This window comes from Hyperolius riggenbachi, chromosome 10, assembly GCF_040937935.1.
Source record: "Hyperolius riggenbachi isolate aHypRig1 chromosome 10, aHypRig1.pri, whole genome shotgun sequence".
In the NCBI taxonomy this organism is placed as follows: Eukaryota; Metazoa; Chordata; class Amphibia; order Anura; family Hyperoliidae; genus Hyperolius; species Hyperolius riggenbachi.
The window spans coordinates 52,613,900-52,758,078 of record NC_090655.1 but is presented as its reverse complement, the minus strand read 5'-3'; the positions used below and the strand labels follow the sequence as shown (position 1 = coordinate 52,758,078).

At 48.6% G+C, this 144,179-nt stretch overlaps 2 long non-coding RNA genes across 4 annotated transcripts; one reads left to right on the top strand and one right to left on the bottom strand.

The window, feature by feature from the left end:
* Window positions 1–8,526: 8,526 nt before the first annotated feature.
* LOC137534024 (uncharacterized) lies at window positions 8,527–35,056 on the top strand. 3 transcript variants are annotated; one of them, XR_011024281.1, is made up of 3 exons: window positions 8,527–8,592; window positions 20,904–20,962; window positions 34,681–35,056. It is a non-coding gene; the product is annotated as an uncharacterized lncRNA (long non-coding RNA). The 3 variants fall into 3 exon arrangements; XR_011024283.1 differs by having other exon boundaries at window positions 8,588–8,614; XR_011024282.1 differs by lacking the exon at window positions 8,527–8,592 and adding an exon at window positions 8,830–9,033.
* A 45,598-nt stretch (window positions 35,057–80,654) lies between these two features.
* On the bottom strand, window positions 80,655–118,429 carry LOC137534027 (uncharacterized). The gene is made up of 3 exons (XR_011024287.1): window positions 118,270–118,429; window positions 116,157–116,319; window positions 80,655–80,704 (listed from the first exon to the last, which is right to left on the bottom strand). It is a non-coding gene; the product is annotated as an uncharacterized lncRNA (long non-coding RNA).
* Window positions 118,430–144,179: the final 25,750 nt, after the last annotated feature.

The following is a 144,179-nucleotide window of genomic DNA, read 5'->3' as shown; positions in this document are numbered from 1 at the left end:
CCCATAAGCCTGGATCGCTCCCACACCGCCATCCTCTGCTTCCTGTATCGGCGGTACCTGGTCCCGTCACTTCCGGCGGACACAGAGGCTCCGTCCATACCCGTACGCATGAGGCTGCGCAGTAAGCAGCCTCATGCATACGTATATGGAGGGAGCCCCGTGTGATGCGGACAATTGGCCGCGTCTGCCGGCCGACTCGCAGCAATGACGGGACCTGGTACTGGCGGATCCAGGCAGCAGAGGACGGCGACGTGGGAGCGATCCGTGCGTATGGGGCGGGAGGAAGCCCCAGGTATGTATAAAAGCTCCCCCCCCCCCAACGTCTCTGGTTCCCTTTAACAGCCTGGTGATTCTGACTGTATTGTGCCAGCCGAGTGACCAGCTGACCTGGGGATGCTATGCTGAGTGACCTGCTGTGCTGCAGGATGGCTGGCTGTTACAGACTGGGCCTGCAGCTGCTTGAGGCCTCTTTCAGACAGGCGTTTCATTCACGGCCTGTCAGCTGCTCTCCAGCACCAGCTGGGCACCTGTTAGTGCCTCTGCTGTCTGAAAGAGGCCTAAAGGAAACCAAAGAACTACAAGCATTTATGCTTACCTGAGTACTTCCTCCACGGGGCCTGTAGGCTGCAACAAGAGATATGGGGGCTGCAAAGCGTAATTTTTCCTTAAACAATATCATTTGTTTTGCTATACAGCTGATTTGGTTGCAGTAGTGACTGAATCACACCAGAAACAAACATCAGATAATCTTGTCAGAAGTGACAATGTCAGAAGCACCTGATATGTTGCATGCTTGTTCAGGGTCAATAGCTCAAAAGATTACAGGCAGATGATAAGCAGGATAGCCAAGAAACTTGTACTGTTTAAAGGAAACCTAAACTGAGAAGGATATAGATTTTTTCTTTTAAAATAATACCAGTTGCCCCAACTCTCCTGATGATCCTGTCTATCCAATACTGTTAGCCACAACCCCTCAACAACCATGCAGATCAGGTGTTCTGACTGAAGTCAGACTGGATTAGCTGCATGCTTGTTTCTGGTGTGATTAAGCCACTACTGCAGTCAAAGAGATCAGTAGGACTGCCAGGCAACTGGTATTGTTTAAAAAGGAAACATTCATATCCCTCTCAGTTAAGTTTCCCTTTAAAAGCAAGTGAGTGAGCTCAGCTACTTACCGTGAGGACAACTGGGGCACGAGGCCGGCTTCTGCTGCTAGACATGGTGGAGGAGGATGCATGTGGCTGGCTGCAGGAGGCATGAGGCCAGCTTAAGCTGCTGGGGGGGAGGCATGAGGCCGGCTTCAGCTGCTGGGGGGGGGGGGGAGGCATGAGGCCGGCTTCAGCTGCTGGGGGGGGGGGGGGGGGGGGGAGAAGCATGAGGCCGGCTTCAGCTGCTGGGGGGGGGGGGGGGAGGCACGAGGCCGGCTTCAGCTGCTGGGGGGGGGGGGGGGAGGCATGAGGCCGGCTTCAGCTGCTGGGGGGGGGGGGGGGGGGAGAAGCATGAGGCCGGCTTCAGCTGCTGGGGGGGGGGGGGGAGGCACGAGGCCGGCTTCAGCTGCTGGGGGGGGGCATGAGGCCGGCTTCAGCTGCTGGGGGGGGAGGCATGAGGCCGGCTTCAGCTGCTGGGGGGGGGGGGGGAGGCACGAGGCCGGCTTCAGCTGCTGGGGGGGGGGGGGGGGGGGAGGCATGAGGCCGGCTTCAGCTGCTGGGGGGGGGGGGGGGGGGGAGAAGCATGAGGCCGGCTTCAGCTGCTGGGGGGGGGGGGGGAGGCACGAGGCCGGCTTCAGCTGCTGGGGGGGGCATGAGGCCGGCTTCAGCTGCTGGGGGGGGAGGCATGAGGCCGGCTTCAGCTGCTGGGGGGGGGAGGCATGAGGCCGGCTTCAGCTGCTGGGGGGGGAGGCATGAGGCCGGCTTCAGCTGCTGGGGGGGGGGGGAGGCATGAGGCCGGCTTCAGCTGCTGGGGGGGGGGGGGAGGCATGAGGCCGGCTTCAGCTGCTGGGGGGGGGGGAGGCATGAGGCCGGCTTCAGCTGGCTGGAGGAGGCATGAGGCCGGCTTCAGCTGCTGCTGGAGGAGGCATGAGGCCGGCTTCAGCTGCTGCTGGAGGAGGCATGAGGCCGGCTTCAGCTGCTGCTGGAGGAGGCATGAGGCCGGCTTCAGCTGCTGCTGGAGGAGGCATGAGGCCGGCTTCAGCTGCTGCTGGAGGAGGCATGAGGCCGGCTTCAGCTGCTGCTGGAAGAGGCATGAGGCCGGCTTCAGCTGGAAGAGGCATGAGGCCGGCTTCAGCCGCTGGGGGGGGGGGGGGGGGGAGGCATGAGGCTGGCTTCAGCTGCGGGGGGGGGGGGGGGAAGGCATGAGGCCGGCTTCAGCTGCTGGGGGGGGGGGGGAGGCATGAGGCCGGCTTCAGCTGCTGGGGGGGGGGGGGGGGGGAGGCATGAGGCCGGCTTCAGCTGCTGGGGAGGAGGCATGAGGCCGGCTTCAGCTGCTGGGGAGGAGGCATGAGGCCGGCTTCAGCTGCTGGGGAGGAGGCATGAGGCCGGCTTCAGCTGCTGGGGGGGGGGGGGGGGAGGAATGAGGCCGGCTTCAGCTGCTGGGGGGGGGGGGAGGCATGAGGCCGGCTTCAGCTGCTGGGGGGGGGGGGGGGGGGAGGCATGAGGCCGGCTTCAGCTGCTGGGGGGGGGGGGGGAGGCATGAGGCCGGCTTCAGCTGCTGGGGGGGGGGGGGGAGGCATGAGGCCGGCTTCAGCTGCTGGGGGGGGGGGAGGCATGAGGCCGGCTTCAGCTGCTGGGGGGGGGGGGGGAGGCATGAGGCCGGCTTCAGCTGCTGGGGGGGGAGGCATGAGGCCGGCTTCAGCTGCTGCTGGAGGAGGCATGAGGCCGGCTTCAGCTGCTGCTGGAGGAGGCATGAGGCCGGCTTCAGCTGCTGCTGGAGGAGGCATGAGGCCGGCTTCAGCTGCTGCTGGAGGAGGCATGAGGCCGGCTTCAGCTGCTGCTGGAAGAGGCATGAGGCCGGCTTCAGCTGCTGCTGGAAGAGGCATGAGGCCGGCTTCAGCTGCTGCTGGAAGAGGCATGAGGCCGGCTTCTGCTGCTGCTGGAAGAGGCATGAGGCCGGCTTCTGCTGCTGCTGGAAGAGGCATGAGGCCGGCTTCTGCTGCTGCTGGAAGAGGCATGAGGCCGGCTTCTGCTGCTGCTGGAAGAGGCATGAGGCCGGCTTCTGCTGCTGCTGGAAGAGGCATGAGGCCGGCTTCTGCTGCTGCTGGAAGAGGCATGAGGCCGGCTTCTGCTGCTGCTGGAAGAGGCATGAGGCCGGCTTCTGCTGCTGCTGGAAGAGGCATGAGGCCGGCTTCTGCTGCTGCTGGAAGAGGCATGAGGCCGGCTTCTGCTGCTGCTGGAAGAGGCATGAGGCCGGCTTCTGCTGCTGCTGGAAGAGGCATGAGGCCGGCTTCTGCTGCTGCTGGAAGAGGCATGAGGCCGGCTTCTGCTGCTGCTGGAAGAGGCATGAGGCCGGCTTCTGCTGCTGCTGGAAGAGGCATGAGGCCGGCTTCTGCTGCTGCTGTTGGAGGCATGAGGCTAGCTTCTGCTGCTGGAGGAGGAGGCATGAGGCTAGCTTCTGCTGCTGGAGGAGGAGGCATGAGGCTAGCTTCTGCTGCTGCTGCTGGAGGAGGAGGCATGAGGCTAGCTTCTGCTGCTGCTGCTGGAGGAGGAGGCATGAGGCTAGCTTTTGCTGCTGCTGGAGGAGGCATGAGGCTGGCTTCTGCTGCTGCTAGAGGAGGCATGAGGCTGGCTGCTGCTGCTGCTGCTGGCCGACTCGCAGCAATGACGGGACCTGGTACTGGCGGATCCAGGCAGCAGAGGACGGCGACGTGGGAGCGATCCGTGCGTATGGGGCGGGAGGAAGCCCCAGGTATGTATAAAAGCTCCCCCCCCCCCCAACGTCTCTGGTTCCCTTTAACAGCCTGGTGATTCTGACTGTATTGTGCCAGCCGAGTGACCAGCTGACCTGGGGATGCTATGCTGAGTGACCTGCTGTGCTGCAGGATGGCTGGCTGTTACAGACTGGGCCTGCAGCTGCTTGAGGCCTCTTTCAGACAGGCGTTTCATTCACGGCCTGTCAGCTGCTCTCCAGCACCAGCTGGGCACCTGTTAGTGCCTCTGCTGTCTGAAAGAGGCCTAAAGGAAACCAAAGAACTACAAGCATTTATGCTTACCTGAGTACTTCCTCCACGGGGCCTGTAGGCTGCAACAAGAGATATGGGGGCTGCAAAGCGTAATTTTTCCTTAAACAATATCATTTGTTTTGCTATACAGCTGATTTGGTTGCAGTAGTGACTGAATCACACCAGAAACAAACATCAGATAATCTTGTCAGAAGTGACAATGTCAGAAGCACCTGATATGTTGCATGCTTGTTCAGGGTCAATAGCTCAAAAGATTACAGGCAGATGATAAGCAGGATAGCCAAGAAACTTGTACTGTTTAAAGGAAACCTAAACTGAGAAGGATATAGATTTTTTCTTTTAAAATAATACCAGTTGCCCAACTCTCCTGATGATCCTGTCTATCCAATACTGTTAGCCACAGCCCCTCAACAACCATGCAGATCAGGTGTTCTGACTGAAGTCAGACTGGATTAGCTGCATGCTTGTTTCTGGTGTGATTAAGCCACTACTGCAGTCAAAGAGATCAGTAGGACTGCCAGGCAACTGGTATTGTTTAAAAGGAAACATTCATATCCCTCTCAGTTAAGTTTCCCTTTAAAAGCAAGTGAGTGAGCTCAGCTACTTACCGTGAGGACAACTGGGGCACGAGGCCGGCTTCTGCTGCTAGACATGGTGGAGGAGGATGCATGTGGCTGGCTGCAGGAGGCATGAGGCCGGCTTAAGCTGCTGGGGGGGAGGCATGAGGCCGGCTTCAGCTGCTGGGGGGGGGGGGGGGCATGAGGCCGGCTTCAGCTGCTGGGGGGGGGGGGGGGGGGGGAGAAGCATGAGGCCGGCTTCAGCTGCTGGGGGGGGGGGGAGGCACGAGGCCGGCTTCAGCTGCTGGGGGGGCATGAGGCCGGCTTCAGCTGCTGGGGGGGGAGGCATGAGGCCGGCTTCAGCTGCTGGGGGGGGGGGGGAGGCATGAGGCCGGCTTCAGCTGCTGGGGGGGGGGGGGGGGGGGAGGCATGAGGCCGGCTTCAGCTGCTGCTGGAGGAGGCATGAGGCCGGCTTCAGCTGCTGCTGGAGGAGGCATGAGGCCGGCTTCAGCTGCTGCTGGAGGAGGCATGAGGCCGGCTTCAGCTGCTGCTGGAGGAGGCATGAGGCCGGCTTCAGCTGCTGCTGGAGGAGGCATGAGGCCGGCTTCAGCTGCTGCTGGAGGAGGCATGAGGCCGGCTTCAGCTGCTGCTGGAGGAGGCATGAGGCCGGCTTCAGCTGCTGCTGGAGGAGGCATGAGGCCGGCTTCAGCTGCTGCTGGAGGAGGCATGAGGCCGGCTTCAGCTGCTGCTGGAGGAGGCATGAGGCCGGCTTCAGCTGCTGCTGGAGGAGGCATGAGGCCGGCTTCAGCTGCTGCTGGAGGAGGCATGAGGCCGGCTTCAGCTGCTGCTGGAGGAGGCATGAGGCCGGCTTCAGCTGCTGCTGGAGGAGGCATGAGGCCGGCTTCAGCTGCTGCTGGAGGAGGCATGAGGCCGGCTTCAGCTGCTGGGGGGGGGGGGGGGGGGAGGCATGAGGCTGGCTTCAGCTGCGGGGGGGGGGGGGGGGGGAGGCATGAGGCTGGCTTCAGCTGCGGGGGGGGGGGGGGGGAAGGCATGAGGCCGGCTTCAGCTGCTGGGGGGGGGGGGAGGCATGAGGCCGGCTTCAGCTGCTGGGGGGGGGGGCATGAGGCCGGCTTCAGCTGCTGGGGGGGGGGGGCATGAGGCCGGCTTCAGCTGCTGGGGAGGAGGCATGAGGCCGGCTTCAGCTGCTGGGGAGGAGGCATGAGGCCGGCTTCAGCTGCTGGGGAGGAGGCATGAGGCCGGCTTCAGCTGCTGGGGAGGAGGCATGAGGCCGGCTTCAGCTGCTGGGGAGGAGGCATGAGGCCGGCTTCAGCTGCTGGGGAGGAGGCATGAGGCCGGCTTCAGCTGCTGGGGAGGAGGCATGAGGCCGGCTTCAGCTGCTGGGGAGGGGAGGCATGAGGCCGGCTTCAGCTGCTGGGGAGGGGAGGCATGAGGCCGGCTTCAGCTGCTGGGGAGGGGAGGCATGAGGCCGGCTTCAGCTGCTGGGGTGGGGGGGGGGGAGGCATGAGGCCGGCTTCAGCTGCTGGGGGGGGGGGAGGCATGAGGCCGGCTTCAGCTGCTGGGGGGGGGAGGGGAGGCATGAGGCCGGCTTCAGCTGCTGCTGGAGGGAGGCATGAGGCCGGCTTCAGCTGCTGCTGGAGGGAGGCATGAGGCCGGCTTCAGCTGCTGCTGGAGGGAGGCATGAGGCCGGCTTCAGCTGCTGCTGGAGGGAGGCATGAGGCCGGCTTCAGCTGCTGCTGGAGGGAGGCATGAGGCCGGCTTCAGCTGCTGCTGGAGGGAGGCATGAGGCCGGCTTCAGCTGCTGCTGGAGGGAGGCATGAGGCCGGCTTCAGCTGCTGCTGGAGGGAGGCATGAGGCCGGCTTCAGCTGCTGCTGGAGGGAGGCATGAGGCCGGCTTCAGCTGCTGCTGGAGGGAGGCATGAGGCCGGCTTCAGCTGCTGCTGGAGGGAGGCATGAGGCCGGCTTCAGCTGCTGCTGGAGGGAGGCATGAGGCCGGCTTCAGCTGCTGCTGGAGGGAGGCATGAGGCCGGCTTCAGCTGCTGCTGGAGGGAGGCATGAGGCCGGCTTCAGCTGCTGCTGGAGGGAGGCATGAGGCCGGCTTCAGCTGCTGCTGGAGGGAGGCATGAGGCCGGCTTCAGCTGCTGCTGGAGGGAGGCATGAGGCCGGCTTCAGCTGCTGCTGGAGGGAGGCATGAGGCCGGCTTCAGCTGCTGCTGGGGGGAGGCATGAGGCCGGCTTCAGCTGCTGCTGGAGGGAGGCATGAGGCCGGCTTCAGCTGCTGCTGGAGGGAGGCATGAGGCCGGCTTCAGCTGCTGCTGGAGGGAGGCATGAGGCCGGCTTCAGCTGCTGCTGGAGGGAGGCATGAGGCCGGCTTCAGCTGCTGCTGGAGGGAGGCATGAGGCCGGCTTCAGCTGCTGCTGGAGGGAGGCATGAGGCCGGCTTCAGCTGCTGCTGGAGGAGGCATGAGGCCGGCTTCAGCTGCTGCTGGAGGAGGCATGAGGCCGGCTTCAGCTGCTGCTGGAGGAGGCATGAGGCCGGCTTCAGCTGCTGCTGGAGGAGGCATGAGGCCGGCTTCAGCTGCTGCTGGAGGAGGCATGAGGCCGGCTTCAGCTGCTGCTGGAAGAGGCATGAGGCCGGCTTCTGCTGCTGCTGGAAGAGGCATGAGGCCGGCTTCTGCTGCTGCTGGAAGAGGCATGAGGCCGGCTTCTGCTGCTGCTGGAAGAGGCATGAGGCCGGCTTCTGCTGCTGCTGCTGGAGGAGGAGGCATGAGGCTAGCTTCTGCTGCTGCTGCTGGAGGAGGAGGCATGAGGCTAGCTTTTGCTGCTGCTGCTGGAGGAGGCATGAGGCTGGCTTCTGCTGCTGCTAGAGGAGGCATGAGGCTGGCTTCTGCTGCTGCTAGAGGAGGCATGAGGCTGGCTTCTGCTGCTGCTAGAGGAGGCATGAGGCTGGCTTCTGCTGCTGCTAGAGGAGGCATGAGGCTGGCTTCTGCTGCTGCTAGAGGAGGCATGAGGCTGGCTTCTGCTGCTGCTAGAGGAGGCATGAGGCTGGCTTCTGCTGCTGCTAGAGGAGGCATGAGGCTGGCTTCTGCTGCTGCTAGAGGAGGCATGAGGCTGGCTTCTGCTAGAGGAGGCATGAGGCTGGCTTCTGCTGCTGCTAGAGGAGGCATGAGGCTGGCTTCTGCTGCTGCTAGAGGAGGCATGAGGCTGGCTGCTGCTAGAGGAAGCATGAGGCGGACTTCTGCTGCTGCTAGAGGAAGCATGAGGCGGACTTCTGCTGCTGCTGCAGGACGCATAGGATGACAGGCAGGCTGTGAGCACTACACACCAGACTATATCAGCTGATCCCCATGCACACTACAGAAGTACTACTCAAACCTCCCACCTTTTCACATAAAATCCACGCCCCCTGCCAGTGATTGGCCAGGGGGAGATGGGGTTTCCTGTGACAGGCTCAGCCTCAGCCCATAAGGATAGCTGCAGGCTGAGCTAGATGATGATGTAAGCACCAAACCCCGCCCACAACACATTGCCAACCATGTTAATTAACAAACTTTCTATAAATAGTGTTACTTTTTTGTGTCCAGGATTTCTGTATTAATCTCTGCAATGTCCATAAATATGTGTTTCCTGCTGAGCCTGCAGACAAGAGTCCCGCCCCTCAGCTCTGCTAAACCAATCAGCGCAGCTTAGCCTCAGCCTTTGTCTGCCCCCGCCCCCCCCCCCTTGGCCAATGATGTCGCCAGTTTCTTTTTCCCTCCGTTTTGGCCCCGCCCCCACATGAGACAATCTCCTGCAAGCAGCCAGAGAGAAGTGAACGACAAGTGTGTGAAACATGAGGATGTGATGTGACTGACTGGCATGCACAGGGTCAGCGCTGAATTTCTGGGAAGCCAAAATAGGACGGTGCCTGGGGTGGGAAATTGCTCAGGGCGGATGGGGAGTTGCACACGTTGCCACAGACACACGGCAGCCACGGTCCGTCCACACTGCAGCCCTTCCTGAGTGTGCAGCGGGCGGCTAAGCAGAGACAGGAACACAGGAGAGAATTTGCTGAGCTGATGGAAGCCTACAGCGGCTGGACGGAGGCCGCAGGGCGACATCTCCCTGCACAGTTTAGGATGCTCTCTCCCCTCTCTACCACCGGGATAGCATAGTAACCCCTTCACTGGACATTGGAGAGGGCTCTTCAGTGCAGCCTCCCCTGTGCAGATAAGAAAACAGATATCACGCTGCCTGGAGGAGCAGATGTGCCTGCTGGGAATACCTTCTGCTGCTTTACAGCCCGAGTATGTGGTGACCTGGGTCCCCTTCTGGTTGAATAGGCTTGTTCAGTGCACAAGGGCAGTGTACCGACGAAATAACCTACCCGTGGAATCAGCTTACATCAGGGGCGTAACTAGAAATCACTGGGCCCCCCTGCGAATATTTGGATGCCCCCCCCCCCCCCCATAGGTGCCAAATAATCGTAATGGGGCAGCGTTTTACTGTAAATTAATTGTAAAGTGGGCAGCATTTTACCAGACAATCGTAATGTGGGCCAGAAAATCGTAATGTGGGCAGAGTTCACCAGAAAATCGTAATGTGGGCCTTTAGAAAATCATAATGTGGGCAGAGTTCACCGGAAAATCGTAATGTGGGCACCAGTCACCAGAAAATTGTAACGTGGACAGCATTCACCAGACAATCGTAATGTGGGCAGTGTTCACCAGAAAATCATAATGTGGGCAGAGTTCACCAGAAAATCATAATGTGGGCAGAGTTCACCAGAAAATCGTAATGTGGGCACCAGTCACCAGAAAATTGTAACGTGAGCAGCAGTCACCAGAAAATTGTAACGTGGACAGCATTCACCAGACAATCGTAATGTGGGCAGCATTCACCAGAATATCGTAATGTGGGACAGAAAATCGTAATGTGGGCAGAGTTCACCAAAAAACTGCAATGTGGGCAGCAGTCACCAGAAAATCGCCATGTGGGCAGCAGTCACCAGAAAATCGCCATGTGGGCATCAGTCACCAGAAAATCCTAATGTGGGCAGCAGTCACCAGAATATCGTAATGTGGGCAGCAGTCACCAGAAAATCCTAATGTGGGCAGCAGTCAGTCACCAGAATATCATAATGTGGGGAGCACACACCAGAAAATCCTAATGTGGGCAGCAGTCACCAGAAAATCCTTATGTGGGCAGCAGTCACCAGAAAATCGCAATCTGGGCAGCAGTCACCAGAAAATCGCAATGTGGGCAACAGTCACCAAAAAAAATCGCAATGTGGGCAACAGTCACCAAAAAAAATCGCAATGTGGGCAGCAGTCACCAGAAAATCCTAATGTGGGCAGCAGTCACCAGAATATCGTAATGTGGGCAGCAGACACCTGAAAATCGTAATGTGGGCAGCATACACCAGAAAATCGCAATGTGGGCAGCAGAAACCTGAAAATATCAATGTGGGCAACAGTCACCAAAAAATCGCAATGTGGGCAGCAGTCACCAGAAAATCCTAATGTGGGCAGCAGTCACCAGAATATCGTAATGTGGGCAGCAGACACCTGAAAATCGTAATGTGGGCAGCATACACCTGAAAATCGTAATGTGTGCAGCAGTGACCAGAAAATCGTAATGTGGGCAGCAGACACCTGAAAATCGTAATGTGGGCAGCAGACACCTGAAAATCGTAATGTGGGCAGCAGACACCAGAAAATCGCAATGTGGGCAGCAGTGACCAGAAAATCGTAATGTGGGCAGCAGACACCAGAAAATCCTAATGTGGGCAGCAGTCACCAGAAAATCGTAATGTGGGCAGCAGACACCTGAAAATCGTAATGTGGGCAGCAGACACCTGAAAATCGTAATGTGGGCAGCAGACACCTGAAAATCGTAATGTGGGCAGCAGACACCTGAAAATCGTAATGTGGGCAGCAGACACCTGAAAATCGTAATGTGGGCAGCAGACACCTGAAAATCATAATATGGGCAGCAGACACCTGAAAATCGTAATGTGGGCAGCAGACACCTGAAAATCCCCCTGCAGAATTTCAGAGCGCTCGTGGCCGGTTTTTGGGGGCTGGAGGGGTGGCAGCATGAGGGGAAAGCCTTGCCCACAGTCGGCGGGGAGAGGGGAAGTTCCCCCCTCTCCCTCACCTCGGGGCTCTCCCCTCTGCGCCCCCCTCCAGCTAGTGAATGTGTGTGGGCAGCGGGCAGCAGCGGCGGCATACATACCTTCTTCCTTGCGTTCCATCGCCGCCTTCTCGCTCTAGCGGCTGACGTCACTTCCGCTTCCGGAAGTGACGTCAGCCGCTAGAGCGAGAAGGCGGCGATGGAACGCAAGGAAGAAGGTATGTATCCCGCCGCTGCCCACACACATTCACTAGCTGGAGGGGGGCGCAGAGGGGAGAGCCCCGAGGTGAGGGAGAGGGGGGAACTTCCCCTCTCCCCGCCGACTGTGGGTAAGGCTTTCCCCTCATGCTGCCACCCCTCCAGCCCCCAAAAAACCGTCCCGAGCGGGCCCCAGGGGGGGGGGGGGCCGGGCCCCCCCGCGGGCGCAGGCGCTGCAGGGCCTATTGCTACGCCCCTGGCTTACATTCACTATCAAACGTATAGCAGGAGGGTTAGGGCGGCCGTGGGTGAGCACATTTGTACTGGGCATGTGAAAATGGGCAGAAAACGAGCGGAAGGAGCGCCCGAGGGGACGAGCGGGGATCAATCCAGGCGCTGGCGGGGACAAGCAGGGATGCGCCGGGATCGAGCCAGCGGCTCAATCCGGCGCAACAGTTCTATTCAGCATGCATGATCGATCCTTTTTTGCACATGCCCAGACATACTCGCCCACGGCCATGGTTGCACAGTGAAGAAAACATTAGACCAAAGAGGGACCCAGCACTGGAATGGTGCACAAACATTTCTGGAGTGGCACACCTTGCCCGAGTGTTGGGTGCTGAACCTGGGTGCTAAGCCATGTCACCCAAATGTCAATAGTTGCAAATGAATTTAGGTCAGCACACCATCATCACAACACAGTTTTTAATTTTATTGCATAAATCAGCACAAGGTTGTGCGCACCTGAAAACGCCATAAATCACCCCTAATCCCTTACGGCAAAATCCATGACTTTCTAGGTTGTGGATGTTGCTGCCCTAAGGAAGCAGAGCGTTCAGCTGCAGCTCTGCCTCTATGCGTGTCAATCCGCGCATATCTCCGCCGAGGCGGCGATCCGCGCTGATGGACACGCATGGAGGCAGAGCTGCAGCTGAAAGCTCTTCCTCTATGCGGAGGGACCTCCGCGATGTCCCCAAGGTAATTTGGGCTGATTTATGGCGTTTTCAGCCGCGGGGATGCAGCGTTTTAGGAGGGGCAATTAGGTTAAAGAGGTTTTTATAGTAAAAACCTTGTTTTTAGTAGACTTCAGATTCTCTTTAAAAGGACAGTTGTGAGCTAAAAAAAAAAAAGCGATCTGCGTGGAGGAGGCTGGAGGAAGCCCCAGGTATGTATAAAACTCCATGTGTGCTTGCATGTGGAATAATGTGCGCTTTTTTTTTTTTATAGCTGCTAATGTAATTGATAGCAAAAACACACACAGTGCTGCACTCTGCTGTCAGTTATTTTCTGCATGCGGAAAACATGTTTAAAGTGTACCTGATACTGGGGAGGGGGGAAAGATTCATACATACCTGAGGCTTCCTCACTGTCCTCCCGGGACACCTCGATCTGCTGCTAGGGTCCTCTGAAGTTCAGCTTTGCATTCACTGCCATCGCACTCCTAACTCCAGGAGCGTTCTGCACCTGTACAGTAGTACTGCGCAGGCACTGTATGCTCCTGGTGACGGGAGCACGATGGGGGCGGGAAAGTGGCCGAGCCGCGCATGTGCAGAGGACCATAGCGGCAGATTGAGGCAGGCCAGGAGGATGGCAAAGGAGCCAAGGGGCTGGAGGAGGCTCCAGGTATGTATGACTTTTTTTCCCACACCACTGTCATGTTCCCTTTAAAGTGGACCTGAACTCTTGCACTTGACGGAAGAAAAACATATAGAAACTAGGCATAAGGCCTATTTACAGAGGGGCGCTTGGCTCTTTCTGAATAAGCCGCCCGCCCCCCCTGTCCTCCTCCTCCTCCTCCTGTCGGCTACACATGCGCAGTAGCCAGAAAACACGGACAGGAGGAGGATGACGCAAGGACGGTTAGGGTTTATTATATAGGATGCACCCTGTATGTATTTAGAGAGTTTAGCCTGACTTATTACCCCTCATTTGTGTCTAATCACAAGTTGTAATTTGATCTATCCCCTGTGTCACCTGACTGCCACGGCAGATAAGATCATTTGAAAGCACAGGATAATTACATGTCTGCTTCCATGAAATCAGGAAGTAGAAACAGATTTATTGCAGGATGTGTATCAGCTGTAGCAAAGAAATGTTTTTCTTTAAAAGTTATGCTGTTGTACATCGTTTAGAGCATAGAGGAAGTTCTGAGTTCAGGTCAGCTTTACAGGCACCCTTATCAGACGCCGTGGGTATGCATAGAAGCATACTCACGGCTATTTGGTTAAGAGGAGACACTCACTGGCCCCTTAAAAAGACTCTGAAGTCTCTGAAAAAACGTATTTTTATTTAAGAATTATGATTAATACCTTAGCCCTAGCTAAACCGCCTCATCCCCGCCGCTTCAAACTATCTAAATCCCCCCTAACGTGCCCTCCCTCTCCCCTGCAAAATCCATGACTTTCTTGGTCGTGGATTTTGCTACCAGCATTAGCTTCCATGTGAGGCAGGGGTATGAGCTGCAGCCCTGCCTCACACGTGTCTGTCAGCGGCAGATCTCCGCCTCTCCCCCGCCCCTCTCAGTGAAGGAAGGCTGAGAGGGGCGGGGGAGAGGCAGCGATCCGCCGCTGACAGACGCGTGTGAGGCAGGGCTGCAGCTCATAACCCTGCCTCACACGGAAGCGCTCCCCGGATTGACCCCCGGGAAGTTTGGGGGGGATTTAGATAGCGCAGAGCAGCGGTTTAACTAGGGCTAAAGTATTAAACATATTTATTAAATATAAATACGTTTTTTTTCTTGAGACTTCAGAGTCTCTTTAACCTGCTGGGCGGTCTGGACGAGCACAGCTCGTCCAGTACCGCCGGAGGCTGCCGCTCAGGCCCTGCTGGGCCGATTTGGCTGAAATAAAAAGCAGCACACGCAGCCGGCACTTTGCCAGCCGCGTGTGCTGCCTGATCGCCGCCGCTCTGCGGCGATTCGCCGCGAGCAGCGGCGAAAGAGGGCCCCCCTAGCCGCCTGAGCCCTGCGCAGCCGGAACAAAAAGTTCCGGCCAGCGCTAAGGGCTGGATCGGAGGCGGCTGACGTCACGACGTCGGCTGACGTCGATGACGTCACTCCGCTCGTCGCTATGGCGACGATATAAGCAAAACAAGGAAGGCCGCTCATTGCGGCCTTCCTTGTTTATTCTGGGCGCCGGAGGCGATCGGAAGATCGCCTCCGGAGCGCCCTCTAGTGGGCTTTCATGCAGCCAACTTTCAGTTGGCTGCATGAAATAGTTTTTTTTTTATTAAAAAAAAACCCTCCCGCAGCCTGCCTGGCGATCTTAATAGAACGCCAGGCAGGTTAAGGTGTGTACACACGTTCTATTGTAACAAACGACTGGTCCGTCAGACCTTCCCGCTGGGCGGACGTTCTGCCGACAGCAGGACGTCTTGTCGGCAGATTTTTTTTTACAGATCCACTCAGCGCTCACAAATTTGTTGCTCACAAATGACAACAAATTTGTTTAATCAATATTTGGGCTCCTCGTTCCCCCTTGTGTTTCTTTGTTACAGCTGATACACATCATACAATAAATCTTCAGTGTTTCTACTTCTTAACATTCTTTGCTTTCAAATGACCTTATCTGCAGTGACAGTCAGCTGACGCAGGGGAGAGATCAAATTACAGTTGTGATTAGACACAGATGAGGGGGAATTAGACAGGCCTACCTCTCTAAATACATACAGGGTGCATTTCTCTGTTTTATTTCCGTCCTGTTCAAGAGTTCAGGTCCACTTTAACCACTTGAGGACCACAGTGCTAAACCCCCCTAAAGATCAGGCCATTTTTTACTAAAAGGGCCACTGCAGCTTTAAGGGCTTGCTGAAAGGCCACACAACACAGCACACAAGTGAATCCCCCCCCCCCCCTTTTCTCTCCACCAACAGAGCTCTGCTGGTGGGGTCTGATCGCCCCCAGATGTTTATTTTTTTGACAAATATTTATTTTTAATAAAAAGGTGTATTTTTTCTTACATTTTTCCAACCTTTCCTCCCTCCCCCGGCCAGCCTATCACAGTGATTGGCTGTGAGAGGCTTCAGCCTATCACTTCCGATCGCTCCTGTGTCTCACAGAGGGACAGTCATTTCACACGGCTGTCCCCACTACAGCACTGCTCGAGGACTGAAGGCTGGGCGGAGCTCCGCCTTCCAAGCGGAGATGCGCCCGCGATCTCCTGCAGTAGCCGGCCCCAAGAAATGTCGTTAGGCGGTCCTGGGGCTGCCGACGCGGTTGTTAGGTAGTTAAACAATGCTAGTTGCCTGGCACTCCTTCTGATCACTTTTGCTGCACTAGTGTCTGAATCACACACCTGCAACAAGCATGTGGATAATCCAGTCAGAAAGACCTGATCTGCATGCTTGTTCAGGGTCTATGACTAAAAATATTAGAGGCAGACGACCAGCAGGACAGCCCGGCAAATGGAAATGGGGAAATATTTTAAACGTTGCAATAACCGTGACAAATGGGCAAATAAAATGTGTGGCTTTTATCCACAGTAGAACGTTTTATTTTATGACTGGAATGGCCGAAAACGGAAATATATTTATTTTCCACTTTTTTATTATTATTCCCATTAAAATGCATTTAGAATAAAATAATTCTTAGCATAATGTACCACTCAAAGAAAGCCTAATTGGTGGTGAAGAAAACAAGATGTAGATGATTTGTTGTGATAAGTAGTGATTAAGTTATTGGTGAAAGAAAGGGAGGAGCGCTGAAAGGTGAAAATTTCTCTGGTCCTAAAGGGGAAAAACCCGTCAGTGGTCAAACACGTCCTTAAACAAAGCACTAAACTCTGGCCAAGAAGAGGATGTTTTTAATGCCAGAGAGGGTAGATCAGGCCTGAAGCCGCTATTATCTGTGTGAATAGTGAGATTCAAACAGACAAAAGGCCAGGATCCAATCAATCGTCACTTGGTTGAGTGATAAAAATCACAGCAGTTCTTTTATATTGTAACAGCTTAATACTTTTATTAATTGCTCCTCCAGCTTTCAAGAGAAGCACAACGTGACCTTAAAGTGTACCTGAAGCAATAGCGCATACTTACCCAAGAAGGGTGAATCCTCTGAATCCTATAGAGCAATAATTTGCAAATTCTGACCCGGGGTCCACATATGGCCCGCCGAGCCATTTCTGGTGTCTCCCAAAGCTCTTTGCAGTTGTTAATTCCATGTGGCCCACAGGCTGTAGCTGCGGTGCCGCATGCAGGGGTGTACTTAGCGGCAATCAGCAAAAATGAGTTTAATTTTGCTAGTTCAGCCCCCTAGCACTCTCAAGAACAGCGATATGGCCCTAGGCCTCAAAAGTTTGGACACTCCTGCTGTAGAGGCTTCCCATTGCATCCTCCAGTCCCCTGTTGCCAAACGCAGGCTCTCGGAAGAGGGCTTTATGGTAGGAACATCAGGCCTGCGCACCTAATTCAGGCATAATTGGGGGTGTACTGCGCCTATTGTTGCAGTACGGCCACACTCAAGCTAGAAGATGAGGGCAGCCCAGATGTTGAGGGTCCCGGCGAGCTGCGGCTGGAGCCAAGAGGATCCGGGAAGCCTCTATAGCAGGGGTCTCAAACTCACGGCCCGTGGGCCATTTGCGGCCCTCGCCGGCAAAAGCTTCCTTATAGTTTGCTTCAGTGCTCCCAGGTAATCCACTGCATCCCCGCCGCTAAACGAGGGCTGCAGAGCCCCCAAATCGCCCTGGGGGCAATCCGCCGGCATTTCCTGGAAGGGGCAGAGCTTTCAGCTTCAGCTCTGCCCCTCCTGACGTCAATCGCCGCACGGATCGCCGCCTCTCCCCGCCCCTCTCTGTGAAGGAAGAGTGAGAGAGGCGGCGATGGGCCGCGATTGTGAAATTCCTTATGCGGCCCAGCCTCATCCTGACTTTGCCTCCTGCGGCCCCCAGGTAAATTGAGTTTGAGACCCCTGCTCTATAGGATTCAGAGACTTTCCTCTTCCTCACTTTAAAGTGTCAATATACTTAAAGTGGAACTGCACTCTTACGCAGGGCAGAAGGAAAACAGAGAAGAATGCACCCTGAGTGTTATTAGAGAAAAGAGCCCGCCTAATGTCCCCTCATTCAAGTGATCACAAGTGTAATTTAATCTCTCAGCTGTGTCAGCCCAGGAATTCGTCAATCTCCACAGACACAGCTAATATGTAAACATGGGATGTTAACCCTTTCTCTGCTTTCTTAAAAGCATGAAGTAGACACACTGCAGATTTATTGTTGGAGCCCCGTAAGCTGTAATAAAGAATTGTTTTTCTTTAAAGGTTATTATGTTGTTGGTTATCTTTTAGAGCAGAGAGGAAGTTCTGAGTGCAGGTCCGCTTTAAGTGTGTTTAACCACTTAAGGACTGTAGGCTTACACCCCCCTAGTGACCAGGCTATTTTTTTACAAATTAGGCCACTGCAGCTTTAAGGCCTTGCTGCAGGGACGCACAACTCAGCTCACAAGTGATTTCAACCTGCCCCTGCCTTTTCTGCCCACTAACAGAGATTTCTGTTGGTAGCCTCTGATCGCTGCCAGCATGTTTATTTTTTTTTTGTTTTATTTGTTTATACATTTTTGATAAATTTTCCTTTTTTTCCCCCCCTCCCTCCCCCCGCCAGCCAGTGGCAGCGATTGGCAGTCATAGGCTTCAGCCTATGACAGCGGATCGCTCCTGAGCATCATAGGGGGGCAGCCGTGTCACACGGCTGTCCCCAGTACAGCGCTGCAACATGTAAATGGTGGTTTTGCCATCTAACAGTCTCCTAGCGGCGATCTCATTGGTGCACGTGATCCCCTGCAATTTCCGCCCCCAGGACTTCATGCCAATTGGCGTTGAGCGGTCCTGGAGCTGCCGCTGCGTTCACGCCAATTGACATGGAGCAGTCGGCAAAAAGTTAAAATTAGCAGCATATCCTAGCTTGTAATGGTGTGAGGTGGGGTCTGCATGGATGGGTCTTGTTTTCCCAGCACATCCCACAGATGTTCTGTTGGAATTTCAAAACCAAAGACCAAGTCACCATCTTCCATTGCTCTATGGTCGAGTTCTGACTCATGTGCCCATGGTAGGTGCTTTCAGTGGCCTAATGGGATCTTCCCCATAGGCAGCCCCATATTCAGCAAGCTGCAATGTCAGGATACTGGTGGCTCATGACCAGTAATACGTTTTCCAGCAGTCCGTGCTGCAGTGGTGGGATAAGGCCACAGGGGCTAGCTTCATTTCCCCACAAACCTTGTCCAGCCCTGGGCAGCCATGGCATGTTATCCGTTGACCAGCTGTCTTTCCTTGGACCACTTTTCATAGGCATCAACCAGTGGATACCAGGGACACCTTGCAAGACCTGCTGTGTTGGAGTTGCTGTGTCCCGGTCATGCTCTGGGGGTGCTTCTCTTCAGCAGGGATAGGGAAGCTGGTCAGAGTTGATGGGAAGATGGATGGAGCCAAATACAGGGCAATCTTGGAAGAAAACCTCTTGGAGTCTGCAAAAGACTTGAGACTGGGGCGGAGGTTCACCTTCCAGCAGGACAACGACCTTAAACATAAAGCTAGGGCAACAATGGAATGGTTTGAAAACAAAACATATCTATGTGTTCGAATGGCCCAGTCAAAGTCCAGATCTGAATCCAATCGAGAATCTGTGGCAAGATCTGAAAACTGCTGTTCACAAACGCTGTCCATCTAATCTGACTGAGCTGGAGCTGTTTTGCAAAGAAGAATGGGCAAGGATTTCAGTTTCTAGATGTCCAAAGGAGAAGGAGGAAGCGCCGGCACTGCTGACAAACACTTTATTTAAACATCAATAAAATCAATGCAAGGGAATTCATCCAGGCAGATTATGGAAGACACATACCGTGGGTAGATGTAGCAGGTGCAGTGGGTGGGGTGCCTGACGCCGTTTCGCGCAATACGCGCTTCTACGGAGGCTTCTACAGCCTCCGTAGAAGCGCGTATTGCGCGAAACGGCGTCAGGCACCCCACCCACTGCACCCACCGCACCTGCTACATCTACCCACGGTATGTGTCTTCCATAATCTGCCTGGATGAATTCCCTTGCATTGATTTTATTGATGTTTAAATAAAGTGTTTGTCAGCAGTGCCGGCGCTTCCTCCTTCTCCTTTGGATTACGTTGTTGTTTGGACCTGAGCACGCTGGGGATACACTCCGTATCCATCTCCGTTGGGGCTGTGCAGCGCTCCCCTCTTCCTCCTCCCCCTCCTTGGATGTGTAATGATTTTTGCAGTGCCAGCAATTTCTGCCTTTCCCTCTTACTGTTCCAACAGTCTCTAGATGTGCAAAGCTGGTAGAGACATACCCTAAAAGACTGGCAGCTGTAATTGCAGCAAAAGATGGTTCTACAAAGTATTGACTGAGGGGGCCGAATAATTATGCACACCCCCACTTTGCAGTTATTTATTTGTAAAAAATGTTTGGAATGATGTATGATTTTGGATCCACTTCTCACATGTACACCACTGTGTATTGGTCTTTCACGTGGAATTCCAATAAAATTGATGCATGTTTGTGGCAGTTATGTGACAAAATGTGGAAAACTTCAAGGGGGCTGAATACTTCTGCAACCCACTGTATACTGGACACATTTACCCCTGGCTACATATACTGGGCACATATACCCTTGGCTACATATACTGGGCACATATACCCCTGGCTACATATACTGGGCACATATACCCCTGGCTACATATACTGGGCACATATACCCCTGGCTACATATACTGGGCACATATACCCCTGGCTACATATACTGGGCACCTATACCCCTGGCTACATATACTGGGCACCTATACCCCTGGCTACATATACTGGGCACCTATACCCCTGGCTACATATACTGGGACATATACCCCTGACTACATATACTGGGGACTACTATACTCATGGCTACTTATACTGGGGACACCTATAGACCTGGCTACCTATGCTGGGGGTACCTATTTTGGGGGAACTGCTGTCAGATTATCTGCATTTTTGTGGAACCGCTGTTATGTATTTTGGGGAACAGCTGCCAGATTATGTGTATGTTAGGGTAACGGCTGCTGCCTGATTACGCGTATTTTGGGGAACAGCTGCCAGATTATGTGTATGTTAGGGTAACGGCTGCTGCCTGATTACGCGTATTTTGGGGAACTGCTGCCAGATTGTGTATGTTTGGGGGACCACTGCTGCCAGATTATATGTATTTTGGGTGTTACGTGTATTTTGGGTGATCCGCTGCCAGGTTTCGCGTATTTTGGGGAACTGCTTCCAAATTATGTGTATGTTGGGGGAACTGCTGCTGCCACATTGTCTATTTTGGGGGAACCACTGCCATATTATCTGTGTTTTGGAGGAACTTCTACCAGATTATGTGTCTTTTTGGTGAAATGCTGTCAGATTACATCTATTTTGGGGGGATACACTACGGCAGAGCTCAAACTTCCCCGGCAGACCTTTTACATCACTGCTAAGGTCATGTATATTTGGCCCCACCCATGACCACGCCCACATTATGCTTGACCGCGCAGGTTTTCCAGGTGAGTCCACTCACCTCTTTTCCCAGGACTAGACTCCTGTGTGTAATGCTGGGTGCACTCAATACAATTTCCTGTTAGAGCGACAGGTAATCTGAAGGGGGGCTACATTATGTGGTGTACATGTCCAAACTGCTCACCATTGATAACGGGATTTATTTTTCAGATCATTACTTCATAAAATAGATCCTGTAATTGATCTAGAGCAGATCGGATAAGTCTGATATAATTGGTGCGACCTCTCGATCTGATAAGAAGTGTGTCCCTAGCATTTAATGTTAGCTTTGTGTCTGTAACCCATCTTGACACATATTTTATTTATTCTATTCTCTCTTTTCCTCCTAGCTGAGAGCGCCACCTTGTGTCTTGTAAAAAATGCTGTGAAGACCTTTGTGGATCTGGGGGTGAGTGTACATTTTTTTCTACTAGTGTTGCAAAGATAGAAATCCACACAAAATACAGATTCCATTGTCCAATAATGCAGGTGAAATTATGTGTAACGGGATGGAAGAGCTTGATCAGCTGTGGCTCATAATCAGTATGGTTCTAGGATTCCCCTCTGTCAGCATTGTATAACATGCACAACATTCTCCATGAAAACAAGCCTACAGCTTGAATGCTGAGTCTGCTTTTGATATTGTGATAAAGCAGCCTCAGATTATTCCTTGCTCATAATTCCAATTAAAATATATTACTGATTTCTCCACAGAGGAGATGTGAGAACCCTGCGACTACTCTGACTTTGGGCTCTATTCATAAAACTTTACCGCAAGTTTTCCGCTCAAAACAGCGGACTTTCCCGACCATTTAGCAAAGTGGGCATTCATAAAAGCTGTTTCCGCATGATAAGCTACAATTCCCCAGCAGAGCGAGAAATTTCCGCCATGTGCTGTGTTTTTCTACATTTATCTAGAAAAAGTAACAAAATGTCCATTCATAAAGGTTAGAGGAAGCGGTATGAGGATGGGAAATACCGCTTCCTCTGATGTAGCGAGAAGAATTCGGATTACATGAAAGTGAATGGGACAGACCTCCCAGAGAGAGCAGAGAGAGAGAGAGCGGAGAGACTCTGCCGACTTAAGTGTTTCCGCATGCCTTCCGACAGCTTACCGCCAGCCTTCAGCAGGAGATCTCCGCACTTGCATCGCAGCTGCCAACATTTTTATGAATGACCACCCAGAAGTCTAAAATACCGCTGCAGTATTTTCCCTCCGAGTTTTTTCGCGACAATTTTTTTTTATGAATAGAGCCCTTTGCGTTATATACCCATTCGCTGTGTATGGGTTGTTACATGACTAGTAGATCAGATATGATTGCTCTTTCCCGGCCATTGCCCCTCCTGCTTCCTGCACACAGACAGGAACAGGAAGTGATGTGCAGGAAGCACTGATAAGGCAGAACTACAGATCTTAGATGTGAGTACAGCTTTTACAAAGTGTTGGGCAGTAGTGGGGATTGCTGGAAGAGGCATGGAGAATCTGGTAAGGTACACAGATATTACCACTAGTGTGCAGTGCACAGGCTGCTGTGGAAGTTCTAGTAAACTGTAGGTAGCTGGGGAAGTTCAGTATTGCATTATTATGTTATTTGTAGAGACTTCATCTGGGGATGGTTTAGTACATATGTGCACACTCGTCCGTTAGCTTTTGAAAAAGGTTACATTGTAGTTTTGAATGAGGGAAGGGTTTGAAGCTCTATAGGAAAGTTATTGCTGTCCGTGTCCCTGTTGGCAGATATCATGCCTGATGCTTACAAGTGTAACAGGGACAGTCTATGCAGCAGAGGCAAAGACAGCTATAAAAGTTATACCCTCTGTCTAGTTTTCATTATGGTCTCCCATGCTCTGTGCATGGACACAATGGTGTTCCGAATGTCAGTGGGACAGAAAGTGAGGAAAAATCTATGGTATCTAAGTTTAGCTGCAAGGTACAGTAAAAACCCCCATTATCCATAACTCGGTTAACCAGAAAAATATCCTGGCCTTGCAGGATGCATAAACTACTTTTATACTTCTTTATACAGTGTTACATTAAAGGTACCCTGAGCAGTAAGGAAAAAATGAAATCCGGACGTACCTGGGGCTTCCTCCAACCCCTCATAGCCCGCAAGGTCCCCCAGCGTTTTCTTGGTCCCTTCCATGGTCCTGGTAATCTGGCGACTTCGGCTGAATGTGCGCACCGTACGCCTCATCACGCTGGTCACCGTAAGAGTCCTGCACATGCACGGTTCAGTCTTTAGTGAACTGCGCATGCGCAGGACTCTTACAGCAACCGGCTTGATGACGCGAGGGTGCGCACCTTCAGCTGAAGTCGCCGGATTACCGGAGCCGTAGCAGGACCATTGACTGTCAAGCAACTGGAAACTACACTTATCTGGCATCAGCTAATCCCTGTTGGTGCTGGATGATGGGGGTTTTACATGCAGAGATTTACATTTTAGCTGGAGAGTCAGATTAGTAATTATTCCCAGAAAAACTATATTCCAGCACTTCAAATCAAAATAATACTTCATAAATAAAGAAAGCTTCCAGCGAGCTCATCCTGTTCCAGTAGCAGCCCTTTCTTTGGTTCCCCCGCTTCCTTTGAAGAGTGTTGCCCGAGGACAGCGGCCTCTTTATTTCATTTTTTTTTTTAATTTTTATAAAGGTTAAGGCCTCATTTCCAGTTAGTGCGCTTTTGTCCGCTTTTTATCAGCACATTAATGTTAGGCCTCGTTCACATCAATGTAGTGCAGATGGCCGTGTGATCGGAACGCAACGGGTGTGATCGCATGCCATCTGCGCTGCTACCCGCTGCTGATCTCATTTTTTCAGTGAATAGTTAAGCTCTGCGCTTGCGGGCAGAATGCATGCAGCAGTACGCAAGTGCATTGTACTGCTGCACAGCACATATTTCCTTTTAAACAATACCAGTTGCCTGGCAGTCCTGCTGCATGCTTTTTTTCTGGTGTTGTTATTCAGACACTACTGCAGCCAATCTTGTCAGATCTGACAATGTTAAACACCTGATCTGCTGCATGCTTGTTCTAGTATTAGGCCACATACACACATCAGACTATAGTCTTTTGAAAATGAAAGATCACAGACCAATTTTACCCCCTTCCATGTAGTAAGAGAGCCATACCTACACAATCTATTCTATGGAGCTGAACTCTCCAACAGAAAAAAATCTTTGCACGATGCTGCACACACAGATGCTGTACAGACACAAAAGATCAGTATCTGCAAAAGATCTGTTCTTGCAAATTGCATTTATAGTCTATCATCATACACACCTTGTTTAACTGACATTCATCTGCAGATCAGACGATCATCTGCAGATCTGAAAATCCATCCTGGTGGATCTGATCTGCAGATGAATGTCTGTTAAACAAGGTGTGTATCAGTGCAGTTTCTAGGCTAAAATGCACCCAGGGCGAGGGTGTAAAAATTGCGAACCCCCCCGAAGCAAGGTATGGGTGCCCGCAGTGTAGGTTAGCCAGGTCTAGTTGCACTCAGTATAGATTCCCCCAAAATAGGCACCCCAGTATAGGTAGCCAGCTATAGGTCCCCCCAGTATAGGTAGCCAGGCATAGGTGAGCCAGTATAGTTGCCTCCGGTATAGGTTAGCCAGGTAGGTGCCTCCAGCATAGGTAGCCAGTATAGTTGCCCACAGTATAGGTTAGATAGGCAGGCGTCCCCGGTACAAGTTAGATAGGTAGGTGTCCCCAGTACAGGTTAGCTAGGTGGGTGCCTCTAATATAGGTAGCCAGAATAGTTGCCCCCAGCATAGGTTAGATAGGTAGATGCCCCCAGTATAGGTTAGTTAGGTAGGTGCCTGCAATATAGGTAGCCAGTATAGTTGTCACCTGTATAGACTAGCTAGGTAGGTAGGTGGGTAGGTAGGTGCTCCCACTATAGGTTAGATAGGTAGCTGCCCCCAGTATAGGTTAGGTAGGTGCCCCCCAGTATAGGTTAGATAGGTAGGTGCCCCCCAGTATAGGTTAGATAGGTAGCTGCCCCCTCAGTATAGGTTAGATTAGGTAGCTGCCCCCCAGGTTAGATAGGTAGCTGCCCCCCAGTATAGGTTAGGTAGGTGCCCCCAGTATAGGTTAGATAGGTAGCTACCCCCCAGTATAGGTTAGATAGGTAGCTGCCCCCAGTATAGGTTAGATAGGTAGCTGCCCCCAGTATAGGTTAGATTAGGTAGCTGCACCCCAGGTTAGATAGGTAGGTGCCCACCAGTATAGGTTAGATAGGTAGGTGCCCCCCAGTATAGGTCAGATTAGGTAGGTGCCCCCCAGTATAGGTTAGATAGGTAGGTGCCCCCAGTATAGGTTAGATTAGGTAGGCGCCCCCCAGTTTAGGTTAGATAGGTAGGTGCCCCCCAGTATAGGTTAGATTAGGTAGGTGCCCACCAGGATAGGTTAGATAGGTAGGTGCCCCCCAGGATAGGTTAGATAGGTAGGTGCCCCCCAGGATAGATTAGGTAGGTGCCCCCAGGATAGGTTAGGTAGGTGCCCCCATGATGGAGGGGGGAGCCGCAGCCGCGGGGAGGGCAGCCCGACCTCTCCCCGGGCCGCCCTCCGTGCGATCCCCCCTCGGAGTGCAGAGTAATGCAGCAGGGAAGCGCTATGCAAAACTACTCACCTCGCTAGCTCCAAGCGCTGCTCTCTCGCCGCCAGTCTCCTCTCTGCCTACATGCTGATACACACACACGCCGCTTCCTGTTTAGCAGCGTGTGTGTGTATCAGCGTGTAGGCAGAGAGGAGACTGGCGGCAAGAGAGCAGCGCTTGGAGCTAGTGAGGTGAGTAGTTTTGCATAGCGCTTCCCTGCTGCATTACTCTGCACTCCGAGGGGGGATCGCACGGAGGGCGGCCCGGGGAGAGGAAGGGAGGGAGAAGTCGGGCTGCCCTCGCCGCGGCTGCAGCCCCCCTTCCAGCAGCGCCCCGGGCGGCGGCACGGCCGTAGAAACGGCCATGGTGTGTATGATGATCTGCAGATATCAGAATATGAATGCATTTTGCAGGAACGGATCTTTGGCAGGAACAGATCTTTTGCAGATACTGATCTTTTGAATGTCTACAGCACCTTTGTGTGCAACATCTTGCAAAGATGTCTGTCTGATGGAGAGTTCAGCTCCATAGAATAGACTATGTAGGTATGGCTCTCATACTGCATGGAAGGGGGTAAAATTGGTCTGTGATCTTTCATTTTCAAAAGACTATGCCTCTAAGGGCTGGAACCCACAGGAGCGCTTTTGGCAGCGTTTTGGCAGCACTGCGATACGCTAGCAGTTTGCCAAAACGCTGGGCTAATGTTAATGGATGGGGCAACTTCCACAGGAGCGTTTGCGTTTCTCAGAAACGCAAACGCAGGACATGCAGCATTTTGGGAGTGTTAGCGCTTCAATGCAAAGTATTGAAACGCTAGCAGAAACGCTCAGCAAAACCTAAACTGAGCGGTTTTGCTAGCGTTTTGCGGTTCAGCACACTGTAACAAAATGAAAAATAATTCACAGGACCAATCAGGATAAAAACGCAAAACGCAAAACGCTAGGCACCCGCTGGGGAAAAAAATACAATGTTGCAAAACACGACCAAAAACGCGCATGAATCCGCTTGCAAACCGCTCAGACAAAACGCTAGCGGTTGCGTTTAGCGTTTGCGGTTTGCAGTGGGTTCCAGGCCTAAAGGCTCATACACACATCAGACCAGAGTATCAGCAGAATAGCCAGGCAGCTGGTATTGCTTAAAAGGAAATAAATATGGCAGCCTCCATATACTTCTCACTTCAGTTGTCCTTTAACAGCAGATCTTTATTAAATATCCCGATTTCTCACTGGAGATGCTTCTTCATCTCTAGAAATGCTTCAGTAACACTTTTGGTGTTGATGATAATCTCTGTTTGACTTTTGGCCACTTGTATGTTTGTGATAGACCATTGCATCTTTGTTGTTCTCAGCATTTCTCACTTACCCCTCATTTGTTGCTGGTGTTGTACCTATCCCCACATTGACAACAAGGCAAATACATCTGTTTGTCAAAGCATCAAAAAATACTTGTTGCTTACGTTTGTTTTTTATTGGTGTCTTCAGTAGAAGCCATTGAAGCTTCTGTTCACCATCACTTCATCTTTAGATGTTTACAGTGGGGTTTATTGACCACTTGTAGAGAAAAACATGGCTATGGAAGCTGCAGAACAGATTTACATGTCATTTTACCACCTGTATAATGAGTATCGGGGTACTACAGTAGTGTAAAAGTAGTTTTCATATCCTTAGTTTAGGTGTGTACCCGGGTGTCTTGTCTGCCACAGATGGTGCGTAGACACCCCCTGCATTCACAGTGGTCAGTTGCATAATGCACCTGTTATGACTGAACTGCAATGGGGACTGGCTATAAACTTAAATACAAAGCCTGCATGCAGCCAGTTAGGATAACAAGATCTGTTACAGCGCAGAGATGTGAACAGGCACATAGAATTGTATGGGCAATTAAGAATTATTATTAGAATTATTCTGCAACTGCACTGTGAACTAGCCCTTAGGGTGCATACACACATCAGACTGTAGTCTCTGGAAAATGAAAGATCGCAAAATGCATTCATAGTCTATGATATCTGCAGATCCTCATACACACCTTGTTTAACAGACAATCATCTGCAGATCTGAAGATCCATCCTGGTGGATCTGATCTGCAGATGAATGTCTGTTAAACAAGGTGTGTATTGAGATCTGCAGATATCATAGACTATGAATGCATTTTGCAGGAACAGATCTTTTGCAGGAACAGATCTTTTGCAGATACTGATCTTTTGAATGTGTACAGCCAGCATCTTTCTGTTCAGCATCTTGCAAAGATTTCTATCTGATGGGGAGTTCAGCTCCATAGAATAGACTGTGTAGGTATGGCTCTCATACTACATGGAAGGGGGTAAAATTGGTCTATGATCTTTCATTTTCCAAAGACTATGGTCTGATGTGTGTATGCACCCTTAGTGTCACCAGGAAGGATAGAGGTTGATCATTCTCTGTGACTCTCCAATGGTGCGTGTTTTGCAGACAACCTCACCTATGCACAGGTGGCACAATTAGTGTCTCAGCTACATAGAACCCACCTAGCGGAGACACTGATCACCCCACCTGTGCATAGGTGAGGTTGCCTGCAAAACATGCACCGTGGGGAAGTCATTACAACAGGTTTGAGAAACACTGATCTACAGCTTTGCCTGGTCTAAGATCTATGTACTATTGCTATAGTGACACCCTGGGATACTATAGAGGAGGGATGAGGATACCTTGGGGCTTGCTGGGACAGTGGGTAGGATCAAGAGAGGAGCTCTGTGCTCGCATGAGATGATCTGGCACTAGGGCTGATCGGAACAGCTGAATTCCGATTTCGTCGAAATTTTGTGTACCGCATGCGAAAACCAAATTTCGTGTTCCGAATTTTCGTGTTCCGAGTGCATTTCTATTGAAGTCAATAGTGCCAACTTCTGCGGTTAATTGTAAAGCCCTTGTACATGCTATCATCACCAAATTTGGCATGTATATTAACCAGCCGGGCGGTATGGACGAGCTCAGCTCGTCCCATCACCGCCAGAGGCTGCCGCTCAGGCCCTGCTGGGCCGATTCTCATGAAATAAAAAGCAGCACACGCAGCCGGAACTTTGCCAGCCGCGTGTGCTACCTGATCGCCGCCGCAGCGGACGAAAGAGGGTCCCCCAGCCGCCCGAGCCCAGCGTAACCGGAACAAACAGTTCCGGCCAGCGCTAAGGGCTGGATCGGAGGCGGCTGACGTCAGGACGTCGGCTGACGTCCATGACGTCACTCCGCTCGTCGCCATGGCGACGAGGTGAGCAAAACAAGGAAGGCCGCTCATTGCGGTCTTCCTTGTTAATTCTGATCGCCGGAGGCGATCAGAATGACGCGTCCGGAGCGCCCTCTAGTGGGCTTTCATGCAGCCAACTTTCAGTTGGCTGCATGGAATAGTTTTTTTTTTAATTAAAAAAAAACAACCTCCCGCAGCCGCCCTGGCGATCTTAATAGAACGCCAGGGTGGTTAAGCAGATGAGTAGGAACATGGTAAAAAAAAAATTTGTGAAAAGACCTTATAGTTTGAGCAAATAGATTTCAAAGTTTCATAGGAAAAATGGTTTTTAAACTGTAAAATGACACTGCTGCAGTACAGGTTACTGCATTCCAAATTCTGTATACATATTGTATACACTTCATGAAAACAGACAGCGTGGAGTTCCCCCTTCCAAGCCTCCTTAACTCCTTGTCTCCCACGCAGGCTGGGATAGCCAGAATGCGGAGTCCCGGCCACGTGGGGCTTCACACCCTGAGCTATACCAGCCCGCATGGTCCATGGTATGGGGGGGGGGGCTCTGGAGGAGAGGGGCGGTCAACCTCCCCCTCTCCTTCAGAGCCCTTGTCCAATCCATGGACAAGGGGCTCTTCCCCACCTCCGTTGCCCCAGGAGGAGGTGGGGGCCACCGACGTCCTGGGGGGTTCATGGTGCCATCCGGGGGTCCCCTTTAACAAGCAGACTCCGGAAGCCGCCCCCTCCCCAGGAAAAATGAGTATAGGGGTACACGGTACCCCTTACCCATTTCAGCAGAGAGTTCAAAAAAGAAATAAAAACACGACAACGGAAAAAGTCCTTTATTGCTCTGCATTAACCAGGGATACTTACCTTACCTTGGGCCGTGCACCTTTTGGCACCCACCACTGCTGCCTCCCACTTGTACCCAGTGAGTACGAAGATACCATGCCGGTATGTGTGTTTTTTACTGCATGATCTATCTTTGTCCATTAAGCTTTGCTGATGCACTTTATATTCACTTGATGTGACATCATTTTTGTACATTAAACACTATAGTGCCAGACTTTTTCCTCATGTTTTTGACTGCTGACTTACCTTACCTTACCTTGTATAGCAGAGGCTATGAACACAAAAATGTTGCCTTTGAAACAAGAAATTTCGGCAAACAGTTATGCGATCAAAATGGCCACTGGGAAATCCCGGAACGCTGGAGGCCACACTAGAGTGGCGAAACCAGCCATTTTTCACATAGATGGTGGGTCCAGGTGACCAGAGCAGGAGGTGCCCTGGTCCCCTGGACCCACCTATTTATGTGAAATAACGCTCAATCTGACACTCTGAGGTGGCCTCCGGGGAACGGGAATTCCCCAGCAGCCATTTTGTTTATGACACTGTTTGCCGAAAATTCTTGTTTTAGCAAACAATTTCCGTGTTTCTAGCTTATGCAATACAGATTGCAGAGGCTGTCTATAGCCATTTAGCCCCGGGAGTTGGGCGGGTGCCTGGGACCACTCCTGAGGATACTGGTGTGGGACCACTCCTGAGGATACTGGCGTGGGATTAGTGCAAGGTAAGTATCCCTGGTTAGTCCAGAGCAATAAAGGACTTTTTTCGTTGACGTGTTTTTATTTATTTTTTTAAAGAGACACTGCAGCGAAAAAAAAATTATGATATTATGATTTGTATGTGTAGTACAGCTAAGAAATAAAACATTAAGATCAGATACATCAGTCTAATTGTTTCCAGTACAGGAAGAGTTAAGAAACTCCAGTTGTTATCTCGATGCAAACAAGCCATTAACTCTCCGACTAAAGGTAGCCATACACTGGTCAATTTGCCATCAGATTCCTATCTGATCGAATCTGATCAGAGAGGGATTGTATGGCTACCTTTACTGCAAACAGATTTCAGCCTGAAACCGTTCACAATCTGTGGTGGTGGTGGTGCTGCCGCCGCTTCCCCCCATCCCGCATACATTACCTGCTCCGCCGGCGCGACTCCCGGATCTCCGCTCTTCTTCTCCGCTCTGGTCTGGTCTCCGGCATGCTTCCCTTCTTTCTGTTTGGGGGAAGTTTTTTTTTTTTTTTTTTTTTTTTTTTAACCAACAAAGTTTATTGAAGCATATAGGGTAAGTACAGGCAACAATGCATTAGCAACAGGATGGAAGTTGAAGAACGTGCAGGGATACAACCATACAGAGTTATTGCAATCAATGATACATTCCAATGGGGTATTAATATTTTGCAAATTAACATTCTGGCAAGGTGCAGGTTATTACAGATAAGGGGGATTATGTGCAATAAAAGAGCCGCACTGCATGACTTTATTACAGCAGGTACTGGTATTTTACTGCAGTTCAGAATATTGAATGTCATGCAGTGTTATGTAATACTGAGGCAGACGCATGATAACAGCAGTTGGAGTTATTTCCTGTTTTCCCATTGGTCCCATATGAGATGAAATTGAGTGACACGACCCCTGTGTGTATAAACTAGTTGTCTGGGGGAAGTTTAAAAACAGTAGAGCGCCCTCTACTGTTTAAACTTCCTGCCGGGACAGGAAGAAGGGAAGCATGCCGGAGACCAGACCAGAGCGGAGAATGAAGAGCGGAGACCCGGGAGTCGCGCCAGCGGAGCAGGTAATGTATTGCCGCTCTATTGCGTCGGTCGTCGAGCACTCGAACGCCGCTAGCGATGCGCTCTTTACCCGCGGGCGATCGACTGTTATTTTCCGCACGGCGCGATCGACGGAATGGATCGAAATTCGGTGTGTAGCGTCAATGATTGGCAGCAGATTCGATCCCAGTGATCGAATCTGCTGTCGAAACGGCGGCAAATCAGGCCAGTGTATGGCCAGCTTTAGTCTTAGTCCTGGAGAGGGCTGTTATCTGACTTTTATTATCTCAACTGTAAGTGAACTGTTTACTTTTTCTCTGCTAGAGGAGAGGTCATTACTTCACAGACTGCTCTGAAAGACTCATTTTGAATGCTGAGTGTTGTGTAATCTGCACATATTATAGAATGATGCAATGTTAGAAAAAACACTATATACCTGAAAATAAAAGTATGAGGATATTTTCTTTGCTGCTAATCTTCTAGTAATTATTCGTAGTACACAACTAATTCACTATATCATATTTTTTTTTTCGCTTCAGTGTCTCTTTAACTCTCTGCTGAAATGGGTAAGGGGCACCGTGTACCCCTATACTCATTTCTCCTGGGGAGGGGGCGGCTTCCGGGGTCCGCTTGTTAAAGGGGAACCCCAGATGGCACCATGAACCCCCCAGGACGTCGGCGGCTCCCACCTCCTCCTGGGGCACCGGAGGTGGGGAAGAGCCCCTTGTCCATGGATTGGACAAGGGCTCTGGGGGAGAGGGGGAGGTTGGCTGCCCCTCTCCTCCAGAGCCACCCCATACCATGGACCATGCGGGCTGGTATAGCTCAGGGTGCGAAGCCCCACGTGGCCGGGACTCCGCTTTCTGGCTATCCAAGCCTGCATGGGGGACAAGGGGTTAAGGAGGCTTGGGAGGGGGGGGACCCCACGCTGTCTGTTTTCATGAAATGTATACAATATGTATACAGAACTCGGAATGCAGTAACCTGTACTGCAGCAGTGTCATTTTACACAGTTTAAAAACCAGTTTTCCTATGAAACTTTAAAATCGTTTATTTCAAAAACTGTAAGGTCTTTTCACAATTTTTTTTAACCATGTTCCTACGCATCTGCTTAATATACATGCCAAATTTGGTGATGATAGCATGTAAGGGGGCTTAACAATTAACCACGGAATTTAGCACTATTGACTTCAATGTAAACGCGAATTCGGTACTCGGAATTGCCGAATTTTCGAGTTTCGAGTGCTTACTCGGAACTGCCAAATTCCGATGGCAAACTCGAAATTCAGAATCCGAGAGCTCAGCCCTATCTGGCACCACAGATCTTTTAGTGAGATACCGGTACAGCTGTACATGCTCTAGAGCAGGGATTTTCAACCCTGTCCTCAAGTACCACCAACAGTGCATGTTTTGTGGGAATCCACAGAGGCAGTTAATCAGCTCTGCTGAGACACTAATTACCTCACCTGTGAATGTTTGTGTGGTTTTCTGCAAAACATGCATTGGTAGACCTAGTGCACACCAAAAACCGCTAGCAGATCCGCAAAATGCTAGCGGTTTTTGAAGCGTTTTTTTTTTATTATGAAGCGTTTTGCGGTTTTGTGTAGCGTTTTTTACTTAAAGTGAAGCGTTCTGTGTAGCAGATTACAGATATTGTTACAGTAAAGCTATTACTGAACAGCTACTGTAACAAAACCGCCTGGAAAACCGCTCTGATCTGGCGTTTTTATCAAGCGTTTTGCGTTTTTCCTATAGTTAACATTGGAGGCAGAAATGCCTCCGAAATCCAAAAAATGCTGCAGCCCGGGAGTTTGCATTTCAGCTAAAACCGACCCGCTCTGGTGTGCACCAGCCCATTGAAATACATTACCCAAGCGTTTCCTCCGCCGCAAGCGTTCCTAAAAACGCAACCGAATCGCTCTGGTGTGTACTAGGCCGCAGTGGTACTTGAGGACAGGGTTGAAAAGCCCTACTCTGCAAACTTAGCTCACCAGCTGTTAAGGAACTACAAGTCCCACAATGCATTTGCCTTAATGAGTCATGATTGTGGCTGTCAGACTCCTGCAATGCACTCCTGTGGGACTTGTAGTTCCTTAACAGCTGGAGAGCTACGTTTGCAGATCACTGCTGTACTCAAGGTCCACCAACAGTGCATGCTTTGCAGGAAACCACAAACATGCACAGGTGAGGTAATTAGTGTCTCAGCAGAGCTGATTAACTACCTCTGTGGCTTTCCACAAAACCTGCACTGTTGGTGGGCCTTGAGGACCAGGTTAGGGAACACTGCAGTCTAGGGCAGTGATGGCTAACCTTGGCACTCCAGCTGTGGTGGAACTACAAGTCCCATGAGGCATTGCAATACTCTGACAGCTCTAAGCATAACCCGGGGAGGCAGAGGCATGATGGGATTTGTAGTTTTGTCACAGCTGGAGTGCCAAGGTTAGCCATCACTGGTCTAGGGGATGATCAATGAGAATTTCTCCTTGCATTCAAATTTCATGTACATGTTATGCAGCTTGAACTTGGACCAATACAAATTGACAGGAAATTATTCTGACTGGTTTAATTTCAAGCTGCATATAGTTTACATGAAAATTGAATGCAAGGAGAAATTTGCATCTCATTATTCATCCTAACTGTACACATCCCAACTCCCCCAGAGGCGGCGAGGTAATCCTCATGGTACCCACAGAAGATCTAAACTGATAATTTAATTGATATTATTCCTCTATGAAATGAAGACAATGATTCCAGTCTGTATACTGTGTATTAATGTATTTTCGTACTGTAGATATAAACACAATATTAAGAATCTTAAGTATAGATGTGATTACAATATTTATAGCAATCAGATCTGATAACATTTCAAAGTAAAATATAACACACAAGTGGTCTTCAGAGTATACAGCAACAATGCATCCTTTACCTTCATCAAAAATCAGTTTTCAATTGGATAGAACAATGGGTTAGCTTTGAGTTTTTCAACTTTGAAGTTCAGATGTTCACATATTAGACAGATGAACAAGCGTTCTGCTCGGTGGACAGTGAGTGTTGCGTTTCTTTCCCTGTAAAAGTAGGAATGCAACGCAATGGAAAAGTCAGACACACTTTGAATGTCTCATAGGTGTTGCTTTGAAGGGTGACATTCCACGCTACAATGCAGCTTTTGCATCACACCACTATAAACAAAGCCTAAGGCCTGGCACCCACTTGCAGCGTTTTTTTTTCAAAAAATCCTTTCCGCCAACTGTGCCACGACTCTCATTCAAGGGAATGAGAGTGTTTTTTAAAACAAAAACACTGCAAGTGGGTCCCAGGCTTGGAGTTACATGGAAAACTAAGGGAATGGTCACACTTGAGGCCGCAGGAAAATAACAGCGGTTTCCCACGGCTGAATCCGCATTCTTGGCCGGCAGCCAGCTGAGAACAGCTGACTGTATCGCACGACGCTTGCTATTTCCCCATTGCAGACAAAGCAACAGTGTCGGCCTTTTCCCCCATCGCAGAAAATCGCACAATGCTATCAGTGCACTGCGATTGCACATTGGGAAGCATTATGCGCGTTATCGCATTGCAGAAAACGCCCACGATTTTAAGCAAGTGCTTTACATTACTTCATGTACATAGAACATGTATATCTACTATTAAAAATAATGGTAATATTTTAAAATATCATCTGACTTCTCCCCTTCCTCTTTAGGTCTTTCAGGTCTCCAGAGAAAACCGCAACAACGTTCTGGAGCTGAGCAGCACGTTCCTACCTCAGAGCAACCGCCGCAAACTCCTGGAGTTCGTCAACTTCATGGCTCTGAAGACGCTGCACGGCAGTCGCTGGCTCCGCCCTCTTCCCGCTGCTGGGTGTGGCACTGTTGTCAAACCACGGCTGGAATTTCTGCACAGAAAAAAAAAGTGCCTACCATGACCGACCGGAGACTCCCAGCGACTCTTTACTGTGGCCATCGATTGCGTCCGACCGTTTCACTTTTATAGAGAAAAAACTTACAACAGGCGACCTGCGGACACAAGAAAAATGACTTGTTTTCTACAAAAGTAAAATTCTATTTATAGACAATGCTGCCATTTGCACAGATTACGGCATTCTGAGGAAAACAATATATTTTTTTTTTCTATCGTAAATAACGGTACTTGCTTTGCTCCTAATTATCTAACGTTTTATTTTTCTGCCTATCCTGAAGGCTGAATTATTACTATTTTTTTTTTGCATCAGTTGAAATACATATGCAGTATATTTGTATGCAGCCGGGGCCATTTTTCCCTGCTGCTGCTCTGGTTGTTTTCGTTTTGTTTTTTAACGTCCCCCGTGATTTGCAGTAAATATGGTTCACAGCTGATACAATAAAAGCTGTACGAGAGGTAACAAGTTAATGTCTAATCACACAGAGAGAATATTCTAAACATTCAATATAAAAGCATTATGTTAAAGCACACCTGCATGCGGGAATTGAACTTATATGTAGTTTTAGCTGCATTGCTAGTTGTTGCCTGCATTTGGTATGGGCATTTATGGTTAAAAAAAAACGACAACCCCTGGCTGGCCCCCTAAGCATGAGATTGTAAAATATGTGACTATTTAGGAGACGCAGAGTAAAGTCATGGCGTACCACAAGTACTAGGATTTTAGAGTACATTGAAAATGGCCAGGGCCAAATTTCGGAGCAGGGTGATATGGAAAGACGCCTCACCCTAGGCCCGCTGAAACTTCTGGTGTTAATGTCATTCGGAGTTGTCGCAATTTCTGAACACGTAATTCAGAAACCGGCTATTGCCAGCAGCCAAATGACTTCATTTATTGGGGATTTTGTAAGAGACTAAAAACCTCTTTACCAAGCATGTACAGCTATCCTAGTTATCTGGAACTCCAGTAACCAGCAGCCTCAACCAATCAGCTGGCAGTACTCGCAGTGATAAGGCCAACTTCTAAGGCTGTTTGAAGACTATGCAGTGCTTAAAGTGAAATCGAGGTGAGAATAACAGGAAATAAATCTGGCAGCATCCAGGTCAAACAATACCAGTTGCCGTCGGCCCTGCTGGTCTATTTGGCTTCAATAGTGTCTGAATAACACCAGAAACAAGCATGGAGCTAATCTTGTCAGATTGTACAATGTTGTTAAACACCAGATTTGCTAAAAAGTATTAGAGGCAGAGGATCAGCAGGGGTGCCAGGCAACTGGCATTGCTTAAAGGGAACCTGAACAGGTTTAAAAATAATGACTTCCACTTACATGGGGCTTCCTCCAGCCCACCATAGGCCCCCGAGGTCCCCCAACATCTTCCTGACTCCTCTCCCAGTCCCACTGGAGGCTCCATAAATCAGCGACTTTCTCCTGAAAGTCGCCAGTCTTCTTCCTGGCCGAGCACGCGTCACCAAGTTGGCCGGCGTGAGATTCCTGCGCATGCGCAGCTCTCTAATTCTGAACCACACATGCACAGGACTCTCACGCCGGGCGACTTGATGACCTGTGCCGGCCAGGAAGAAGACTGGCGACTTTCAGGAGGAAGTTGCTGAATAACTGAGCTGCCAGCAGGACCGCGAGAGGAGCCAGGAGGATGCCGGGGGACCCTGCGGCCTATGGTGGGCTGGAGGAAGCCCCAGGTAAGTGGAAATTGTCATTTTTAAAATTGTTCAGGGTCCCTTTAAAAGGAAATAAATATGGCAGCCTCCATATAACTCACCTCGGGGGCACTTTAAAGACGGGGTTCCAAGTTGTATCTGTAGAGCCATATTAATCCATGCCTTGCACTGATGAAGGCCAATTTAGCCTGAAACAGCTTTTGTTTGCAAGTTGGATTAGAATGGTTGTGTAAAATAACAGGTACACTTCTCATCAGCCACTCTGGACTTGTGTCTAGCGTACAGGGACATTAGGGAATATTTTGCATATTTACTACTGAGCAGAAGTGATGCATTATGAAACTACAACCCTGCTTAGGCTCCTCTCTCTGCTCAAGGGGTTTATGGAAACAAAATGACATGATGCCCAGGTAAAACTAGTGTAGGGGGAACACTTTTCTGACCTGCTCATTCAGCAGCTATGCACCCTGTATTTTGTTGTCTGAGACTATCACCAGAGAGATCTGCAGAACCATAGCATAAAACAATTTGTACTTTCACTATGACAGGGTTGAAATGGTAGTTTTACATGCAGTGTTATTTCTGTGACTGCAGTCCTACTGTCCTTTCACCCCCCACAACCCAGCTGCTATGAAAATCTATGTTGTGTCTAACATAACAGTGCAAATTACAGATGTATTAGGGGGTAGCATTGGTCTCACAGCCAGTATATCTCACTTAATCTGAAGCTAGATGGTATATGGGGGCTGCCATATTTATTTTCTTTTAGGCAATACCAGTTTCATGGCTTTCTGCTGATCTTCTGTCTCTAATACTTTAACCACTTGAGGACCACAGTCTTTTCGCCCCTTAAAGTGAACCAGAGACGAAGCACGCTTGTGTATTTTACCATAGAAATCAGTGGGAACATTAGAGAAAACATTTACCATGCTCTCTGTTCCATCCTCACTGCTAAAAGTGTCTGTTATCTAGCTGAGATAAGAATCCCGGACTGAGCATTGATTCTGGCTTTGCTATAATGACTCAGCTATAATGATTCCTGAGCAAAGCCAGCAGGGGGCAGGCTTGGACTTGAAGACAGCAAAGAACACAGTCTCAGCTATAATTATTCTGTAGGAAAGCCAGACCGACTGCTTAGTCGGGATTCTTATCTTAGAGGTGATAACAGGCAAATTAAACAGAGAACAATGTAACAAAGAGCAGATTAGGTGTTTACTGTCATGTTCCCACTGATTTATAAGGTAAAATACATGAGGTTGCTTCATCTCTGGTTCTCTTTAAGCCTTTTTCTCCATTCAGACCACTGCAGCTTTCACGGTTTATTGCGCACTCATACAACCTACCACCTACATGAATTTTACCTCCTTTTCTTGTCACTAATACAGCTTTCTTTTGGTGCTATTTGATTGCTGCTGCGAGTTTTAGTTTTTATTATATTCATCAAAAAAAGACATGAATTTTGTCAAAAAAATGACTAACTTTCTGTGCTGACATTTTTCAAATCAAGTAAAATTTCCTATACATTTGAGCGCGAAAGTTATTCTGCTACATGTCTTTGATTAAAAAAAAAAAACATTCAGTGTATATTTATTGGATTGGGTAAAAGTTATAGCGTTTACAAACTATGGTGCCAAAAGTGAATTTTCCCATTTTGAAGCATTTCCGACTTTTCTGCCCACCTATCATGTTTCATGAGGTGCTAAAATTCCAGCATAGTATAAATGCCCCCCAAATGACCCCATTTTGGAAAGAAGACATCCCAAAGTATTCACTGAGAGGCATGGTGAGTTCATAGAAGATTTTATTTTTTGTCACAAGTTAGCGGAAAATGACACTTTGTGACAAAAAAAAAAGTTTCCATTTCTTCTAACTTGCGACAAAAAAAAATGAAATCTGCCACGGACTCACCATAGCCCTCTCTGAATACCTTGAAGTGTCTACTTTACAAAATGGGGTCATTTGTGGGGTGTGTTCACTGTCCTGGCATTTTGGGGGGTGCAAAATTGTAAGTACCCCTGTAAAGCCTAAAGATGCTCATTGGACTTTGGGCCCCTTAGCACAGTTAGGCTGCAAAAAAGTGCCACACATGTGGTATTGCCGTACTCAGGAGAAGTAGTATAATGTGTTTGGGGGTGTATTTTTACACATACCCATGCTGGGTGGGAGAAATATCTCCGTAAATGACAATTTTTTTTTTTTTTTTTTTTACACACAATTGTCTATTTACAGAGATATTTCTCCCACTCAGCATGGGTATGTGTAAAAATACACCCCAAAACTACTTCTCCTGAGTATGGCGATACCACATGTGTGGCACTTTTTTGCAGCCTAACTGCGCTAAGGGGCCCAAAGTTCAATGAGTACCTTTAGGATTTCACAGGCCATTTTGCGACATTTGGTTTCAAGACTACTCCTCACGGTTTAGGGCCCCTAAAATGCCAGGGCAGTATAGGAACCCCACAAATGACCCCATTTTAGAAAGACACCCCAAGGTATTCCGTTAGTAGTATGGTGAGTTCACAGAAGATTTTTTTTTTTGTCACAAGTTAGCGGACCAACATAAAGCTAGCATGCTAGCTTTATAGTGGAGCCGCTGGAGCGCACACGCAGGAGGCGGGGGAGTGTCTGTACTTCTGGCGTCATGATGCGACACCAGAAGCGAAGATTACAGGACATACTGCGCATGTGCGGCGCAGTATGTCCGGGTCAGGGGTCAGGAGAGTCGGCCAGTACCGGGAGCTGTGGCTGACGAGCGGGACCCGACGGCAGGGAGTGAGGGGAGCGGTGAGTAGGTCCTTTTCTTTACCTACACAATGCAGGTTTTATCTCCCTTTAAAGTATCTCAGATCAATAATATGCATTTGCCTTGTATTCGAATACTGGCTTGACACCTCCAGTATACACAGTAGGGGCCCTTTTACACCAAAATCACAATTGCATTAGCATGCTTTTTTATTTTATTTTTTTTTTTATTTTATTTTTTTGTGTTTTAAATTTTTGTTCCTGTAATTCTAAATTAGCTGAAACATGGAAAAATGCAGCAAAGGCACGATTTGGATTTGAATAAAAGAAATGCTCTGGTGAAAAATATCTGCCGCAATTTTTATTTTGCTAAGGAATCTGCTATTCGTATGGGAACACAGATGGTGTAAAATAGCACTAAAAGCGGATACTCTGCTTATACAGATACAGCAGAGCCTCTATTATGCTGCACAGGTGGGGATTGCCTGAGGCCGGATATGTGTAATACTGGTTGCTTATGCATTCCAGTAATCGGGGGTCTCAGTGCGACACTAACCCCCCCCCCCCCCCCTACCTCTCTCCCACTAATGCAGAGCGGTACGCAGTGGAAACATACCAGATCTCCAGGCACCGGTCTACTGCATCCTCTGTAAGGCTCCCGATGCTGCATGTGACCCAATGTGCCAATCCTTCCTGAGAGGTTCAGGGTCATCTCTCTTATACACTGCCTGGGGGAAACAAAAAGACATACACACAGCCTGGGGGAAACAAAAAGACATACACACAGCCTGGGGGAAACAAAAAGACATATAGATGTTAATCAACTGGAGAATTGTTCATTGTCGGCACTGAAGAAATATCTACATGAAAAGTGTGCAGAGGGGTTGGAATAGCTGTGCTGGGAGGTAAGGGGTTACACTGATTGGGTGACTTTATATGTAAAAGCACTATTTCAGGACAGGAGTGGTGATGGGTTACTGTTCCAGAAATGTGACTAAGTTGATGGAATTGCTGCTCAGTACAGCGCTAGGCTGCTGGCGAGCTGCTGCTCTCACACTACTTAGAAGCCCCTATGTGCATTCTCATTATCCTGTACCACTTGCTATCAGGCTATCTCTGACATGACCACATATTATGCTGCGTGGGAATGTTCTGAAGGTAAAGCAAATCTTGTCATATACAAGTATCTCACACTGCTGAAAGGCCCTATTTATGTGCCGAGTCTGGGAAATGTTTTAGAGGTTAAGCAAACCTTGTCATACCTGAGTGATCGTATACTACTGAGAGGCCCTGTTTATGTGCTGAGTGTGGGAAATGTTTTAGAGGTAAAGCAAACCTTGTCAAATAAGAGAGCGCACACACTACTGAAAAGCTCTATTTATGTGCCGAGTGTGGGAAATGTTTTGGGCATAACTCTCTGCTTATCAGACATTTGATTTGAGTATGGGTAGAGTATCGTGCCCGTCATTGTGACATCCATCATATATGACTATTTCTTTACCTCCAAAACATTTCCCTAACTCCTCACATAAATAGAGCTTTTCAATAGTTTAAGATCACTCATGTATGACAAGGTTTGCTTTTCCTCTGACATATTTCCAACACTCAGGACATAAATAGGGACACTCAGTGGTGTAAGATCACTCATGTATGGGCAAGGGTTGCTTTATCTCAAAAACATTTCCCACACACTCAGCACATACAGCAGGCTTCTCAACTGTGTGAGATCTCTTGTGTAAGACAAGGTTTGCTTTAGAGGTTAAGCACACCTTGCCATACATGTGAGATGTCACACAATTGAGACATCATATTTATGTCATATTTATGTCATGAGTGTGGGAAATGGTTTAGGGGTAACACAAACTGTCATACCTGAATGATCACACACTACTGAGATTTTATGTGCCAAGTGTGGGAAAGGTTTTGGAGGTAAAGCAAACCTTATACATGTGTGAGCACACACTATTGAAATCTCTATTTATTTGATGAGTGTTGGAAATATTTTGGCATAAATCTCCACTTGTTAGACATGACACTCGACTCCTACTCATTGCAAATGTCTGTCATTGTGAGATCTCTCATATATGACAAGATTTTCTTTGCCTCCAAAACATTTCCCTCACTCATCACATAAATAGAGCTTTTCAATAGTTTAAGATCACTCATATATGACAAGATTTGCTTTACCTCTGAAACATTTCCCACACTCTGCACACAACTGAGAAGCCTGGTATATGTGCTCTCTCTCTCAAGTATGACTAGGTTTGCTTTACCTCAAACATTTCCCACACTCATGACATAAATAGGGCTTCTCAATTATGCAAGATCGCTCATGCATAACAAGGTTTGCTTTACCTCTAACATTTCCCACACTCAGCACATACAACAGGCTTCTCAATTATGCGAGATCGCTCATGTATGACAAGTTTTGCTTTACCTCTAACATTTCCCACACTCAGCACATACAACAGGCTTCTCAATTATGCGAGATTGCTCATGTATGACAAGTTTTGCTTTACCTCTAACATTTCCCACACTCAGCACATACAACGGGCTTCTCAATTATGCGAGATCGCTCATGCATGACAAGGTTTGCTTTACCTCTGTAACATTTCCAACACTCAGAACATAAACAGGGCCACTCAGTAGTGCAACATCACTCATGTATGGCAAGGTTTCAGAAGTAAATCAACCATTTTATTACACTCAAAGCGCAGCTTCTCCTCGGTGTGAGGACTCGGAGTCTTATGTGTGAGAAAATGAAATTTCTGTATAAAAACATTTCGCACACTAAGCACAGAATAAGGTTTGTCACCAGTATGAGATTTCTCATGCATATCAAGTTTTGCTTAAGGCCTCATTTCTACAGACAGTAGATAAGCAGTGAAATGACTCTCAAACTCTCACAACTGCTTGCTGCCGCCTGGCAACTGCTTGCTGCTGCTGCCTGGCAACTGCTTGCTGCTGCTGCCTGGCAACTGCTTGCTGCTGCTGCCTGGCAACTGCTTGCTGCTGCTGCCTGGCAACTGCTTGCTGCTGCTGCTTGGCAACTGCTTGCTGCTGCTGCCTGGTAACTAGATCTATGTATATATTGTGTAGTGTATGTATCGTAGTCTACGCCCAATTTAGAGGGAAGACAATTAACTTATCTGTATGTTTTTGGGATGTGGGACGAAACCGGAGTGCCCAGAGAAAACCCACACAGACACAAGGAGAAGATACAAACTCCTTGCAGATGTTGACCTGGCTGGGATTTGAACCCGGGACTCAGCACTGCAAGGCGAGAGCGCTAACCACTACGCCACCATGCTGCCCCAAGCTGAGAACATCTAACAAGTCGGGCCCCACCACCGGGAGGTAATACTTAAAGCAGACTTGAACTCAGAATTTACTATATGCTTTAAAAAGATAAGCAGCAGCAAAATAACCTTTAAAGAAAAAACAAACATTTGTTACATCTGATACAAAGTCTGCAATAAATCTGCAGTTGGTCCACTCTCCGCTTTCACAGACATATTGTTAACCACTTGAGGACCTCAGTGTTAAACCCCACTAAAGACCAGGCCATTTTGCATTAACTTGGCCACTGCAGCTTTAAGGCCAAGCTGCAGGGCCACTCGACACAACACACAAGTGATTCCACCCCCCCCCCTTTTTTTCTCCCTACCAACAGAGCTTTCTGTTGGCGTTGTCTGATCGCCCCCCCCCCCCCCCCAATGATTGTTTGTTTATTTATTTGTGTTTTTTTTTTTAATAAAAATAAGTGTTTATTTTTTTATACTGTAACCCCCCACCAGCCAATCCCCGTGATCAGCTGTCGTAGTCTTCAGCCTATGACAGCTGATCACCTCTGTGTCTCAGGAGGGGACGTGTCACACGGCTGTCCCCAGCGCTGCTGCAGATCGCAGCGCTGTACGTGTAATTAGACGGTAGTTACGCCGTCTAACAGTCTCCCGAGCGGCGATAGGTGCTCGGAGACTGAAGACGGAGCTCCGCCCGCCCACCAAGCAGGAGATGTGCGCGCAGCCTGTGCGCGATCTCCTGCAAAACAGAGCCCAGGACTTTACGCCGGCGTTAGGCGGTCCTGGGGCTGCCACTGTGGCCACGCCCATCGGCGTCACGCGGTCGGCTAGTAGTTAAAGAGACCCTGTATTAAAAAAAAAAAAAAAGTCCTGTGGGGGGTACTTACCTTGGGAGGGGGAAGCCTCAGGGTCCCAATAAGGCTTTCCGCAACCCTGTAACTGCAGGGAATCCAGCGTTGGCTCCCCCAACAACCCTGACAAGGCTCCGGGATCCTGCGCAGATGCACTAGCGGCTTTTCATTCGGGTAAGGCAGAAATAGCTGAAGCCGTTCGATCCACTCTACTGCGCAGGCGCAAAAGGACTCGTGCCTGCGTATTAGGGCGGATCAATCCGGTTAGGCTATTTCTGCCTTACCCGAATGAAAAGCCGCTAGTACGCCTGCACAGGGTCGCTGAGAGGTAAATATTTACATTGCCGCACTTCGGGGGTCCCGGCAGGCTAAACGGAGGGATGAAGGAGGACGGGGGAAGTCTCGGTAGGATCCAGAGGCTTCCACCTCCCAAGGCAAGTATCCCCTAGAGAGATTTTTTTTTATTACAGGTTTTCTTTAACATTGTGTTTACATATGAGATCTCTGCTGTGGCAGTCAGATGACATAGCTAAGGAATCAAATTACTACTTGTGATTAGTCACAGCTAGGGGAGAATTAAACAGGCTAAACTCTCTAAATACCTACAGGGTGCATTTCTCTGTTTTCTTCTGTCATGTACAAGACTTCAGGTCTACTTTAAAGGGGGGTGGGGATGATTTGGGGATGTGGATGGTAATAATAGTTCTTGTTTGGATTGGGGCTGTTTGCACACACATCTTATGGGAAGAGGGGGAATAAAGTAACACTTCTATATCAGGGGCAAAAAGCAAAGGTTTTTTATAACGGCTATCTACAGGGGAAGAGGCTTTTGTACATGGTGCATATTGTGTGGACTATATACTAATCTGCAATGTATTAAATTCTGCTTTACCAATAACGAAAAATTTGGGAGGGTGAAGTAACAGCGCATGTCAGTGGTATGAACTGAAGGTCCTTTCTCACCGAATCCAATGCGTTCCATCACAATGGACAACATAATCGGACTCCAATGCGATGTAGTGGTATTTTTATGGTACGTTCACATCTAGTGCAGTGCAGCAAGTTCCACTGAAGTAATACAGAGCATGTTGTGCATTTACCCGACGCATTCTGCATTTACGGTGGCAGTGAAGCATGTTTTCATTGTATTGTATGCTTCACTGCATGGTCCCAGCACACATCTATCACAGAGACTTTTTTGCCACTGTTGTGTTGGGACCCTATTACAATGCGCATAGTGTGGAAAGACCCAAAGAACCAACTCCCGGCATGCATTGTGGGGGTGAAAGGCATGCTAGGAGTTTCAGAATGCTGCAGCTGCATTCCCTCCTTGGGGAATATGGCTGATCCCGTATAGACAAGGGGGGCAGAGGAGCAGCAGCCCTTAGGCAATTAAGGGCTGATTCACACAGGCGGTAAACGCGTTGGTTTCAGCAGGCCATAAAAGGTATCTACTGCCTTTCTATTCAAATAAATGGAAGTGTTTTTTAAACAGTGGCAGCTTTTGGTGGTGTTGTCTCGTCTTGAACGCTACATGAAGCATCCAGCATTGGCTGCAGCCTTGTACTCTAATCTACACTCATTATTCCCCACCCACCACCTCCTACCCTCTGTGGCCTATTTGTGGGGTGATGGTTGTTGCAGCCACTTACCACCCCTCCTCCCATTCTGTTCAGAGGTTGGGAAAAGGGGGGGGGGGGAGGTCATGGCCCACAAAGTAAAGGGGTCGCCGAGATGAATATGAGGGTGTTTTGAGGGTGGGTTGCCTTTCTTAATCCCAGATGGAGTGATGGGGAAAAAAGCAATTTGAGAAAACCAGCTAAAACTAATCAGTCAGTTCATTGAAAACTGGAAACTAGTGTGTTTTAGTTATAGCTACCTGCTTATTCTTTATATTATCAGACACTTGGTGGCCCTCCTTGTGACCGGTCTCCCCTCTGTACTGCAGCTGTCCACCCCCCCCCCCCTCCCCTCCCATTCACATATCTGACTGGTTCTAGTCATAGCAGGAGGCATGCCCTGTCCACAACATGCACCCCCATGGATCATGTCCCCAAACAGCTTTGCACAGCAGCCATGGCTAAGTGCATCGTGAGCATGCATGATTCCGAGTCATTAGTAACCACGCATGCCCAGTATGTTCCCGGCAGTGGTTGCTATGCACGGCCATGTGGAGGAGGAGCACAAAAGAGAGACCGGCCACAAGAAGGGACCACACAGTGTGATAACCTAGCAGACCGTTTGCTGTTATTTTCATCACTCCCGCCTGAACACTTCCCTTGCCAGCCAATAAGAGTAGCAACCAGTGCTGTCCCCGTATGCGGGCTGCTGGGGTGTAGGAGGAGCTGAGCTGTGAGTGAAGAAGTTGAGTCCATTGAGAGACGTGCAGAGGGACAGCACAACCAGAATGACAAGAGAAAGAATGAAGAGGACGACGACTGCATCGAGCTCTCCAGCCAGCCTCCACCACTGCCTTCCAGACCAGTCCACCATCTCCCCACTCCATGCCCAAGAGAGTTAAAGGACACCCGAAGCGAAAATAAACGAATGAAAACAACTATTGTATCTATCTTCCTTCTCCTAAAAATGACTTAAGATATATTTTACAGTTTTATTTATGTTTAAATTTACTTTTTAAATTTTACTGTTTTGTTTTTTCTTCAATGACACATTTATTGAAGTATGCCAAAGCTAAAATCTATGAGCTATTGACCCTTTGTATCTCTTTCCTACTTTCAGAAGCCATTTTCTGCTAGGAAGGGGTTTTATAGTTGGAATTTCCTATCAGTGAGGGTCATACTGTAGTCACTTCCTGTCTGAGTCAGGACTGAGTCAGTCACTTACATACCTGATATTTAACTCTTTCAGGCAGAGAATGAAAAAAAAAGGAATGCAGCATAGTTATTTGTATGCTAGGCACTGTACATATCCATGTCTGTCTCATGCCACACGTCACTTCGAGTATCCTTTAAGGCAGTGCTGAAATATAATGCAAAATATATACAAATATATACAAAATATTGACCCATTGGGCACAATTAAATTAAAAACAATGGTGCATGAGCCAGCCTGGGGCCCCGGGAACTCTCACTGCCCGGGGCCCCAGAACCAGCATCTAACACCATATGTGAGCGCAGCCAAACCCTTGGAGCTGCCACCCCCAAGGCCTGTCTCCTACTGCTCTGAAACTTACCAAACACACAAATGGAGAAACTCACTCCCAAACAGTTCTCTGCTGCTTTATAAAGCCTGCAGGCTGCTTATAAGCCAATGAGAAATGCACACATATAATACACCTAGCTTGCAGTGATTAATCAAGCAGAAGCTGAGCAAGTCAGCCAGTCAGTTGGAGAGGGCTTCAGTTGCATATAGACAATGGCTATATGACCAGCAGGGGGCACCAGCGTGCAGGATATTGCCTCTCATCTGCCCCCCTCCTGACTAAACTGCATGGGATACTACAATAAAATTAAAAACAATGGTGCATGAGCCAGCCAGTTCTGCAATCTTCTTCCAGATACCTGGCTCCATTTTTGGCTTTGGAGCATTGTAGACCTGAGGACACAACACAGACATTGAAATAAGCAGAGCTTACAATGTGACATGAAAAATTACCACAAATGTTAAAAAAAAAAAAAGTTTCCAATGGTTGTCAGAAGGTGGGTACCCTCTTATAGCCCCTTTCCACTGTGAACATTTTTCGATTAATAAATATGCTGTAAATCTGATCACGATTCGCAGTGATTTCTAAGTGCAATTTCCTATATGTTGCCACGTGATTTTTCATACAACCGTCACTATGTATGGCTAAAGATGGCCCGAACGGTTCGCCGGCGAACTTTCAATGGTTCGCCCCCATAGTGCACCACTAGGGTCAAATTTGACCCTCTACATCACAGTCAGCAGGCACATTGTAGCCACTCCCTTGTGGAGTGGCATGCTATGTGGACATTCAGCGGTGAAACAACTTGCCGGTGAGATGCTTGATATGTGATAGCCTGACTCGCTGGAATTCGACCCTGGTCTTGCTCTCTTGCCTGCTAGAACAGGAGAAAGCCGTCACCCAGTACCTGTACAATTACAGTAAAAGGACACAATCTGGGGAGATGGGGATGTTCTGACCCAACAACTGGACACTGATGCGAAATGCATGCAGGCTCATGCGGCCGTTTGAGGAGGTGACCAACCTGGTGAGTCACAGTGAAGGCACCATCAGCGACTTGATCCCGTACGCTTACTTCCTAGAGCATGCCGTGCGTAGGGTGGTGGATAAAGCTGTGGTGGAGCGTGAACAGGAACAGTTATGGGAGGAGCAGTTGTGGGAGCAATTTTCATCAAAACAAGATATTTCCTCAACGCCTGCGGCAGCACAGGGGGTTGAGGAGGAAGAGTCGTGTGGGGAAGAGGAGTCAGACTCGGATGATGAGGAAGGTGTTTCTTTGGAGGAGGAGGAAGTGTCGGCAGAAGAACAACCGGAGCAGGAGTCGCAGGGGGCTTGTGCTGCTCGACGTTCCCGTGGTATTGTTCATGGCTGGGGGGAGGAGGAGGACTTTATATAAGTCCAAAGGTGTTAGCGCTTCTACGGTATCCCGGGGTGACGTTTCACACAACTCTCTCTCCTCTGTCCCTCTGCAAGGTTCTAGGAGGAGGAGGACTTACCTGATGTCACTGAGGAAGAGCAAGAGGAGATGGATAGTACGTCTGGATCCAACTTTGTGCAGATGGCGTCTTTCATGCTGTCCAGCCTATTGATGGACCCCGTATAAAAAAACCTCAAGGGGAATGAGCTGTACTGGGTGGCCACACTACTAGACCCTCGGTATAGGCACAAAGTGGCGGACATGTTACCAACTCACCTGAAGGCAGAAAGGATGCAGCACATGCAGAACAAGCTGGCAACTATGCTTTACAATGCGTTTAAGGGTGATGTCACAGCACAACACAATAAAGGTACCACTGCCAGTAATCCTCCTCCCATGTCCACGCAGGCAAGGACAGGGTGCTCCAGCGATCTCATGGTGATGTCGGACATGCGGACATTCTTTAGTCCAACGCCTCGCCTTAGCCCTTCTGGATCCACCCTCCACCAACGCCTGGACCGGCAGGTAGCCGACTACCTGGCCTTAAGTGTGGATGTAGACACTGTGAGCAGCGGAGAACCCTTGGACTACTGGGTGCACAGGCTCGACCTGTGGCCAGAGCTGTCCCAATTTGCCATCCAACTTCTGTCTTGCCCTGCCTCAAGCATCCTGTCAGAAAGGACCTTCAGCGCAGCTGGAGGCATTGTCACTGAGAAGAGAAGTCACCTAAGTCACAAAAGTGTTCAGTACCTCACCTTTATCAAAATGAATGAGGCATGGATGCCGGAGGGCTACTGTCCGCCCGAAGACTAAGTCAGTCCCCACACACAGCATCTCTGCCTGCACGTCGTGTGACTGCCTGCCCCAAGACTAAGTCACTCCCCACACAGCACCTCTGCCCACAGGCCGCTTGACTGCCTTCTCCGCCACCACCAACAGCACAGGTGTCAAACTCCAGGCCTGGAGGGCCAGATCCATGCCAGTGTTTAGGATGGACTGAGAAAGAGACGAATGTGTTCTACCTGATGGAGCACACCTTTCCTGATTCAGACCCATCAATTAATTTGAGCTGTGTCAAAAATGTGTGAGGACCTCGGCCCTCGAAGGACCAGTTTGACATCCCTGACCAACAGGGTCCAGGACTCCAGGCGGATTCCTGAATTTTTAAGGCTGCTGCTAGCAGCGGCCGCTAGAATACTTTTTCTGGTGCGTGTACATGCCTGCCTAATTTTTCTGGCTGCACTGCAGCTGCAACAACAAAACAAAAGGCATGAACATGTGCCCATTCCCCTTCATGATCATTACCTTGCCGCGGTGAAGGGGCTTGCATATCACAATGAAGCAATGACCGCCAGCTATTGGAGTGTCTCGTGGGGTGGCACACCAATGATAATAAGGTCGTTGCTTCATTGTGGACAGACCAAATTTGATCAGCTGGACAGTCACTGTTCTGTCATTACAGCTACCTCAGCCCGGCGACCATATGGGCTGGAAAGCCGTCATCACCTGCACTCTCGTCATGGTGCGCACCAGTCCAGCACGGCCGCCACTACACAAACAGGTGTTTGCAGTCAGTGCATACCTTTTACTTGAATGGATGGCAGACTTGCCCTCCATAACAGATTCTCGTTAAAGGTAGTACAGTCTATCAGTTTCATACAGCAGGGCCTCGGAAGTTGTCCTGTATTGTTATTTTTGGTCACTACCTCGGGACTTGCATGCCATGGCAGTGCTAGGAATGGTCTTCACCTACTAGGTTTGAGCAACTGTTCAGAGAGCAGGTATCCCTGGTCGCAATCCCCAGATATTCATTTGAATGTTAATAGCATCAAGCACAATTCATGATGCAAAAACAATGATGCTTTGCGCCTTAAACTGATACTTTAACTCCTCAAACAATTCCCAACGCAATAATTCCAGCAGTGTCCACACTATTCCAGCAGAGTGTCCAGATCACAACTCAATCGCAGTTGTTGAATCAGTTAGAACTCTTGAGTATGGAATATGCCACCATGAAGCGTGTACAAAAGCAAGCGATGCAGAATGTATAAACACAAGACATTGTGGCCTAGAGACAAACAAAGCTACCGTTGTACAGCAGAAGTCTCTCACCCATCCGCTGGACAACCACTTCCTATCTGGTCTCAAGATGCTGCTAAATCCATAACACAGGGCTTCAGCTCAGAGCCGTATAGATAGTCTGGATTAGATGGCTCTGTATAGGTAGCAAGGAATAGATGCCTCTGTATAGGTAGTCGATGTTGAATCAGTTAGTTAGAACTCTTGAGTATGGAATATGCCACCATGAAGCATGTACAAAAGCAAGCGATGCAGCATATGTGAGCACAAGACATTGCGGCCCAGAGACAAACGGAGCTATTGTTGTAAAGCAGAAGTCTCTCACCCATCCGCAGTGAGCACTGGGTGGATGAAACACGGTGGACCTCCGTATGCAGCTACACGCTGATTCAGGTGGCATGGACGTCATTGTCACATGGTACCCGGAAGGAAACACCTCTGTATAGGTAGCCAGGATTAGATGCCTCTGTATAGGTAGCCAAGAATAGGTAACTCAGTATACATAGCCAGGATTAGATGCCTCTGTATATAGTCAGAAATGGGTACCTCCGTATACATAGCTAGGATTAGATGCTTCTGTATAGCTAGTCAGGAATAGGTAACTTAGTATACATAGCCAGGATTAGATGCCTCTGTATATAGTCAGGAATGGGTACCTCCGTATGCATAGCCAGGATTAGATGCCTCTGTCTAGATAGTCAGGAATACTGGTACCTCAGTATACAGGGAGTGCAGAATTATTAGGCAAATGAGTATTTTGACCACATCATCCTCTTTATGCATGTTGTCTTACTCCAAGCTGTATAGTCTCGAAAGCCTACTACCTATTAAGCATATTAGGTAATGAGCATCTCTGTAATGAGAAGGGGTGTGGTCTAATGACATCAACACCCTATATCAGGTGTGAATAATTATTAGGCAACTTCCTTTCGTTTGGCAAAATGGGTCAAAAGAAGGACTTGACAGGCTCATAAAAGTCAAAAATAGTGAGATATCTTGCAGAGGGATGCAGCACTCTTAAAATTGCAAAGCTTCTGAAGCGTGATCATCAATCAAGCGTTTCATTCAAAATAGTCAACAGGGTCGCAAGAAGCGTGTGGTAAAGCCAAGGCGCAAAATAACTGCCCATGAACTGAGAAAAGTCAAGCGTGCAGCTGCCAAGATGCCACTTGCCACCAGTTTGGCCATATTTCAGAGCTGCAACATCACTGGAGTGCCCAAAAGCACAAGGTGTGCAATACTCAGAGACATGGCCAAGGTAAGAAAGGCTGAAAGACGACCACCACTGAACAAGACACACAAGCTGAAACATCAAGACTGGGCCAAGAAATATCTCAAGACTGATTTTTCTAAGGTTTTATGGACTGATGAAATGAGAGTGAGTCTTGATGGGCCAGATGGATGGGCCCGTGGCTGGATTGGTAAAGGGCAGAGAGCAGAGAGCTCCAGTCCGACTCAGACGCCAGCAAGGTGGAGGTGGAGTATTGGTTTGGGCTGGTATCATCAAAGATGAGCTTGTGGGGCCTTTTCGGGTTGAGGATGGAGTCAAGCTCAACTCCCAGTCCTACTGCCAGTTTCTGGAAGACACCTTCTTCAAGCAGTGGTACAGGAAGAAGTCTGCATCCTTCAAGAAAAACATGATTTTCATGCAGGACAATGCTCCATCACAAGCGTCCAAGTACTCCACAGCGTGGCTGGCAAGAAAGGGTATAAAAGAAGAAAAACTAATGACATGGCCTCCTTGTTCACCTGATCTGAACGCCATTGAGAACCTGTGGTCCATCATAAAATGTGAGATTTACAAGGAGGGAAAACAGTACACCTCTCTGAACAGTGTCTGGGAGGCTGTGGTTGCTGCTGCACGCAATGTTGATGGTGAACAGATCAAAACACTGGCAGAATCCAGGGATGGCAGGCTTTTGAGTGTCCTTGCAAAGAAAGGTGGCTATATTGGTCACTGATTTGTTTTTGTTTTGTTTTTGAATGTCAGAAATGTATATTTGTGAAAGTTGAGATGTTATATTGGTTTCACTGGTAAAAATAAATAATTGAAATGGGTATATATTTGTTTTTTGTTAAGTTGCCTAATAATTATGCACAGTAATAGTCACCTGCACACACAGATATCCCCCTAAAATAGCTAAAACTAAAAACAAACTAAAAACTGCTTTCAAAAATATTCAGCTTTGATATTAATGAGTTTTTTGGGTTCATTGAGAACATGGTTGTTGTTCAATAATAAAATTATTCCTCAAAAATACCACTTGCTTAATAATTCTGCACTCCCTGTAGATAGTCAGGATTAGATGCCTTTTTATAGGTAGCCAGGATTAGATGCCTCAGTATAGATAGTCAGGATTAGATGCCTCTGTATAGATAGTCAGGCCCATTTCCACTTGTGCGGTGTGAAAATGCGAATTTGCATGAATGACGCTGTATGCGAATTTAACCATGGCAGTGCCTGTGTGCTTTTCAATTGATTCCATGCGAATTTGCGTGCGATTTCGCATGGAAATTCGCATACACCCGTATCGCGGTATGCAAATTCTGATGGCTTTGCCACGCATATTATTGATGCGGACGAAAATGCTCAGAAATCCTGACAAGTGGAAACAGTCCCATCCACTTGTATTGGCTATGCGAATTGGCTTGCGGCAAACGCATTTGAATTTGCGATAGTGAAAATGGCCCTTAGGAATAGGTACCTCAGTATACATAGCCAGGATTAGATGCTTCTGTATAGATAGTCAGGATTAGATGCCTCTGTATAGATCAGGCATGGGCAAACTTGGTCCTCCAGCTGTTAAGGAACTACAAGTCCCACAATGCATTTGCCTTTATGAGTCATGACTGTGGCTGTCACACTTCTGCAATGCATTGTGGGATTTGAAGTTCCCTTAACAGCTGGAGGGCCAAGTTTGCCCATGCCTGGTATCAGAGGCGTTACTAGGGTTGGTGGCACCCGGTGCGAAAACTTGTGGTGTCTAGATCACAACTCAATCGCAGTTGTTGAATCAGTTAGAACTGAGTATGGAATATGCCACCATGAAGCGTGTACAAAAGCAAGCGATGCAGCATTTGTAAGCACAAGACATTGCGGCCGAGACAAACGAATCTACCGTTGTAAAGCAGAAGTCTCTCACCCATCCGCTGGACAACCGCTCTGTATAGATAGTCCTCTGCCTCTGTATAGATAGTCTGGATTAGATGCCTCTGTATAGGTAGCCAGGATTAGATGGCTCTGTATAGGTAGCAAGGATTAGATGCCTCTGTATAGGTAGCAAGGATTAGATGCCTCTGTATAGATAGTCAGGATTAGATGCCTCTGTATAGATAGTCCGGATTAGATGTCTCTGTATAGGTAGCCAGGATTAGATGCCTCTGTATAGTCAGGATTAGATGCCTCTGTATAGATAGTCCGGATTAGATGTCTCTGTATAGGTAGCCAGGATTAGATGCCTCTGTATAGTCAGGATTAGATGCCTCTGTATAGATAGTCAGGATTAGATGCCTCTGTATAGATAGTCAGGATTAGATGCCTCTGTATAGATAGTCAGGATTAGATGCTTCTGTATAGATAGTCCGGATTAGATGCCTCTGTATAGGTAGCCAGGATTAGATGGCTCTGTACAGATAGTCCGGATTAAATATCTCTGTACAGATAGTCCGGATTAGATGTCTCTGTATAGGTATCCAAGATTAGATGCCTCTGTATAGTCAGGATTAGATGCCTCTGTATAGGGAGCTAGGATAAGATGCCTCTGTATAGGTAGTCAGGATTAGATGCCTCTGTACAGATAGTCCGGATTAGATGTCTCTGTACAGATAGTCCGGATTAGATGTCTCTGTATAGGTAGCCAAGATTAGATGCCTCCGTATAGTCAGGATTAGATGCCTCTGTATAGGGAGTCCGGATTAGATGCCTCTGTATAGGGAGCTAGGATTAGATGCCTCTGTATAGGTAGCCAGGATTAGATGCCTCTGTATAGGTAGCCAGGATTAGATGGCTCTGTATAGGTAGCAAGGATAAGGATTAGATGCCTCTGTATAGATAGTCAGGATTAGATTCCTCTTTATAGGTAGCCAGGATTAGATGCCTCTGCACAGGTAGCCAGGATTACGGTAGATGCTTCTGTATAGATAGTTAGCAATAGGTACCTCAGTATATATAGTCAGGATTAGATGCCTCTGTATAGATCAGGCATGGGCAAACTTGGCCCTCCAGCTGTTAAGGAACTACAAGTCCCACAATGCATTTGCCTTTATGAGTCATGACTGTGGCTGTCACACTTCTGCAATGCATTGTGGGATTCGAAGTTCCCTTAATAGCTGGAGGGCCAAGTTTGCCCATGCCTGGTATCAGAGGCGTTACTAGGGTTGGTGGCACCCGGTGCGAAAACTTGTGATGTCCAGATCACAACTCAATCGCAGTTGTTGAATCAGTTATAACTGAGTATGGAATATGCCACCATGAAGCGTGTACAAAAGCAAGCGATGCAGCATTTGTAAGCACAAGACATTGCGGCCGAGACAAACGAAACTACCGTTGTAAAGTTGTAAAGTCTCTCACCCATCCGCTGGACAACCGCTCTGTATAGATAGTCATCTGCCTCTATATAGATAGTCTGGATTAGATGCCTCTGTATAGGTAGCCAGGATTAGGTGCCTCTGTATAGGTAGTCAGGATTAGATGCCTCTGTATAGGTAGTCAGGATTAGATGCCTCTGTATAGGTAGTCAGGATTAGATGCCTCTGTATAGGTAGTCAGGATTAGATGCCTCTGTATAGGTAGCAAGGATTAGATGACTCTGTATAGATAGTCAGGATTAGATGCTTCTGTATAGGTAGCCAGGATTAGATGCCTCTGTATAGGTAGCCAGGATTAGATGCCTCTGTATAGATAGTCAGGATTAGATGCTTCTGTATAGGTAGTCAGGATTAGATGCCTCTGTATAGATAGTCAGGATTAGATGCCTCTGTATAGGTAGCCAAGATTAGATGCCTCTGTATAGTCAGGATTAGATGCCTCTGTATAGGGAGCTAGGATTATATGCCTCTGTATAGGGAGTCTGGATTAGATGCCTCTGTATAGGGAGCCGAGATTAGATGCCTCTGTATAGTCAGGATTAGATGCCTCTGTATAGGGAGCTAGGATTATATGCCTCTGTATAGGTAGTCCGGATTAGATGCCTCTGCACAGGTAGTCAGGATTAGATGCTTCTGTATAGGTAGCCAGGATTAGATGCCTCTGTATAGGTAGCCAGGATTAGATGCCGCTGTATAGGTAGCCAGGATTAGATGCCTCTGTATAGGTAGCCAGGATTAGATGCCACTGTATAGATAGTCAGGATTAGATGCTTCTGTATAGGTAGTCAGGATTAGATGCCTCTGTATAGGTAGTCAGGATTAGATGCCTCTGTATAGATAGTCTGGATTAGGTGCCTCTGTATAGGTAGCCAGGATTAGATGCCTCTGTATAGGTAGCCAGGATTAGATGCCTCTGTATAGGTAGCCAGGATTAGATGCCTCTGTATAGGTAGCCAGGATTAGATGCTTCTGTATAGGTAGTCAGGATTAGATGCCTCTGTATAGATAGTCAGGATTAGATGCCTCTGTATAGATAGTCTGGATTAGATGTCTCTGTATAGGTAGCCAGGATTAGATACCTCTGTATATTCAGGATTAGATGCCTCTGTATAGGTAGCCAGGATTAGATGCCTCTGTATAGATAGTCAGGAATAGATGCCTCTTTATAAGTAGCCAGGATTAGATGCCTCTGTATAGGTAGCTAGGATTAGATGCTTCTGTACAAATAGCCCAGATTAGATGCCTCTGTATAGGTAGCCAGGATTAGATGCCTCTGTATAGGTAATTGAAAAAGGTAAGGGGAAAAAATAACACTCTAATGAGCGTGTATGTCCACCACTGTGTTGTCACTTTATTAGTGCATTAGAAAAAGTTAAAGTGCATAGTCAGACGAACATCTAGTAAAATATCTGACAGATGTCAAAATATTAAAAACAATATGGTCGGCCCATGCTGTAATGCCATTCACACACCATCTACAACTACCTGCCAGGAATGGTCCGCTGGACTACACCTACTAGCTATGAGCAACAGTTCAGAGAGCAGGTATCCCTGGTTGCAATTCCCAGATATTAATTTGGTAATAGCATCAAGCACAATTCATGATGGAAAAGCAATGATGCTTGGCGCCTTAAACTGATGCTCTCATTCCTCAAACAATTGCCATTGCAATAATTCCGGCAGTGTCCGCACTATTCCAGCAGAGTGTCCAGATCACAACTCAATCGCAGTTGTTGAATCAGTTAGAACTCTTGAGTATGGAATATGCCACCATGAAGCGTGTACAAAAGCAAGCGATGCAGCATGTATAAACACAAGACATTGTGGCCTAGAGACAAACAAAGCTACCGTTGTACAGCAGAAGTCTCTCACCCATCCGCTGGACAACCACTTCCTATCTGGTCTCAAGATGCTGCTAAATCCATAACACAGGGCTTCAGCTCAGAGCCGTATAGATAGTCTGGATTAGATGGCTCTGTATAGGTAGCAAGGATTAGATGCCTCTGTATAGGTAGTCAGGATTAGATGCCTCTGTATAGGTAGTCAGGATTTGATGCCTCTGTATAGGTAGTCAGGATTTGATGCCTCTGTTACAGGGGCGTAACTAGAAATCACTGGGCCCCCCTGCGAAAACTTGAATGGGGCCCCCCCTTCCAACTCCTGACCGCCCCCCTGCACACACATCTCTTCTGTGTTGCCAGAATATCAACAAAATTAAAGAACAACTAAAATGAGAAGAATATGGAGGCTGCCATATAGATTTCCTTTTTAAACAATACCAGTTTCCTGGCAGGCCTGCTGGTCTATTTGGCTGCAGTAATGTCTGAATCACACCAGGAACAAGCATGCAGCTAATCTTGTCAGATCTGACAACAATGTCAGAAACACCTGATCTGCTGCATGCTTGTTCAGGGGCTATATCTAAAAGTATTAAAGGCAGAGGATCACCAGGATAGCCAGGCAACTGGTATTGCTTAAAGGAAATAAATATAGCAGCCTCCATATCCGTCTTGCTTCAGTTGTCCTTTAAGTAAATGTTTAACTCAAACCCAAGACAAATTGGGACCTAAAAAACATACTTTCCTCAGAAGAGGAACCTCTGGATCCTCTGGAAGCTTTCTGTATCCACCTCCAGACCACGGCCACTGACCGAGACTCATAAATTTCCCACTGCGCTCCTCATATAGCAGGAGTGTAGCCATACTGCCCCTGTGCAAGTACAGCCATGCCTGAGCATCAAGATGAATGGCTTCAGCTTTATACACAGGCACGGTCGAACTCACACAGGCACAGTATGGCTGCACTCGTGCATGAAGAGGAGCATAGCCCAGTAACATATCCAACAAGCTCTTGTCCTTACCAGGGGCTTATTCCAGCCCCCCACAGTCTATCCGATCCCTTGCTGTAGTTCTGAACCCCTTCAGAGTACCGCTGTCCTCTCCTAATGATTCCCGGCTAGACTCTGGTTGACTTGTGGCTACTGCACATGTGTGGGTCTGTACACGGGCCTCCTTGATAACACTCTCGCAGATGGGATCGTTCTGCGCTTGCACAGTTCACAAAGACTGCGCATGTGCAGAACGCTCAAGGCCACAGAAATGAGAGCAAGGCGACGCACAGTTGCCAGATCTTTCGGGGTGGACAGCAGCAACCTGGAGGATTTTTATACTACAAAAAAAAACAAAAAAACACAGGCATTTCTGGGCTCCAACCCTCTAACCCCTGCCCCTCAACACCTCAGGACGCCTTAGCACTGTTGAAAATATAAAAACGAGGGGAGTAGGTATGTGAGAAGCTCTCCTCATGCCCACCACTTCTCCCATTCTCTTTCGTCCCTTCCATTATCTTCTAAAGGCCCCCTGAAGCTACTTCAGGATCAGCCGGGTCAGTGTGCACTGCGCAGGAGCTGCCCGGCGACTAACATCCTTGATCACACGCCCGCAGCCAGGAGCACTCTGCGCATTTGCACTACATCGTTTTGAAGTTGTGTGCATCTGGACACACAATCAAAGATGCATGCTGCCGGGCAGCGCTTGCGTTCTACTCCCCGACTCGGCCAACCTGGAAATAGCTTTGGGAGGACTTTAGAAGATAATGAAAGCGAACGGGGGAGCAGTGGGCATGAGGACAGCGCAGTACACATGGCTTTTTAAACAGTTTTTACATTTTAAACAGTACTAAGGTATCCTTTAACCTGCCTAATACCTCATCCTGACAACCAGGCAAACCACCTTTCCCAGCTCTGTTAGCTAAGACCCCTGCCTCAGTCACAACTTTTCACACACCTATTCTCGCCCTCCCTTCCCCCAGTTCCCAACTACAATTAGCACACATGAAAGCACAGTGACAGGCACAGAGTACATAAATAAACAAACAAAAAAACAACATGCTTACACAGGAGTTCCTCCATTGCAGGACTGCAGGCAGCCCTCTCTCCGTCTCCCTCCCCCATCTCCCTCGTCTCCGAGGCTGAACTCAGGAAGGCTGTCACAGCGTGGTGCCTGTATCTTCTACCTTTTCCCGGGACCACCGCGACCACTGCGTGCTGGGGGAGCAGTGAAGGCATAGCCGGCCTTTGACCTGTGCAACCAGAGCGGTCGCTCAGGGCGCCGGCTTCCAAGGGGGCGCCTAATAGCTGGTTACCTATACTGAGGGCACCTACACCTGATTTCCTATAGTGGGGGCACCTATAGCGCTGGCTACCTTTACTGAGGGCACCAACACATGGCTACCTATACTTGAGGCACCTATGCCTGGCTACCTATGGGGGCGATGGAGACCTTCAACTGACTTCGTATACTGGGGGCACCTATGCTTGGCAACCTATATTGAGGGCACCTACACATGAGATCAGGGGGGGGGGGGCGCATTTTTTGGGGGGGGCGCACTGCGGCTATAATGCATAATGCAAATTGTTGGTGCTGTGCTATCATTCTAAATGGGAAGGGGGGGGGGGCTAACTGTCCCACTGATTGTTTTTATTAATATTCCTGAACGGTTCTAGCCTTCATTTTTAAGTGTATTCAGGATAATGTACTTTTTCCATCCATTTGTGGTTATTAATAGTATTTTTCCTATTATACATATGTGATGTGTCATGGAGATCTGTGCATTTGGCGTGATGTGTCACAATGACAAAAAGGTTGCTAACCACTGTCCTATAAGATATCTCAGGAGAAAAGGTGAATTGCATTTGGGCATGTTTGTGTGAGTGTGTGTGTGTGTGCGCGCATGCGTGAAGAGGGGTGCACAAAAATCAGGTTTCGCTCAGGGCGCTGTGAAACCTAAGGCCGGCCCTGAGTGAAGGTGACTGCTGACTAGCGTGAGTAGAGGCTGCAGCACCAACTAAGCAGGCTGCTGTGCCTCTGCATGTCAGTCACTGTGCGCCCTGTGCCTCATCATGAGACAAGAGGAGGCAAAAGACTACTAGGATTGCGCGTGTAGATCGATATACAGGAGCGGGTGCCGGGCCCCTGAGTCCCCCGGGGCCCCACTGCGGTCGCAGGGCCTGCAGGGGCGGTAGTTACGCTAGTGCCTCTGTATAGGTAGTCAGGATTTGATGCCTCTGTATAGGTAGTCAGAATTTGATGCCTCTGTATAGGTAGTCAGAATTTGATGCCTCTGTATAGGTAGTCAGGATTTGATGCCTCTGTATAGGTAGTCAGGATTTGATGCCTCCGTATAGGTAGTCAGGATTAGATGCCTCTGTATAGAAAGTCAGGATTAGATGCCTCTGTATAGAAAGTCAGGATTAGATGCCTCTGTATAGAAAGTCAGGATTAGATGCCTCTGTATAGGTAGCCAGGATTAGATGCCTCTGTATTGATAGTCTGGGTTAGATGCCTCTGTATAGGTAGCCAGGATTAGATGCCTCTGTATAGATAGTCCGGATTAGATGCCTCTATATAGGTAGCCAGGATTAGATGCCTCTGTTTAGATAATCAGTATTAGATGCCTCTGTATAGGTAGCCAGGATTAGATGCCTCTGTATAGATAGTCCGGATTAGATGCCTCTGTATAGCTAGTCAGGATTAGATGCCTCCGTATAGATAGTCAGGATTAGATGCCTCTGTATAGGTAGCCAGGATTAGATGCCTCTGTATAGAAAGTCAGGATTAGATGCCTCTGTATAGATAGTCAGGATTAGATGCCTCTGTATAGATCAGGGGTGTCAAACTCAAATAGACGGAGGGCGGAAATTTAAAACTTAGACCAGGTCGAGGGCCAACAGTCATATTTACCCCCCCCCCCCCACCCCCCCTTTCCCATTTGGAATGATCGCACAGACCTGACAGTGTACCGCAGGTTATAGCTATGGTGAGACAATAAGAAAAAAAAACACCCTCAGTATAGGTAGGTAGCCAGGTACAGCTGGAGTGTATAGGAAGCCAGGTATAGGTGCCCCCAGTGTAGTTTATTCAGGCATAGGTGCCCCATGTATAGGTTAGCCAGGTAAGTACTCCCAGTTCAGGTAGACATAGGTGCATCCAGTATAGGTTAGCTAGGTAGGTGCAACCCGTATAGGTTAGTAAGGCATAGGTGCCCCCAGTATAGGTTAGCTAAGTAGGTGCCCCCAGTATGGGTTAGTCAGGTAGGTGGCCCAGTATAGGTAGACCAGCATAGGTGCACCCAGTATAGGTTAGTCACGCATAGGTGCACCCAGTATAGGATAGCTAGGTAGTTGTCCCCAATACAGATTAGCTAGGTAGGTAGGTACCTCCTGTATAGATTAGCTAGGTAGGTTTCCCCAGTATAGATTAGCTAGGTAGGTGCGTCCAGTATAGATTAGCTAGGTAGGTTTCCACAGTATAGGTTAGCTAGGTAGCTGTCTCCAGGATAGATTAGATAGGTAGCTGTCCCCTGTATAGGTTAGATAGGTAGCTGTCCCCAGTACAGGTTAGATAGGTAGCTGTCCCCTGTATAGACTAGATAGGTAGCTGTCCCCAGTATAGATTAGCTAGGTAGCTGTCCCCCAGTATAGATTAGATAGGCAGCTGTCCCCTGTATACATTAGATAGGCAGCTGTCCCCTGTATAGACTAGGTAGGTAGCTGTCCCCAGTATAGATCAGCTAGGTAGCTGCCCCCCAGTATAGATTAGATAGGCAGCTGTCCCCTGTATAGATTAGATAGGCAGCTGTCCCCTGTATAGATTAGATAGGCAGCTGTCTCCTGTATAGATTAGATAGGTCCCTTGTATAGAGTAGATAGGTAGCTGTCCCTGGACCTGTATAGAGTAGATAGGTAGATGTCCCCCAGTATAGATTAGATAGGTAGCTGTCCTCTGTATAAATTAGATAGGCAGCTGTCCCCTGTATAGATTAGATAGGCAGCTGTCCCCTGTATAGATTAGATAGGTAGCTGTCCCTTGTATAGAGTAGATAGGTAGCTGTCCCCAGTATAGATTAGATAGGTAGCTGTCCCCTGTATAGATTAGATAGGTAGCTGTCCCCAGTATAGATTAGATAGGCAGCTGTCCCCAGTAAAGATTAGATAGGCAGCTGTCCCCTTTATAGATTAGATAGGCAGCTGTCCCCAGTATAGATTAGCTAGGTAGCTGTCCCCAGTATAGATTAGATAGGCAGCTGTCCCCTTTATAGATTACATAGGCAGCTGTCCCCTGTATAGATTAGATAGGCAGCTGTCCCCTGTATAGATTAGATAGGTAGCTGCCCCCAGTATAGATTAGATAGGCAGCTGTCCCCTGCATAGATTAGATAGGCAGCTGTCCCCTGTATAAAGTAGATAGGTAGCTGTCCCCTGTATATATTAGATAGGTAGCTGTCCCCCAGTATAGATTAGATAGGTAGCTGTCCCCAGTATAGATTAGATAGGTAGCTGTCCCTTGTATAGAGTAGATAGGTAGCTGTCCCCTGTATAGAGTAGATAGGTAGCTATCCCCTGTTAGATTAGATAGGTAGCTGTCCCCTGTATAGATTAGATAGGTAGCTGTCCCTTGTATAGATTAGATAGGCAGCTGTCCCCTTTATAGATTAGATAGGTAGCTGTCCCCTGTATAGATTAGATAGGCAGCTGACCCCTGTATGGATTAGATAGGCAGCTGTCCCCTGTATAGATTAGATAGGTAGCTGTCCCTTGTATAGAGTAGATAGGTAGCTGTCCCCTGCATAGAGTAGATAGGCAGCTGACCCCTGTATAGATTAGATAGGTAGCTGTCCCCAGTAGATTAGATAGGTAGCTGTCCCCTGTATAGATTAGATAAGCAGCTGTCTCCTTTATAGATTAGATATGTAGCTGTCCCTCAGTATAGATTAGATAGGCAGCTGTCCCCAGTATAGAATAGATAGGCAGCTGTCCCCTGTATAGATTAGATAGGTAGCTGTCCCCAGTATAGATTAGATAGGTAGCTGTCCCCAGTATAGATTAGATAGGTAGCTGTCCCCTGTATAGATTAGATAGGTAGCTGTCCCCAGTATAGATTAGATAGGTAGCTGTCCCCAGTATAGATTAGATAGGTAGCTGTCCCCTGTATAGATTAGATAGGTAGCTGTCCCCTGTATAGCTTAGATAGGTAGCTGTCCCCAGTATAGCTTAGATAGGCAGCTGTCCCTTTTATAGATTAGATAGGCAGCTGTCCCCTGTATAGATTCGCTAGGTAGCTGTCCCCCAGTATAGATTAGATAGGCAGCTGTCCCCTGTATAGATTACATAGGCAGCTGTCCCCAGTATAGATTAGCTAGGGAGCTGCCCCCCAGTATAGATTAGCTAGGCAGCTGTCCCCTGTATAGATTAGATAGGCAGCTGTCCCCTGTATAGATTAGATAAGTAGCTGTCCCCAGTATAGATTAGATAGGTAGCTGTCCCCAGTATAGATTAGATAGGTAGCTGTCCCCTGTATAGATTAGATAGGTAGCTGTCCCCAGTATAGATTAGATAGGCAGCTGTCCCTTTTATAGATTAGATAGGCAGCTGTCCTCTGTATAGATTAGCTAGGCAGCTGTCCCCTGTATAGATTAGATAGGCAGCTGTCCCCTGTATAGATTAGATAGGCAGGTGTCTCCAGTACAGATTAGATAGGTAGCTGTCCCCCAGTATAGATTACATAGGCAGCTGTCCCCTGTATAGATTAGATAGGCAGCTCGCCCCTGTATAGATTAGATAGGTAGCTGTCCCCTGTATAGATTAGATAGGTAGATGTCCCCCAGTATAGATTAGATAGGCAGCTGCCCCCTGTATAGATTAGATAGGTAGCTGTCCCCTGTATAGATTAGATAGGTAGCTGTCCCCAGTATAGATTAGATAGGTAGCTGTCCCCTGTATAGATTAGATAGGCAGCTGTCCCCTGTATAGATTAGATAGGTAGCTGTCCCCAGTATAGATTAGATAGGTAGCTGTCCCCAGTATAGATTAGATAGGTAGCTGTCCCCTGTAAAGATTAGATAGGCAGCTGACCCCTGTATAGATTAGATAGGTAGCTGTCCTCTGTATAGATTAGATAGGTAGCTGTCCCTTGTATAGAGTAGATAGGTAGCTGTCCCCTGTATAGAGAAGATAGGTAGCTATCCCCTGTTAGATTAGATAGGCAGCTGTCCCCTTTATAGATTAGATAGGCAGCTGTCCCCTGTATAGATTAGATAGGCAGCTGTCCCCTGTATATATTAGATAGGTAGCTGTCCCCTGTATAGATTAGATAGGCAGCTGACCCCTGTATGGATTAGATAGGCAGCTGTCCCCTGTATAGATTAGATAGGTAGCTGTCCCTTGTATAGAGTAGATAGGTAGCTGTCCCCTGTATAGAGTAGATAGGTAGCTGTCCCCTGTTAGGTTAGATAGGTAGCTGTCCCCTGTATAGATTAGATAGGCAGCTGACCCCTGTATAGATTAGATAGGTAGCTGTCCCCAGTAGATTAGATAGGTAGCTGTCCCCTGTATAGATTAAGTAAACAGCTGTCCCTCAGTATAGATTAGATAGGCAGCTGTGCCCTGTATAGATTAGCTAGGTAGCTGCCCCCAGTATAGATTAGATAGGCAGCTGTCCCCTGTATAGATTAGATAGGTAGCTGTCCCCAGTATAGATTAGATAGGCAGCTGTCCCCAGTAAAGATTAGATAGGCAGCTGTCCCCTTTATAGATTAGATAGGCAGCTGTCCCCTGTATAGATTAGATAGGTAGCTGTCCCCAGTATAGATTAGCTAGGTAGCTGTCCCCAGTATAGATTAGATAGGCAGCTGTCCCCTTTATATATTACATAGGCAGCTGTCCCCTGTATAGATTAGATAGGCAGCTGTCCCCTGTATAGATTAGATAGGTAGCTGTCCCCAGTATAGATTAGCTAGGTAGCTGTCCCCAGTATAGATTAGCTAGGTAGCTGCCCCCAGTATAGATTAGATAGGCAGCTGTCCCCTGTATAGATTAGATAGGCAGCTGTCCCCTGTATAGAGTAGATAGGTAGCTGTCCCCTGTATAGAGTAGATAGGTAGCTGTCCCCCAGTATAGATTAGATAGGTCGCTGTCCCCAGTATAGATTAGATAGGTAGCTGTCCCTTGTATAGAGTAGATAGGTAGCTGTCCCCTGTATAGAGTAGATAGGTAGCTATCCCCTGTTAGATTAGATAGGTAGCTGTCCCCTATATAGATTAGATAGGTAGCTGTCCCTTGTATAGAGTAGATAGGCAGCTGTCCCCTGTATAGATTAGATAGGCAGCTGTCCCCTGTATAGATTAGATAGGCAGCTGTCCCCCGTATAGATTAGATAGGTAGCTGTCCCCTGTATAGATTAGATAGGCAGCTGACCCCTGTATGGATTAGATAGGCAGCTGTCCCCTGTATAGATTAGATAGGTAGCTGTCCCTTGTATAGAGTAGATAGGGATAAGCAGCTGTCTCCTTTATAGATTAGATAGGTAGCTGTCCCTTAGTATAGATTAGATAGGCAGCTGTCCCCTGTATAGAGTAGATAGGTAGCTGTCCCCTGTATAGATTAGATAGGTAGCTGTCCCCCAGTATAGATTAGATAGGCAGCTGTCCCCAGTATAGATTAGATAGGCAGCTGTCCCCTGTATAGATTAGATAGGTAGCTGTCCCCAGTATAGATTAGATAGGTAGCTGTCCCCTGTATAGATTAGATAGGCAGCTGTCCCCAGTATAGAATAGATAGGCAGCTGTCCCCTGTATAGATTAGATAGGTAGCTGTCCCCAGTATAGATTAGATAGGTAGCTGTCCCCAGTATAGATTAGATAGGTAGCTGTCCCCTGTATAGATTAGATAGGTAGCTGTCCCCTGTATAGATTAGATAGGTAGATGTCCCCAGTATAGATTAGATAGGCAGCTGCCCCCTGTATAGATTATATAGGTAGCTGTCCCCTGTATAGATTAGATAGGCAGCTGTCCCCCAGTATAGATTAGATAGGTAGCTGTCCCCTGTATAGAGTAGATAGGTAGCTGTCCCTTGTATAGATTAGATAGGTAGCTGTGCCCCAGTATAGATTAGATAGGTAGCTGTCCCCAGTATAGATTAGATAGGCAGCTGTTCTCAGTATAGATTAGATAGGCAGCTGTCCCCTGTATAGATTAGATAGGTAGCTGTCCCCAGTATAGATTAGATAGGTAGCTGTCCCCAGTATAGATTAGATAGGTAGCTGTCCCCTGTATAGATTAGATAGGCAGCTGACCCCTGTATAGATTAGATAGGTAGCTGTCCTCTGTATAAATTAGATAGGTAGCTGTCGCCAGTAAAGATTAGATAGGCAGTTGTTCTCAGTATAGATTAGATAGGCAGCTGTCCCCTGTATAGATTAGATAGGTAGCTGTCCCCAGTATAGATTAGATAGGTAGCTGTCCCCAGTATAGATTAGATAGGTAGCTGTCCCCTGTATAGATTAGATAGGCAGCTGTCCCCAGTATAGATTAGATAGGTAGCTGTCCCCAGTATAGATTAGATAGGTAGCTGTCCCTTGTATAGAGTAGATAGGTAGCTGTCCCCTGTATAGAGTAGATAGGTAGCTATCCCCTGTTAGATTAGATAGGCAGCTGTCCCCTTTATAGATTAGATAGGCAGCTGTCCCCTGTATAGATTAGATAGGCAGCTGTCCCCTGTATATATTAGATAGGTAGCTGTCCCCTGTATAGATTAGATAGGCAGCTGACCCCTGTATGGATTAGATAGGCAGCTGTCCCCTGTATAGATTAGATAGGTAGCTGTCCCTTGTATAGAGTAGATAGGTAGCTGTCCCCTGTATAGAGTAGATAGGTAGCTGTCCCCTGTTAGGTTAGATAGGTAGCTGTCCCCTGTATAGATTAGATAGGTAGCTGTCCCCAGTAGATTAGATAGGTAGCTGTCCCCTGTATAGATTAAGTAAACAGCTGTCCCTCAGTATAGATTAGATAGGCAGCTGTGCCCTGTATAGATTAGCTAGGTAGCTGCCCCCAGTATAGATTAGATAGGCAGCTGTCCCCAGTATAGATTAGATAGGTAGCTGTCCCCAGTATAGATTAGATAGGCAGCTGTCCCCAGTAAAGATTAGATAGGCAGCTGTCCCCTTTATAGATTGGATAGGCAGCTGTCCCCTTTATAGATTAGATAGGCAGCTGTCCCCTGTATAGATTAGATAGGTAGCTGTCCCCAGTATAGATTAGCTAGGTAGCTGTCCCCAGTATAGATTAGATAGGCAGCTGTCCCCTTTATAGATTACATAGGCAGCTGTCCCCTGTATAGATTAGATAGGCAGCTGTCCCCTGTATAGATTAGATAGGTAGCTGTCCCCAGTATAGATTAGCTAGGTAGCTGCCCCCAGTATAGATTAGATAGGCAGCTGTCCCCTGTATAGATTAGATAGGCAGCTGTCCCCTGTATAGAGTAGATAGGTAGCTGTCCCCTGTATATATTAGATAGGTAGCTGTCCCCCAGTATAGATTAGATAGGTAGCTGTCCCCAGTATAGATTAGATAGGTAGCTGTCCCTTGTATAGAGTAGATAGGTACTGTATAGAGTAGATAGGTAGCTATCCCCTGTTAGATTAGATAGGTAGCTGTCCCCTGTATAGATTAGATAGGTAGCTGTCCCTTGTATAGAGTAGATAGGCAGCTGTCCCCTGTATAGATTAGATAGGCAGCTGTCCCCTGTATAGATTAGATAGGTAGCTGTCCCCTGTATAGATTAGATAGGCAGCTGACCCCTGTATGGATTAGATAGGCAGCTGTCCCCTGTATAGATTAGATAGGTAGCTGTCCCTTGTATAGAGTAGATAGGTAGCTGTCCCCTGTATAGAGTAGATAGGTAGCTGTCCCCTGTTAGGTTAGATAGGTAGCTGTACACAGTATAGATTAGATAGGCAGCTGACCCCCGTATAGATTAGATAGGTAGCTGTCCCCAGTAGATTAGATAGGTAGCTGTCCCCTGTATAGATTAGATAAGCAGCTGTCTCCTTTATAGATTAGATAGGTAGCTGTCCCTTAGTATAGATTAGATAGGCAGCTGTCCCCTGTATAGAGTAGATAGGTAGCTGTCCCCTGTATAGATTAGATAGGTAGCTGTCCCCCAGTATAGATTAGATAGGCAGCTGTCCCCAGTATAGATTAGATAGGCAGCTGTCCCCTGTATAGATTAGATAGGTAGCTGTCCCCAGTATAGATTAGATAGGTAGCTGTCCCCTGTATAGATTAGATAGGCAGCTGTCCCCAGTATAGAATAGATAGGCAGCTGTCCCCTGTATAGATTAGATAGGTAGCTCAGCTGTCCCCAGTATAGATTAGATAGGTAGCTGTCCCCAGTATAGATTAGATAGGTAGCTGTCCCCTGTATAGATTAGATAGGTAGCTGTCCCCAGTATAGATTAGATAGGTAGCTGTCCCCAGTATAGATTAGATAGGTAGCTGTCCCCAGTATAGATTAGATAGGTAGCTGTCCCCAGTATAGATTAGATAGGTAGCTGTCCCCAGTATAGATTAGATAGGCAGCTGTCCCTTTTATAGATTAGATAGGCAGCTGTCCCCTGTATAGATTAGCTAGGTAGCTGTCCCCCAGTATAGATTAGATAGGCAGCTGTCCCCTGTATAGATTACATAGGCAGCTGTCCCCAGTATAGATTAGCTAGGGAGCTGCCCTCCAGTATAGATTAGCTAGGCAGCTGTCCCCTGTATAGATTAGATAGGCAGCTGTCCCCTGTATAGATTAGATAGGTAGCTGTCCCCTGTATAGATTAGATAGGTAGCTGTCCCCAGTAGATTAGATAGGTAGCTGTCCCCTGTATAGATTAAGTAAACAGCTGTCCCTCAGTATAGATTAGATAGGCAGCTGTGCCCTGTATAGATTAGCTAGGTAGCTGCCCCCAGTATAGATTAGATAGGCAGCTGTCCCCAGTATAGATTAGATAGGTAGCTGTCCCCAGTATAGATTAGATAGGCAGCTGTCCCCAGTAAAGATTAGATAGGCAGCTGTCCCCTTTATAGATTAGATAGGCAGCTGTCCCCTTTATAGATTAGATAGGCAGCTGTCCCCTGTATAGATTAGATAGGTAGCTGTCCCCAGTATAGATTAGCTAGGTAGCTGTCCCCAGTATAGATTAGATAGGCAGCTGTCCCCTTTATAGATTACATAGGCAGCTGTCCCCTGTATAGATTAGATAGGCAGCTGTCCCCTGTATAGATTAGATAGGTAGCTGTCCCCAGTATAGATTAGCTAGGTAGCTGCCCCCAGTAAAGATTAGATAGGCAGCTGTCCCCTGTATAGATTAGATAGGCAGCTGTCCCCTGTATAGAGTAGATAGGTAGCTGTCCCCTGTATATATTAGATAGGTAGCTGTCCCCCAGTATAGATTAGATAGGTAGCTGTCCCCAGTATAGATTAGATAGGTAGCTGTCCCTTGTATAGAGTAGATAGGTACTGTATAGAGTAGATAGGTAGCTATCCCCTGTTAGATTAGATAGGTAGCTGTCCCCTGTATAGATTAGATAGGTAGCTGTCCCTTGTATAGAGTAGATAGGCAGCTGTCCCCTGTATAGATTAGATAGGCAGCTGTCCCCTGTATAGATTAGATAGGTAGCTGTCCCCTGTATAGATTAGATAGGCAGCTGACCCCTGTATGGATTAGATAGGCAGCTGTCCCCTGTATAGATTAGATAGGTAGCTGTCCCTTGTATAGAGTAGATAGGTAGCTGTCCCCTGTATAGAGTAGATAGGTAGCTGTCCCCTGTTAGGTTAGATAGGTAGCTGTACACAGTATAGATTAGATAGGCAGCTGACCCCCGTATAGATTAGATAGGTAGCTGTCCCCAGTAGATTAGATAGGTAGCTGTCCCCTGTATAGATTAGATAAGCAGCTGTCTCCTTTATAGATTAGATAGGTAGCTGTCCCTTAGTATAGATTAGATAGGCAGCTGTCCCCTGTATAGAGTAGATAGGTAACTGTCCCCTGTATAGATTAGATAGGTAGCTGTCCCCCAGTATAGATTAGATAGGCAGCTGTCCCCAGTATAGATTAGATAGGCAGCTGTCCCCTGTATAGATTAGATAGGTAGCTGTCCCCAGTATAGATTAGATAGGTAGCTGTCCCCTGTATAGATTAGATAGGCAGCTGTCCCCAGTATAGAATAGATAGGCAGCTGTCCCCTGTATAGATTAGATAGGTAGCTCAGCTGTCCCCAGTATAGATTAGATAGGTAGCTGTCCCCAGTATAGATTAGATAGGTAGCTGTCCCCTGTATAGATTAGATAGGTAGCTGTCCCCAGTATAGATTAGATAGGTAGCTGTCCCCAGTATAGATTAGATAGGTAGCTGTCCCCAGTATAGATTAGATAGGTAGCTGTCCCCAGTATAGATTAGATAGGTAGCTGTCCCCAGTATAGATTAGATAGGTAGCTGTCCCTTTTATAGATTAGATAGGCAGCTGTCCCCTGTATAGATTAGCTAGGTAGCTGTCCCCCAGTATAGATTAGATAGGCAGCTGTCCCCTGTATAGATTACATAGGCAGCTGTCCCCAGTATAGATTAGCTAGGGAGCTGCCCTCCAGTATAGATTAGCTAGGCAGCTGTCCCCTGTATAGATTAGATAGGCAGCTGTCCCCTGTATAGATTAGATAGGTAGCTGTCCCCAGTATAGATTAGATAGGTAGCTGTCCCCAGTATAGATTAGATAGGTAGCTGTCCCCTGTATAGATTAGATAGGTAGCTGTCCCCAGTATAGATTAGATAGGCAGCTGTCCCTTTTATAGATTAGATAGGCAGCTGTCCTCTGTATAGATTAGCTAGGTAGCTGCCCCCCAGTATAGATTAGCTAGGCAGCTGTCCCCTGTATAGATTAGATAGGCAGCTGTCCCCTGTATAGATTAGATAGGCAGGTGTCCCCAGTACAGATTAGATAGGTAGCTGTCCCCCAGTATAGATTACATAGGCAGCTGTCCCCTGTATAGATTAGATAGGCAGCTTGCCCCTGTATAGATTAGATAGGTAGCTGTCCCCTGTATAGAGTAGATAGGTAGCTGTCCCTTGTATAGATTAGATAGGTAGCTGTCCCCCAGTATAGATTAGATAGGTAGCTGTCCCCAGTATAGATTAGATAGGCAGCTGTCCTCAGTATAGATTAGATAGGCAGCTGTCCCCTGTATAGATTAGATAGGTAGCTGTCCCCAATATAGATTAGATAGGTAGCTGTCCCCAGTATAGATTAGATAGGTAGCTGTCCCCTGTATAGATTAGATAGGCAGCTGACCCCTGTATAGATTAGATAGGTAGCTGTCCTCTGTATAAATTAGATAGGTAGCTGTCCCCAGTATAGATTAGATAGGTAGCTGTCCCTTGTATAGAGTAGATAGGTAGCTGTCCCCTGTATAGAGTAGATAGGTAGCTATCCCCTGTTAGATTAGATAGGCAGCTGTCCCCTTTATAGATTAGATAGGCAGCTGTCCCCTGTATAGATTAGATAGGCAGCTGTCCCCTGTATAGATTAGATAGGTAGCTGTCCCCTGTATAGATTAGATAGGTAGCTGTCCCTTGTATAGAGTAGATAGGTAGCTGTTCCCTGTATAGAGTAGATAGGTAGCTGTCCCCTGTTAGGTTTGATAGGTAGCTGTCCCCAGTATAGATTAGATAGGTAGCTGTCCCCAGTATAGATTAGATAGGTAGCTGTCCCCAGTATAGATTAGATAGGTAGCTGTCCCCTGTATAGATTAGATAGGTAGCTGTCCCCAGTATAGATTAGATAGGTAGCTGTCCCTTGTATAGAGTAGATAGGTAGCTGTCCCCTGTATAGAGTAGATAGGTAGCTATCACCTGTTAGATTAGATAGGCAGCTGTCCCCTTTATAGATTAGATAGGCAGCTGTCCCCTGTATAGATTAGATAGGCAGCTGTCCCCTGTATAGATTAGATAGGTAGCTGTCCCCTGTATAGATTAGATAGGTAGCTGTCCCCTGTATAGATTAGATAGGCAGCTGATCCCTGTATGGATTAGATAGGCAGCTGTCCTTTGTATACATTAGATAGGTAGCTGTCCCCTGTTAGGTTAGATAGGTAGCTGTCCCCTGTATAGATTAGATAGGCAGCTGACCCCTGTATAGATTAGATAGGTAGCTGTCCCCAGTAGATTAGATAGGTAGCTGTCCCCTGTACAGATTAGATAAGCAGCTGTCCCCTTTATAGATTAGATAGGTAGCTGTCCCTCAGTATAGATTAGAATTAGATAGGCAGCTGTCCCCTGTATAGATTAGATAAATAGCTGTCCCCAGTATAGATTAGATAGGCAGCTGTCCCCTGTATAATTAGATAGGTAGCTGTCCTCAGTATAGATTAGCTAGGTAGCTGCCCCCAGTATAAATTAGATAGGCAGCTGTCCCCTTTATAGATTAGATAGGCAGCTGTCCCCTGTTAGGTTAGATAGGTAGCTGTCCCCTGTATAGATTAGATAGGCAGCTAACCCCTGTATAGATTAGATAGGTAGCTGTCCCCAGTAGATTAGATAGGTAGCTGTCCCCTGTATAGATTAGATAAGCAGCTGTCCCCTTTATAGATTAGATAGGTAGCTGTCCCTCAGTATAGATTAGATAGGCAGCTGTGCCCTGTGTAGATTAGCTAGGTAGCTGCCCCCAGTATAGATTAGATAGGCAGCTGTCCCCTGTATAGATTAGATAGGTAGCTGTCCCCAGTACAGATTAGATAGGTAGCTGTCCCCCCGTATAGATTAGATAGGCAGCTGTCCCCTGTATAGATTAGATAAATAGCTGTCCCCAGTATAGATTAGATAGACAGCTGTCCCCTGTATAATTAGATAGGTAGCTGTCCCCAGTATAGATTAGCTAGGTAGCTGCCCCCAGTATAGATCAGATAGGCAGCTGTCCCCTTTATAGATTAGATAGGCAGCTGTCCCCTGTATAGAGTAGATAGGTAGCTGTCCCCTGTATAGAGTAGATAGGTAGCTGTCCCCTGTATAGATTAGATAGGCAGCTGTCCCCAGTATAGAATAGATAGGCAGCTGTCCCCAGTATAGATTAGATAGGTAGCTGTCCCCAGTATAGATTAGATAGGTAGCTGTCCCCAGTATAGATTAGATAGGTAGCTGTCCCCTGTATAGATTAGATAGGTAGCTGTCCCCAGTATAGATTAGATAGGTAGCTGTCCCCTGTATAGATTAGATAGGTAGCTGTCCCCAGTATAGATTAGATAGGCAGCTGTCCCTTTTATAGATTAGATAGGCAGCTGTCCCCTGTATAGATTAGCTAGGTAGCTGTCCCCCAGTATAGATTAGATAGGCAGCTGTCCCCTGTATAAATTACATAGGCAGCTGTCCCCAGTATAGATTAGCTAGGGAGCTGCCCCCCAGTATAGATTAGCTAGGCAGCTGTCCCCTGTATAGATTAGATAGGTAGCTGTCCCCAGTATAGATTAGATAGGTAGCTGTCCCTCAGTATAGATTAGATAGGCAGCTGCCCCCAGTATAGATTAGATAGGCAGCTGTCCCCTGTATAGATTAGATAGGCAGCTGTCCCCTTAATAGATTAGATAGGCAGCTCTCCCCTGTATAGATTAGATAAATAGCGGTCCCCAGTATAGATTAGATAGGTAGCTGTCCCTCAGTATAGATTAGATAGGCAGCTGCCCCCAGTATAGATTAGATAGGCAGCTGTCCCCCCGTATAGATTAGATAGGCAGCTGTCCCCTTAATAGATTAGATAGGCAGCTCTCCCCTGTATAGATTAGATAAATAGCTGTCCCCAGTATAGATTAGATAGGCAGCTGTCCCCTGTATAATTAGATAGGTAGCTGTCCCCAGTATAGATTAGCTAGGTAGCTGCCCCCAGTATAGATTAGATAGGCAGCTGTCCCCTTTATAGATTAGATAGGCAGCTGTCTCCTGTATAGAGTAGATAGGTAGCTGTCCCCTGTATAGATTAGATAGGTAGCTGTCCCCCAGTATAGATTAGATAGGCAGCTGTCCCCAGTATAGATTAGATAGGCAGCTGTCCCCTGTATATATTAGATAGGTAGCTGTCCCCTGTATAGATTAGATAGGTAGCTGTCCCCAGTATAGATTAGATAGGTAGCTGTCCCCTGTATAGATTAGATAGGCAGCTGTCCCCAGTATAGAATAGATAGGCAGCTGTCCCCTGTAAAGATTAGATAGGTAGCTGTCCCCAGTATAGATTAGATAGGTAGCTGTCCCCAGTATAGATTAGATAGGTAGCTGTCCCCAGTATAGATTAGATAGGTAGCTGTCCCCTGTATAGATTAGATAGGTAGCTGTCCCCAGTATAGATTAGATAGGTAGCTTTCCCCTGTATAGATTAGATAGGTAGCTGTCCCCAGTATAGATTAGATAGGCAGCTGTCCCTTTTATAGATTAGATAGGTAGCTTTCCCCTGTATAGATTAGCTAGGTAGCTGTCCCCCAGTATAGATTAGATAGGCAGCTGTCCCCTGTATAGATTACATAGGCAGCTGTCCCCAGTATAGATTAGCTAGGGAGCTGCCCCCCAGTATAGATTAGCTAGGCAGCTGTCCCCTGTATAGATTAGATAGGCAGCTGTCCCCTGTATAGATTAGATAGGTAGCTGTCCCCAGTATAGATTAGACAGGTAGCTGTCCCCAGTATAGATTAGATAGGTAGCTGTCCCCTGTATAGATTAGATAGGTAGCTGTCCCCAGTATAGATTAGATAGGCAGCTGTCCCTTTTATAGATTAGATAGGCAGCTGTCCCTTTTATAGATTAGATAGGCAGCTGCCCTCTGTATAGATTAGCTAGGTAGCTGTCCCCCAGTATAGATTAGCTAGGCAGCTGTCCCCAGTATAGATTAGATAGGCAGCTGTCCCCTGTATAGATTACATAGGCAGCTGTCCCCAGTATAGATTAGCTAGGTAGCTGCCCCCCAGTATAGATTAGCTAGGCAGCTGTCCCCTGTATAGATTAGATAGGCAGCTGTCCCCTGTATAGATTAGATAGGCAGGTATCCCCAGTACAGATTAGATAGGTAGCTGTCCCCCAGTATAGATTAGATAGGCAGCTGTCCCCTGTATAGATTAGATAGGCAGCTCTCCCCTGTATAGATTAGATAGGTAGCTGTCCCCTGTATAGATTAGATAGGTAGCTGTCCCCAGTATAGATTAGATAGGCAGCTGCCCCCTGTATAGATTAGATAGGTAGCTGTCCCCTGTATAGATAAAATAGGCAGCTGTCCCCCAGTATAGATTAGATAGGTAGCTGTCCCCTGTATAGATTAGAGAGATAGGCAGCTGTACACAGTATAGATTAGATAGGTAGCTGTCCCCAGTATAGATTAGATAGGTAGCTGTCCCCAGTATAGATTAGATAGGTAGCTGTCCCCTGTATAGATTAGATAGGTAGCTGTCCCCTGTATAGATTAGATAGATAGGCAGCTGTCCCCCAGTATAGATTAGATAGGTAGCTGTCCCCTGTATAGATTAGATAGATAGGCAGCTGTCCCCCAGTATAGATTAGATAGGTAGCTGTCCCCTGTATAGATTAGATAGATAGGCAGCTGTACACAGTATAGATTAGATAGGTAGCTGTCCCCAAGTATAGATTAGATAGGTAGCTTTCCCCCTGTATAGATTAGGTAGCTGTGTCCCAGTATAGATTAGATAGGTAGCTGTCCCCTGTATAGATTAGATAGGCAGCTGTACACAGTATAGATTAGATAGGTAGCTGTCCCCCAGTATAGATTAGATAGGTAGCTGTCCCCCAGTATAGATTAGATAGGTAGCTGTCCCCTGTAGGTAGCCAGCCTGCCGCCACTTTTTCCCTGGCCACCGCTCCATTACCTCCTGGAGTCGGCGGCCCTGCACAGAAGTCCGTTCCCCTGATGCTCTTCGCATGCCCAGCACCATGGCATGCAGCAGTGATGTGCACACAGCAGAGCGGCTCCGACATAGAAGGCGTGTATACAGGAAGTACTTCCTGTAGGGTGACCATATTTTGAATTCCAAAAAAAGAGGAAGATCAAAACAGCATGTGGGCGTGGTCATGGGTGGGGCCAAATATACAAGACCTTAGCAGTGTGCTGTCCAACTTCGCGGGCATGGAGGGCCGTTTTTTTTTTTTTTTCCAGACCACATGGTGGAGGGCCGGCCAACCACAAAATGCAATCAGATTCGCAGAAGATTTCTCCACAAAGTGCAATGAGATTGGCAGCAGATTTCCCCACAAATGTGCGGACAAGGTATATGTCCGCAGTATAGGTTAGATAGGAATATGGCCCCAGTATAGCTTAGATAGGAATATGGCCCCAGTATAGCTTAGATAGGTATATGCTCCCAGTATACATTAGATAGGTATATGCTCCCAGTATACATTAGATAGGTATATGCCCCCAGAATATATTAGATAGGTATATTCCCCCAGTATAGCTTAGATAGGTATATGCCCCCAGTGAGGCTTAGATAGGTATATGCCCACAGTATAGCTTAGATAGGTATATGCGCACAGTATAGCTTAGATAGGTATATGCCCCAGTACAGATTAGATAGGTATATGCCCCCAGTATAGCTTAGATAGGTATATGCCCCCAGTGTAGCTTAGATAGGTATATGCCCCCAGTGTAGCTTAGATAGGTATATGCCCCCAGTGTAGCTTAGATAGGTATATGCCCCCAGTGTAGCTTAGATAGGTATATGCCCCCAGTGTAGCTTAAATAGGTATATGCCCCCAGTATAGCTTAGATAGGTATATGCCCCAGTACAGATTAGATAGGTATATGCCCCCAGTGTAGCTTAGATAGGTATACGCCTCCAATGTAGCTTAGATAGGTATATGCCCCCAGTGTAGCTTAGATAGGTATATGCCCCCAGTGTAGCTTAGATAGGTATATGCCCCAGTACAGATTAGATAGGTATATGCCCCCAGTGTAGCTTAGATAGGTATATGCCCCCAGTGTAGCTTAGATAGGTATATGCCCCCAGTATAGCTTAGATAGGTATATGCTCCCAGTATACATTAGATAGGTATATGCTCCCAGTATACATTAGATAGGTATATGCCCCCAGAATATATTAGATAGGTATATTCCCCCAGTATAGCTTAGATAGGTATATGCCCCCAATGAGGCTTAGATAGGTATATGCCCACAGTATAGCTTAGATAGGTATATGCGCACAGTATAGCTTAGATAGGTATATGCCCCAGTACAGATTAGATAGGTATATGCCCCCAGTATAGCTTAGATAGGTATATGCCCCCAGTATAGCTTAGATAGGTATATGCCCCCAGTGTAGCTTAGATAGGTATATGCCCCCAGTGTAGCTTAGATAGGTATATGCCCCCAGTGTAGCTTAGATAGGTATATGCCCCCAGTGTAGCTTAGATAGGTATATGCCCCCAGTGTAGCTTAGATAGGTATATGCCCCCAGTGTAGCTTAAATAGGTATATGCCCCCAGTATAGCTTAGATAGGTATATGCCCCAGTACAGATTAGATAGGTATATGCCCCCAGTGTAGCTTAGATAGGTATACGCCTCCAATGTAGCTTAGATAGGTATATGCCCCCAGTGTAGCTTAGATAGGTATATGCCCCCAGTGTAGCTTAGATAGGTATATGCCGAAGTACAGATTAGATAGGTATATGCCCCCAGTACAGATTAGATAGGTATATGCCCCCAGTACAGCTTAGATAGGTATATGCCCTCAGTGTAGGTTAGATAGGTATATGCCCCCAGTATAGGTTAGATAGGTATATGCCCTCAGTGTAGGTTAGATAGGTATATGCCCTCAGTGTAGGTTAGATAGGTAGATGCCTAGGCCAGGAGGGTGTGCGCAGCGGCGGGGAGAGAAGTTTCCACTTACCTGCCTGGATCCTGCAGAGAACTTCTATCTTCTGCCTCTCCCGGCGCGCGTCGCATTGGTAAGAGCTCCCCCTGTGATGACAGGCGGTTACGTCATCACAGGGGGCGCTGTTACCATACCGACAGATGCCGGGACAGGAAGTAGATAGTAGCTGGCAGGATCGAGGAAGGAAAGTGGGAAAATCTCTCTCTCGCTGTTCCGCCAGGTGCCCGCACACCCGCCGCCCAGTGTCCGCCCGCCGCTAGCAGCAGCAGAGCGAGGCCCCCCCCGCAGTGTAAGGCCCCAAGCGGGGGGCGTGCCTCGCCTATATGCTGACCGCCTCTGCGTGCACTCTTCCCCGGGCATTTCAAAAAACCGGCCGGATGCCCCAGACAGGTCTGAAAAAGAGGACCTGTCCGGGGAAAAGAGGACGCATGGTCACTGTATACGCAATGTTACTGGGGGAGCCGCCCTGCTGTGTTCACATCACTGCTGCATGCCATGGCGCCGGGCATGTGAAGAGCATCAGGGGAATGGACTTCTGTGCAGGACGGGTCGCCGACTCCAGGAGGTAATGGAGCGGCGGCCAGGAAGTAAAACCCCTCATGTCATTAGTTAGGCGGAGCAAGCGAGTGTTTTAGCGTAATCACGCTCTATCACTCATACAAGGAAGGAGGGCAGCGCAAACTTACTGTGGGAGGGGGTGGAGCCGGGAGCATGGCCACGGGCCAAAATCAATGTAAAATCAGGAAAGCACTTGCAGGCCAAGTTTTTTGGCGCTGCGGGCCAAATTTGGCCCACGGGCCAGAGTTTGACACGTGGTATAGATAGTCAGGATTAGATGCCTCTGTATAAATAGTCAGGATTAGATGCCTCAGTATAGATAGCCAGTACTAGATGCATCTGTATAGATAGTCAGTATTAGATGCCGCTGTATAGTCAGTATTAGATGCCTCTGTATAGGTAGTGAGGATCAGGGGGGACGCAGCAGCAGCTGCTCAGCAGTCATTAGATACTCACTTCGGCCATACTCCATGCGCTGCAGCTACAATCTTCTTCCTGTTCTTGTGTTCCATCTCACAGCAAGAGCGTCCCCTAGGAAGCACTCTTAATGTGAGATGGAACACAAGAACAGGAAGAAGTTTGTAGCTGCAGCGCATGGGCAAAGTGAGTATCTGATGACTCCCTCAGCGACAGAAGTTTTATTTTATATTTAAATCTACTTTTTAAGTTTTTACTGTTTCATTGTCTCTGCTCAATAACCCTTCATTGAAGTATGCCAGAGCTAAAGTCTATGAACTGTTGACCCTTTTTAATCTATTTTCTGCTCTCAGAAGCCATTTTTGTATTATGGCTGTAATTCCTTATCACTGAGGGTTACGCTGTGGTCCCATCCAGTCCCAAGCCAGTCACTTGCATTCCTGATGTTTAACTCTTTCAGGCAGGTAATGAAAAAAAGGAACACAGCATAGTTATTTGTATATTTGGCGCTGTACATAGACATGTCTACAGTGGCTTGCAAAAGTGGCCCCCTTGAAGTTTTCCACATTTTGTCACATTACTGCCACAAACATGAATCAATTTTATTGGAATTCCACATGAAAGACCATTACAAAGTGGTGTACACGTGAGAAGTGGAACGAAAATCATACATGATTCCAAACATTTTTTACAAATAAATAACTGCAAAGTGGGGTGTGCATAATTATTCAGCCCCCTGAGTCAATACTTTGTAGAACCACCTTTTGCTGCAATTACAGCTGCCAGTCTTTTAGGGTATGTCTCTACCAGCTTTGAACATCTAGAGACTGAAATCCTTGCCCATTCTTCTTTGCAAAACAGCTCCAGCTCAGTCAGATTAGATGGACAGCGTTTGTGAACAGCAGTTTTCAGATCTTGCTACAGATTCTCGATTGGGTTTAGATCTGGACTTTGGCTGGGCCATTCTAACACATGGATATGTTTTGTTTTAAACCATTCCATTGTTGCCCTGGCTTTAAGTTTAGGGTCGTTGTCCTGCTGGAAGGTAAACCTCCACCCCAGTCTCAAGTCTTTTTCAGACTCCAAGAGGTTTTCTTCCATGATATCCCTGTATTTGGCTCCATCCATCTTCCCATTAACTCTGACCAGCTTCCCTGTCCCTGCTGAAGAGAAGCACCCCCAGAGCATGATGCTGCCACCATCATATTTGACAGTGGGAATGGTGTGTTCAGAGTGATGTGCAGTGTTAGTTTTCCGCCACACATAGCGTTTTGCATTTTGGAGAAAAAGTTCCATTTTGGTCTCATCTGACCAGAGAGCCTTCTTCCACATGTTTGTTGTGTCCCCTACATGGCTTGTAGCAAACTGCAAACGGGACTTCTTATGCTTTTCTGTTAACAATGGCTTTCTTCTTGCCACTCTTCCATAAAGGCCAACTGAGTGCAGTGCACGACTAATAGTTGTCCTAGGGACAGATTCCCCCACCTGAGCTGTAGATCTCTGCAGCTCGTCCATAGTCACCATGGGCCTCTTGATTGAATTTCTGATCAGCGCTCTCCTTATTTGGCCTGTGAGTTTAGGTGGACGGCCTTGTCTTGGTAGGTTTACAGTTGTGCCATACTCCTTCCATTTCTGAATGATCGCTTGAACAGTGCTCCGTGGGATGTTCAAGGCTTTGGAAATCATTTTGTAGCCTAAGCCTGCTTTAAATTTCTCAATAACCTTATCCCTGACCTGTCTGGTGTGTTCTTTGGACTTCATGGTGTTGTTGCTCCCAAGATTCTCGTAGACAACCTCTGAGGCCGTCACAGAGCAGCTGTATTTGTACTGACATTAGATTACACACAGGTGCACTCTATTTAGTCATTAGCACTCATCAGGCAATGTCTATGGGCAACTGACTGCACTCAGACCAAAAGGGGCTGAATAATTACGCCCACACCCCACTTTGCAGTTATTTTTTTGTAAAAAAATGTTTGGAATCATATATGATTTTCATTCCACTTCTCACGTGTACAGTACTTTGTATTGGTCTTTCATGTGAAATTCCAATAAAATTGATTCATGTTTCTGGCAGTAATGTGACAAAATGTGGAAAACTTCAAGGGGGCCAAATACTTTTGCAAGTCACTGTATCTCATCATGTCACCTCATGTATCCTTTCAAGGGTACCTGAAGCGAAAAAAGATAATTGAATACTTACCTCAGTAGTGGGAAGCCTCTGGAGACTTCAGAGTCTTCTCAATCCTCCTTGATCCCACCGATCCAGAACTTATTCGACAAAGGACTGTGGAGTTATGGAAACCGTACATTTAATTTATAAATACTGTTATAAATGTTGATTGATATTAAAATATGAATTACTCAATTCACATAAAAACATTAGTTCAAGGTGGTAATTTAGGAATATATAAACTATATCAGCGCAATCATATAAATAAACTCTGAACAGTTAGAAAATTCTCATTGAGATAAGCTGCCACAGTTCAAAACACTCCAGTTCAGTGTCCTTCCAATAAATAAGATTTATAACTTCCGCGCTAGTCTCAAATTCCTCCACCAATATTGCACCACAAAACAAGTGCGCTTACCAGATTCTATCAGACCTTAATTACAGGGTCTGAAACAGGGCATCATACGACCAGCGGCCAGTATCTTCCCAGCTAGTCTTCTAATTACTGGGCTAAGATGTCCACGTTCACTCAAATAGTAGTACCCACGGTGGTTGCATGCAAAGAATATATGAGAACTCATCTAAGCGTATCTCTCTTAAAAGCATTTATTTCAATAAAACTCCCAATAAAAAACATTAATGAACAATCACTTACATCAGGGCCCTTGTGACAGGGACCCAAAACGATATACAGCATATAAACTCACAGGACGCCGTTCAGCCAAATGTCCGCCTCACCCGACCGGCATGAGTTTTAGAAGGTATAAATATACTGTTTCAGCCGTTTGCTCTTTTAGGCCCTGATGAAACTTAACAGTGAAACCGGTCGGGTAGAGTTTTATTGAAATAAATGTTTTATTGGGAGTTTTACTGAAATAAATGCTTTTAAGAGAGATACGCTTAGATGAGTTTTCATATATTCTTTGCATGCAACCACCGTGGGTACTACTATTTGAGGGAGCATGGACATCTTAGCCCAGTAATTAGAAGACCAGCTGGGAAGATACTGGCCGCTGGTCGTATGATGCCCTGTTTCAGACTCTGTAATTAAGGTCTGATAGAATCTGGTAAGCACACTTGTTTTGTGGTAATTTAGGAATGATTTCTGTATAGACAGGCTAGCGGGCTATCTGCTGAGCAGCCTGTTCAGTTGTACGGAAAGGGAAGGGGAAAAGGGGTGAGTTGGAGGTGTAGGAAGAACAATAGAAGATAACTGTCAGACAATGCTGATCTAAAGTGTGCAATGGCTGAAGGGAATGCCAGGAACATTTGGGGCACCTGGACACACACTTCAGACTACTTGAACAATGTATTTAAGCAGCAAGATTCTAATATACTGTATATGCTTTATAAGTGTTGTGCAGTTACGTTCAGGACACTCAAGCAGTCCCCACAATATCTATACCATACTCTGTTACTAGTGTTTGTTTATGGCAAAGGCTAAACGACACACTGTTCACCAGAGGTGTAACCACAGAGAGCAGCCCCAGTGACTGCAGGGGGTTCCAGAGCTGTGGGGGCACAGCTTCTAACCACCCCCCTCCCCCAATACAGGGGCCCATCTCACATGTCAGAAAATGCAGCATGTTAGCCAGTATAGAAAATGCAGTGCATACATGTGAAATCTGCGCCGGTAGACTTGGGCGCAGGACACAGCCAGTACATGGCTGATCCTGCTTCTGCACAAGTCCGGGCCATGTTAATTACTATTCCCCCTCCAGGCCGCCATGGATAAAGGGGGGGGGGGGGGGGATGATATAATTTGGCTTCCAGCGATTGCTGGAGGCCGAATTATTGTGTTTTTTAAGCAACTTCAGCTCCGCCTTTTGACGGCCCCAACGTTACTCACTGAGCGCTGTGTGATGTGATTCCTATAATAGTCTATGGTGGCGCTGGCTGCGCCCACATCTAGCAGCGCTGAAAAGCACTGCTCCGAATGCAGTCCATATATAAAATGCATCACACTGGCCCATATGGAAAATGCAGCACGTTTAGCCCATATAGAAAATGCAGCACTTTAGCCCATATGGCAAATGCAGCTTGTTAGCCGATGTAGTAAATGCAGTCCATTAATAAAATGCAGCACGTTAGCCCATGTAGAAAATGCAGTACTTTAGCCCATATAGAAAATGCAGCACTTTAGCCCATATGGAAAATGCAGCACTTTAGCCCAAATAGAAAATGCAGCACGTTAGCCCAAATAGAAAATGAAGCACTTTAACCCATATGGAAAATGCAGCACGTTAGCCCATGTAGAAATGCAGTCCATATATAAAATGCAGCACATTGGCCCATATACAAAATGCAGTCCATTAATAAAATGCAGCATGTTAGCCCATATAGAAAATAAGCAGGTTAATCCATATAGAAACAGCAGCCTATATATGAATTGCAGCACATTAGCCCATACAGAAAATGAAGCACATTAGCCCATATAGAAAATGCAGTTCATATATAAAATGCAGCATATCCTACTAATATTATAAAAGGGGAAGTGCGGATGTTTGTTACTTGATCACGCAAAAATGGCTGAAGGAATTTGAATGAAATTTGGCACACACATAGTACATTACCTGAAATAACATATAGGATACTTTTTATCCCCATAACCAAAAAGTGGGCGGAGACAAATACAACATTCACTGGGAAAATGTAAACTGCAGCCATTCTTACACTGTTAATGGAAGTGTTCTCAAACTTTGCCCAATTGGTCACTGTGTGACTGGGATTGATATGCAATAGAAATAATCCGCACTCCTCAATAGTACTGGTGTGCAGCTACCAGGACAAAAAGCATCATACCTTAACCATAAAAAAGAAAAAAAGAGGTCTTGGAAATACAGGCTGCACCACCATTCCAAATGTAAACAATCTTTATTGGACACCATGCAAAGAACACATAAAATAATTTAAAAAGCTACAGCTAACAAGCAGCAACTCACCATAATACATCAATTGCGGACCAATGATCAATAAGTGTCTCACCACCTATGTAAACAATCAGCCCTGTAACTGCTTAAATTGTCAAAAATTGGGTTCAATGCTTGAGCCCAATGTAAGGCAATCCCAGACCCGGGTCAAGACCTGAAAATGACATGCTACAGTAATAAGCCCTACAGTGACCAAAGTGCTAAGAAATAAGGATAGATATAATGCTCAAAGAACATGAGTGTTCAGGTAAAAGTGCATGAACAGTGCATATAGGGATCAGTAATGCAATTCAAAAAGTTATTTATGGGGTTGTAGCATACATATACCGATACTGGAGGGTCCTGGAATTGATAGCAGCATTCAGATGAGGGCCAGACGCTCCACACGTGTCGTGGTTAAAGATAACCACTTCCTCAGGAGCAGTGTATCATAAGAAAAGGAGTTGCTTAAAGGGATACTTAAGTCAAAAATAAAAAATGATTTTTACTCACCTGGGGCATCCCTCAGCCCCCTGAAGCTGTATGGTGCCCTCGCAGCCTCGCTCCGATCCTCCTGTCCCCGCCGGCGGCTACTTCCGGGTTCGGCGACAGCCGCTGACAGGCTGGGAACGTGAGTGATTCTGCGTTCCCAGCCGCTATATCACCCTCTATGCAGCAAAAGCGTATATGTTATACGCTATAGCAACATAGAGGATGATATAGCGGCTGGGAACGCGGAGAATCACTCGCGTTCCCAGCCTGTCAGCGGCTGTCGCCGAACCCGGAAGTAGCTGCCGGCGGGGACACTTGGATCGGAGCGAGGCTGCGAGGGCACCATACAGTTTCAGGGGGCTGAGGGATGCCCCAGGTGAGTAAAAATCATTTTTTATTTTTGACTTAAGTATCCCTTTAAGAGCTGGGGACTTTCGTGGATGGAGCGCTCTGATAGGACAAGCTGTCCGAGTGAAGAACGTCATCAGCTGGAGCGCAAATATATCTGCCTTCCAAGCTGTGTTGAAAATGAGTCATGGAGCGCAAGAGTCCACGTGATTCCCTTCCCTGCAGCGCATCCATTATGTCGCTGTGTGCTGGTCTATGCCCATCAATGGCAAGCGCACATGGGTAACCAAGCCCGGCAGCCGGAAGTGCGTCACCGTCAAACGGAGGTGCGTCACTTCAGGAAGTGCTATGCCGGCTTGGAACGCAAATAGTTACCAGGGCTAATTACAATGTCCCTAAATTAAAAACAACAGTTTTTTCACAAAGTGTCACACAATATTAAGGATTAAACAACATTATATCATGGTACACAAGGGATAATATACATGTAAATAAAGTGATGAACAAAATAATAATATTGAAAATACAGCAGGAAAATCGGCACGAAATGCAGAGCAGAGACATCCCAAGTAAGGGGCGTTACTGTTTGACTCAAACAATAAGTAAATGCAAAGCTATATGGATATAGCCAATCAGGTAAGAGGCACTAAGCATAGCGTGTCCTACCCAATTCAATGTTTGAAATGTGGTATGCGCCACAAGCATAGCGTCCATTATTTATGTATACTCAGAAAGAGAGAGGAGGGGGATTTTTTGTTGTTTGGTTGCCAAGAGGGAGGTAACAAGACACAAACAATGTTAAGTAAAGTGCATGCTTCAAAAGACACCAACAGGGGGAACTTCATCAATCAGTGTGATTGGGTATCATTCATAAGTGTTGTCGGTAATGAGAATCAGTGCAGGAAAACACAGCTGTCGGTATTTTAGACTTCTGGGAAATGCTTTATGAATGATACCCAATGTCGGGTCAGGGAGAAGTAAGAGTGGGTTCTGTGGGGTGGGAGAGGTTAGTGTGAGTGGTGGGGGAATGGAGAGGTCAGTGTGGTTGTCAGGGAAGGGAGAGGTTAGTGTGGATTGTGGGGGGTGGGAGAGGTTAGTGTGGGGGGTGGGAGAGGCAGAGGTCAGTGTGGGTGCTGTTGGGAGGGAAAGGTCAGTGTGGGTGATGGAGAGGTTAAGGTGGGTGGAGGGAGAGGTCAGTGTGTGTGTGTGTGGGGGGGGGGGGGGGGGGATCAGTGTTGGTGATTGGTGGAGGGAGAGGTCAGTGTGTGGGGAGGGGGGGGGGGATGAGGGAGAAGATACTGTGGGTGATTGGTGGAGGGAGAGGTCAGTGTGGGTGGGTGAGGAAGAATTTGCTGTGGGTTCTGGGGGGGGGGGGGGGGGGTGTGAGGGGTCCGTGTGGGTGATTGGTGGAGGGAGAGGTCAGTGTGGGTGGGTGAGGAAGAATTTGCTGTGGGTTCTGGGGGGGGGGGGTGAGGGGTCCGTGTGGGTGATTGGTGGAGGGAGAGGTCAGTGTGGGTGGGTGAGGAAGAAGTTACTGTGGGTGCTGGGGGGAGGGGTCAGTGTGGGTGATTGGGGAAGAGGTCAGTGTGGGTGTGTGGATGAAGGAGAAGCTACTGTGGGTGCTGGGGGGGAGGAGGGGTCAGTGAGGGTGATTGGCGGGGGGGGGGGGGGGGGAGTCATTGTGGGTGCTGCTTTGGGGGATGCACATTCTCACCTTCTCCCAAATTCCTCTCAGGGCTGCCTCTCCAAAGTGTCCCAGATTGGGGGCGGAGCTTCTCGGCGCCGGGGGCGTGGCTTCTTGCAGCCTTCTTTGCTGTATGTAAAAAAGGCAAGGGGGGGGGGGGGATGTGCCAGAGCCCCTCCCCTCTGCACGTGAGGAGCCGCATCTGAACCTCCAGTGCCGACAGCTCCGGGGTCACGTGACAGCCTCTGTGCTTCTTCAATCACACTACACTGCTCATAGCTCCCTATCACCGCCCCCTGGAGGCCCCAAATAACATTACACGTGTCTGCCAGAGACCCCTCGTCCACCCCCAGCAGCGATCTCCCCTCTCTGCCCCCTCTCACCACCGCAATCTGCCCCCGAACAGCTGTTTCCCCGCCGCTAGCGCTGTGACCGCCAGGGGGCGCCCATGGATCGGGGGATTTCCACATGAAAGCGCCGGCATTTCTCTGAGATTCCTGTTCGGTTCTTGGGTGGGGAGTCCGGAGATGGAGATATGTGGGTGGTCCCGGATTTTGGGGTCGCCGATCGCCTGAAAACCCCGCGAAGAGGCGGGAGAAGAAGCACAAGTGTGGCGCAGCGGCGCGCGGGGTCTGTGACTGTTCTCAACGTGGTCCGCTCTGTGGCTTTAAAAGGAAGCTCTGGTGCGGGAGCGAGGCATTCGCCTAGAGACCGCCGAGCCGAGCAGGGCTCCTCTGCCGCTGATCGCAGCTCCGATGCGCAAACCTAAGGAAGGAATGTTTTAGTAATTAATTATTTAAACAACAATCATAGTCACATAAGGATTTCAATACAGCAATTATGGTAATGAAAGATATATATATATATTTATTAGTAGCCAGAGAAAAAGTAATGTAAGCAGATATACCAAATGATATCAGAAATGATGGCTATATATAACAAAAGATCACAGAGTGCTGTGTGTGCGTGCGTGTGTGTGTGTGCGTGCGTGCGCGTGCGTGCGTGTAAAGGTAAGCAAAGTCCATATATACAAAAAGGCCAACAAACCTCACTCAGGAAGCATTACATCAGTGTGAATTATGAAAAGAAGTAAATATAATCAAATCCCTAGTACAGAATACATTATCAATTACATGCAAATAGTCCTGACATGCTGTAAATTGTCTTTCCAAATGAAAACTTGACTGATCAGTTACAGCTGTTTTTTCCCCACCTGATGACCTCACAATACTCAGCTGGGTATAGAGGATGCTGGAATTACCTGATGACCTCACAATACTCAGCTGGGTATAGAGGATGCTGGGATTACCTGATGACTTCACAGTACTCAGCTGGGTATACATAGAGGATGCATATAGGAGGAATAAGTATATGGAATAGAGAACATACAGGCTAGGTGAACACTTAGCAGAAACGCTAACGGTGCAGAACAAACGCTGCGTTTTTGTCGCTAATGGAAGCTGATGGGCCGCAGGAAAAAATGCATATAAAAACGCATATGTGTTTACAAGCCTGCATTTTTAAAATGCATGTTTTTTGCATAATATTAAAAAACGCACATAATGAAAGTCAATGGGAACGCAATGGTATGCAATTTTTATGTTTGCGTTTTACATGCGTTTTTATATGTTTTATTTAAAAAAAAAAATTTGATGCATTTCCACTTCCTGTTGTCTTCCTAGGGATTAGCATAAAACGCAATTGAAAAGCGCATACAAACCTACAAGAGCCTAACTAATCTTTCACTATGAGAGTCTGCCAGCAGCTGTCCCTTCACTAATTACTGCAGGTACACGAGTGAGTGTAATAGCCAGCGCTGCCTGCCTGTTATAAGGGGGAGAGTGGCTCCAGGAGAGAGTGTAGCCTAATTGGCTACAATGTGCCTGCTGACTGATGTAGAGGGTCAAAGTTGACCATAATGGTGCACTATGGGGCGAACTGAACTTCCGCAAAAGTTCGCCTTTGCTGGCAAACGCGAACCACCGAAAGCTTGCCTGGAACCGTTTGCCGGTGAACTGTTCGGGCCATCTCTACTACCTATCTAACCTATATTGCAGGTACCTACCTATCTAACCTATACTGGGGTCAGCTTCCTATCTAACCTATATTGCTGGTACCTACCTATCTAACCTAACTGGGGGCAGCTACCTATCTAATCTATATTGCAGGTACCTACCTGTCTGAAGAAACCAGACGCCGGGTGAAACGCGTCACGTGAGGCTGCGATCATGTGACGGATCTCTGTGTACGGCCTCGCTCTCTCCCCCCCAGCATCCTAGTTCCTGCTTCAAAACGGCCGAAACGTCAGAAGTAGCCGGGTGCACATAAACGGACGGCGGCAGACGAGTGGCACGCTAGGGAACCTGGCATATGGATGTTGCTAATGCCGGAAGTACCCACCATTATAGCGTAATACGCTTATACAAAAGGACAGGTGAGTCCCGGCGAGTGCCGGTCTGCTTAGAAAATATGCTGGGTATGTTCTGCATATAAAAAGTGGAGCTAAAGTAAGAGGTTGAAGTCTATTCAGCATATGCTATCCATGACATATGGCACATGACCCGGATACCTATAGAGAACATCACAAGGATTAATAGCATCCTGAGTTTACATAAAGGGGGCCCCCAAACAAATACGCTATTGGTAACTGTTGTTTATGATTGAATAATTGGAGTGCACTCCAAATTCATCTAGCGCTAGGCCTAACATCCTCTATGGGAACTGCAGCCATTTTTATGGTTTTAAATGGGAGGGCGGGGGGGGGGGGGGGGGGGGAGTTTGTTCACACTATGCTTTCGGAATACAAAAATATTTTTGATACGTTGTATATGAGGCTCCTGACTAACCTTTTTGTCATACCTACCTATCTAACCTATAACTGGGGGCACCTACCTTTCTAACCTGTACTGGAGGTACCTACCTATATAACCTGTACTGGAGGTACCTACCTATCTAACCTGCACTGGGGGCACCTACCTATCTAGCCTTTATTGGGGGCAGCTACCTATCTAGCCTATACTGCGGGCACCTACCTATCTAGCCTATACTGCGGGCACCTACCTATCTAGCCTATACTGGCGGCACCTACCTAGCTAGCTATACTGGGTGCAACTATTCTGGCTACCTATATTGGAGCCACCCACTTAGCTAACCTGTACTGGGGGCACCTACCTATCTAACCTATAGCGGCAACACTTGCCTATCTAACCTATGCCGGGACAACTATACTGCATACCTATACTGGAGGCACCTACCTGGCTAACCTATACTGTAGGGACCTATAGCTGGCTACCTATACTGGGGCACCTATGCCTGGCTACCTATACTGGGGGGACTTATAGCTGCCTACCTATACTGAGTGCAACTAGACCTTGCTAACCTATACTGCGGGCACCTATACCTGGCTCCACGTGGGGGGGGGGGGCACTTTTCACCCCCCCGCCCTGGGTGTATTTTTGCCTAGAAACTGCCCTGGTCAGGATTACCTGATGACCTCACAATACTCAGCTGGGTATAGAAAGAGGATGCTGGGAGCCTCTGGCACACGCCCTCTCAGGTGGTGCTTTTCTCTGCTGTTCTAGTATGGATGCACATTGGGGAAGAGGACGGAAAGGAAAGCAGATCCTGGCCACTCTGCAGTACTGGAGGCCGGGTGCCGGATTCTGCAGATAATACATCCTGTAAGACAGTCCTGCAGCTCTACAAATGGGAGAGGTACCCAAAAGTCATTTCTCACCACCATTTACAACTGACTGACAGAGCGTGACTGTATACCGCCCTGAAACATGGTCACACTTGATAGTAATCTGGTGTTAGAATTTATAGGATGACAGGGTGGCAACAATTCTCCAGTTCACGCAACAGCTATGAATTGCTGCTATGAATTATTACTCTGTGCTAGTATATGTTCCTTAAAAATCATCACACTTGATAGATACATTTTCCAACAAGCATACGCACTCCAACTTAGGCCACTCCCACATCAGCCTCTGGCCAAGTTGTGCTTCTCACTAGGAAACCAAAAACCACATCACCTCTTGGTATACATGTTGTTTACTACCCCATCCCCCCAATTCCCATAGATTGTAAGCTCACAAGGACAAGGCTCTCTCAACATGTTGCGTCTTGAAATGTGTTATACGTTTTATTCATCATGTAACATTTGTCACTGTAATTACTTTGTCTACCAAGTCTGAATTTTGAGCCAGTGCGTTTATATTTGGTATATACATTTTTCTGTATTACAATACACCCCATGTTTTTACTTACTTTGTATCGTGCACAGTCATTTGTTGGTGCTTGGAGTGCTTTTGGTGGGGAGTGTTTCTGCTCTTTGCTGATAACCGGTATTCAGCAAAGCAATGTGGTAAATCCTTGCAGTGCCTGCAGTGTGCATATGTCGCAAAGGTGCACTGCATGCAACATTTCGGTGGCAGTTATGATGCCATTCTCATTCTCTGGAATGAGACTCGAAAAACGCAATCACTGCAACATGGAGCCACAATTGCTTGGTAAAAATGCAATCACACTCCATAGGCGATTGTGCTTTGCCTTTTGCGATCCCAATGTTGAACCAGGCCTAAGGGGGACCAACTGGATCCCAATTATTTATCAGGTGGTGGTCGTGTTTCCAGACTTTACACTTGAAGGTGTAAGAGTGTTACCCATGATGACCATCTATCCCCCTTATCCCTCTTCAAAACTGCCATCCCCTATACCTCTCTTACTCCCTTACCCCAACCTGCCCTAAGAGTCTACCTTGCCATGGTGGGCCGGCTTACAATCCTATTGGCCAAAATGTGATTTACTTTTAGCCAATTGGATTAGCCAAAGTACTCTGCCCAAAAAAATAATAAACGATCTTAGAGGGAGATCAACTAATTAGAGGCCTTTTGTATTAGGCACGTTACGATTCAAAAATTGTATCGTGCCCATTTTGCCAATAGCAACAGCACGGCGATGAACATGTAAATTGCATTGCCAGGTTTTTGTTAGTGCAATTGGTATTTTCCAGAATTACGATTGTTGGCCTGCATCTTTTTTGTTTTATTTGCGCTTCTATGCTTTGTAACTTTTTGGTGAGGATTGGTATGGCTGTGGGGAGGAGGAGGCCATAAGTAGAAATTGAGGGTATATTTAAATCATTTTAAATATGCCCCTGAGTTCTACACTGCAGGTTGCAACAATTTGTAATCCCTAATCAAATTCTCTCTAGGGCCAGTTCACACTTGGTGTGCTTTTGTTGGGGTGCGTTTTTGCTCTTTGCTGATAGCCAGTATCCAACAAAGCACTGTGGTAAATCCTTGCAGTGCCTGCGGTGTGCATATGTAGCAAAGGTGCACTGCATGCAACATGTTGGTGGCAGTTAGAATGCAATTCTCATTCTCTGGAATGAGACTCGAAAAATGCAATCACTGCAACATGGAGCCACATTTGCTTGGTAAAAATGCAATCACATTCCATAGGCGATTGTAATTTGTCTTTTGCGATCCCAGTGTTGAACATGGCAAGAAGAAAGCCATTGTTAACAGAAAAGCATAAGAAGTCCCATATGCAGATTGCCACAAGCCATGTGGGGGACACAGCAAACATGTGGAAGAAGGTGCTCTGATCAGATGGGACCAAAACGAAACATTTTGGTCAAAATGCAAAACGCTATGTGTGGTGGAAAACTAACACTGCACATCACTCTGAACACACCATCCCCACTGCCAAATATGGTGGTGGCAGTATCATGATCTAGGGGTGCTTCTCTTCAGCAGGGACAGGGAAGCTGGTCAGAGTTGATGGGAAGATGGATGGAGCCAAATACAGGGCAATCTTGGAAGAAAACCTCTTGGTGTCTGCAAAAGACTTGAGACTGGGGCGGAGGTTCACCTTCCAGCAGGAAGGGCTGCTGAATAATTACGCACACCCCACTTTGCAGTTATTTATTTGTAAAAAATGTTTGGAATCATGTACTGTATGATTTTTGTTCCACTTCTCACGTGTACACCACTTTGTGTTTTCACGTGGAATTCCAATAAAATTGATTCATGTTTGTGGCAGTAATATGACAAAATGTGGAAAACTTCAAGGGGGCCAAATACTTTTGCAAACCACTGTATATGCGCACACAAGTGTGTGTACCCCGGGTGAGCATAGAGTTAATTATGCGCATAGATCTTCCTAATGGTATATTGCCAATGTGTAAAATAGGGGATAAATCTGATTATCTTTCTCCTGCTGTATGTTGGCAGAGAGAGGAGAAAGATTGTCTCCTATGCTGTGGGTGTGGGTTGGGTAATATAAGGGGGGGGTGGGTATTTGGGTTCACAGATGGGAAGGATCTGGGTGGGGGGCCGGGCTGGACTGGACTAGTATTGTAGTATAGAGAAGCGTGGGGTCATATAGAGTGTATTTATATCATCACCTTGACCAGGCGCCTCTTAACCCTACCGAACATAGTATTACAAATGTGCAGCTGTCACACACACAGGTACCATGAACAGGTATGCAGTGACTGGTATGTATAACACTGCGTGCTGCTGTCACTCAGGTGCAGTAAACAGGAACAGTTATGCAATGACTGGTATTACAAATATGTAGCTGTCCCACACAGGTGCAGTGAAAAAGGTAGTCACTGAATGTGCTGGGCCTTGCACAGTATAGCAATTAGGGTTGCAACGGTATAAAATTCCACGGTATGAAAACCGGCAAAAAAAAATACCACGGTATTACGGTATATGGTATTTTACAATTATTTGGACCCGGGGCCCCCCTGTAGCCAGTAGTAGGTGGCCGCAGCATAGGTAGCCAGGGATAGGTGTAGCCAGTAATAGGTAACCGCAGTATAGGTAGCCAGCAATAGGTGGCCGCAGTATAGGTAGTCAGTGATAGGTGTAGTCAGTAGTAGGTGCTCGCAGCATAGGTAGCCAGGGACAAGTGTAGCCAGTAGTAGGTGCTTGCAGCATAGGTAGCCAGTGTCAGGTGTAGTCAGTAGAAGGTGCTTGCAGCATAGGTAGCCAGAGATAGGTGTAGCCAGTAGTAGGTGCTCGCAGCATAGGTAGCCAGGGTTAGGTGTAGCCAGTAGTAGGTGCTCGCAGGATAGGTAGCCAGGGACAGGGTGTAGCCAGTAGTAGGTGCTTGCAGGATAGGTAGCCAGGGTTAGGTGTAGCTAGTAGTAGGTGCTCGCAGGATAGGTAGCCAGGGACAGGTGTAGTCAGTAGTAGGTGCTCGCAGGATAGGTAGCCAGGGTTAGGGTGTAGCCAGTAGTTGGTGCTCGCAGGATAGGTAGCCAGGGACAGGTGTCGTCAGTAGTAGGTGCTCGCAGGATAGGTAGCCAGGGTTAGGGTGTAGCCAGTAGTTGGTGCTCGCAGGATTGGTAGCCAGGGACAGGTGTAGTCAGTAGTAGGTGCTCGCAGGATAGGTAGCCAGGGACAGGTGTAGTCAGTAGTAGGTGCTCGCAGGATAGGTAGCCAGGGACAGGTGTAGTCAGTAGTAGGTGCTCGCAGGATAGGTAGCCAGGGTTAGGTGTAGCTAGTAGTAGGTGCTCGCAGGATAGGTAGCCAGGGACAGGTGTAGTCAGTAGTAGGTGCTCGCAGGATAGGTAGCCAGGGACAGGTGTAGTCAGTAGTAGGTGCTCGCAGGATAGGTAGCCAGGGTTAAGTGTAGCCAGTAGTAGGTGCTCGCAGCATAGGTAGCCAGAGATAGGTGTAGTCAGTAGTAGGTGCTCGCAGGATAGGTAGCCAGGGACAGGGTGTAGCCAGTAGTTGGTGCTCGCAGGATAGGTAGTCAGGGACAGGTGTAGTCAGTAGTAGGTGCTCGCAGGATGGGTAGCCAGGGTTAGCTGTAGCCAGTAGTAGGTGTTCGCAGGATAGGTAGCCAGAGATAGGTGTAGTCAGTAGTAGGTGCTCGCAGGATAGGTAGCCAGGGACAGGGTGTAGCCAGTAGTTGGTGCTCGCAGGATAGGTAGCCAGGGACAGGTGTAGTCAGTAGTAGGTGCTCGCAGCATAGGTAGCCAGAGATAGGTGTAGTCAGTAGTAGGTGCTCGCAGCATAGGTAGCCAGGGACAGGGTGTAGTCAGTAGTAGGTGCTCGCAGCATAGGTAGCCAGAGATAGGTGTAGTCAGTTGTAGGTGCTCGCAGCATAGGTAGCCAGAGATTGGTGTAGTCAGTAGTAGGTGCTCGCAGCATAGGTAGCCAGGGACAGGGTGTAGTCAGTAGTAGGTGCTCGCAAGATAGGTAGTTAGGGACAGGGTGTAGTCAGTAGTAGGTGCTCGCAGGATAGGTAGCCAGGGACAGGGTGTAGTCAGTAGAAGGTGCTTGCAGCATAGGTAGCCAGAGATAGGTGTAGCCAGTAGTAGGTGCTCGCAGCATAGGTAGCCAGGGTTAGGTGTAGTCAGTAGTAAGTGCTCGCAGGATAGGTAGCCAGGGACAGATGTAGTCAGTAGTAGGTGCTCGCAGCATAGGTAGCAGGAGATAGGTGTAGTCAGTAGTAGGTGCTTGCAGCATAGGTAACCAGAGATAGGTGTAGTCAGTAGTAGGTGCTCGCAGCATAGGTAGCCAGGGTTAGGTGTAGCCAGTAGTAAGTGCTCGCAGGATAGGTAGCCAGGGACAGATGTAGTCAGTAGTAGGTGCTCGCAGGATAGGTAGCCAGGGACAGGGTGTTGCCAGTAGTATGTGCTCGCAGGATAGGTAGCCAGGGTTAGGTGTAGCTAGTAGTAGGTGCTCGCAGGATAGGTAGCCAGGGACAGGTGTAGTCAGTAGTAGGTGCTAGCAGGATAGGTAGCCAGGGTTAGGTGTAGCTAGTAGTAGGTGCTCGCAGGATAGGTAGCCAGGGACAGGTGTAGTCAGTAGTAGGTGCTCGCAGGATAGGTAGCCAGGGTTAAGTGTAGCCAGTAGTAGGTGCTCGCAGCATAGGTAGCCAGAGATAGGTGTAGTCAGTAGTAGGTGCTCGCAGGATAGGTAGCCAGGGACAGGGTGTAGCCAGTAGTTGATGCTCGCAGGATAGGTAGCCAGGGACAGGTGTAGTCAGTAGTAGGTGCTCGCAGGATGGGCAGCCAGGGTTAGGTGTAGCCAGTAGTAGGTGCTCGCAGGATAGGTAGCCAGGGACAGGGTGTAGCCAGTAGTAGGTGCTTGCAGGATAGGTAGCCAGGGTTAAGTGTAGCCAGCAGTAGGTGCTCGCAGCATAGGTAGCCAGGGATGGGTGTAGTCAGTAGAAGGTGCTCGCAGCATAGGTAGCCAGAGATAGGTGTAGCCAGAAACAGGTGGCTGCAGCACAGAGAGCCGGGGGGAGGGAGAGGGGATGCAGCAGCAGGGATAAATACTCACATGCCGGCAGCCAGGTCTTTCACCGATGTACGGGCTTTCATTGTACTTCATGTTCTTGCATCATCTTGTAATAGCACGCAGGGGGCGCTGTTTCAAGGAAATGTGATGCAAGAACAGGAAGTACAATGAAGCCCGGGTACATCGTGAAGGACAGAGCTGGCTTCTCGCAAGTGAGTATTTGTATCCCTGCCACTATTCGTGGGCTCGTCGCTGCGTCGCATCCCCGCCACTACGTCGCCCCGCCCTCCCGGTCGCCCCACCCCCTAAAACCGATAAACCGAGATTGTGCACGGTATGGTTACCGTGCACAATCATACCGCGATATATCGTAATACCGGTATATCGCAGCAACCCTAATAGCAATTACCAAGGGCTAGCTGCGACTGACAGGGCTGTACATGCAAGCGTCAGTGGGCCACACACACAAAAAAAATCACATCAAAAGAACATTAGCTCTCAAAAGAGCTGTTTTGGGGTGCTTCTTAGCAATAAGTATCAGCAAGGAGCAAGCTAACAAGCCTAACAACAGCCTAACTAAGCTTTCCCTATGTCTACAGCAGGTTCCTCTCCCTTCTCTAATTACTGCAGCCACGCCGAGTGAAATAATGGCCGACGCAGCTGCCTTATATAAGGGGGGGGGGGGGCTCCAGGAAGGAGTGTAGCCTTATTGGCTGCCCTGTGTCTGCTGACTGTGATGTTGAGGGTCAAAGTTGAGCCTAATGATGTAGTATAGGGGGCGGGTCAAACTCGCATAAAGTTCACGGTTCGCCGCGAACGCGAACCACCCAAGTTTGCGTGAATAAGTTCGTGGTCGAACCGCTCGGGCCATCTCTAGTCCTGACTACGTAGAGTAAATTCGCAGAGCGCTTCCGGCCACGTGTTTATGGAGGTGTGCTACCGAGCCAACGCATGCTCACCACTGCCGCAACCACTGCCGGTTCATTTACCTTCATATTACCATTTTAAATTTAGTAATATATCAATTTAAAGAATGGGAATAAAGTTTAGAGTCAGTCAAACACATTTTTTAGTAAAGAAATATGTATATGTACATGGAAAGAGGGACAAAGTCCTGAAAGAGGGACAAATGAGGTAGAAAGAGGGACCGGGCTCCCAAAGAGGCACTGTCCCTCCAAAAGAGGGACAGTTGCAGGGGAGTACTGGGACCTTTTGGCCTGGGGGAAAAACAAACTAGAGGCCCATTATCATAGCAGCCAAAGCCCACATGACGTCACACACGCACCCCACGTTGTATATGCTAGTAGTCACGTGGAGCGCCAATGCGGAAATACAGCAAGGACACTCTAGGGACAGTGTGATGGGTAAAGTACAGGCATCGGGGGCACATAATACATTTTGAGGAACAACAGTTGATCGTCTGTCAAGTCAACAGATGTATGGCCACTTTAATTCCCCAAGGCTCATTCCTCCCTCCCCCCCACACTTATGTCCTTCCTCTCACCAAAATCTCTACTAATCCCTCAAACAAGCCCCTCTTCCATCTCGGGTGTCCCCTCCTCCTTTACCAGACCACCATCTCCCTCAGTCAGGTAACATCTTTACTGACCTCCCTCCTGGCACCATGTTCCCTGCCTCGCTAATGCTACTTTCCAAAGTTTCAGTACCCCTCCTTCCATCACTTTTTTTTTACTCCCCTCCTCCCCCCCAGCATTTATGCCTTGCTTACCTGCTTTTTATTGGTGGTCAGTGTAGTGCATCTCTGCCTGCCCACGACCCACTTTACTATAGTATAAAACCCTTCAGGCCACATCCATACTCAGTACTGACAGGTGGAAAAGTCATTATGATTCGATCATAGTGAAAGAATCTGTCAGTAACAATTGATGTATGTATGGCCAGCTTTAGGTTATGGTTTCTAATAACAAGAATACAAAGAGAAGGCAAAGCAGGTGGTTTTGGTGCACGGCGCTCAGCACCGGTTACCCAAACCAGGAGCCCCACAGCAGCAATAATAAGCTGCGCGGGGCACGTAAGGGTAATTCGGGGCTCAGGTGATCAGCGTACCCCAAATTACACCTCCTTCCGAGTTACAATGACTCAGAGGGGGAATAATATTTAACCTGCCTGGTGTTCTGATTCCCGTGGCCCGAACGTTTTTTGTGCATATTTTTTTTTGATCATGTAGCTAGTCTAGCGCTAGCTACAGGATACCCCCTCCCTGCTTCCTCCCTCCCACCCCTCCGATCGCCGCCGCCGCGAAGACCCGTCCGGAAATCCCATTCTGAACGGGATTTCCTTCAGGGCTTTCCCCGTCGCCATGGCGACGAACGGAGTGACGTCATCGACGTTGTGACGTCACAGGGAGTCCCGATCCACCCCTCAGCGCTGCATGGCACTGATTGGCCAGGCAGCGCACAGGGTCTTGGGGGGGCGGGGCCTGTATCGCGGCGGATCGGCAGCGAGCAGGTAGGACACGCAGCAAGCAAAGTGCTTGCTGCGTGTTTAAAGAAAAAATAATAATTCAAATTGGCCCAGCGGGGCCTGAGCGGTGACCTCCGGCGTCTCTCGTCCAGAACGCTAGGGAGCAGCACCAGTGAGTTTAGTGGCAACAGGAAGAGCCGTCATTCGACGCTCCCGGTGCCCAACTCACCCGCAGCGTACAAATACTAAGGGCTCAGATACACTATATGCGCTTTTCTGAGCACTTTTAGCTTTTTTAAAAACGCTCCCATTGATTTACATTAAAATCATGGTAAAATTGCAATTGCTGTAAAATCACTCACAAATGCGCATATCAGGGGCGTAACTAGAAGTCCCCGGGCCCCCCTGCAAGAATTTTGATTCACAAAAGAGTGCTAACTGTTAGCACGCCCATTTTCGTGCAAAATCATAATCGTTTGCACGTGGAAACGATAACGATTTTGCGTGAAAATTCGTGTTTGCAAGCAAAAATTCACGATCGCGCGCAAACGGCCGTGCTAACAGTTCACACTCTTTTGTGAATCAAGCCCTATCTGTATTGCAGTCCCACATCAGACAGAGACTACTTGCCTGTAATAGGACTCCTGTCCCTGCCAGTCTCACATGCAAGTCAGAAAGCAGCCCTCCTGGAGTCTAGGGACTGTCAAAAACTTTTCAACTTGTTTAACACCTTATCCACACATGCAGTCATAACAATGGGGAGAGACCAGACAGATTTTTGACCATGGACCCTCCAGGCAAGCTCTGCATCATGCTGTGTATATTTACCAGCTTTCCTGGCCTCTAATTGCACTTTTATCAGCTAGTCTCTATGGTGGGTACACACAAGCTACAAATGTAGGTGGTCGCTAGCAAATTGGAGCGTGTGCGCGACAGATCGGAGACAGCTCGTCGCCAGGTCCCTCCGCATACACACAGCGGAAGAGGGATTAGTGATGCGACGGAAGCTGTCGCCGACGTTCCTCCTCCCCCCCCCCCCCCCCCGCCGGAAGCTCCGTGTATTGCCTATGGGTTGCTGTCACTAGTCCGCATACACACGCGGACTAGCGGCAAAGTTGCGGCGGCTGCGCCAATCGCCCGGCGACAGCTCTGAGTAGCGACGGTTCGGGCCGCGTGCACCATACACACGGACGACCTGTCGCCGCAACACGCGCGTTCCACGTGGTTGCGGCGACAGTTGTAGCCCGTGTGTATGTTGTTTCACATTGCCTTACAACAACAAACCTGAATACACCAGGCATTGGACCGGCCCTAAATGACTGAATGAAAGGCGGCCTGGGGGGCAATCGCCCCCCTTCCCCCTGGCCAGTCCTCGCCTGGACAGTTGGGAGCTATGCTATTCTCTATTTTAAACTTCAAATCCATGGTGAATCTATCATTCTGAGTGAAGGCGGATATGGTGTGGCAAGAGGGAGGCCAGCAGGAGGGATGCCAGCTGCAGGCCCATAGAAGCTATATATAGACCCTGTAATTAAGGTCTATGGATTTCTGGTAAACGTATCTATGATCTTAGTGGTGTTTTTGGTGGAGGATCTCAAGAGTCAGTGCTGAAGTGTTTGACTACTGCAGTCAAACAGATCATAAGGGCTGCCAGGCAACTGGTATTTAAAAAATAATAATATGGAATCCTCCATATTCTTCTCACTTCAGTTGTCCTTTTAAAGGGAAGGTTCACGCAGGAGCTAAAAAAAATAAAAATCCACATTCACTTACCTGGGGCTTCCTCCAGCCCATGGTAGGCAGGACGTGCCCTCGCCGCGGCTCCGCAGGCTCTCAGTCTTCTCCGGTGGCGCACCCAACCTGGCCTTGCCCGGTTTCCAGGTGGGCTCTTCTGCGCTCCAAAATGCGCCTCACGGGGGTGCGCTGACATCAGACGTCCTCCAGGCTGTACTGAGCAGGCGCAGACCTACTGCGCCTGCGCAGTACAGCCCAGAGGACGTCCGATGACATCAGCGTGCACCAGTGACACGCACGTTGGAGCGCAGAAGAGCCCGACCTCGCAGCCGGGCCTGGCCAGGTTGGGTGCGCCACCGAAGACCGTGAGCCTGCGGAGCCGCGGCGAGGGCACGTCCTGCCTGCCACGGGCTGGAGGAAGCCCCAGGTAAGTGGATTTGGATTTTTTTTTTTTAGCTCCTGCGTGAACCTTCCCTTTAAAGGGAACCAGAGACGCCGCACTTAGAAAATGAAATAAAGATTTCATACATACCTGGGGCTTCTTCCAGCCCCATAAGCCTGGATCGCTCCCACGCCGCCATCCTCCGCTTCCTGGATCCGCCGGTACCGGGTTCCGTCACTTCCGGCGGACGCGGCCAATTGTCCGCATCACAGGGGCTCCCAGCATACCCTTACGCGTGTGGCTGCGCAGTATGCAGCCGCACGCGTAATGGTATGCTGGGAGCCCCGGTGATGCGGACAATTGGCCGCGTGTTGATGCCGACTGGCCGACTGACTGAAACTACGGGACCCGGAACTGGCTGATACAGGAAGCGGAGGACGGCGGCGTGGGAGTGATCCGTGCGTATGGGGCTGGAGGAAGCCCCAGGTATGTATAATATCTTTTTCCTGGCGTCTCTGGTTCCCTTTAAGCTTTGCATGATTTGCATCTATTCCTAAATTATTAGTGACCCTGTAGCGCTATGGATATGAAGAATGCCATATTTATTTACATTAAAGTAAGGGTTGGTTGGTTTACACTTGCTTAAAAACATTCGGAACATTTTTTTTTAAGCTCCACTTGGCGCAGGGCACGGATCCTAATGGTAAAAACAGGATCCGTCTCAACTTGTTAAACGTATCCGTTTGGCTCGTTGTACTAAGCCAGTGATCTGCAAACTTGGCTCACCAGCTGTTAAAGGGCAACTGTAGTGAGAGGTATATGGAGGCTGCCTTATTTATTTCCTTTTAAACAATACCAGTTTCCTTAACAACTCTGCTGCTCTATTTGGCTGCAGTCATGTTTAAATTGGGCCAGAAACGAGCATGCAGCTAATCTTGTCAGGTTTGACAGAAACAACTGATCTGCTGCATGCTTGTTCAGGGTCTACGGTTAAAAGTATTAGAGGCAGAGGATCCGCAGGGAAGCCAGGCAACTAGAATTTATTAAAAGGAAGTAAATATGGCAGCTTCTATATACCTTCAACTACAGTTCTCCTGTAGTTGTAGTTTAAGGAACTACAAATCCCACAATGCATTGCAGAAGTCTGACAGCCACAGTCATGATTCATAAAGGCAAATGCATTGTTGGACTTGTAGTTCCTTAACAGCAGGAGAGCCAAGTTGGCGTTCCTCTTAGCCCAGTGATCTGCAGAGTCTGAACTTGGCACATTTAACTGGACGGGAAAATGTATGCTATGAAATTGGGTTGAAATGGTAGGAAATTCCATGTTATGATAACCGTCTAAAAAAATTGCCACTGTATTACGGTATTATACAATTATTTGGACCCAGGGCCCCTCCATCCCAGTGTGGGGTGCTCCCCTCCCTCGGCATGCATATGATTAAGCTGCCGGGAGATTTGGGGCACCGGTTAAAACTGTAAAAAGGCTCACCCTGCTCCTGCAAAAGTCCTGGTGGTGTTAGAGATAGGTGTAGCCAGTAATAGGTGGCCTCAACATAGGTAGCCAGTAGTAGGTGGCCGCAGCATAGGTAGCCAGGGATAGCTGTAGCCAGCAGTAGGTGGCCGCAGCATAGATAGCCAGGGATAGGTGTAGCCAGTAATAGGTGGCCTCAGCATAGGTAGCCAGTAGTAGGTGGCCGCAGCATAGGTAGCCAGGGATAGGTGTAGCCAGCAGTAGGTGGCCGCAGCATAGATAGCCAGGGATAGGTGTAGCCAGTAATAGGTGGCCGCAGCATAGGTAGCCAGGGATAGGTGTAGCCAGTAGTAGGTGGCCACAGCATAGGTAGCTAGAGATAGGTGTAGCCAGTAATAGGTGGCCTCAGCATAGGTAGCCAGTAGTAGGTGGCCTCAGCATAGGTAGCCAGTAGTAGGTGGCCGCAGCATAGGTAGCCAGGGATAGGTGTAGCCAGCAGTAGGTGGCCGCAGCATAGATAGCCAGGAATAGGTGTAGCCAGTAATAGGTGGCCTCAGCATAGGTAGCCAGTAGTAGGTGGCCGCAGCATAGGTAGCCAGGGATAGGTGTAGCCAGCAGTAGGTGGCCGCAGCATAGATAGCCAGGGATAGGTGTAGCCAGTAATAGGTGGTCGCAGCATAGGTAGCCAGGGATAGGTGTAGCCAGTAGTAGGTGGCCACAGCATAGGTAGCTAGAGATAGGTGTAGCCAGTAATAGGTGGCCTCAGCATAGGTAGCCAGTAGTAGGTGGCCACAGCATAGGTAGCTAGAGATAGGTGTAGCCAGTAATAAGTGGCCTCAGCATAGGTAGCCAGTAGTAGGTGGCCTCAGCATAGGTAGCCAGTAGTAGGTGGCCTCAGCATAGGTAGCCAGGGATAGGTGTAGCCAGCAGTAGGTGCCCGCAGCATAGATAGCCAGGGATAGGTGTAGCTAGTAATAGGTGGCCGCAGCCTAGGTAGCCAGGGATAGGTGTAGCCAGTAGTAGGTGGCCACAGCATAGGTAGCTAGAGATAGGTGTAGCCAGTAGTAGGTGGCCACATCATAGGTAGCTAGAGATAGGTGTAGCCAGTAATAGGTGGCCGTAGCATAGGTAGCCAGTAGTAGATGGCCGCAGCATTGATAGCCAGGGGTAGGTGTAGCCAGTAGTAGGTGGCCACAGCATAGATAGCCAGGGATAGTTGTAGCCAGTAGTAGGTGGCCGCAGCATAGATAGCCAGGGATAGGTGTAGCCAGTAGTAGCTGGCCACAGCATAGGTAGCTAGGATAGGTGTAGCCAGTAGTATGTGGCCGCAGCATAGGTAGCTAGGATAGGTGTAGCCAGTAGTATGTGGCTGCAGCATAGGTAGCCAGGGATAGGTGTAGCCAGTAGTAGGTGGCTGCAGCATAGGTAGTCAGGGATAGGTGTAGCCAGTAGTAGGTGGCTGCAGCATAGGTAGCCAGGGATAGGTGTAGCCATTAGGTGGCCGCAGCATAAGGTAGCCAGGATAGGTGCGCGCAGTATAGAGTTGGGGGGGGGGGGGGGTGTCGCAGCGGCGGGGGTACAAATACTCACTTGCGGGTCCTGCACACATGTACTGGTTTAATTCTTCTTCCTGTTCTTGCATTTCATCTCCTCGTAACAGCGCCCAGGGGGCGCTGTTTCAGGAAAATGGGACACAAGAACAGGAAGAAAAAGCCAGTACACGTGTGCAGGACCCGGCCGGCAAGTGAGTAGTATGTGCCCGTTTGTTTATATGCCCGCCACTAACGTCGCATCTCCACTACGACGTCGCCCCACCCCCAAAACAACGGTAAACCACGATTGTGCAGGATATGATTACCATGCACAATCAAACCGTCATACCAGTATACTGCGGCAACCCTACAATGAAAGCCTATCTTACTAGGCTAGCTGCTGTGTCCACTTCACCCTTTTCGTAATACCAGGGGCGCAATCACAAATTTTGGGCCCCCTCACACATCATCAGGCCTGGGCCACCCACTGGTTGCTGTGCCTACCCACTAGCCCTCCACCCCCGTGTCCGTGCGAGAAGTGCACTGTTGCGAAAAATGTGCATGGCTCCGACACTGAAGAAAGCGGCATGCACAGCGTGATGTGGCAAAAAGTGGGCATGGCCATGGGATGTTGTGGGTGGAGCCAAATACTAGCAAAATACAGGTAGTCTCCAGTTAATAAAGGAGATAGGGACTTGCAGCTCCGGTCTTATCCTTTATCCATTCTCTTTTGTCCCCCTCTTTTCTCCCTGTGCCTCTTTTGTCCGCCTCTGTTCCCCCTGTGCCTCTTTTATCCCTGTGTTACCTCTAGTCTCCTTCTGCCTCAGCTCGTCCCCCTGCCCTAGCCACGTATAGCTGCCCCCACTATAGGTATCCAGACATAGTGTCCCCAGTATAAGTAGCCAGCTATAGGTGGTGCCCCAGTATAGGTTGCCAGGTAGTTTCCAGGCATTGGTGCCCCCAATATAGGTAGCCAGGTATATGTTCCCCGAGTATAAGTAGCCAGCTATAGGTGGTGCCCCAGTATAGGTAGTCTCGTGTTGACGCCGCCGGTGTAGGTAGACTGGTATAGCTGGGGCCCCAGTATAGGCCAGCAAGATACAGGTGCCCCAGTATATGTATTCAACCATAAGTGATGCCCCGGTATAGATAGCCTGGTATAGTTGTCCCAGTATAGGTAGCCTGGTATGGGTGGTGCACCAGTATAGGTTAGCCAGGTACAGGTGGTGCACTCAGTATAGGTAGCTAAGTATAGGTGGTTCCCCAAGTATAGGTAGCCAGGTATAGGGGGTGTCCCAGTATAGATAGCTAGGTATAGGTGGTTCCAGCCCAGTATAGGTAGCCTGTAGCCAGATATAGGTGGTTCCCCAGTATAGAAAGTTTGCTGTAGCGGGCTCACTCATCTGCTCCCCACGTTTAAGCGCTGATGCCACTCTTCTCTCAGTGCTGGAACGTGGTGTGCTGGTTAGTTAGCCACAGGCCCGCAGCCAGCACATGCGGCCCTTCCAGCGCTTTTGGGGGGGGGGGGGCAGGGCCCCCAGAAGCCCTGGTCCCCTCACTGCAGTGTCAGTTGTCCCCCCCTGATGGCTGCCCTGCGTAATACTCTGGTCCCGCCACCGCTTGGTCCCTCCTATACAGCCTGGTGGCCGGCATAAGCATGGGAATCTTCATCGGGCTGTAGAAGACCAATGGGAATCCTAAGCAACAGAGAGAACTCATTGGTTCATGGAGGACCACTGAAAATTCTCTGTTGCTAGGGAGAATTGGCCTAATGCAGCCTATGGAGAGCCCCATACTCCTGCCAGCCACCAGACTGAATATGGATGGACCGTTTGGCTTCGGGACAGGTGAGCGGCACTGCGGACTTGATTGATGAAGGAGCGGACAAGGAAATTTGTTGCAAGCGGATGCAAAGCGGGCGGAAAGCAACCACCAGGCCTAATGTGTATTAATGCGCTAATGGTCCTAATTAGCTATTCAACATAAGTCAAAGTAGTATACAAAAGTGATCTGGACTACGGTATTTGAGCCGTTTGTATTTAAATGCTTTAGTTTTATGCAACTGTGTCAAATAAGTGAAATTGAGAATTAATTTAAATAATGAATCAGGTTAAAATGTCATCAGTGACCATACAACCATACTGTAAATCTGGTACAGCATTTTGACCAATGCAGGGCATTTATTGGGATCGATTCTCTAAAGCGTGATAACAGCTATCACAGCAGTTATCACGCGAGCTGCCGTGCACAAAGGTTTGCACGGGAACACCATTACTTTGCGTGATAAGCAAAGGTTTGCGCGCGATCATGAGCGCTTTTCACGTGAAAAGCGCATGTGATTGCACGCAAACCCCTTCCCTTATCACGCAAAGTAAAGCTTGCACCTGGCGGCTCGCGTGATAACTGCTGTGATAGCAGTTATCATGCTTTAGAGAATCGAGCCCCTTACTGTATGTGAAGTACTCCTCCCATGTGCAGTGTTTACTGAAAAGATTGAATCATGACACATCACTTTCAAATCCGGTGTGCATAAGAATTGAACAGACAAAATAAAGAGCATCTGCTCCACTTGTCACAAAATGATTGCATCAATCACATGGACAGAAAAAGACCAATTTACATTTTAACCCTCTGGGCGATACAATTATATCGCCCAGGAGGTGGCGCAGCACTATTTTTTAAACATTTTTATTTTTTAAATCCTGTAGCGAGCCTAGGGCTCGCTACATGATAGCCGCAGCGCAGCGGCATCCCCCCACCCACTCCGATCGCCTTCAGCGATCAGAGTAAGCAGGAAATCCCGTTCAGAACGGGATTTCCTGCTGGGCTTCCCCGGTCGCCATAGCGACGGGGCGGGATGACGTCACCGACGTCACGGACGTCAGAGGGAGTTCCGATCCACCCCTCAGCGCTGCCTGGCACTGATTGGCCAGGCTGCGCAAGGGGTCCGGGAGGGGGGGGGGGCTGCGCGGCACGGCGGGTAGCGGCGGATCGGCGGCGAACGGAAGTTACACGCAGCTAGCAAAGGGCTAGCTGCGTGTAACAAAAAAAAAATTATGCAAATCGTCCCACCAGGGCCTGAGAAATCCTCCTGTGCGATATACCCCGAGCTCAGCTCGGGATTATCGCTCAGGAGGTTAATAAGACTTTATTATATGTGCTGTTTCCTCCTCAGTATAGTTATCTTTTATACATAGTGCTGTGAAAAGTATTTGCCTGTTCTTAATGTACATTTTTTTTCCAAACTGAACGGTTCTTAATCTATTAAACATGCAGTACATAAAGGGTCTCTTTAGTTCACAAATTAAGTTATTAAAGCCCTAGTTTAGGCTTAATTTGAATACACATGGCACATCATTTTTCTTGTTTTATGTTTTTATTGAAGTACAGTTTCAAGTACAACAGTTGGATAAGTTAGCACAGAAAAGTGTAAAATCTATAGCGTCCCAGTTGTTACACTATTATTGATTTATAAAGCGCCAACATATTCAGTGGTGCTGTACAAAGTAAGAAACAAACGGGGTACAAAATACTACAGACAATGGTATACACCAATATACAAACTACAGAGTTAGTACAAAGTACAGAATTGGTAATTACAGTGACAAAATTAATCTGAATAAATGTGTAACAAAATCCAAAAGGAGGCAGTGTGTTTTAGGTTATCTCGTACGAAGTACAAAAGGTGGTCAAAGGGTGAAATGGCCTAAGGTAGAGCATATGCTTGACGGCAAAAGTGAGTTTTGAGAGAGTGTTTCAAGTAAAGCAGAGATGTCACATTCTAAAGCTTAGATACTTACCCAGGGCTTCCTCCAGCCCCATATGGTCGTCTGAGGCCCTTGCCATCCTCCCGCGGTCTGCCATTCGGCAGCTTTCAGCCCCGGTAACTGTGTCAGTCGCGTCAGTCCGGGTCTACTACACATGTATGGGAGGTCCGCGCATGCGCAGAAGACCCAGACTGGACCCAAATGAGCCAGCCTCTAAATCCCTCACTTAAGTTGTCCTTTAACCACCCTAGCGTTCTATTAAATCCGCCAGGGTGGCGGCGCAGCACTTTTTAAAAAAAATGTTTTTTAAATCATGTAGCTAGCCTAGCGCTAGCTACATGACAGCCGCTGTGCAGCAGCATCCCCCCACCCCTTCCGATTGCCTCCGGCAATCAGAGCAAACAGGAAATCCCGTTCAGAACGGGATTTCCTGTTTGGCTTCCCCCGTCGCCATGGCGATGATCGGGATGAAGTCATGGCGTCTGGGGGAGTCCCGATCCACCACATAGCGCAGCCTGGCGTAGATCGGCCAGGCTGCGCAGGGGGTCTCGGGGGGGGGGGGGGGTGTCGCCCTCTAACGCGACACGGAGCGGCGGCGATTGGCTTGTACACGCAGCTAGCAAAAGTGCTAGCTGCGTGTAACAAAGCAAACCGTGTGAAAAAAAAAAAATCGGCCCACCAGGGCCTGAGCAATCCACCGCGCCGGTCATGGACGAGCTGAGCTCATCCATACCACTAAGGTGGTTAATTAGGTTATTTGTGGACATGTTGCCGAGTGATGTCATTTGTGATCATGTAATTGCAAATTTTTATTTTGAGAATATAGTTACATAATATAGCTGTTTAAAGTAAACCTAAAGCGAAAATAAAAAAAAAAAAGTTTAACTTACCTGGGGCTTCCACCGGCCCCCTGCAGCCGCCGTGTGCCCGCACTGTGATTGTGCGATGCTCCAGTCACCCGCATGCACCTCTTTCAGTCACACAACCTAGCAATTCAGTGGCCCCTGCGCATGCCCGGTGCCGGCCGCTCACATCCTCGATAGCGCTCCGTTGCCGGGAGCGTTCTGTGCATAAGAAGTATAGATTTTCCCGCACTACACATGTGCAGAGAGTTCCCATCCACGGGGGTGCGATAAGGAGGTGCGTAGACTGGGTCTGTGCATCCAGCTGAAAGAGGGGGCTGTGGGTGACTGGAGCATGGCAGGATCACAGCATGAGCACAGGACAGCTGCAGGGGCTGGCTGAAGCCCCAGGGAAGTGAAACTGTTTTTTTGCCTTAGGTTTTCTTTAGGGCCCTTTTCCACAGGCGGTTGAACTGTGCGCTCAGTGAGCAGTTACCAGGCAGCTAGTAAGCAGTTGCCAGGCAGCAGCAAACAGCGGCATGCAGTTGTGAGAGTTTGACAGCCTTTTCACAGCCTATCAGCTGCTCGAAGAAAAGGGCCCTTAACCACCCTGGCGTTCTATTGAGATCGCAAGGGCGGCTGCGGGAGGGTTTTTTTTAAATTAAAAAAAAAACTATTTCATGCAGCCAACTGAAAGTAGGCTGCATGAAAGCCCACTAGAGGGCGCTCCTGGAGCATAATTCCGATCGCCTCCGGCGATCAGAATTAACAAGGAAGGCTGCAATGAGCAGCCTTCCTTGTTTGGCTTTCCTCGTCGCCATGGCGACGAGCGGAGTGACGTCATGGACGTCAGCCGCCTCCGATCCAGCCCTTAGCGCTGGCCGGAACTATTTGTTCCGGCTGCGCAGGGCTCGGGCGGCTGGGGGGACCCTCTTTCGCCGCTGGTCGCGGCGAATCGCCGCAGAGCGGCGACGATCGGGCAGCACACGCGGCTGGCAAAGTGCCGGCTGCGTGTGCTGCTTTTTATTGCATCCAAATCGGCCCAGCAGGGCCTGAGCGGCACCCTCTGGCGGTAATGGACGAGCTGAGCTCGTCCATACCGCTAAGGTGGTTAAATGGGCCCTGAACTCTTGCACAGGACAGAAGGAAAACGGAGAGAAATGCACCCTGTATGTATTTAGAGAGTTTAGCCTGTCTAATTCCCCCTCATTTGTGTATAATCACAAGAGGTAATCTTATCTCTCCCCTGTGTCACATGACTGCCTATTAGCAGAGATTGCAGATAAGCCCATTTGAAAGCCCTGGATGTTAAAGCACCATACACATGCTGAACAGTGGTCTTTTATGCAGCACTGCATAAAAAAACCGCTGTTGAGCGTGCGTATGGGGCTTAACAATATGTCTGCCTCCATGAATCAGGAAGTAGAAACAATGCAGATTTATTCTAAGATTTGAATCAGCTGTAAGAAAAATGTTTTTATGTTTAAAGGTTATTATGCAGTTGTGTATCTTTTAGAGGAGAGAGGACTTCTGGGTTCAGGTCCGCTTTAATCACCTGATTTGGAAGACATACTGATGTTATTCAGGGGACATGCTGCCTGTCATTTAAAGTGACACTTAAAAGGGATACTTAAGTCAAAAATAAAAAAAAATGATTTTTACTCACCTGGGGCATCCCTCAGCCCCCTGAAGCTGTATGGTGCCCTCGCAGCCTCGCTCCGATCCACCTGTCCCCGCCGGCGGCTACTTCCGGGCTCGGCGACAGCCGCCGACAGGCTGGGACCGCGAGTGATTTTCCGCGTTCCCAGCCGCTATATTACCCTCTATGCTGCTATAGCATATACGCTATAGCAGTATAGAGGGTGATATAGCGGCTGGGAACACGGAGAATCACTCGCGTTCCCAGCCTGTCGGCGGCTGTCGCCGAGCCCGGAAGTAGCCGCCGGCGGGGACAGGTGGATCGGAGCGAGGCTGCGAGGGCACCATACAGCTTCAGGGGGCTGAGGGATGCCCCAGGTGAGTAAAAATCATTTTTTTTATTTTTGACTTAAGTATCCCTTTAAGGAGAAACTGTGACCAAAAATTGAACATCATCCCAATCAGTAGCGGATACCCCCTTTCCCATGAGAAATCTATTCCTTTTCACAAGCGGATCATCAGTGGGCTCTGTATGGCTGATATTGTGATGAAACCCCTCCCACAGGTAACTGAGGACCATGGTCCTGGCAGTTTCCTGTCTGTGAACCTGGCTGCATTGTGGTAAATACCTGTTTACAGCTGTCTCCAACTGCCAAAAAAAGGGAACAGCAGCTACTCCCAGTGACATCACCTGCCAGCAGTAAAAATGTCACCATGTGATAAAATGTCAGAATGTGAATCAGGGAGAGGAAAGATTTTACAATGGGCAAACACTGAATGACTGACTGATATTTATACATAATTATTGTAAAAATGAAGCATTTTTTTTTATTACATTATTTTCACTGGAGTTCCTCTTTAAGTGAAGAGGTAAACAAGTGTATATATCCTCCTACTCCTAAAAAAATGACTTAGATATCCCAGTTTTATTTTAAAAAAGCAGAATTATTGTTTTGTCTCAGCTGACTGTAACAGTCTGTCCCTGTGTCTCAAGGTGTGTACATACGCACTACCGCTGGCAACGACGGGTCCTCCAGATCCTCCCGCTGGGCGGATGTTCAGCCGACAGTATCGTTCAGAAACAGCCTCATCAGTCTGCCTGAAAGACTGTACACACGCACTACTGTCGCTGGAACGTCCGCCCTGCGGGAGGGTCCGGCGGACCCGTCGTTACCGGTGGTAGTGCATGTGTACGCACCTTCAGAGTTCTAGAATACAGCATATGAACTATTGCCCTTTTTTATAGCTATCCTCTCCTGGCAGAGAACTCGGCTTCCTAAAGTAAGGTAGTTTATGGCTGTAATTCCTTATCAGTAGTCTCACTGGGTCCTGACTGGAAAAAAACCTGTTAAGGTTCCCATACATCAGGAGATCATGGGCAGATTCGACAAAGACAAATTTAACTCTAATCAAATCTGATTACAGATAAATGTGTCTGTTCATTGAAGCTGCCCATATACTGCAGGCCAATTCCCGTCCGATTTCAGCATGAAATCTTAAAGGACTACTGTAGGGGAGTAGGCAGAAAAAGAGTTGAACTTACCTGGGGCTTCTGATGGTCCCCCGCAGACATCCTGTGCCCGCGCAGCCACTCACCGATGCTCTGGGCCCCGCCTCCGGTTCACTTCCAGAATTTACCACTTTAAAGTCAGAAAACCACTGTGCCTGCGCAGTCCCATCCTGGCTTCCGCCACCGAGAGTGCACTGCACAGATGCAGACAGTACTGGGCCTCCGCATTACACTCCCGGTGATGTCAGCAGGAGCGAGGATGCGGCCACACAGGCGCAGTGGCTTTCCGACTTTAAAGTTGCAAATTCTGGAAGTGAACCGGCGGCGAGGACCGGAGCATCGGTGAGTGGCTGTGCAGTCACAGGATGTCTGCGGTGGACCATTAGAAGCCCCAGGTAAGTTCAACGTTTTGTCCCCTACCCTCCTACAGTAGTCCTTTTAATGGAATAGTCTATGCCCGCCGCCGCCCCCCTAATATATAAATGTGTTGTTCCCCCCCCCCCCCTCCCCCAGTGTGTGCATTTATACATTACCCGTCCTGTAGCAGCCTCCGCGCGATGTCTGTAACCCCCGGGAGGCTCTCCATACACACAACTGGTGCATAACGTCTGACAGAGGCCACATGGAAGGTTACGGACACCGCGCAGAGGCTGCTACAGGACAGGTAACGTATAATACAATATAATAACATTTCCATAGCGCTTTTCTCCCATAGGACTCAAAGCGCTTAGGCTCTCTCAGATTCAGTAATTGGAAGTAGGATGAAGTATTCACACAACAAAAGTTATATTTCTGCAAATACCAAACTGAACAGGTGGGTTTTCAGTCTGGATTTAAACACTTCCAGGGTTATTGATTTATAAAGCGCCAACATATTCTGTGGTGCTACCTAGGAGATGCTACCTAAGGGCTGGTTCACACTGAGACTTGCAGTGCATTACATTGTAACATAATGCTCCTATACCTACATGACTGGTGGCATAGCCAAAGCTATAATACACCTGGGCACCTTCTTATAGGCTCTGATGTATACTTCTACTGCTTAATGAATTGTATGCACCTGACTTATGAAGTGTTGTGTAGGACTGTATTGGCTGATTTATTACACAAATGTGATATAAAGTAGAGTAATTATGCCGCCGAGAGCAACCAATCAGTGATTAACTGTCAAATAAAATAGAAATTCTGACTGATTGCTCAGGACAACTGCAACACTTTTGCATCAGTTTTCCTTGTGCTGGTCTTGACAAATCAGGCCCACTGAGTACTTACACAGTATTGAAACTGTACAGTTTAGAAGATAGTTCCTTAAAGCGTACCTGAGACCGGGGATAGAGAACATTCATACATACCTGGGGCTTCCTCCAGCCCTCTTAAACGTGATTGCTTCCTCTCCGCCATCCTACGTCTTCTGGATCCTCTGTAAGTGCTTCCGTAAGTACGGCCAGTTGCACATGTGCAGTGCGGTTGCGCGTGCTCCCCCATTGCACTCTCGTGGCTGAGAATGTTCTGCGACTGCATGGTACTGCACAGGCACAGAACGCTCCCAGCCATATGAGTGCAACAGGGGTGTGTGCGCGGCCAAACTTATAGGAGCGTTCACGGTAATTCCAGAAGGCGGAGGATAGCATCGAGGGACGGATCAGGCCAAAGGGGGCTAGAGAAGGCCCCAGATATGTATGAATTTCTTCTACCCCCCATCTCAGGGACCCTTTAAGGCCAACTTGACATACAGGCCTTGATTCACTAAAGCTACCGCGGACAAAGAGTCCCAGTTAATATTAGCACAAGGTCCCGTCAGCGTAGCATGCGTTCTCAAGGTATGTGCAATGCTTTTAACTTCTGCACAATGTGCTTGTAGCACAACCGCCATAATCCACTGTAGCAGCCGCACTGGCGGAGTATCGCAGTCGCACTACAAGCACATCACGCGACAGTTAGAAGCATCTCGCGTAAGTTAAGCGCACACGCTTTGCTGACAGGACTGCGCGTAGCACTTGTGTGCTAATAACCCGCGCTGTTTGTGGGCAGTAGCTTTAGTGAATCAAGGCCATTGTGCAGTGCAGTCATCCTGCAGCAGGAGAGCTCAGGGTGCACCATTTCCCCAGGTATATTACACTGCGGCAAAGTGCACCAACAGGGTAATATGTGTAGTGCTTCCCCCGCGCAGTGATGTACTCCCTGCTGGACAGGAAGTACGTCACTGAAATGTCATCGCTCTGCCTATGTGCCGCACCGCTGCTGCAATCGGATTCACACTTACCGCGTCACCATAGACTTGCACTGTTGCGTAATCCATGCGGTAAGCACGGATCATGCGGCAATGCACTGCAGAGTTTGCGGCAGCCTTGTGTCAATTTAGCTACTTCTGTCGCACTGCATCGTGTCGCTATAGTGTGCAAGTCCCTATAGACTTACATTGCCCTTGTGTGGCGGTCAGGAGCCTCGCCCAGCTCTCCTCAATAAGCTCCCTCACTCCTCCAGCCAGCTTCTACCTTCCCTTTTCTACATCTGGTTGCGGTGCCTGCGCTCTGCTCTCACGGTGCTTGTGTGCGCCTTGTTTCCTTCACTTCCCTCACTGCTGCCCACACTCTTCACTATTCATGTCCCTTTTGGATCCTTATCTTCCGCATCGCTGTACATAGTAAAGAAGTGTGAGTGTGTGTGTGTGTGTGTGTGTGTGTGTGTGTGTGTGTGTGTGTGTGTGTGTGTGTGTGTGTGTGTGTGTGTGTGTGTGTGTGTGTGTGTGTGTGTGTGTGTGTGTGTGTGTGTGTTTAACTGTCCCTCGGAGGAGCTCACTATCTAGTCCCTACCATAGACATATGTCTATGTATGTAGTATATGTGTTGTAGTCTAGGACCAATTTAGGGGTAAGCCAATATCTTATCTGTATTTTTGGGGATGTGGGAGGAAAACGGAGTGCCCGGAGGAAACCCACACAGACACGGGGAGAACATACAAGCTCCTTGCAGATGTTGACCTGGCTGGGATTCAAACCGGGGACCCAGCGCTGCAAGGCAAGAACGCTAACCACTACGCCACCATGCTGCCCATTGCATTGTACTTTCAATAGGGTTTGAACCATATGTTGGATACCATGGAGTCATAGGACCATGTATCACATTTATCTGTATTTATTGGAATGATCAATATTATCATTATTTGTTGATACTCGTTTTCAGTGCTACTTTTCATGTACCTGGCTTTTAAGTGTTTATGTGCTTTTGTTTGTATTAATAAAAACCGATTCGTGTTCTAATTAGATATTCGTGAGTGGTGCTGTACTTTTTAGGATCATCTTGTCCTTTAGGGCCCGTTTCCACTAGTGCGGTGAGATTTCTTTGCGAAAAATGCATAAATTAATTTGCATGCAGATGCAAATTCGTATGCGTTTGCAAATTTTCATGCAAATTTGCATGCGTTTTCGTGTATTTTTTGTAAGTATGTAAGTCGTGCTCAAGGAAGGGGTAGATTTTCCTAGCATCTCTTGCAAAGCACCTCATCCTTCCCAGAATCATTACCATGTGGATTGGTTAGTGAGGAGGTTGGGGGGGGGAGGTAATCCCTCTCACAGGTCACTATTCCTTCTTGACGTCTAACCATCATGGCTGGGCAGGGCCCTACTTAGCATCTCTAGTGGTGCTAGGAATTTTTTTTTTTCCTATTTGAGCAAAAAATAAGAGTGGAAGATAATCAGAAATTATAATAATGGTTGAGGTTGCAGTGATGTTTTGTTATATAGCAGTCTTGTAACTGTAGCCATATACAGTACCTGCAGTACATTTTTACAAAGTGTCGGTGATGCCATTACATGTACGGTATGCTGCTGCAACTCCACACACGCCATTTCATTCATCCTTTAGCAATACTTACTGTGATCTGATATGACCCAGATAAATGTTGCAGAACTTTTAAGAACCCAACAGCTGTTAGGTTCTGAACACGTGGTACGTGTACCCCCGGGTGTACAGTATAAGAATTTGTGAGGCTTAAAAATGATAATATACAAATACATCTGAACAACAACATCAAGCAATGCCAGAAACAGTCTTATGGCTCATACACATGAGCCACCGCTGTGGCAAGAGCCATAATAAAAAATAAAAAAACAATAAAAAAAAAAAAAAAGCCAGCGACAGCTCGTCGCCAGGTCCCTCTGTGCAACAGCCGTAGACACGGCGCACAGAGGTACACAGATTCAGCAGAAGCTGTCGCCGAAGGTTCCTCCTCCCCGCTGTTCCCCCCGCCGGAAGCTCCATGCATTGTGTATGGAGTTGCTGTCGCTAGTCCACATACACACGGCGGACTAGCGACAGTTGTGTCGAAGTTGCGGCGACAGAGGTCGCCAGGCGATTGGCCAAGTCAATCGCCTGGCGACAGCTATGACAAGCGACGGTTCGTGGTGCGCGCCTCATACACACGGGCGACCTGCCGCCGCAACACGTGTGTGCCACGTGGTTGCGGCGACAGTTGTAGCCCGTGTGTATGAGGCTTTAGACTGGGAGAATGATAGAAAAGTATTATTTCACAATTATGGAGTACTCCTAGTAAATATATCTTTTTTCATTTAATTGTTCCAGTGCTGAAAACCAAAAATATATGTAATATTGGAGATGTTCCTGAATGCACAGTTTTAACGAATGTTTAGGCTGGTTTCACAGTGGGACGTTAAATTCCCACGTTACAGCAGCCAGTAACGCAGCCTAACTCACAGCACTGTAAAATCAATGTGCTGTTTAAGTGCACACCTTGTGTTAGGGTATAACACTGCACATTAAATGAAAGTACAGCATGCTGTACATTATACCCGTTAGACTGCTTGCACATGATCAGTGACTAGCCACATGGCTAATTAATATTCACTGCACTGTGGTGACTCCTGGTGGGACTTGTAGTGTTGTCCAGATCATGAACGATTAGTTCATTTGATCTGGATCTTTTTTTGTGAGTCGAATCATCCGGATCATCACAATGAAAGATTCGGTTCACAGTGGATGTCTGTCTGGAAGAAACAGGAACATACAGAATGTACAGTGCAGGGAAATGATTCGGTTCACAGATCTAGATCTTTTCAATGATCCGATTTGAATGATCCGAATCCTTAAAAAGATCTGGACTTCCCATCACTATCCTGGAGCGGCTGCTTTGAGAGCCACATAACGCGGCTCAATCTGACGTCCAACTTCAACACCACCACGCGTTGCGTTAGGGGCACCTTATGCGACCTTAAAGTCCCCTAAAACGCAACTTCTTGGTGGGAAAGAGGCCTTAGTAACTATGCAGCAGAAAAAAAAAAAAAAAAAAAGGAAAGCAGCCCCCAAAGTAAACAGTGTTTTTCTCTTTTTCACAATATATGCAGCCATGTGCTGCCAGATACTAGAATGAGGTAGCTATACACCCCACAATACCAGAATACAGCAGCCATACATCCCAGACATTACAATTGAGCAGCTTTGTTTCCCAGTCCCCAGACACCAAAATAAACTAGCCATGTGCCCCCAGGTATCAGAATGAAGGAACTATGTGCCCCAGATGCAGTATTTAGGTATCCACCTACCCACCTGATACCACATCTAAGTAGCCGAGTTCGGTAGTCACGTGCCTTAGAAGTAAGAAGTCATTTGCCCCTTGAGAATGACGTTCTTCCAGTCATTGCAAAGTAAACAGCAGGCAGAGTGTGCTCGACTTGTTCAGTCATGTGTTTGAGCCTCCCAATATTTCCAGCTGTAATGAGATGACACAACATAAATATTTCCCATTGGCATGTTGAAATCAATGTTACATGCTGACAGCATTGCCATGGTGCAGTGACTGGACAGGAAGAAAGATGAATGCACTGGCAAGGCAGGTGCATTCTGGGAGCATTGCCATGGTGCAGTGACTGGACAGGAGAAGGATGAATGTGCTGGCAGGGCAGATGCATGGTGCTTGAAAGTGGACCAATCAAATTCCACCTTCATGAGATTGGATTGGCCCATTTTTTTACAAGCTGCATATATTTACAATTGATTCACACTTTGCATAAGCCTACATCAACTAGCAATTATTGCACCTCATTGACCATCCCTAGTCTACAATGCAGACTATTTCCAGCTATGTGCTTCATTAGGACCCACACCTTCATTTTTAACCTGAACCCCTACTTAAGTCGAAACACTGTTCCCCCTCTGTCCCCTGTGCCCCCTTTAACCAGTGTCCCCCTCTGTGCCACCTATTGCATGTCGAGGTGCACCCCATGGAGTCGCATATAAGCATGGTGGTGGTGGTGAAATGAGATAGATTTTGGCTGACGGGTAACACCATCGCATGTCAAATGTGACGTGTGTGGCGTTCACAAACGCTTCCATCCAGCTGCATGTAATTGCAACCAAATGGCACTTGTGTCCAGCAGCCAGGAGGCTGAACTGTGCGACAAATGAGAACTTCAGCCGCCTGTGAAAAACAGGCCTAATAAGGGTGCATACACACATCCAATTTCACCAAACTCGCCAGCTTCCATCCCCCTCCCTGTTTCTCATCTTCTCTTGGGCTCTCGTATTCTTTAAACAGAATATCCCCAGCCAGAGGCATCCCAGCCACCAGGCGAGGGCAAACGGTGGCCTGGAGCGCCGGGTGGGGGGACGAGGGGAAGTGCCCACCTTCCCCCCCCCAGACTGTGCGACCCCTGTGGTGAACTGGCTGCGGCGTCTACTAGACTCCGCACCAGTTCATCCCCGCAGCTCACTGTTACAGCCTGCATAGTTTTCTTCCGGCAGGCAGAGCAGGGCTACGGGAAGATGGCATCTGAAGCCATGTACTGGAGACTATTTGTGTCTCCAGTACAGGGCTTCGGACGCCATCTTCTTGTAGCCCTGCTCTGCCCATCAGCGTGGAACTTTCGGAGGCTGGCTGCGCTGCTGCAGGAAGATAGTCGGGGGAGCTTCGCCCAGGGAGAGGAGTCTTCTACAGGTGAGTAAATGCTTTTCTTTTTACATGTAATTATACATTTTTAGTGAAACGCTGGCCACATTACGATTATTTTCTGGTGAACGCTGGCCACATTACGGTTATTTTCTAGTGAACTCTGGCCACATTACAGTTATTTTCTGGTGAACGCTGGCCACATTACGGTTATTTTCTAGTGAACTCTGGCCACATTACGGTTATTTTCTGGTGAACGCTGGCCACAGACGATTATTTTCTGGTGAATCATTGCTGCGTTATGATTATTTTATGGTGAAAGATTGGGGGGGGGGGGGGCACCACAGATTTTCTCGCCTGGAGTGACAAAATGGCTAGAGACGCCCCTGTCCCCAGCATATCACGCCTTGCTAAAAAGAATTGCTGATATCTTATGGCTCAGCAGCTATACAAATGGGATCTGAGGGCTGCTTTGTGGTACAGCTGAACCAGCATTGATAACTGGGGAACAGGGGAAATAAAACCCCAGTAGAGATGGAGGTGAGCTCAGAGTTAGATAGCCCTCCTATAAGCTGCAGTGGACTGTGTTATCAGTGTAAGGATAGTCCAGCAGAATGAGAAGCCCCCAGTAACAGCATAAACGTATTGTACACCTAGTTGCAGAAACAAATATAAAGCTGAGATTCCCATTTACAAAGACAGGCAATATACTGTATGCTATGCCTAGTATATAGCATCGATTACTGTAGTACGTAATGTTATTGTATACATTACATATAGGAGAGCGAGATTCACAACTCTACGTCACCAGCGCGAGGCATCTACAGCAGCAGCAGCGGCACCGGACACAGACCTCCGCGGACACAGCACGCTCGAGCGATTGCCAGCCGGAGGAGGTGGAGGAGTCTCCGCTCTGCACAGCTGAAGAGGAAGAGAGTCCGCTCTCTGGAGGCATCACACTGAGCAGCCAGGATCCAGGAGCCCGTATGTAAGCCGGCAGCATTGTTTTCGGAGCTCCCTCTTGTGGCCGGTACTGTAAAATGTCCATTGCACTCGTGTGTGGAGCTCCCCCGTGTGGCCGCTATAGAATGTCTTGATGTAAATAGATGCGGTTAGGAGCCAGTTCTATGGGAGGGCTGCGAGAACCTGTGTGTGTGTGTATATTGGTGGTCTGGGGAATCCCGTAGTTAGGCTGCTGGAAGGGACAAGGCTGCTGTAAATGGATGCAGGTGGCTAGGCTGCTGGAATTGACAGGGCTGCTGGAATTGACAGGGCTGCTGTAAATGGATACAGGTGGCTGCAGACTGAGCTGCACGTGATCAGGGGCGCTGCTGCACATGGCAGGCTACTTGGGTAAACACAGTGCAATAGGGGGTTTACTCATCAAAGCAAGGTGACTGCTGGGCAGAGGCGGGACAAGGTCCTCCAGCACCCAAGGCTGAGACACCAAAGTGCGCCCCTCTATCCCTCCCCCCTCAGCTGTCACACACTGATTGCTATTAGACTAAGAGGGCCACAGGGCCTACAACCTCCCCAACACCTTAATATCTAGTTATATGGCTTGCAGTCACTGCTATATATCCCCTTTTCTTATTTCTTTCTGCTTCATACACAATTAGGAATGACAGCTGAATGAATTGTGCGCCCCCTCCTACACTGCGCCCTGAGGCTGGAGCCTCTCCAGCCTATGCCTCGGCCCTGCTGTGGGTACATCAGAGACTGCAGGGTAGGCCTGTGTTGGTGGGGTGGGTCACTGCGGGGAAGAAGTACTGTCCACAGCAGGCTGCCTGTGCTGCTCATACCAACCCCGACACTACAGGTGATAGGAGCCTTCGAAGCTTCCTGTACTGCCTCTGTAGTATGGCTGCAGGGCCCTCCCACTGAGCAGACCGGTGTGCTCTTCCCGCCAGCCAGCAGCTCATACTGGTACTACTTTATCTAATCTACTATATGGTAACATGATGCATGTGGGTGGCGCAGTATCAGTCAGTGCCAGTGCAGAGATGGTGCCCATAGCAACTGCATCACTCAGTGCTAGTGCAGAGATGCTGCCCATAGCAACCGCATCAATTATATCAGTCAGTGCAGGGGAAAGCATGAAAGTGGAACTACATTTTCAAAATCCATTTTTAAAGAAAACCCGAGGCAGAATTATTAAATCTTAATAGGACCTGCATTTTCCTGCAGCTTGTCAATGATCGTTCTCCATTACAGGCTCTCCCCACCTCCGCTAGCTTCCTCCAATCGGAAGCTAAGCAATTACTTTGGCACAAGCTCTGTGTACCCTTGGGCCTGATTCATCAAGCTGCGCTCCTTAGCAGCGCAGCTTAATGTGAAGGAGCGCCCGCTTTGCCTACCGCGCATAACTAACTTCAGGTGGTCCTGTGAAGTAACGTTATCGCGATACTTCACTTGCAGCTGCTACTATGTTAACTTACATAGTTACAACTATGTAAATGAACATAGTAGCGGCCGCAAGTGAAGTATCGCGGTAACACTACTTCACAGGACCACCTGCAGTTCAAGTTACGCACTTTTCTATGCAAGCAAAGTAAAATGCAAAAAAACCTCACGTGCAAAATGTAAACACTGATGCAAATAAAACGCACTCAAAATGCTAATAAAACGCATTAACACATATGCAGCAAAACGCAACCTTTCACGCATCGCCTAGTGTGTTCCCAACCCTCAATGAGATCTTTGGACAGTGCTAATCCTATTAGAGGGTGACTGGTTAATTGAAAATTAGGTGTGTGCACCAAGCTCGGATTTTGGCAATGTTTTTAGATCGCCGGCGAATTAAAAGAAAAAAACTCTTTGCCAATGTATTTAAATAGTGGGGAACCCACTAGTGCGATTGCGATTAGGGTTAATCACAATCGCATGCCATGCAGCATTTTGGGCACCCAATGCCATGTATAAAAACCGTTTTCAAAAAGCAATTTTGCAGTGATTTAGGGGCTGAGCGTTTTGAATTTTAAATAAAGCTAATTATACTTACCGGCTTCTTCCCATAGCCCCGCCCCCTAGCAGAAGAGGTCACAGAAGCTTCTCTGATTGGTCCTAGAGAAACACCTATGACCTCTTCCATTAGGGGGCAGGGCTACGGACGAAAACCTTTCATTTAAATTTACAAATGCTCGCCCCCAAATCTCTACAAAATTGACTTTCAAAGCGATTTTGCAGTGTTTCTATACTTAGCCTTAAACGCAAACACACTCAAAATGCTGCATGCCCTGCGATTGCGATTAACCCTACTCACAATCGCACTAGTGGGTTCAGCCCTATTTAGATACATTGGCAAAGTTTTTGGGAATTGCTGGCGATTGTCAATGATCCCAAACCACTGCCAAAAATGCCATAGCGGGTCCCAGCCCTTAGGGTCACTTTATGGCTGGGTTTACACTGGCAGCTGATCACAATTGACACGCTTTAACTGATCAGTTGTTCTGTGCTCTCTCTTCCAGATGCTGTGCATTTTCATGCACTTTTGTATGGACAAATGCATTGCATGCAGCAGTTATAATGCATATATGTAAGCTAAACCTTAAAGAGAACCTGAACTGAAAATAAAAAGTAATTATAAACATACACAGGTCATACTTACAGTACCTCACATGAGGTCTACTCATCAATCTCTTTCTCCTCTCCTGCGTGACGTCCTGTTTGTCCACTGTGATCGATGGAATTCTCCGTCCTCCATTTTGAAAATGGCCATTACCCCATAACAGCTTCCTCGTCAGCACACTGTTAAACTGTTATATTGCCCACTTGAGCCATAGGGAAACATGGACATTACCTTGAGCCATAGGGAAACATGGACATTACCTTGCACATTTAGTTGTAACTGACAGCAGCTGATATATAATTGACAGCAACTGGTATATTTCATTTCTGACTTAATCTTGTCAGAACTGGAAGGGATCACTGTAAGAAGAAAATGGTGAGCTTCTGAGAGGAACTGATGGTGAGGTAAGTATGTAATATTCATTTGCAGCTACATCATGTGTTTATTTTAAATAATTTTACTCAGTTCAGGTTCCCTTTAAGCCAGGTACACACTTTCAATTATGATTGGCCAATCACTGACCAATTTTACCATCTCGGTGTAGAAATGAGAGATTACCTATGCAATCTGTTCATAGAATTCAATATCTGTTGAAACTCATACTACATGGAGGTGATAAATTTAGTCAGTGATTGGCCAATCAAAATTGAAAGTGTTTGCCGGGCTTTAGGGAAAGATGGAAAATACCTTCACCTGCGCTGGACATCAGCTGTACATTGCGATATAGCTGAAAGCAGCTGATTCTGTGCAAACCAGGGACCCTGAACAGTCATTAAAAATGAAATTGGTACTCAAGTGGGGCTTCCACCAGCCCAGCGTAGGCTGCGATATCCCCCGGCGTCCTCCTGGCTCCTCTCCCGGTCCTGCTGGCAGCTCCATTAACGGCGACTTTCGGGCTGAAAGTGGTCTGTATACTTCCAGGAAGTCTACACTCCGCGTCATCACGATGGCCAGCATGACAGTCCTATGCATGCGCGGTTTTTAACTCTTAGCTTCGCATGCGCAGGACTGAAACGCCAGCCGGTGTAATGACACGGAGTGTCTACTTCCTGGAAGTATACGGACTACTTTCAGCCCGAAAGTCGCCGTTAACGGAGCCACCAGCGAGACCGGGAGAGGAGCCAGGGGACCTCGCAGCCTATGGTGGGCTGAAGGAAGCCCACCCACCATCATTTAACGACTGCTCAGATTCCCTTTAAATAAAAGCTTTTCACAAGGCGCTACTGCATGTATTTTTTATGGCCCAGTACATACAAATGTGCATGAAAATGCACAGCAACTAAGGGTTGCTAACAAGAGCGCAGAACAACTGATCAATTAAGATGCATTATCTGCCGGCAGTGTAAAGGTTCGTATACACGTCTGATAAAGATCGTTCGTTACGAACGATTCGTGACGTTTACACGATATTCAAATTAGACGGAAAAGATCGTTCGTAATGAACGATTGTGTACACACGTGAACGATATAAGTATAAAGTACTGAACGACGAACGATTAAAAAATGCGTGCGCAAACGGAAGTGACGTTATGACAGGCAATAAGAACATGCGTTATCGGACGATCTTTGTACACACTGCAACGATTGAACGATTATCTTTCGCCGGGTTGGATCGGTCCGATTGAACGATAACGATCGTTATCGTTCACAAAAACGATCGTTCACACTTTTTGAACGCACGATTATCGTTCCGATTGTCGTTATCGTTCGTTTTTGAACGATCGTTATCGTACGTGTGTACTCAGCTTAACTCTACAGCTCCCATATCTGTTTAGCTTCTGCAAAGTTCAGGTTCAGCCTCACAAACCCAGAGCCGGCATTTCCATATGGGAAAGCTGAGGGCCCCTGAGCCCGCTGCCACACTATTACACTATTGGATGCATTGCAAGCCTTTCTATGGAAGAGGAAATTGCTCCATAGCGAGGCTTGCAACGCGTCCATTCGGACGCTTGCACCTCATTGAAACGCTGAACGAAGAGCGGCATTAGGGGTAATTAACCCTGCCGCATCTAGCCGCTCAGCTGCTGTAATTAGAGCTAATTTGAATCACGCGTAACCACCGTGGTTACTCGTGATTAATCCGTGGAGAGCAAGGCTGGTGTCTGAGTCAAAACCCTGGAACAAGCATATGGCTAATTCAGTAAAACCTGAGTCAGCTGAGTCAGAGTATTTGACCTGCTGCATGCTTGTTCAGGGTCTATGCCTTACTGTATTAAAGACACAGGATCAAGAGGACTGCTAGGCAACGGTTATTGTTTAAAAGGAAATAAATATGGCAGCCTACACCTCTCAATTCAAGTTCTTGGGGGACATCATGCAGGATAATTAAAGGAAAACTGCAGTAAGAGGGAAATGGAGGCTGCTATATTTATTTATTTCCTTTTAACCTCCTGGGCGATACAATAATATCTTACTTAAAAACACACTTCGCGCTGATATGGGGTTGGTTCAAATCACACTCTTCCAATAACTGTTTTGCTGGTTCGCCACCTCTTTAAAAAATTTTGAATTATATTAAATAAGAGGCTGGCGCTCAAGATCTTTCACAGTACACAGCTGAATACTCAATGTGTTCCCCTATATGAATAATACACAATAAGCAATATGCATGAAGTAATTCACTACATTAAAGTCCACACAGTTCCACTGGATGAAAAAAGTCTCTTATTCACATCTACACTGGACTTCTTCCTGCTCCACCAGGAATCACATCAGGCACATAGATCGAGATAGCCGTCACCACACCCCAGTGAGATAACACTCACCGTGTGCTAAGACCCACTGTCAGGTCAGATGCCGTCTTTGGGACCGTTACAGGTTGTCCCCCACCACTCACGATCGATTCCCCTTCACTTCCGGTGTTCCAATTCTTCTTTATATGCACCTCAATAAAAACGCCTCAACATAGCGTAATACTGTATTTTTAATAAAACCGTATAAAACACAATGGCACTTACAATCTTCTTGATATGTCTATGGCACGGAGTTTTTCCACACGGGCTCCTCCCCCCCCCCCCCCCCGTATTGTTGGCCGGCTGGCATGCACGTCCCTTCACAGCTAAGGATTTCTGACCGCCGCGCGCTCGGTCTCCGTGTCCTCCTCGCCCGGGATCACGCCTACCACGTTTGTATGAAGCGTAGCGTCTTCCGCATCTAGGCCCCGCCTAACATGTTTCGACACAATTGACTCATCAGAAGCTGGGGCTAGATGCCAAAGAAGACGGAAGAGGAAGACGGAAGAGGAAGATGGAAGAAGACGGAAGAGGAAGACGCAAGACGGAAGACGCAAGACGGAAGAGGAAGACGCAAGACTGAAGAGGAAGACGCAAGACGGAAGAGGAAGACGCAAGACGGAAGAGGAAGACGCAAGACGGAAGAGGAAGACGGAAGAATAAGATGGAAGAAGACGGAAGAGGAAGACGCAAGACGGAAGAGGAAGACGGAAGAGGAAGACGGAAGTCGCAAAGCGGAAGAGGAAGACGGAAGAGGAAGACGGAAGATGCAAGACGGAAGACGGAAGAGGAAGTCACAAGACGGAAGAGGAAGATGGTAGAGGAAGACGGAAGAGGAAGACAGAAGACGCAAGACGGAAGAGGAAGACGGAAGATGCAAGACGCAAGACGAAAGAGGAAGTCGGAAAACAGAAGCCAGAAAAGGAAGAAGAAAGATGAAGACGGAAGACGCAAGACGGAATAGAAAGACGGAAGAGAAAGACGCAAGACGGAAGAGGAAGACGGAAGACGCAAGACGGAAGAGGAAGACGGAAGACGCAAGGCAGAAGATGCAAGACGGAAGACGGAAGATGGAAGAGGAAGACGCAAGAGGAAGATGGAAGAGGAAGACGGAAGAGGAAGACGCAAGAGGGAGACGCAAGACGGAGACGCAAGACGGAAGACGGAAGAAGGAAGACGGAAGAGGAAGACGGAAGAGGAAGACGGAAGAGGAAGACGGAAGAGGAAGACGGAAGAGGAAGACGGAAGAGGGAAGAGGAAGACGGAAGATGCAAGACGGAAGACACAAGACGGAAGAGGAAGACGCAAGACGGAAGAGGAAGATGGAAAACGGAAGAGGAAGATGGAAAACGGAAGACTGAAGAGGAAGACGGAAGACACAAGACGGAAGACGGAAGAGGAGGATGGAAGAGGAAGACAGAAGACGGAAGACAGAAGAGAAAGACGGAAGAGGAGGATGGAAGAGGAAGACGCAAGACGGAAGAGGAAGACAGAAGAATAAGATGGAAGAAGACGGAAGAGGAAGACGCAAGACGGAAGAGGAAGACGGAAGATGGAAGAGGGAGACGGAAGAGGAAGACGGAAGACGCAAGACGGAAGTGGAAGGCGCAAGACGGAAGACGCAAGACGGAAGGAGGAAGATGAAAGAGGAAGACGGAAGAGGAAGACGGAAGAGGAAGACGGAAGAGGGAAGAGGAAGACGGAAGATGCAAGACGGAAGACACAAGACGGAAGAGGAAGACGCAAGACGGAAGAGGAAGATGGAAAACGGAAGAGGAAGATGGAAAACGGAAGACTGAAGAGGAAGACGGAAGACACAAGACGGAAGACGGAAGAGGAGGATGGAAGAGGAAGACAGAAGACGGAAGACAGAAGAGAAAGACGGAAGAGGAGGATGGAAGAGGAAGACGCAAGACGGAAGAGGAAGACAGAAGAATAAGATGGAAGAAGACGGAAGAGGAAGACGCAAGACGGAAGAGGAAGACGGAAGATGGAAGAGGGAGACGGAAGAGGAAGACGGAAGACGCAAGACGGAAGTGGAAGGCGCAAGACGGAAGACGCAAGACGGAAGGAGGAAGATGAAAGAGGAAGACGGAAGAGGAAGATGCAAGACGGAAGAGGAAGATGGAAAACGGAAGAGGAAGACTGAAGAGGAAGACGGAAGAGGAAGACGGAAGAGGAAGACGGAAGAGGAAGACGGGAGAAGGAGACGCAAGACGGAAGAGGAAGACGGAAGAAGAAGACGCAAGACGGAAGAGGAAGACGGAAAACAGAAGACGCAAGACGCAAGGCGGGAGAGGAAGACGGAAGATGCAAGACGGAAGAGGAAGACGGAAGAGGAAGACGGAAGACGCAAGACGGAAGAGGAAGCCGGAAGAGGAAGCCGGAAGAGGAAGACGGAAGAGGAAGACGGAAGAGGGAAGAGGAAGACGGAAGATGCAAGACGGAAGACACAAGACGGAAGAGGAAGACGCAAGACGGAAGAGGAAGATGGAAAACGGAAGAGGAAGATGGAAAACGGAAGACTGAAGAGGAAGACGGAAGACACAAGACGGAAGACGGAAGAGGAGGATGGAAGAGGAAGACAGAAGACGGAAGACAGAAGAGAAAGACGGAAGAGGAGGATGGAAGAGGAAGACGCAAGACGGAAGAGGAAGACAGAAGAATAAGATGGAAGAAGACGGAAGAGGAAGACGCAAGACGGAAGAGGAAGACGGAAGATGGAAGAGGGAGACGGAAGAGGAAGACGGAAGACGCAAGACGAAAGAGGAAGACGGAAGTCGCAAGGCGGAAGAGGAAGACGGAACAGGAAGACGGAAGACAAAAGAGGAAGGCGGAAGACAGAAGCCGGAAAAGGAAGACGGAAAACACAAGACGGAAGACGAAGACGGAAGATGAAGACGGAAGAGGCAAGACGGAAGAGAAAGACGGAAGACGCAAGATGGAAGAGGAAGACGGAAGACGCAAGGCGGAAGAGGAAGACGGAACAGGAAGACGGAAGACAAAAGAGGAAGGCGGAAGACAGAAGCCGGAAAAGGAAGACGGAAAACACAAGACGGAAGACGAAGACGGAAGATGAAGACGGAAGAGGCAAGACGGAAGAGAAAGACGGAAGACGCAAGATGGAAGAGGAAGACGGAAGACGCAAGACGCAAGAGGAAGACGGAAGAGGAAGACGGAAGACGCAAGGCAGAAGACGCAAGACGGAAGACGGAAGAGGAAGACGGAAGAGGGAGACGGAAGAGGGAGACGCAAGACGGAAGACGGAAGAGGAAGACAGAAGACGCAAGACGGAAGAGGAAGACGCAAGATGGAAGAGGAAGACGCAAGACGGAAAAGGAAGACGAAGACGGAAGAGGAAGACGGAAGAGGAAGACGCAAGTGGAAGACGCAAGACGGAAGAGGAAGACAGAAGACGCAAGACGGAAGTGGAAGGCGCAAGACGGAAGACGCAAGACGGAAGGAGGAAGATGAAAGAGGAAGACGGAAGAGGAAGATGCAAGACGGAAGAGGAAGATGGAAAACGGAAGAGGAAGACTGAAGAGGAAGACGGAAGAGGAAGACGGAAGAGGAAGACGGAAGAGGAAGACGGGAGAAGGAGACGCAAGACGGAAGAGGAAGACGGAAGAAGAAGACGCAAGACGGAAGAGGAAGACGGAAAACAGAAGACGCAAGACGCAAGGCGGGAGAGGAAGACGGAAGATGCAAGACGGAAGAGGAAGACGGAAGAGGAAGACGGAAGACGCAAGACGGAAGAGGAAGCCGGAAGAGGAAGCCGGAAGAGGAGGACGGAAGACTGAAGACCGAAGACGGAAGACGCAAGATGGAAGAGGAAGACGGAAGAGAAAGACGCAAGACGGAAGAGGAAGACGCAAGACGGAAAACAGAAGAGGAAGACGTAAGACGCAAGACGGAAGAGGAAGACGGAAGAGGAAGACGCAAGACGGAAGACCGAAGATGAAGACAGAAGACGGAAGAGGAAGACAGAAGACGGAAGAGGAAGACGCAAGACGGAAGAAGGAAGATGCATGACGCAAGATGCAAGACGGAAAAGGAAGACGGAAGACGGAAGGGGAAGATGGAAGACGGAAGAGGAAGACGCAAGACGGAAGAGGAAGACTGAAGAGGAAGACGGAAGAGGAAGACGGAAGAGGAAGACGGAAGAGGAAGACGGGAGAAGGAGACGCAAGACGGAAGAGGAAGACGGAAGAAGAAGACGCAAGACGGAAGAGGAAGACGGAAAACAGAAGACGCAAGACGCAAGGCGGGAGAGGAAGACGGAAGATGCAAGACGGAAGAGGAAGACGGAAGAGGAAGACGGAAGACGCAAGACGGAAGACGGAAGAGGAAGCCGGAAGAGGAAGCCGGAAGAGGAGGACGGAAGACTGAAGACCGAAGACGGAAGACGCAAGATGGAAGAGGAAGACGGAAGAGAAAGACGCAAGACGGAAGAGGAAGACGCAAGACGGAAAACAGAAGAGGAAGACGTAAGACGCAAGACGGAAGAGGAAGACGGAAGAGGAAGACGCAAGACGGAAGACCGAAGATGAAGACAGAAGACGGAAGAGGAAGACAGAAGACGGAAGAGGAAGACGCAAGACGGAAGAAGGAAGATGCATGACGCAAGATGCAAGACGGAAAAGGAAGACGGAAGACGGAAGGGGAAGATGGAAGACGGAAGAGGAAGACGGAAGACAGAAGACGCAAGACGGAAGAGGGAAGAGGAAGACGGAAGACGCAAGACGGAAGAGGAAGATGGAAGATCCATGACGCAAGATGCAAAAATGGAAGAGGAAGACGCAAGACGGAAGAAGACGCAAGATGGAGGACGCAAGACGGAAGAGGAAGACGGAAGAGGAAGACGCAAGACGGAAAAGGAAGAGGAAGACGCAAGACGCAAGACGCAAGACGGAAGAGGAAGACGCAAGACGGAAGATGAAGAGGGAAGAGGAAGACAAGACGGAAGAGGAAGACGCAAGACGGAAGATGCAAGACAGAAGACGGAAGAGGAAGACGCAAGACGGAAGATGCAAAACAGAAGAAGAGGAAGACGCAAGACAGAAGAGGAAGACGGAAGAAGAAGACACAAGATGGAAGACGAAAGAGGAAGACGCAAGACGGAAGACGGAAAAGGAAGACAGAAGAGAAAGACGCAAGACGGAAGACGGAAGAGAAAGACGGAAGACGCAAGACGGAAGAGGAAGACGCAAGACGGAAGACGGAAGAGGAAGACGCAAGACGGAAGAGGAAGACGGAAGAGGAAGACGGAAGACGCAAGACGGAAGAGGAAGACGCAAGACGGAAGAGGAAGACACAAGACGGAAGACGGAAGAGGAAGACGCAAGACGGAAGAGGAAGACGCAAGACGGAAGACGGAAGAGGAAGACGGAAGAGGAAAGAGGAAGACGGAGGACAAAAAACGGAAGAGGAGGACGCAAGACGGAAGAGGAAGACGGAAGAGGAAGACGGAAGACGCAAGACGGAAAAGGAAGAGGAAGATGCAAGACGGAAGATGCAAGACAGAAGACGGAAGAGGAAGACAGAAGACGGAAGAGGAAGACAGAAGACGGAAGAGGAAAACGGAAGATGGAAGAGGAAGACGGAGGACAGATGACGCAAGACGGAAGACGGATGAGGAAAACGCAAGACGGTAGACGGAAGAGGAAGACGGAAGAAGAAGACGCAAGACGGAAGACGCAAGATGCAAGATGGAAGACGCAAGACGCAAGAGGAAGACGGAAAAGGAAGATGCAAGACGCAAGAAGGAAGTGGAAGACGCAAGACGGAAGAGGAAGACACAATACGGAAGACGCAAGACGGAAGAGGAAGACGGAAGAGGAAGACGCAAGACGGAAGACGCAAGACGGAAGACGGAAGACCGAAGATGAAGACAGAAGACGGAAGAGGAAGACAGAAGACGAAAGAAGAAGACGCAAGACGAAAGAAGAAGACGCAAGACGGAAGATGCAAGACGGAAGAAGAAGACACAAGATGGAAGACGAAAGAGGAAGACGCAGGACGGAAGGCCCAAGACGGAAGGCGAAGACGGAAGAGGAAGACGGAAGCAGAAGACTGACGACGGAAGACGCAAGACGGAAAAGGAAGACGGAAGAGGCAGACGGAAGAGGAAGACGGAAGAAGGAAGATGCATGACGCAAGATGCAAGACGGAAGAAGGAAGATGCATGAGGCAAGATGGAAGAGGAAGACGGAAGAGGAAGACGCAAGACGGAAGAAGAAGACGCAAGACTGAAGACGGAATAGGAAGAGGAAGACGGAAGCGGAAGACGGACGACAGAAGACGCATGACGGAAAAGGAAGAAGCAAGACGGAAGACGCAAGACGGAAGACGCAAGACTGAAGAGGAAGACGGAAGACGGAAGAGGAAGGAAGATGCATGACGCAAGAGGAAGACAGAAGACGGAAGAGGAAGACGGAAGACGGAGGAGGAAGACGCAAGACGGAAAACAGGAGGAAGACTGAAGACGCCAGACGGAAGAGGAAGACGGAAAACGGAAGAGGAAGATGGAAGAGGAGGATGGAAGAAGATGGAAGACGGAAGAGGAAGACGGAAGAGGAAGGTGGAAGACGCAAGACGAAAGAGGAAGACGGAAGAGGAAGACGGAAGACGCAAGACGGAAGAGGAAAACGGGAGACGGAAGACGGAAAAGGAAGACAGAAGACGGAAGAGGAAGACGGAAGAGGAAGACAGAAGTGGAAGACTGACGCAAGATGGAAAAGGAAGACGCAAGACGGAAGAGGCAGACGGAAGAGGAAGACGGAAGACAGAAGGGGAAGATGGAAGACTGAAGAGGAAGAGCAAGACGGAAGATGCAAGACAGAAGAGGAAGACGGAAGACGGAAGAGGAAGACTGAAGAAGGAAGATGCATGGCGCAAGATGCAAGACGGAAGAGGAAGACGCAAGACGGAAGAAGAAGTCGGAAGACGGAAGAAGCAAGACGGAACACGGAAGACGCAAGACGAAAGAGGAAGACGCAAGACGCAAGACGGAAGAGGAAGACGCAAGACGGAAGAGGAAGACGCAAGACGGAAGAGGAAGACGCAAGACGGAAGAGGAAGACGCAAGACGGAAGAGGAAGAAGGAAGTGGAAGACGCAAGACGGAAGAGGAAGACTCAATACGGAAGACGCAAGACAGAAGAGGAAGACGGAAGAGGAAGACGCAAGACGGAAGAGGAAGACGGAAGACGCAAGACGGAAGACGCAAGACGCAAGACGCAAGACGCAAGACGCAAGACGCAAGACGGAAGACGCAAGACGGAAGACGCAAGACGGAAGACGCAAGACGCAAGACGGAAGAGGAAGACACAAGATGGAAGACGAAAGAGAAAGACGCAAGATGGAAGACGAAAGAGAAAGACGCAGGACGGAAGGCGCAAGACGGAAGGCGCAAGACGGAAGGCGCAAGACGGAAGGCGCAAGACGGAAGAGGAAGACGGAAGAGGAAGACGGAAGAGGAAGACGGAAGAGGAAGACGGAAGCAGAAGACTGACGACGGAAGACGTAAAAGGAAGACGGAAGATTAAAGAGGCAGACGCAAGAGGAAGACGGAAGAAAGAAGATGCATGAGGCAAGATGCAAGACGGAAGACAGAAGGGGAAGATGGAAGACTGAAGAGGAAGAGGAAGACGGAAGATGCAAGACAGAAGAGGAAGACGGAAGAGGAAGAGACTGAAGAAGGAAGATGCATGGCGCAAGATGCAAGACGGAAGAGGAAGACGCAAGACGGAAGAGGAAGACAGAAGAAGCAAGACGGAAGACGGAAGAGGAAGACGGAAGAAGCAAGACGGAAGACGGAAGATGCAAGACGAAAGAGGAAGACGCAAGACGGAAGACGAAGAAGGAAGTGGAAGACGCAAGACGGAAGAGGAAGACACAATACGGAAGACGCAAGACAGAGGAGGAAGACGGAAGAGGAAGACGCAAGACGGAAGAGGAAAAACGGGAGACGCAAGACGGAAGACGGAAGAGGAAGATGAAAGAGGAAGACGGAAAAGGAAGACGGAAAAGGAAGACGGAAAAGGAAGACGGAAAAGGAAGACGCAAGACGGAAAAGGAAGACGCAAGACGGAAAAGGAAGACGCAAGACAGAAAAGGAAGACGCAAGACAGAAAAGGAAGACGCAAGACGGAAAAGGAAGACGCAAGACGGAAAAGGAAGAGGAAGACGCAAGACGGAAAAGGAAGAGGAAGACGGAAGAGGAAGACGCAAGACGGAAGAGGAAGATGAAAGAGGAAGACGGAAGAGGAAGACGCAAGACGGAAGAGGAAAAACGGGAGACGCAAGACGGAAGACGGAAGAGGAAGATGAAAGAGGAAGACGGAAAAGGAAGACGGAAAAGGAAGACGGAAAAGGAAGACGGAAAAGGAAGACGGAAAAGGAAGACGCAAGACGGAAAAGGAAGACGCAAGACAGAAAAGGAAGACGCAAGACGGAAAAGGAAGACGCAAGACGGAAAAGGAAGACGCAAGACGGAAAAGGAAGAGGAAGACGCAAGACGGAAAAGGAAGAGGAAGACGCAAGACGGAAGAGGAAGATGAAAGAGGAAGACGGAAGAGGAAGACGGAAAAGGAAGACGCAAGACGGAAAAGGAAGACGCAAGACGGAAAAGGAAGACGCAAGACGGAAAAGGAAGACGCAAGACGGAAAAGGAAGACGCAAGACGGAAAAGGAAGACGCAAGACGGAAGAGGAAGACGCAAGACGGAAGAGGAAGACGGAAGAGGAAGACGCAAGACGGAAGAGGAAGACGGAAGAGGAAGACGGAAGACGCAAGACGGAAGAGGAAGACGCAAGACGGAAGAGGAAGACGCAAGACGCAAGACGGAAGACGGAAGAGGAAGACGCAAGACGGAAGAGGAAGACGCAAGACGGAAGACGGAAGAGGAAGATGGAAGAGGAAAGAGGAAGACGGAGGACAAAAAACGGAAGAGGAAGACGGAAGACGCAAGACGGAAAAGGAAGACGCAAGACGGAAGACGGAAGAGGAAGACGCAAGACTGAAGAGGAAGACGCAAGAGGAAGACGCAAGAGGAAGACGCAAGAGGAAGACGCAAGAGGAAGACGGAAGGGGAAGACGGAAGGGGAAGACGGAAGGGGAAGACGGAAGGGGAAGACGGAAGGGGAAGACGGAAGGGGAAGACAGAAGACGCAAGACGGAAGAGGAAGACGGAGGAGGAAGACGCAAGACGGAAAACAGAAGAGGAAGACGCCAGACGGAAGAGGAAGACGGAAAACGGAAGAGGAAGATGGAAGAAGACGGAAGACGCAAGACGGAAGAGGAAGGTGGAAGACTAAAGAGGAAGTCGGTACTGGAAGATGGAAGACGCAAGACGTAAGAGGAAGACAGATGATGGAAGACGGAAGAGTTAGACGGAAGAGAAAGACGGAAGAGTTAGACGGAAGAGAAAGACGGAAGAGAAAGACGGAAGAGGAAGATAGAAGAGGAAGACGCAAGACAGAAGACGAAGACGGACGACGCAAGATGGAAGAGGAAGACGGAAGAGGCAAGATGGAAGAGGAAGACGCAAGACGGAAGAGGAAGACGAAAGACGAAGACGCAAGACGGAAGAGGAAGACAGAAGACAGAAGATGGAAGAAGAAGAAGACGGCAGAGTAAGGAGGAAGACGGAAGAGTAAGGAGGAAGACGGAAGAGGAATATGGAAGAGGAAGACGGAAGAGGCAAGAGAAAGACGGAGGACAAAAGACGGAAGAGGAAGATGGAAGAGGAAGACGCAAGAGGAAGACGGAAGAGGAAAGAGGAAGACGGAAGAGGAAAGAGGAAGACGGAAGAGGAAAGAGGAAGACGGAAGAGGAAAGAGGAAGACTGAGGACAAAAAACGGAAGAGGAAGACGCAAGACGGAAGAGGAAGACGGAAGAGGAAGACGGAAGACGCAAGACGGAAAAGGAAGAGGAAGACGCAAGACGGAAGAGGAAGATGGAAGAAGACGGAAGAGGAAGACGGAAGAATAAGATGGAAGAAGACGGAAGAGGAAGACGCAAGACGGAAGAGGAAGACGGAAGAGGAAGACGGAAGTCGCAAAGCGGAAGAGGAAGACGGAAGAGGAAGACGGAAGAGGAAGACGGAAGATGCAAGACGGAAGACGGAAGAGGAAGTCACAAGACGGAAGAGGAAGATGGTAGAGGAAGACGGAAGAGGAAGACAGAAGACGCAAGACGGAAGAGGAAGACGGAAGATGCAAGACGCAAGACGAAAGAGGAAGTCGGAAAACAGAAGCCAGAAAAGGAAGAAGAAAGATGAAGACGGAAGACGCAAGACGCAAGACGGAATAGGAAGACGGAAGAGAAAGACGCAAGACGGAAGAGGAAGATGGAAGACGCAAGGCAGAAGATGGAAGACGGAAGATGGAAGAGGAAGACGGAAGAGGAAGACGCAAGAGGAAGATGGAAGAGGAAGACGGAAGAGGAAGACGCAAGAGGAAGATGGAAGAGGGAGACGGAAGAGGGAGACGGAAGAGGGAGACGCAAGACGGAGACGGAAGAAGGAAGACGGAAGAGGAAGACGGAAGAGGAAGACGGAAGAGGAAGACGGAAGAGGGAAGAGGAAGACGGAAGATGCAAGACGGAAGACACAAGACGGAAGAGGAAGACGCAAGACGGAAGAGGAAGATGGAAAACGGAAGAGGAAGATGGAAAACGGAAGAGGAAGACGGAAGAGGAAGACGGAAGATGCAAGACGGAAGAGGAAGACTGAAGAGGAAGACGGAAGACACAAGACGGAAGATGGAAGAGGAGGATGGAAGAGGAAGACAGAAGACGGAAGACAGAAGAGAAAGACGGAAGAGGAGGATGGAAGAGGAAGACGCAAGACGGAAGAGGAAGACAGAAGAATAAGATGGAAGAAGATGGAAGAGGGAGACGCAAGACGGAAGAGGAAGACGGAAGACGCAAGACGAAAGAGGAAGACGGAAGTCGCAAGGCGGAAGAGGAAGACGGAACAGGAAGACGGAAGACAAAAGAGGAAGGCGGAAGACAGAAGCCGGAAAAGGAAGACGGAAAACACAAGACGGAAGACGAAGACGGAAGATGAAGACGGAAGAGGCAAGACGGAAGACGCAAGATGGAAGAGGAAGACGGAAGACGCAAGACGCAAGAGGAAGACGGAAGAGGAAGACGGAAGACGCAAGGCAGAAGACGCAAGACGGAAGAGGAAGACGGAAGAGGGAGACGGAAGAGGGAGACGGAAGAGGGAGACAGAAGACGCAAGACGGAAGAGGAAGACGCAAGATGGAAGAGGAAGACGCAAGACGGAAAAGGAAGACGGAAGACGGAAGAGGAAGACGGAAGACGCAAGACGGAAAAGGAAGAGGAAGACGCAAGACGGAAGAGGAAGATGGAAGAAGACGGAAGAGGAAGACGGAAGAATAAGATGGAAGAAGACGGAAGAGGAAGACGGAAGAATAAGATGGAAGAAGACGGAAGAGGAAGACGGAAGAGGAAGACGGAAGTCGCAAAGCGGAAGAGGAAGACGGAAGAGGAAGACGGAAGATGCAAGACGGAAGACGGAAGAGGAAGTCACAAGACGGAAGAGGAAGATGGTAGAGGAAGACGGAAGAGGAAGACAGAAGACGCAAGACGGAAGATGCAAGACGCAAGACGAAAGAGGAAGTCGGAAAACAGAAGCCGGAAAAGGAAGAAGAAAGATGAAGACGGAAGACGCAAGACGCAAGACGGAATAGGAAGACGGAAGAGAAAGACGCAAGACGGAAGAGGAAGACGGAAGACGCAAGACGGAAGAGGAAGATGGAAGACGCAAGGCAGAAGATGCAAGACGGAAGACGGAAGATGGAAGAGGAAGACGGAAGAGGAAGACGCAAGAGGAAGATGGAAGAGGAAGACGGAAGAGGAAGACGCAAGAGGAAGATGGAAGAGGGAGACGGAAGAGGGAGACGGAAGAGGGAGACGCAAGACGGAAGACGGAAGAAGGAAGACGGAAGAGGAAGACGGAAGAGGAAGACGCAAGAGGAAGATGGAAGAGGGAGACGGAAGAGGGAGACGGAAGAGGGAGACGCAAGACGGAAGACGGAAGAAGGAAGACGGAAGAGGAAGACGGAAGAGGAAGACGGAAGAGGAAGACGGAAGAGGAAGACGGAAGAGGAAGACGGAAGAGGGAAGAGGAAGACGGAAGATGCAAGACGGAAGACACAAGACGGAAGAGGAAGACGCAAGACGGAAGAGGAAGAGGAAGATGGAAAACGGAAGAGGAAGATGGAAAACGGAAGAGGAAGACTGAAGAGGAAGACGGAAGATGCAAGACGGAAGAGGAAGACTGAAGAGGAAGACGGAAGACACAAGACGGAAGACGGAAGAGGAGGATGGAAGAGGAAGACAGAAGACGGAAGACAGAAGAGAAAGACGGAAGAGGAGGATGGAAGAGGAAGACGCAAGACGGAAGAGGAAGACAGAAGAATAAGATGGAAGAAGACGGAAGAGGAAGACGCAAGACGGAAGAGGAAGACGGAAGATGGAAGAGGGAGACGCAAGACGGAAGAGGAAGACGGAAGACGCAAGACGAAAGACGAAGACGGAAGTCGCAAGGCGGAAGAGGAAGACGGAACAGGAAGACGGAAGACAAAAGAGGAAGGCGGAAGACAGAAGCCGGAAAAGGAAGACGGAAAACACAAGACGGAAGACGAAGACGGAAGAGGCAAGACGGAAGAGAAAGACGGAAGACGCAAGATGGAAGAGGAAGACGGAAGACGCAAGACGCAAGAGGAAGACGGAAGAGGAAGACGGAAGAGGAAGACGGAAGACGCAAGGCAGAAGACGCAAGACGGAAGACGGAAGAGGAAGACGGAAGAGGGAGACGGAAGAGGGAGACGGAAGAGGGAAGACGGAAGAGGAAGACGGAAGAGGAAGACAGAAGACGCAAGACGGAAGAGGAAGACGCAAGATGGAAGAGGAAGACGCAAGACGGAAAAGGAAGACGGAAGACGGAAGAGGAAGACGGAAGAGGAAGACGCAAGTGGAAGACACAAGACGGAAGAGGAAGACAGAAGACGCAAGACGGAAGTGGAAGGCGCAAGACGGAAGACGCAAGAGGAAGATGCAAGACGGAAGGAGGAAGATGAAAGAGGAAGACGGAAGAGGAAGATGCAAGACGGAAGAGGAAGATGGAAAACGGAAGAGGAAGACGGAAGAGGAAGACGGAAGATGCAAGACGGAAGAGGAAGACGGAAGAGGAAGACGGGAGAGGAAGACAGAAGAAGGAGACGCAAGACGGAAGAGGAAGACGGAAGAAGAAGACGCAAGACGGAAGAGGAAGACGGAAAACGGAAGAGGAAGACAGAAGACGCAAGACGCAAGGCGGGAGAGGAAGACGGAAGATGCAAGACGGAAGAGGAAGACGGAAGACGCAAGACGGAAGAGGAAGACGGAAGACGCAAGACGGAAGAGGAGGACGGAAGACTGAAGACCGAAGACGGAAGACGCAAGATGGAAGAGGAAGACGGAAGAGAAAGACGCAAGACGGAAGAGGAAGACGCAAGACGGAAAACAGAAGAGGAAGACGTAAGACGCAAGACGGAAGAGGAAGACGGAAGAGGAAGACGCAAGACGGAAGACCGAAGATGAAGACAGAAGACGGAAGAGGAAGACAGAAGACGGAAGAGGAAGACGCAAGACGGAAGAAGGAAGATGCATGACGCAAGATGCAAGACGGAAAAGGAAGACGGAAGACGGAAGGGGAAGATGGAAGACGGAAGACGGAAGACGCAAGACGGAAGAGGGAAGAGGAAGACGGAAGACGCAAGACGGAAGAGGAAGATGGAAGATCCATGACGCAAGATGCAAAAATGGAAGAGGAAGATGCAAGACGGAAGAAGACGCAAGATGGAGGACGCAAGACGGAAGAGGAAGACGGAAGAGGAAGACGCAAGACGGAAAAGGAAGAGGAAGACGCAAGACGCAAGACGGAAGACGGAAGAGGAAGACGCAAGACGGAAGATGAAGAGGGAAGAGGAAGACAAGACGGAAGAGGAAGACGCAAGACGGAAGATGCAAGACAGAAGACGGAAGAGGAAGACGCAAGACGGAAGATGCAAAACAGAAGAAGAGGAAGACGCAAGACAGAAGAGGAAGACGGAATAAGAAGACACAAGATGGAAGACGAAAGAGGAAGACGCAAGACGGAAGACGGAAAAGGAAGACAGAAGAGAAAGACGCAAGACGGAAGACGGAAGAGAAAGACGGAAGACGCAAGACGGAAGAGGAAGACGCAAGACGGAAGACGGAAGAGGAAGACGCAAGACGGAAGAGGAAGACGGAAGAGGAAGACAGAAGACGCAAGACGGAAGAGGAAGACGCAAGACGGAAGAGGAAGACGCAAGACGGAAGAGGAAGACGCAAGACGGAAGAGGAAGACGCAAGACGGAAGACGGAAGAGGAAGACGGAAGAGGAAAGAGGAAGACGGAGGACAAAAAACGGAAGAGGAAGACGCAAGACGGAAGAGGAAGACGGAAGAGGAAGACGGAAGACGCAAGACGGAAGACGCAAGACGGAAAAGGAAGAGGAAGACGCAAGACGGAAGATGCAAGACAGAAGACGGAAGAGGAAGACGGTAGACGGAAGACGGAAGAGGAAAACGGAAGATGGAAGAGGAAGACGGAGGACAGATGACGCAAGACGGAAGACGGATGAGGAAAACGCAAGACGGTAGACGGAAGAGGAAGACGGAAGAAGAAGACGCAAGACGGAAGACGCAAGATGCAAGATGGAAGACGCAAGACGCAAGAGGAAGACGGAAAAGGAAGATGCAAGACGCAAGAAGGAAGTGGAAGACGCAAGACGGAAGAGGAAGACACAATACGGAAGACGCAAGACGGAAGAGGAAGACGGAAGAGGAAGACGCAAGACGGAAGACGGAAGACGCAAGACGGAAGACGGAAGACCGAAGATGAAGACAGAAGACGGAAGAGGAAGACAGAAGACGAAAGAAGAAGACGCAAGACGAAAGAAGAAGACGCAAGACGGAAGATGCAAGACGGAAGAAGAAGACACAAGATGGAAGACGAAAGAGGAAGACGCAGGACGGAAGGCCCAAGACGGAAGGCCCAAGACGGAAGACGCAAGACGGAAAAGGAAGACGGAAGAGGCAGACGGAAGAGGAAGACGGAAGAAGGAAGATGCATGACGCAAGATGCAAGACGGAAGAAGGAAGATGCATGAGGCAAGATGCAAGACGGAAGAGGAAGACGGAAGAGGAAGACGCAAGACGGAAGAAGAAGACGCAAGACTGAAGACGGAATAGGAAGAGGAAGACGGAAGCGGAAGACGGACGACAGAAGACGCATGACGGAAAAGGAAGAAGCAAGACGGAAGACGCAAGACGGAAGACGCAAGACTGAAGAGGAAGACGGAAGAGGAAGGAAGATGCATGACGCAAGAGGAAGACAGAAGACGGAAGAGGAATACGGAAGAGGCAGACGGAAGAGGAAGACGGAAGACAGAAGGGGAAGATGGAAGACTGAAGAGGAAGAGCAAGACGGAAGATGCAAGACAGAAGAGGAAGACGGAAGACGGAAGAGGAAGACTGAAGAAGGAAGATGCATGGCGCAAGATGCAAGACGGAAGAGGAAGACGCAAGACGGAAGAAGAAGTCGGAAGACGGAAGAAGCAAGACGGAACACGGAAGACGCAAGACGAAAGAGGAAGACGCAAGACGAAAGAGGAAGACGCAAGACGGAAGACGGAAGAGGAAGACGCAAGACGGAAGAGGAAGACGCAAGACGGAAGAGGAAGACGCAAGACGCAAGACGCAAGACGCAAGACGCAAGACGCAAGACGCAAGACGCAAGACGCAAGACGGAAGACGCAAGACGCAAGACGCAAGACGCAAGACGCAAGACGGAAGACGCAAGACGGAAGAGGAAGACGGAAGAAGAAGACACAAGATGGAAGACGAAAGAGAAAGACGCAAGATGGAAGACGAAAGAGAAAGACGCAGGACGGAAGGCGCAAGACGGAAGGCGCAAGACGGAAGAGGAAGACGGAAGAGGAAGACGGAAGAGGAAGACGGAAGAGGAAGACGGAAGAGGAAGACGGAAGAGGAAGACGGAAGAGGAAGACGGCAGAGGAAGACGAAAGCAGAAGACTGACGACGGAAGACGTAAAAGGAAGACGGAAGATTAAAGAGGCAGACGGAAGAGGAAGACGGAAGAAGGAAGATGCATGACGCAAGATGCAAGACGGAAGAAAGAAGATGCATGAGGCAAGATGCAAGACGGAAGAGGAAGACGGAAGACAGAAGGGGAAGATGGAAGACTGAAGAGGAAGAGGAAGACGGAAGATGCAAGACAGAAGAGGAAGACGGAAGAGGAAGACTGAAGAAGGAAGATGCATGGCGCAAGATGCAAGACGGAAGAGGAAGACGCAAGACGGAAGAGGAAGACAGAAGAAGCAAGACGGAAGACGGAAGAGGAAGACGGAAGAAGCAAGACGGAAGACGGAAGACGCAAGACGAAAGAGGAAGACGCAAGACGGAAGACGGAAGACGAAGAAGGAAGTGGAAGACGCAAGACGGAAGAGGAAGACACAATACGGAAGACGCAAGACAGAGGAGGAAGACGGAAGAGGAAGACGCAAGACGGAAGAGGAAAAACGGGAGACGCAAGACGGAAGACGGAAGAGGAAGACGGAAAAGGAAGACGGAAAAGGAAGACGGAAAAGGAAGACGCAAGACGGAAAAGGAAGACGCAAGACGGAAAAGGAAGACGCAAGACGGAAAAGGAAGAGGAAGACGCAAGACGGAAGAGGAAGACGCAAGACGCAAGACGCAAGACGCAAGACGCAAGACGGAAGACGCAAGACGCAAGACGCAAGACGCAAGACGCAAGACGGAAGACGCAAGACGGAAGACGGAAGACGCAAGACGCAAGACGCAAGACGGAAGACGCAAGACGGAAGAGGAAGACGGAAGAAGAAGACACAAGATGGAAGACGAAAGAGAAAGACGCAAGATGGAAGACGAAAGAGAAAGACGCAGGACGGAAGGCGCAAGACGGAAGGCGCAAGACGGAAGAGGAAGACGGAAGAGGAAGACGGAAGAGGAAGACGGAAGAGGAAGACGGAAGAGGAAGACGGAAGAGGAAGACGGCAGAGGAAGACGAAAGCAGAAGACTGACGACGGAAGACGTAAAAGGAAGACGGAAGATTAAAGAGGCAGACGGAAGAGGAAGACGGAAGAAGGAAGATGCATGACGCAAGATGCAAGACGGAAGAAAGAAGATGCATGAGGCAAGATGCAAGACGGAAGAGGAAGACGGAAGACAGAAGGGGAAGATGGAAGACTGAAGAGGAAGAGGAAGACGGAAGATGCAAGACAGAAGAGGAAGACGGAAGAGGAAGACTGAAGAAGGAAGATGCATGGCGCAAGATGCAAGACGGAAGAGGAAGACGCAAGACGGAAGAGGAAGACAGAAGAAGCAAGACGGAAGACGGAAGAGGAAGACGGAAGAAGCAAGACGGAAGACGGAAGACGCAAGACGAAAGAGGAAGACGCAAGACGGAAGACGGAAGACGAAGAAGGAAGTGGAAGACGCAAGACGGAAGAGGAAGACACAATACGGAAGACGCAAGACAGAGGAGGAAGACGGAAGAGGAAGACGCAAGACGGAAGAGGAAAAACGGGAGACGCAAGACGGAAGACGGAAGAGGAAGACGGAAAAGGAAGACGGAAAAGGAAGACGGAAAAGGAAGACGCAAGACGGAAAAGGAAGACGCAAGACGGAAAAGGAAGACGCAAGACGGAAAAGGAAGAGGAAGACGCAAGACGGAAAAGGAAGAGGAAGACGCAAGACGGAAGAGGAAGATGAAAGAGGAAGACGGAAAAGGAAGACGCAAGACGGAAAAGGAAGACGCAAGACGGAAAAGGAAGACGCAAGACGGAAAAGGAAGACGCAAGACGGAAAAGGAAGACGCAAGACGGAAAAGGAAGACGCAAGACGGAAAAGGAAGACGCAAGACGGAAGAGGAAGACGCAAGACGGAAAAGGAAGACGCAAGACGGAAGAGGAAGACGCAAGACGGAAGAGGAAGACGCAAGATGGAAGACGGAAGAGGAAGACGCAAGACGGAAGAGGAAGACGGAAGAGGAAGACGGAAGAGGAAGACGCAAGACGGAAGAGGAAGACGGAAGAGGAAGACGGAAGACGCAAGACGCAAGACGGAAGACGGAAGAGGAAGACGCAAGACGGAAGAGGAAGACGCAAGACGGAAGACGGAAGAGGAAGACGGAAGAGGAAAGAGGAAGACGGAGGACAAAAAACGGAAGAGGAAGACGCAAGACGGAAGACGGAAGAGGAAGACGCAAGACTGAAGAGGAAGACGCAAGAGGAAGACGCAAGAGGAAGACGCAAGAGGAAGACGGAAGGGGAAGACGGAAGGGGAAGACGGAAGGGGAAGACGGAAGGGGAAGACGGAAGGGGAAGACGGAAGGGGAAGACGGAAGGGGAAGACGGAAGGGGAAGACGGAAGGGGAAGACGGAAGAGGAAGACGGAGGAGGAAGACGCAAGACGGAAAACAGAAGAGGAAGACGGAAGACGCCAGACGGAAGAGGAAGACGGAAAACGGAAGAGGAAGATGGAAGAAGACGGAAGACGCAAGACGGAAGAGGAAGGTGGAAGACTAAAGAGGAAGTCGGTACTGGAAGATGGAAGACGCAAGACGTAAGAGGAAGACAGATGATGGAAGACGGAAGAGTTAGACGGAAGAGAAAGACGGAAGAGTTAGACGGAAGAGTTAGACGGAAGAGTTAGACGGAAGAGAAAGACGGAAGAGAAAGACGGAAGAGAAAGACGGAAGAGGAAGACGGAAGAGGAAGATAGAAGAGGAAGACGCAAGACAGAAGAGGAAGACGGACGACGCAAGATGGAAGAGGAAGACGCAAGACGGAAGAGGAAGACCCAAGACGAAGACGCAAGACGGAAGAGGAAGACAGAAGACAGAAGATGGAAGAAGAAGAAGACGGCAGAGTAAGGAGGAAGACGGAAGAGTAAGGAGGAAGACGGAAGAGGAATATGGAAGAGGAAGACGGAAGAGGCAAGAGAAAGACGGAGGACAAAAGACGGAAGAGGAAGATGGAAGAGGAAGACGGAAGAGGAAGACGGAAGAGGAAAGAGGAAGACGGAAGAGGAAAGAGGAAGACGGAAGAGGAAAGAGGAAGACGCAAGACGGAAGAGGAAGACGGAAGAGGAAGACGGAAGACGCAAGACGGAAAAGGAAGAGGAAGACGCAAGACGGAAGATGAAGTGGGAAGACGGAAGAGGAAGACAGAAGACGGAAGAGGAAGACGCAAGACGGAAGATGCAAGACAGAAGACGGAAGAGGAAGACGGAAGAAGAAGACGCAAGACGGAAGACGCAAGATGCAAGATGGAAGACGGAAAAGGAAGATGCAAGACGCAAGAAGGAAGTGGAAGACGCAAGACGGAAGAGGAAGACACAATACGGAAGACGCAAGACGGAAGAGGAAGACGGAAGAGGAAGACGCAAGACGGAAGAGGAAGACGGAAGAGGAAGCCGCAAGACGCAAGACGGAAAAGGAAGACAGAAGAGGAAGACGTAAGACGCAAGACGGAAGAGGAAGACGGAAGACGGAAAAGGAAGACAGAAGAGGAAGACGTAAGACGCAAGACGGAAGAGAAAGACGGAAGAGGAAGACAGAAGACGCGAGACGGAAGAGGAAGACGCAAGACGGAAGAGGAAGACACAAGACGGAAGAGGAAGACACAAGACGGAAGAGGAAGACAGAAGACGCAAGACGGAAGACGCAAGACGCAAGACGGAAGACGCAAGACGCAAGAGGAAGACGGAAGAGGAAGGCGGAAGACGCAAGACGCAAGACGGAAGAGGAAGACGCAAGACGGAAGAGGAAGACGGAAGAGGAAGACGCAAGACGGAAGAGGAAGACGCAAGACGCAAGACGGAAGACGCAAGACGGAAGAGGCAAGGAGGAAGACGGAAGAAGAAGACAGAAGACGCAAGACGGAAGAAGAAGACAGAAGACGCAAGATGGAAGAGGTAGACGGAAGAGGAAGAGGTAGACGGAAGAGGAAGACGCAAGACGGAAGAGGAAGACGCAAGACGGAAGAGGAAGACGCAAGACGGAAGAGGAAGACGCAAGACGGAAAACAGAAGAGGAAGACGTAAGACGCAAGACGCAAGAGGAAGATGCAAGACGGAAGACCGAAGATGAAGACAGAAGACGGAAGAGGAAGAGAGAAGACGGAAGAGGAAGACGCAAGACGGAAGACAGAAGACGGAAGAAGGAAGATGCATGACGCAAGATGCAAGACGGAAAAGGAAGACGGAAGGGGAAGACGGAAGACAGAAGACAGAAGAGGAAG